We start from the raw sequence: 144179 nt of genomic DNA, 5'->3' as shown, positions 1-144179 counted from the left end.
GAGACTCAGGGCAAGATCTGAGAACCTGGGGTCAAATCCTATAATGGCAGATGGTGAAATTTGAATTCAATAAAATATCTGGAATTAAAAATCTAAAGGTGACCATGAAACCCACCATTAAAACCCATCTGGTTCACTAACGTCCTTTAGGGAAAGAAATCTACCATCTTTACATGTCCTTACATGTGACTTGAGACCCACAAAAATATGGTTGACTCTTAAATGTCCTCTGAAATGGAAAGTAGTTAGGGAATTCTGTAAATAAAAAAAAGAATGCAAGGGCACACAGTGCCCCAGCTCACCATCCATCCTCACAGCCATGGAAGAAGGAACATGGACGTCATAAGAGTTGCACCATATGATCAAGTGAGCAAAGGAGAAATGGCTGAAATGATATTGAAGTATGTAGAAGAAGGGGTTGGAGTGCATTTCCCCCCCTGACCAGCAGAATGCCAATGCCTCAGTGGGAGGCCTCAGCTATGTGGGGGTTCTGCTGTCAGAGGCAAGTTTTCATGGTCTCCTTCTTGATAACTCTAATGATATGGTCTGGACTTATCAGTCCTTGTGTTGAGCAAATTACTTTAATGCGAGGAGAAATGGAAATCTATTGGCCACATTTTCACTTGGAATGAATCTTGTCACATTCGACATAAAAACTGCTGGTTTCTGAAGCACAGCATAAGCAGATAGATCATCTCAGCGCAAATGTTTAATTTCCTCCAAATTTTCCTTAATAAGGTTCCATATAGAATCCCTACAGTGCAGAAGGAGGCTATTTGGCCCGTCGAGTCTGTACCAATCACAATCCCACCCAGGCCCTATCGCCATAACCCCATGCATTTACCCTAGTTAGTCCCCCTGACACTAAGTGGCAATTTAGCATGGCCAATCCACCTAACCCACACATCTTTGGACTGTGGGAGGAAATTGGGGCACCCGGAGGAAGCATACGCAGACACGGGGTGATTGTGTAAATTCCACACAGACAGTGACCCAAGATGGGAATTGAACCCAGGTCCCTGGCGCTGTGAGGCAGCAGTGCTAACCACTGTGCCACCATGCCACCCAAATACTGAAAGTCCTTTTTGATTCCTGGTTGGAAGATACATGAAAGAGACGTTTACAATACTGTTCATTTATATTGTACCATTAAAGTTTTTTAAAAGTCTGTCGATGCTTTATAGAATATTTCCTCTTGCACCCATGTTCACATGTCGAAGGAAGTATTCCACTTAAAGAGTCTTCATAAATCTAGCTATTGAAATACACGCACAGAATTTGTCGCACCAACTACTACTTACCGAATTGAAACAGACAAAAGTAAAATCTTCTTTGAGAAAAATAATGTAGTAAACAGGGTTTAAGCAAACTCATGAAACCCAGATGTCCAAAGGCCAGATGAATCACCGAGGAGGGGCGTTAGCAGAAAGACTTGAAAAAGAATCATGATTATATGTTTTTTTTTAAAAAACCTTGACTCACAAATTACATTATATTTGGGTTTTATGGGAAGGATTTGGATTAGTGAGTCAGTGCAATTATGAGACTCACAGCAAAAAGTTTGAGACTCAGGGCACACAGTTAGAAAAGTATAAACGGAGTTGGGTTACACAAGGAACAGGCAAGCTTGTGGGTCAATGTTAAAGCAAGCGGTTGGCACATACAAAATTAATTTACTGGTTTAAAATCCATTACATGTGTTAAGCAGATATATTGATTACTGCAGTGGTGCCCAACAGTTGTGAGATGAGGTGATAGAATCATAGAATCCCTACAGTGCAGAAGGAGACCATTTGGCTTATTGAGGCTGCACTGACCACAATCCCACCCAGGCCCTATCCCCTTAACCCCACCTATTTACCCTGCTCGTTCCCCTCTCAATAAGAGGCAATTTAGCATGGCCAATCAACCTAACCTGCACATCTTTGGATGAATGTTTTGGAACTACTAGCCACATAACATCATTGTTTATCATGTATATTTATGCCATTCCAGGTACCATTTTTCCAAATGGCATGAAGGCTGCATGAAGTCCGTCATCTTGAGAGCAGGTTGGTGTTCTGCAGAGCTACTGTCATTCCCCCAGAGTAGTACCTCAGTGGTCCGGGCAATATGTTGGAGGGCATATGGGTGGATTGCTGCGTGATTCTCCTAGATATTTTGAATTCTGATATCTGCAGCCATGGGCGGCACGTTGGCACAGTGATTAGCAGTGTTGCCTCACAGCGCCAGGGACCTGGGTTCGATTCCTGGTTTGGGTCATTGTCTGCGTGGAGTTTGCACATTTGCCCCATTCCTCTGGGTGCTCCAGTTTCCTCCCACAGTCTGAAAGACGTGCTGGTTAGGTGCATTGACCTGAACAGGCGCTGGAGCGTGGCCACTTGGGGAATTTCACAGTAACTTTATTGCAGTGTTAATGTAAGCCTTACTTGTGACTAATAAATTAACTAACTAACTAATGTTTGCAACAGTCTCAGCTTGCTTGACTTCTATCTGAGCTTTTACTTTAGCTCTCAGATGCTGGATTTCCTGGGATGTGAGCATCGCTGGCTGAGGCAGTATTTATTGCCCATCCCTAATTGCCCTGGAGAAGGTGGTGAAGAGCTGCCTTCTTGAATCGCTGCAGTCCCTGTGGTGTAGGTATACCCAGAGTGCTATTGGGAAGGGAGTTCTAGGATTTTGACCCATGACAGATGGTGAAATTTGAATTCAATAAAATATCCGGAATTAAAAATCTAAAGATGACCATGGAACCACCATTAAAAACCCACCTGGTTCACTAATGTCCTTTAGAGAAAGATTGGTTAAAACAGCACCTCAAAAATATTATCATGAGCCAAGATGGAGGGGTGACTGAAAGCTTGGTTAAAGAGCGGAGCTTTTAATGAGGAGACAGAATGGGGATCTTCAGAGAGAGAAGTCTAGAGATCAGGGTGTAGGGAGCTGAAAGCCCAGCCACCAGTGGTGGGGCAAAAGGAGTGGCAGATGCACAAGAGGCCAGAGTTGCAGGATCGTAAAGTTCTCGGGCACTTGTGGGGCCTGATTTAGGCAGGAGTGAGGTCCTGAAAGATTTGAATGGGACTAAAAGTATAACTAGATGGCACCAGCTCGAAAGCATACTTAGATTTTAAATTGAACCTCAGGTATTTATAAATATATAATAATGGTAACCTTTCATCAGCAGATTTAGAAGCCATTAATGACTTTTGTACATTAGTTTAAGCTTAATATGTTTAACATGCCTGGAAAACATTTGTTAATTTGTATATTCTTAAGAAATGTAAGATCTATTATACTGGTTTCATTAAATTTTGAAAGAAAATTTAAATATACAGGAAGCAGCCAGATAAAGTGTGTGCTGATTTTGAATGCCATTATTGGGATTGTATGAATTTCAGAAGAGTACACCAGCCTTCCAGGTGGTTGGTTATATAATTCACAGCTTGTGTGATTCCCAAGATGGATTGCCAACAAATCCAAAGGGCACATTCTATTTATTATTTATTGAATAAGTTAGCGTTAGGTGACATGCCAAAATGCTGCTTCATATTTTTCTTCTGTCGCCATCATTTGGGGCGGCACAGTGGCACAATTGTTAGCACTGCTGCCTCACAGCGCCAGGGTTCAATTCCAGCCTCGGGTCACTGTCTGTGAGGAGTCTGCACATTCTCCCCGTGTCTGCGTGGGTTTTCTCCGGGCGCTCCGGTTTCCTCCCACAGTCCAAAGATGTGCGGGTTAGGTTGATTGGCCAGGCTAAATTGAACCTTGTGTCAGGGGGATTAGCAGGGGAAATGTTTGGGGTAACAGGAATAGGGCCTGAGTGGGATTGTAGTCGGTGCAGACTTGATGGGCTGAATGGCCTCCTTCTGCACTGTAGGGATTCTATGATCATGTGAGGTAATTTTCCTTTACTTTGTGCCGCATTGTTCTATTCTGTTCCTGCAACACCATCTGCCTTTTGCTGCTAACATTTTTACAGGAGGATAAAAAAAAAGAATGCATCTTTTCAATTCCAATGTCAGCAACATATCCTAGAAACAATTTTCAATGACATCACTTTCTCAGTGGTTTTGAAACTGGAAACACAGCTCTGTCATTACAAGATGAAACAAGCATTGTAGCAGAAACAATCAAACTTTTCAACAGTCACACAGTTTAAGGTTTTGACACCAAGGCCTATATTTTCTGACTGGACCCCAAGCCTAACTGGAAGTGAGAACTGGTGAAAAGTTGACACCCATGCTGGATACCAAACGTTGATGATTTTACTTTCTTCATTAATGACATTTCTCATGCCAAGGAACTAATATAACTGAAAAAGGGATAAACATTAAGGAAAATAAAAGTCTGATCATCTAGTTTCTTGGAATTTCTTCTGCACGACAGCATAACTCTTCTATCTCTCCATTAGTGTGCAGCCCATGGGATATGCATAGAAATACTTGCAGGGTTCCTAGAAGTTTTAACTTTACTTATTAGTGTCACAAGTAGGCTTACATTAACACCTGCAATGAAGTTACTGTGAACATCCCCTAGTAGCCACACTCCGGCGCCTGTCCGGCTACACTGAGGGAGAATTTAGCATGGCCAATGCACCTTATCAGCACATCTTTTGGACTGTGGGAGGAAACCGGAGCACCCAGAGGAAACCCATGCAGATATGGGAAAAATGTGCAAACTCCACACAAACGGAGACCCAAGCCAGGAATTGAACTGGGTCCCTGGCGCTGTGAGGCAGCAGTGCTAACCACTGTGCCACCGTGCCATCCTAAGATCAACATGGTCTTATGAAGACAATTCATATTTGAAAAATTCATTAAAGTTCTTTGAGGATGTAATGAGTAGGGTGGATAAAGGGGAACCAGTAGATTAAGGGCATTTAAATGGTCATTGGAAAAACATATGGATGATATTGGAATAGTGTAGGTTAGATGGGCTTTAGATTGGTTTCACTGGTCGGCGCAACATCGAGGGCTGAAGGGCCTGTACTGCGCTGTTATGTTCTATGTTCTATGTTCTACTCTATGTGGTTTTCCGAAAGGCATTTGATAAGTTGCTGCATAAAGGCTACTGTACAAGATTAGAGCTCATTGTTTTAGAGATAATCAATATATTAGCATGGACAACATAGTTAACTAACAGAAACAGGAACTTGGAGGAAATAAATTATTTTCAAGTTGGCAAACTGTAATTAGTGGGGTGTTCCCAGAATTATTATTGGGCCTCAATTATTTACAATTTATATTAATAACTTGGATGAAATGACCAAGTGTATTGCCAAATGTGCTGATGATACAAAGATCGATCAGAAAGCATGTTCTGAGAGGGACACAAAGGGTCTGTAAAAAATATGGATAGGTTAAGTGAGCGGGCAAAAATTCCCAGATGGAGTTTAATAGGGGGAATTATGAGTAACTCCACTTTGGTAGGAAGAATAAAGAGGCAAAATACTACTTAAATGGAAAGAGACTACAAAATGTTGCAGTACAGAGGGATTTGGGTGTCCTCATAAATGAAACACTAAAGCTATAATGCAGATACAGCAAATAATTAGAAATGTAAATTGAATGTTGGCCTTTATTGCAAGGAGAGATTGATTATAAAATTAGGAAAATCTTGCTACAGGATTGTGAGGCTACGCCTAGAGTGCTGTGTACAGTTTTGTTCTCCACATTTAAGGAGAGATATACTTGCATTGGAAGCAGTTCAGAGAAGGTTGATTCTTAGGATGAAGGGTTGTCTTATGAGGAAAGGTTGCCAGGTTGGGCCTAGACCTATTGGAGTTCAAACGAATAAGTGATAATCGTATTGAAATATATAAGATTCTGAGGGAGTTGAACAGAGTACATGCTGAGAGGATGGGCTGGGCTTTCAATAATGTGAGTGCGAGGTCAGATGCAAAGGTGCATTGAAAATTGCGATCTCAGGTGGGCATCGCTGCTTGCTGATACCTTCTGAATGCGATGTGAATTCAACGTGAGGGCAGCAGGGGGAGCCAGCAATCCCCACTCCTTTAATGGACAGCTAGTTGGGTTTGTTGTAGAGCTCATTAGCAGCAGCAGATTGAGATTTTCAATATGGAGGCATGGCAGAAAGGAGGGTCAGGGACACGTCAGGGTGCAGCTGTCAAGAACATAGTGGTGAGCCAGAATGCATTCTTCAACAGTTGTGAGAAAAGGGAGATTTAAATTCAGCTGCTCAACCAGTGGCACAGAGTGGTTATCATTGCTGCTGAGAGGCTGGCATTCATGAACAGTGAGTGGGTTGGAATCTTCAGAGGGATGCGAAGCTGCTGGCATCACGTAGGGCCCAGAGGAAGCCCTGGTGAGTGACCAAACAGCAGGTGAGTGGGTTGCAATGCCACTGGACAGAGCAGTAAGGAGAAACTTCAGCAGATGTATCCACCTGGTCAGGAGGAGGCTCGAGGAGCAGTGTGAAGGCTACAAGACACTACCCAAGACACCAGGTGTACTGTCTGAGAGTAATGCCTACTCCTTGAGATGGATGAAAAACTGGTTAGCAGATAGGAAGCAAAGAGTTGGCATAAATGGGTCTTTTACTGATTGGCAGTCAGTGACTAGCGAAGTTCCGCAGGGATCTATGCTAGTACCCCAACTGTTCACATTATGTATTAATGATTTGGAAAAGGGAATTCAATGTATTATCTCCAAATTTGCAGATGATACAAAGTTGGATGGGAGGGTGAGTTGTGAGGAGGATGCAGAGATGCTTCAGCGTGATTTGGACAGGTTGAGTATGTGGGCATGTGCATGGCAGATGCAGTATAATGTGGATAAATGTGAGGTTATCCACTTTGGTAGCAATAATAGGAAGACAGATTATTACTTGAACGGGTGTAAATTGAGAGAGGTGGTTACTCAACGAGATCTTGGAGTCATCGTGCATCAGTCGCTGAAAGTAAGCATGCAGATACAGCAGGCAGTAAAGAAGGCAAATGGTATGTTGGCCTTCATTGGGAGAAGATTTGAGTATAGGGATAAGGATATTTTGCTGCAATTGTATAGGACGTTGGTGAGGCCACATCTGGAGTATTGTGTGCAGTTTTGGTGTCCTTATCTGAGGAAGAATATCCTTGCTATAGAGGGAGTACAGCAAAGGTTTACTAGGCTGATTCCTGGGATGGCAGGTCTGTCATATGAAGGGGGACTAAGTTGGTTAGGATTATATTCACTGGAGTTTAAAAGAATGAGAGTGGGTCTCATAGAAACTTATAAAATTCTAACAGGGTTAGACAGGGTAGATTCAGAAAGAATGTTCCCAATGGTGGGGGAGTCCAGAACTAGGGGTCATAGTTTGAGTATAAAAAGTAAACCTTTTAGAACTGAGGTGAGGAGAAATTTCTTCACTCAGAGGGTGGTGAATGTGTGGCATTCACTACCACAGAATGTAGTTGAGGCCAAAACGTTGTCTGATTTCAAGAAGAAATTAAACATAGCTCTTGGGGTTAAAGGGATTAACGGATATGAGGGGAAGGGGGATCAGGATATTGAATTTGTTGATCAGCCATGATTAAAATGAATGGCGGAGCAGGCTCGAAGCACCGAATGGCCTGCTCTGGCTTCTAGTTTCTATGCTTCCTCCTTTCACCACCCTTTTACTGTTTATATGCTGAAAGAAGACATCTGAATTTGCTTTTATGTTGGCGACCAGTTTCTCCCGATACTCTCACTTCAAAATGCGAGAAAAGTTGATTAGCTATATTTTATCCAAACTCTCTTTCTTGTTCGAGGTAAATGGATGGTTTACAGCACAACTGTTTACAACCTGATATCTATAACTTTGGGAGATTCGGGGTCTAATCATTGTCGACTCAGAGTCTGCTGCCATTGTCTCTAAGCACAAATATATTGCACCTCCTTCTCAGTGAAACAATCCAATCTCTATCAATCAAACCATCCACGCTTACTGTCAGGCATAAAATGTCACATGACCCCCTTCATTTACCCTAAATTTAAAGATTCAATCGCAAAATGTAATAATCTCGTGAACCTCACAATTGTAGCACTTGCACCAGGAAAATGGTTGTGTTTATCAGAGGTCAATTACCTCAGCCACAGGACATTGCTGCAGGTGTTCCTCAGGCCTGTGTCTTGGGCCCAACCATCTTCAGTTGTGTTGTGTGTGCAGGTAATTACTGTGGGTGACGTGGCCCCTTTAAATGGTTATGTGGTCACTCCATGACATCGCCAGGGCCTACACAGCCCACTGGTGGTAGGAGATTGGAGCCTGTACACTGAACACCTAAAATAAACCTTACCTGCTGTTTTTATTAAAACTTGGGTGGACCTCCTGAATGGAAATGATCTCTGAATGTGTCCCCCCCCCCCGCCGACAACACAAGTTGCTCCATCGTTGACCTTCCCTCCAGCCTAAGTGGGATGTTCATTGATGATTGAACATTGTTCAGTCCCATTCACAATTCTTCAGATAATGAAGCAGACCTGTAACAAGACCTGGACAACATTCAGACTTGAGATAGAGGTAAGATGAAGCAGAGAAAGGGGGAAATATGAGAAATGTCAGGTGGATAATTCAAAAGTGAACCAGACTGAATATAGGACGAGAAATACAAAAAGTAAGGGCAGCAAAGAAATGGTATAGGAAGAGACTGGTGGCCAACTTAAAAGTCTTCGATAAGCATGTAAAAAGTAAAGTGGTGGTAAAAGAAGGAGCCAATGAGGGACCAAGAAAGGAATTTATGAATGGAGGCAAAGGAGCTAGTTGAGGCATTAAATTAACACTTTACATCTGTCTTTACCAAAAAGACGCTGCCCAAGTCATAGTGAAAGAAATGTTTTGAGATGCTGGCTGGGCTAAAAAATGATAAAGCTGAGGTATTTGAAAACTTAGAGTTGACAAATCACCAGAACCAGATCAGATGCATCCAAAGGATATTGAGGCAAGTAAGAGTGGACAGTAATGAAAGTGACCATAATCTTCCAATCTTCCTTAGACACAAGGGTGGTGCCAGAGGACTGGAGAATTGCAAATGATTTACTCTTGTCCAAAAAAGACAATATGGATAACCCAGCAACTATAGGCCAGCTATATTAACTTTGATGGTAGGAAAACCTTTTAGAAATCATAATCCTGGATAAAACTAACAGTCACTTGGACAAATGTAGATAAATTAAGGACAGCTAGCTCGGATTTGTTAATAACAACTTGTGATTAACTAACTTGTTTCAGTTTTCTAACGAGGTAACATAGAGGATTGATACTGGGTGATGCTGCTAATATTGTATATGGCCTTCCTAAAGGTGTTTCATAAAGTGCCACATAACATAATTGTCAGCAAAGTTGAGCACTGCTGCCTCACAGGGCGAGGGACCCGGGTTGGATTCCCACTTTGGGTCACTCTGTGTGGAGCCTGCACATTCTCCCCGTGTCTGCGTGGGTTTCCTCCAGGTGCTCCGGTTACCTCCCATAGTCCAAAAGACGTGCTGGTTAGGTACATTGGCCATGCTAAATTCTCCCTCAATGTACTCGAACAGGAGCCGGAGTGTGGTGACTAGGGGATTTGCACAGTAACTTCACTGTAGTATTAATGTAAAGCCTACTCATGACACTAATATATAAATAAATAAAGGACAGTGGCAGCATGGATACAAAGTTCACTGAATGACAGGATACAGAGAGTAGTGATGAACGATTGTTTATCGGCCTGAAGGATGGTGCATAGGGGAGTCCCCCAGGTGTGGGACCCATGCTTTTCTTGATCCATATTAATGACTTAGATTTAGGTGTGCGGGGCACAATTTCACAATTTGGAGATGACACTAAACTTCTCAGTATAATGAAATGTGAGGAGGATGGCGATAGTCTTCACAAGGTCATGGCTGGATGGTGGAATGGATGAACATGTGTCTGATGAAAGTGTGAAGTTATACATTTTAGTCAGAAGAATGAGGAAAGGCAATATAAAATAAAGAAAACAATTCCACAAGAGATCCAGCAGAGGGACTTGAGGGTATATGGGCACAAATAGTTGAAAATGGCAGAGTGGGTTGAGAAAGCTGTAATAGAGCATCCAGAATCCTGGTCCTTATAAACAGAGGCATAGAGTACACAAGCAAAACAAATCATGATACACCTTCATAAAATACTGAGTCAGTCTCAGCTGGACTACTGTGTCCAATTCTGGGCACCGCATTTTAGGAAGGATGTGAAGGCTTGAGAGAGGGTGCAGAAAAGAATTATGAGACTGTTTCGGGGGAAGAGATCCATTGGTAAAGCTGAAACAGTTGTCCTTAGAGAAGAAAAGAGTGAGAGGAGATTTGACAGAGGTGTTCAAAATCATGAGGGGCTGCCACCAAGTAGACAGGGAGAAATATTTACCATTGGCAGAAGGGTTGAGAACCAGAGGGCACTGATTTAAGGCGATTGACAAGAGAACCAGAGTCATCCAAAGGAGAAACCTTTCCATGCAGAGAGTAGTCTGGTATGTACTGCCTGAAAGTGCAGTGGAGGCAGATTCAATTGTCTCTTTCAAAAGGACATAGGATAATTATCTGAAGAGAAAAGATTTGCAAGGCTACGGGAACAATTCATTTGGGACAGCACGGTGGCACAGTGGTTAGCACTGCTACCTCACAATGCCAGGGACCCGGGTTCAATTCCGGCCTTGGGTCACTGTCTGTGTGGAGTTTGCACATTCTCCCCATGCCTGCGTGGGTTTCCTTCGGGTGCTCCGGCTTCCTCCCAGACTCCAAAGATGTGTGGGTTAGTTGGATTGGCTATGCTAAATTGCCCCTTAGTGTCAGGTGGGTTACAGGGATAGGCCTGGGTGGGATTGTTGTCAATGCAGGCTCGATAGCCCCCTTCTGTACTGTAGGGATTCTATGATTCTGTAGAACTAGGCGCACTGCCCTCACAGAGAGCCAACACAAACATGACGGGCCAAATGACCTCCTTTTGTGCTGTAACCATTATTTGATTCTCCTGTATGATTTCTGGCTGCAAGTCGTTGTGATGACATCTGTTATGACAGCTGTCTGGGAACCAGGCACAAGCTTGCATATTGCTTCTGTTATGATTATATGCAAGATGCATTTTCATGCAGTGAACCCATTTCCTGTTTATGAAAACTCCTGACAAATCCTATATTGCCCTGATGGCAAAGTGAGTTCAGTCAATAGCACCATGTACTCCAGGGAAGCCAGCCAATGTTGCAAACCCCAAGGCTCCCTCAGTTTGACGGCTCTGATCTGTATTAAAAGCAATATACTGATTCTGCCTGGCAAATTGTACACTGTGTACTCTCTTGTGGACTGCAGCCTGGCAGATTCGGGCGATGTTATCTGTAGCAGCGTGGAAGGAGGCAAACAAGTGAGGAAGTGATTACTCTGTAGGTGCTGACAAGGCATGGGCTCCTGGCTCAGTCAGCAACACGTCACCTTGCAGGAAGATGTAAAAGGTCAGCAGCAGCTTCCTCCCCGACTGCTTCGCAGTGAGGCCCAGAAAGGTTATTCTTGGTCTTTTTGACCCTGTTGACTGGATGCTTTCTACAAGTTGCTTAGCCTCAGTTACTCTCTTCCTATAGACTCACCAGTTTCTGCTCCGTGATCATAGAATAGAATCATAGAACCCCTATAGTGCAGAAGGAGGCCATTCGGCCCATTGAGCCCACCCCACCCTATCCCCGTAACCCCACGTATTGACCCTGCCAATCCCCCTAACCTACACATCTTGGGACACTAAGGGAAATTTAGCATGGCCAATCAACTTAACCGGCACATCTTTGGAGTGTGGGAGGAAACCGGAGCACCCGGAGGAAACCGACGCAGACACGGCGAGAACGTGCAAACTCCACACAGACAGCGATCCAAGCCGGGAATTGAACCCGGGTCCCTGGCGCTGTGAGGCAGCTGTGCTGACCACTGTGCCAACTTTCCGCCCTGAAACGATGCTGATACTTCTGCTGTTGTTGCTTTTCCCTCCTCCTCCTCTTCCAGCCAGAAGAATGCAACAAGCAGCTTTGACTGCTGTAGCAGAGCCGCAGAGTAAAGAAGCTATCAGAGGTAAGCAATGTCCAGTGTCAGCAGTCACTACAACTCCAAAAATGTCATTAGCATACAGATGGCAATGATTTGAGGTCTTGTAGTTAAATATTTTAAATCTTGCATCTTCAAGCCTATGGAAGCAACCCTGCCAGGTTTTACCAGGCAGACTGGGGGAGAGCGTGCCTTACAATTTTTGATTCCTTGTTCCATCCCTAAGCTGTATTTATTTCAGGATGCTACCATTTGCCCCTTCAGGGGCAATGAGGGGTGAGAGATATAGGACAGATGTTAGAGGTAGGTTCTTTACTCAGAGAGTAGTAAGGGCGTGGAATGCCCTGCCTGCAGCAGTGGTGGACTCGTCAATGTTGAGAGCGTACAAGTGGTTATTGGATAAACATATGGATGATATTGGAATAGTGTAGATTAGAGGGGTTTTAGATTGGTACCACTGGTCGGCGCAACATCGAGGGTCGAAGGGCCTGTACTGCGCTGTAATGTTCTATGTTCTATGTTCTAAGACGTGCGGGTTAAGTTGATTGGCCATGCTAAATTGATCATTTTTATTCTTTCATGGGATGTGTGCATCCCTAGCAAGAACAACATTTGTTCTCCATCTTTAATTGCCCTTGAGAAGTTGAGAATCCCTTCTTGAACTGCTGCAGGTTATGTGGTACAGGTGGACCCTCAATACGGTTAAGAAGAGAATTCCAGGATTTTGAGGCAGCAACAGTGCAGAAACGGCAATATAATTCCAGGTCAGGGTGGGACAGAGCTTGGGGGGGAATCTCCAGGTGATGCTGTAACCCTGCATCTGCTGCCCTCATCCCTCTAAATGATAGAGGTTCACAGCATCACAGAATTGTTACAGCACAGAAGGAGGTCATTTGGACCATCTTTTCTGCACCAGCTCTCCAAATGAGTAGTTTTCTTAGTGCCATTCTCCCTTCTTCCCACCATAACCTTGCCCACTCTTCCTCTTCAATTAACAGTCCAGTTCCCTTTAGAGTGTCTGAATTGAAACCACTTCACCAGACTCCCAGGTGGTGAATTCCAGACCTTAACCACTCACTGCGTTAACAGGTTGTGGATTTGGAAGGTGATGTCGAAGGAACATTGGCAACTTGCTGTAGATGGTAAACAGAGTGCAGCTTGGACAGAGTTAGGAGATGGGAGTTTGCTGGGTGAGGGAGTTTGGCGAAATAGGGAAGAAGGTACTTCTTTCTTTTTCTACTTTTTTCAGCCTGCAGTTTTTGGATCTCACTCTGGCACAGGGGAATAGGCTGATTGGTGAATAACTAGTAAATTATTCCAATTATGCCAAATAGTTTGTAAAGTGCTGAGGCAGCTTGGCTGAGAAGAATGTCCATCTTGTGGCATGTGGGAAGTCATGGACAGATCACCTGTCCTGGACAAACCTATCTGTGGGAAGTGTCACCGGCTGCAGAAGCTTGAGTTCTGTTGTTTGGAACTCAAGCCATGGCTGGAGTCAGTGTGGTGCATCCACAAGGAAGAGAAATATGTGGATAGCACGTTTAGGAAGGTGGCCACGCTGAAGGTTAGGAGTGTACAGGCAGAGAGGAAATGGGTGACTGTCAGGCAATCTAAGAGAACTAGGCAGGTCCCCTGAGTTGATCTCACTTACAAACCAGCCTTTCATTTGGATATGGGTTCCTCAGAGGAGTGCAGCAAGATCCAAATCCATGGTACCATGGGTGACTCAGCTGCACAGAGTGGGAGAAAGAAGAGTGGAAAAGCAATATTGACGGGGAATCATTAGTGGGGAGAACAAACAGACATTTCTGTGGCTGTAGACATAACTCCAGGATGGTACAAAGAACAAAGAACAGTACAGCACAGGAAACAGGCCCTTCGGCCCTCCAAGCCTGTGCCGCTCCTTGGTCCAACTAGACCAATCGTTTGTATCCCTCCATTCCCAGGCTGCTCATGTGACTATCCAGGTAAGTCTTAAACGATGTCAGCGTGCCTGCCTCCACCACCCTACTTGGCAGCGCATTCCAGGCCTCCACCACCCTCTGTGTAAAAAACATCCCTCTAATATCTGAGTTATACTTCGCCCCTCTCACCTTGAGCCCGTGACCCCTCGTGAACGTCACTTCTGATCTGGGAAAAAGCTTCCCACCGTTCACCCTATCTATCCCCTTCATAATCTTGTACACCTCTATTAGATCTCCCCTCATTCTCCGTCTTTCCAGGGAGAACAACCCCAGTTTACCCAATCTCTCCTCATAGCTAAGACCCTCCATACCAGGCAACATCCTGGTAAACCTTCTCTGCACTCTCTCTAACGCCTCCACGTACACGTACATTGCCTCCTTGGTGCCAAGGTGAAGGATATCACAGAGCGGCTGCAGGACATTCTTCTGGGGCAGGCTGGACAGCAAGCAACAGCAACGCATGACCAATCCCCGGGCGAGGTCCTCAAATTTGTTACCTACCGTCCCCTTTGTAGGAACTATCTTGGCACGAGCCCCAATTTGTTATGACTCCAGGTGGGATGCCCCCAAACTATTATGCCCCTGAGTGAGGAGGGGTGAACTGACTCCCTTTCTTTATTCATTCCCCCTGGATGGTCACAACAAGATTAATTTTAAAAGGATCCCTTCGCTTGGGGATAACTTTTCCCAATCCCCATGTGTTAATGTTTTAAGAAGAGCCAATTAACCAGGCTTTCTTGAGTTAAAGCACGAGTAAGTTTATTAGTTACCAAAATGCGAGAAGAAAATGACAAAATGCAACACGTGTACACAGATTAGAAATAAAAAGTGAGTCCCAATATAGAAAGTTTAAAAAATTATATTGAAATTCATATTTTCCTTGTTCATGAGGAGTAGATGGTGAAATATTGCAGCCGTTAAGATTAGTGATTGAGGTAGCACTGACGTCAGCAGTGGATCTGGAGATTTCTAGTTCTGCAGTTTAGCTGAGAGGAGTTGTCCAGCTACCTTTTCAACTGTGGCTTTGCAGACTTGATTTGCTCCAGCAATCAGGGAGGGAACAACTTACCTTCAAGGGCAGGGGTACCCAGCTGATGTTCTTCAGCTGTGATCTTCATGGCACACACTGGCACAGTGGAACCCGAACACCAGATGAGCACACAGAGACCAGAGTTGCAGTTAGTTTTGAGATACTGCATTCTACAGGGTAGCTGGAATGCGGTCCAATTTCCTTTAGCTTGTGGCTCTTGTTGAACTTTCTTCCATAGACAGAGAGAGATCCTTCCAGCATCCAGTGAGAGAGCAGGACTTTTACCTGCAAGCCGTCAGGGGTGACTGACTGCTGTTGTTTCTTGTTTCTGTCTCACACACTCTGACGTCCCAGCACCAGTACACTCATCAAATCTGTAGCTGGCTTTTTAATCCCAATTCCCTGTGTGATACTGGAAGAAGGAAACCACAAACAGGTCTTGGATATAATTTACAGGATGGGAGTAGTTTTGACTGAGATGGTAATCAGCTTCATTATCTCCACAGGAGATGACAGTTCAGTTTCTGCATTGCCCCGTGTTCTGAAATGCCTCTGTTTAAAAAAGGGTGTGACATTCTGTTGTCTTTCTCAGGACTAAGTATAATCCACACAGGAACTTTTCAGACAGTCACTGAATTACATTCCCAGAATTTGTATTCTCAGTTATCTTGGCTTGTATTGCCCTTTGTAAAACATGTGACTTATTTAAAAGTTCAATATGTCAGTGTATAGTTCAAGGTTATGATCCATCATCATGACAATAGAAGAAGTCCAAAAAGTAGATTTTGGATCGTTAGGAAAGAAGTTAAAAAGTAGGACCTCAAAAGCAGTAATCTCAAGGTTCTTCCCAGTGCTATGTGCGAGTGAGCATAGGAATAGGAAGATTGAGCGATTGAACACGTGGCTGGAGGATTTAAAGATTTGGGAGTTCTGTGTTGGAGGGTTTAAACTAGATTGGTAGTGGGGTGGGAACATAAGAGGGTACTTAAATTGGAGGGAAGTAAAACTGGTAACAGGAAGTGGAAAAGTAGTAAGCAAAATTAGAAGACAGACAAAGCAAAGGGAAGCACCAAAAAAGATCAGAATGCAGAATAATGTTAAGAAGGCAAAGTTAAGGGCACTCTATCTGAATACATGCAGCATTTGCAACAAGTTGAATGATTTGAAGGCACAAGTAGAGGTAAAATGATATGATCCAATTGCTATTACAGAGAAGAAGTCAGAGTAACTGAGTGTGGAACTGAATATTCAAGGATAATCGTCATTCAGGAAAGATAGACAAAAAAAAAGGAGATGGGGTAGCACTGTTAGTAAGAGGTGAGATTGGTGCATCAGTCAGAGAGCATCTTAGATCAAAGGATCAAGATGTGGAATTATTTGTGGGAACTAAGAAACAACAAGAGGCTGCAAACATTATAGGCCATCAAACTGTATTGGTAACATTGGGCATAGTATAAATCAGAACATAAATCAGTAACGTAAGTAACACAGTAATAACATCAAATTACTTATAGTCTGGGTAAACCTAATCCACACTGATGCTGTGGAGGTTTGTTGGTGGGGTACTAATCAAGTGGACTACTTTGTCCTGACTTGTGCCTTGTAGATGATGGACAAGCTTTGGGGAGCTAGGTGAGTTACTCGCTGCAGAACTCCTAGCCCTTGCCCTGTTCTTGTAGCCACAATATTTATATGTTTGCTCCAGCTCAGTTTCTGGTCAATGGTAACCCCCAAGATGTTGATAGTGGGAGTTTCAGCATTGGTAACACCAATGAATGCCAAGGAATAATGGTTAGATTCTCTTTTGTTGGAGATGGTTATTGCCTGGCACTTGTGTGGCGTGAATTTCATTTGCCACTTGTCAGCCCAAGCTGGATATTGTCCAGGTCTTGCTGCATTTGGACATGGACTACTTCAGTATCTGAGGAGCTGTGAATGGTGCTGAGCATTGTGTAATCATCAGCGAACATTCTCATTTCTGACCTTATAATAAAAGGAAGGACATTGATGAGGGAGCTGAAGATGATCGGGCTTAGAACACTACCTGAGAAATTCCTGCAGTGATGTCCTGGAACTAGGTTGATTAACGTCCAACACCCGCAATCATCTTCCTTTGTGTCTGGTATGATTCTTTTGCACTGAGGATAGGCCATTTGTGTTCATAAGTTCACAAGATATAGGAGCAGAATTAGGCCATTCGGCCCATCGAGTCTGCTCCACCATTTGATCATGGCTGATATGCTCCTCATCCCCATTTTCCTGTCTTCTCCCCATAACCTTTCAACCCATTACCAAGTAAAAATCTGTCTAACTCCTCCTTAAATTTACTCACTGTTCCAGCATTCACCACACTTTGGGGCAGCGAATTCCACAGCTCGTTCGTGGAGCTTCCTCCGCCAGTCAGGTAACCTGTGATTTCTGCACAAAGTATTAACACAGATCTGAATATGCATCTGGAAAGTTCTTAAACTGCAAATGATTATGCGTGCCCTCCCTTGAATGGATATACCAGGATGAAAACCATTTATGGAATTCACACCTTCTATTGCTTGTGGTCTTACCCAAAACTCAAAATCAATGGATTTTGAGACCCACTGTCTCCAAGCTTGCTAATTAAAAAAACTGCAGAAACTAGTTCATCATAAGTAGTTTTTAAATAACCCATCCATTTCATCATTGTTCAGCAATGACTTTAGACATCCAAAACATTATCGGTGGACAATGGAAGTATTGATCCTGTGACTGGAACTGACTTTAGATAACAAATCTTTTACTTCAAATACCAGGGAGAAAGTCTGGAAATCAGAAGGACAAGAGGGACCCTTCCTCCAACCAGGAGAACAGAATCCTGCCTAACAATCAGTCAACCCAGGCAGTGCGATGGGTATTAATTAGTTTTGGCCTACAAAGATTTACCTCTACAGAAACTTGGCCTCAAGCTAATCTCGAAATCCAGAGATTTCGAACTTCCAATCACTTCCAAATAACCATGAGAAAGAACCTATCCAAGACTGCACTGTGTACATCTTAAAGAATTCAATCTGAATGTGATTTGCTTCTTGTAATCTGTTAATATTCTAGCTGCATACTTCATAGTCTAGAATTCATATTTTCTTGTCTGTGTTTGTCTGTGTGCATCAGCAAGTGAGTGTTTTTCATTGAGGTTTCATTGTTGAGTGAATGAATGTAATCTTTTTTTCTGATTTAATCTTACTGAAAACCTGCTTCTTGCCTATTAATAAAGGTCAGAACTCTAAAAAGATAAAACAGTTCCTCTGGACACACATCTTGTTGTGGCCAACTGAGAGGAGAAAGTAGAAAAGTTATTTCACCAGCTCCCCGCCCCATCTGTAACAGCATTCTACCATTGTCTTGCTAACTTTCCCCAAATGCATTACTTCACACTTCTCCAGATCGAACTCCATTTGTCAGTGTTCCACCTAATAATCCATTGACATCTTTCTATAGTCTGCAACATTCTTCTTCATTATTAACCACATTGTCAATTTTTGCAATCATACTCCGACATTCAAGATAAAAGCAAAATACTGCGGATGCTAAAAAGAGAAAATGCTGGAAAATCTCTGCAGGTCTGACAGCATCTCTGGGGAGAGAATAGAGCCAGGCTAGACAACCCTGGTTGACATCTTCTTGAAGATGGCAATGCCATTTGTCAATGCTGGAAAGACCATTTTCAACAGCTTCTCAACCATGAACCCATAGTGACATATGATACTATCCAGGTCATCTCCCAATATTCTGTGCTAGAATCTGTGGGTGAACCAGTATTGGTGGGAAAGCTGCAACAAGCAATCAAACGGATGAAAAAAACAACAAAACCTGTTTGAGTTGAGATCTTCAAAGCTGGTAGACTTTTGCTCACATCAAGACTCCATGCACTCGTCCTATGGATTTGTGAGGAAATCAAACAATTCCTCCCCCCATTCCCCCAAACTCAATGCCTCCTCACTCCCACCTCACTGACTTCAGGAAAGCGACAGCTGTAAGTATCTTCAAGAAGGGAGATAAATCACGCTGTGGAAACTATCGAGGTATTTCCCACTTGACCATAGCAGGGAAAATCCTGACATGAGTTCTCCTGAATCGCTTATTCCCTGTGACTGGTGAAATCCTGTCAGAGACACAGTGTGACTTTGGACATTCCAGAGGAACTTCAGATATCAGTACGATTCTCTGATCTCAACATGACTCTCCTGTCCGGCTGCCAGCAAGAATGGAGAATTTGGCGCTTAACCAAAACACCGTTCGCTGCAGCGGCACTGGAGGATCCCAGCAATGGACGAGGGCAGAGATTTTCGATGATTGTTTTTAAATTTGTCTGGCAACAAAAAACATGTTGAGGACACCAGGAATTTTTCATTGCTTTCATTGAGCTGACCAAAGCAATTGTCTTAGTAAGTCATGAAGCTGTGTGGATTGTTCTCCAGAGATTTGGAAGTAACATCATCACAATCCTGCAATTGCTTCACGTTGATAGGACTGCAACTGCCTTGAGTGGGAGATCTGAAATGACACCTTCAAAATTTGGACTGTGGTCAGGCAAGTCTGTGTGGCAGTCCCCATACTATTTACAATTTACCTGACCATGGCTAGTCACCTCTAGTGACAGTGTTAAATACCATCAAAACTCCAAATCGCCTCCATGCCAAAACTAAACTGATCACAGTAGATATAGATGTTCTACAGTTTGTGTTCATCTCTTTGATGTTCATCTCTTCAATTCTGCAGAACTCGGCCTGTTGTGTTGCAAAATATACCTGCCTACAGCTGGTCAGCCAAATATTCCACCTCTCATATTTGTTGAAGGAAAGACGCGGGGATGTGTTGAGCACTTCTTATACCTTGGCAGCCACCTCCCTTAAAAGTTTAAAGTTTATTTATTAGTGTCACAAATAGGATTACATTAACACTGCAATGAAGTTACTTTGAAAATCCCCTAGTCGCCTCGCTGTTCGGGTATATTGAGGGAGAATTTAACGTGGCCAATGCATCTAACCAGCATGTCTTTTGGACTGTGGGAGGAAACCGGAGCACCTGGAGGAAACCCACACAGACACGGGGAGAATGTGCAAACTCCACACAGACAGTGACTCAAGCTGGGAATCGAACCTGGGTCCCTGGCGCTGTGAGGCGGCAGTGCCAACCACGGTGCCAATGTGCTGCCCTGAAAGGCCACTATTGATGAGGAGAACAATCAGCAGATCAGTTTTGCCATCTACAAACTACGGCAGTGTGTTTGACACCAAAGATCTCCACAAGTCAACAAAAGCCCTAGCGTCCAGAGCAGTTGTCATCACCACACTCCTGTACTGCACTGAGATCTGGACTACGTATCAACGACACATGAGAGCAGTAGAGAAATTTCATCAGTAATGTCTCCTCCGCATCCTCTGGATTCAATGGGAGGACTAGCGAACCAATGTGAAGCCGTTTCCAAAGCTTAGGTCATTGATGGGTGGATCATAGTTTTATTTGATGAGAAAGTTCATACGAGCAACGGGTAACTGTTTCTCATTCCACCCAAGGAGAGGGTATTTTAAATTTCCTCAAAACTTTCACCGGCCGATGAGATTACAGTTGACGCAGCTTGGGAAACTGGCTGAGGTTGGCACTGAACTCAACAGCAAATGAAGGGAATTTGTGGCAGGAGCTGAAAAATGATGGTTTCAGTCTTTCAAGCTTTCATCCAACAAAGCTTTGATTTTTGATCGACAGCCTAACACTGTGGAAGAAATTGGAAGCTGTCATACTTCAAATGAAAATAAAGATTGGATAAGTAGTCTTTTCACCAGCAATGGTGGATATGTTTCAGGTTTTGTCCTTTCAGGTTAACTCCTTTCAGAAAAGCCGGAGATACACCAAGCTCACAAGATTCTGCAGAACCTTGACTCAGGAGAAGAATAAGTTGGGTCGACACCGTAATAGGAAAAATGAAAATGGTTTATAGGAGGATTAAGCATGATGGACTGAATCTCTTTCTCCAATCCTTCTTAACTCGGATGCAGAATGGTTTTAGTTTTATTTATGAATAATGCTTGTACTTAGGCTTGCCTCTCAGCTATTCTGGTATATTTCTTAAAGGATTATTAAAATCATACTAAAATGTTTTTTTGTCAGAAGTTCTATATTTTCACTTTAAAGTGTTTGTGTGTAATCCTGTCTGGGGAATATGTCCACTGGAAATGTGATGCATTTCCTGCATTCCATTGCACCCCTGCACCTCCAAATTTCATCAGTGAAATCTGGCATTTTCACACCATCATGTAACTCCTCTTCTTTCATATGATTGGGAATAGAGCAACAACTTATAAAATTTTACATCAAGCTGGGCAAGCGGGGCCATTATATCAGGAGTGGGGGTGTGTATCACTGTCATACCTCCTTTTGTATTTATGAGTTGGGCATTGAGTGTGTTCCATGTGTTCTATAGTCTGTTCTGGGTGACCACAGTCACACACAGGAGAGTGTTTAGTGCTCCATTTGTGCATCAGCTATTCGCAGATCTGCATTTGCCATGGTTTGCACAGATGCCCTTGAGCTTTGTGGGAGATTGAAAGCATGGTCCTTCTGTGTTGGGTCTTTCACGAGGTTTTTGTAACTTCTGGTGAGGACCATTCATTTTTTCAAGATTCTTCGTGTAATTATGTATGTTTACAGCTTTTTGTTTTAAGGATAATGGGGAACTAAGAAGTAGGGGTAATTAAATCACTACCATGCCAGCTCCTGTGAAAAGCTTCCCCCATCTTGACACTTTAACTTAGAAATAGCATGTCTATATATCACTTCGAAAAACTGGTGACAAGATTAGCTCTTTCAGCAATTATTGTGTGTTAAAGCGAGGGAATTGTAAAGGTACATTATAGATTTTCCAACTTTAGTTTCTATCTATCCATATGAGGCTTGCAGACAAGTCTGTTGTGCATTAATGAACCTCCCTGAATGAAGTATTCAGCAATTTCATGCTATCTCAGCTATAACTGTTCCAGACAGCTATACTTGAACAATAACATGCACTTTATCAGCACAAACACATATGCACAAGGAAAAATATGCAGCATGTAGTCATTCCATTTGCACTATAATTTTATTTCTTTCAGAGAGGATAAAAATCCATTGACATAGTGCTGTGTCCTAACATGTGAACCAGAATTCTGTACATTATATTGAGGCAGGATTTCCAGAAAATGTAATAACAATGGCTCAGTATTTAAATGTATTTCTTGCCACTGTATTAGGCCAAACAGATAGGAAGGCCCCAATAGGATTCTTCAAGATTCCCACTCCCCTGTGTTCTATCGTCACACTTACTGGAAAGAGTCTTCATGTGGAAATTGATAAAGGTGGGAATAGATTTGAATACAATTTCCCTTTGGTTAAACACTCTGAACACATGCTCTTAAGGCTTGTATATTAAAAATTATAACCTGGGCAAGATACCAGAGGGCTACGATATCTGCAGTTTTAAAAGTTTATTTATTAATCACAAGTAAGGCTTACATTAACACTGCAATGAAGTTATTGTGAAATTTCCCTAGTTGCCACAGTCCGGTGCCTGTTTGGGTCAATGTACTTAACCAGCACGTCTTTCAGAATGTGAGAGGAAACCAGAGCACCCGGAGGAAACCCACGCAGACATGGGGAGAACGTGCAGACTCCACACAGACAGTGACCCAAGCCGGGAATCGAACCCGAGTCCCTGGTGCTGTGAGGCAGCAGAGAGCTCTATCCCGGCCTAAGGCATTGCTTTCATGAGAAAACATCAGGACAAACAAGCAGGATATTTTAAAACTTGGAATGTGACAAACTGAAGGTATTTGGGAACGAATGCACTGTGTTTGAACCTTTGAAGGATATATAGAGAATTCAGCGCTGTTTGAAAGGCAAGTGCCAGAACCTTACTGCCCCACCCGCCAGGGGAATCTGAGCGAGCGAGGGGCGGACAATGGAAAGGTCCATTGACCTCGGGCAGGATTTTCAGGATGAGCAAGGCCATAAAATGTCGCCCAAGGGGTCTGTGGTAAAGGTAGTTCCGTCAAAGGATATACATATACAGTATAACATATGTATATATATGTATACATAACATGTTATATGTATACATATATAGATATATATGTGCTAAATATAAATATTCAAGGAATGTGAAAATACTGCAGCTACTGGCATCAAACAGTTCTTTAGATGAAAAATTTGAAAATGGATAACCTGAGAAAATGGAAAAAACAGAGGGGATAGGATGAGGCTTTTAGTGTTTGGGTCACAAAAAATGCATTTTAATGGCCCTGATTTTCCAAAGGAATATTGGTGAGGCTATTAGCCCTCATTTTATTAAGGAGTCAATCAGTCAGCAACAGCTCATGTGGAAATCAGGAAGTTGTTATCTGATTTGCCCTGCTGCTCCACAAGTTTTGCTACGCCAATACCTTGCCAAGAAACTCAACATTAAAACACGTGAAGGACGTCACATGTGGTTTTTATCCATTAGATACCCACTAAACATGTCAGAAAACATTAAGACTTGTCCATTCAAGCTTGAGTGAAATTTTAACAGCATGACAAGTCTTAATTGATACCACATATGTGGAATCCTATCCCTTCACTTTGAATTATTGTTGCAGTTTTTTAACTCTTTCTGTCTGTCATTTATCTCTCTTTTACTCCCATTTTTCTTTCCCAATCTTTATTTTACTTTCTGTACATGATTATTCATTGAATTGCATATTTTGACTTCCAGATTTAGACTTGGTGGCTGTGGTGGACCTCAGTTGTGCCTTTGTCCTGCCTGGACCACCGTTGTGTGTTTGTTATGCCTGGACACATCCCCTGCCGGCTCGGCTCCTCCCCTCGTCACCTAGTATAAAGGTGGCTGTCTCCTCCCCCTTGCTCAGGCCGGGTCGGTTACCTGTTGGGATGTGCTCCTGATTCTGTTATGAATAAAAGCCTACAGTTGTATTGGCACACAAGTAGTCTTTTGCCTAATTGATAGCACATCAATTTTATTCATAACATTTGACCGACATGGAGCAGCTTTTAAAACCCGACAAGTTAACATTAGACCCTCAAGAGGTCGGAGTCTCTGATAAATTTGACCATTAGCTGGACTGCTTTGAAGCATTCATCTTCGCCGCTGCGGCCGTCGACTCCGATGGAGCTAAGCTCCACGTGCTCCACGTCCGGGTAAGCGATGCAGTCTACGGTGTCTTCCAGGATGCCTACGTTGCGGGTGTTGAGTCGACTTACATTCGGCAGCGCCTGCTTGAACAGGATGGCCTGGATCTCTGGAAAACGGCCACGATGGCTGAATCGCTAGAAGCGGCCTCTCGCAATCTCGGAGCCTACCCCGCATCCCATTCCATCGACGGTTCCACCGCGATGGCTGTTCCAGTGGGGCCCAAATGCTACTTTTGTGGCCTATCCAAACCTCCTCGGCATCGCTGCCCGGCGAAGGATGCGATCTGCTCCGGATACGGTAAGCTAGGCCACTTCGTTAAAGCCTGCCGGGCGAAGCCAATCCCGAAGTCTCGTGGCGCCACATGTGTTCCGCGGGCGCAGCCATCTTTAATGCAGTCGGCGGCTGCACGCGAATCGCCATCTTTAATGCGGTCACCGGAAGTGCGGGAGTCGCCATCTTTGATGCGGTCACCGGATGTGCGGGAGTCGCCATCTTTGATGCGGTTGCCGGATGTGCGGGAGTCGCCATCTTTGATGCGGTCAACGGATGTGTGGGAGTCACTATCTTTGATGCGGTCATCAAGACGCGCCGAGCAGGAAGCTTTATCCGTGACGTCATCAGACGCGGACGAAGATGGATTCTTCCTGGATTCGACGCTGGCATCGATTTGCCTGGACCAGTCGCAGCCTCACCAACTCTCCAGGTCAATAATGGAGATCAAGGTAAATGACCATGCAGAAAACTGCCTGTTCGACTGCGGGAGCACAGAGAGTTTTATACACCCTCGCACAGTGTGTCGATATGCCCTTCCCGTGCGGCCCTGGAGCCAGACTATCTCCATGGCTTCAAATTCCCACTCAGTGGAGGTCCTCGGGTGCTGCTTGGTGACGCTGACGGTACAGGCCACAGTCTACGAGCGTTTTCGGCTCCTCGTGCTGCCGCGACTCTGCGCTGCTGTACTGCTGGGGTTAGATTTCCTCACCCATCATAGGAGCGTCACCCTGCAGTATGATGGCCCTTATCCCCCTCTCTCTGTCTGCAAGGCGCCGTCACTGCAGCGCCCCCCGCGCACCACTTGCAGTCTCTTGACCCTCAAGATTACCCCCCCCCCCTTTATTCGATAATCTCACTCCGGATTGCAGGCCTATAGCCACCAAAAGTAGGCGCTATAGTGCGGAAGACCGGGCCTTCATTCGGTCCGAAGTACAACGTTTGCTCAAGGAAGGGATTATCCAGGCCAGCACCAGCCCCTGGAGGGCGCAGGTGGTCGTAGTTAAATCAGGGGAGAAACACCGCATGGTGATTGACTACAGCCAGACCATAAACAGGGATACGCAAGTAGATGCGTACCCTCTTCCCCGCATCGCGGACATAGTCAACCGCATCGCGCACTATAGGGTTTTCTCTATGAGTGATTTAAAATCGGCTTACCACCAGCTCCCTCTCTGCTCGGAGGATCGCCCATATACTGCCTTTGAGGCGGACGGTCGCCTCTACCAGTTCCTCCGAGTCCTCTTTGGTGTCACCAATGGGGTCTCAGTTTTCTAGCGGGCCATGGATCAAATGGTGGACCAGCACGGGCTACGGGCCACTTTCCCGTATCTGGATAACGTCACCATCTGTGGCCATGACCTGCAGGACCATGATGCCAACCTACAAAAATTCCTCCGTACGGCCACTCTCCTGAATCTGACATATAATGAGGCGAAGTGTGTCTTTCGGACACGCCGCCTTGCCATCCTTGGGTACGTGATAGAAAATGGTGTCCTTGGTCCCGACCCAGCCCGTATGCGTCCCCTTATGCAGCTTCCCCTCCCTACTACTCTCAAAGCACTGAGGAGGTGCCTGGGCTTCTTCTCCTACTATGCCCAGTGGGTTCCCCGTTACGCGGATAAAGCCCGTCCGCTCCTAAAATCGACCTCTTTTCCCCTGGCGGAGGAGGCCCGTTGGGCCTTCGACGACATCAAAGTGGACATCGCGAAGGCCGCGATGCACGCTGTGGACGAATCCATCCCATTCCAAGTGGAAAGTGATGCGTCTGACTTTGCCCTAGCCGCCACCCTTAACCAAAGGGGCCGTCCGGTGGCCTTTTTTTCCCGGACCCTACAAGGCCCTGAGATTCGACACTCCTCGGTCGAGAAGGAGGCCCAGGCCATCGTGGAAGCCGTCCGGCACTGGTGCCATTATCTTGCGGGCCAACGGTTCACTTTAATTACAGACCAGCGGTCCGTTGCCTTCCTGTTTAACACCAGGCAGAAGGGCAAGATTAAGAATGACAAGATCTTGCGGTGGAGGATTGAGCTCTCCACCTACAGATATGACATCATGTACCGGCCTGGGAAGCTCAATGAGCCCCCAGACGCCCTGTCCCGTGGATCATGTGCCAGTGCCCAACTGGACCAGCTACAGTCCATCCATAATGATCTCTGTCACCCGGGTGTCACCAGATTTTTCCACTTTGTCAAAGCCCGTAACCTGCCCTACTCCCTCGAGGAAGTCCGGACGATTACCAGGCAATGCAGGGTCTGCGCTGAGTGCAAACCGCAGTTCTGCCGGCCAGGGAGGGCGCACCTTATAAAGGCCACTTGCGCGTTTGAGCGCCTTAGCATTGATTTTAAAGGCCCCCTCCCCTCCTCTAACCGCAATGTTTATTTCCTGAATGTCATTGATGAATACTCGCGTTTCCCTTTTGCCTTCCCCTGCCTGGACATGACCACGGCTACAGTGATTCGGACCCTGAACACGCTCTTCACCCTGTTCGGCTTTCCATCCTATATTCATAGTGACCGTGAGTGAGTGACGGGCTGCGGCAGTACCTGCTCGCCAAAGGCATTGCCTCCAGCCGCACCACTAGCTATAACCCCAGGGGTAATGGTCAAGTAGAACGGGAGAATGCAACCGTCTGGAAGGCTGTTCTATTAGCGCTACAGTCTAGGGGCCTTCCAGTCAGCCGTTGGCAAGACGTCCACCCGGACGCATTACATTCAATTAGGTCACTCTTGTGCACAGCGACCAATACGACCCCTCACGAGCGGATGTTTTCGTTTCCCAGGAAGTCCTCCTCGGGTACTTCGCTCCCGGATTGGCTGAGGTCCCCGGGGCCCGTCCTGCTTCGGAAGCATGTCCGGACCCATAAGGCAGACCCTTTGGTCGAGGGGGTCCAATTGCTCCACGCTAATCCTCAATATGCTTATGTAGCGTACCCTGATGGGCAGGAGGACACGGTCTCTGTCCGCGACCTGGCACCCGCAGATGCCCCTGAGGCCACCACGTCCCTCCGCCCCTCAGTCCCTTGTGTCAAGCGCCCAGAGCCCGCTACGGCCCTCCACCCCCCAGCGCCAGTTCCAACTGTTCTCCATACGCCACCAGGGCCACAGCTCACTCCCCTTACCCCTATGTACAGCTCGCTTGAGTCGCCGGTGCCGCCGCCACGCAGTACCCGACTACTGGACGGGACGACGGATGGGTCCGCCTCACACCACCTGACGCCTCCTCTCGACGCTCACTGTATGGAGCCTGGACTGACTCCGCTCCCTGCTCGGACGACCCTGCGACCTGCACTACGACGATCACAACGGCGGATCAAGTCACCGGTTCGTCTGGACTTGTGATATTGTTTCCGCTTCACCCCGTGTTGTTTTTTTAAAGGAGGGGTGAATGTGGTGGACCTCAGTTGTGCCTTTGTCCTACATGGACCACCGTTGTGTGTTTGTTATGCCTGGGCACATCCCCTGCCGGCTCGGCTCCTCCCCTCATCACCTAGTATAAAGGTGGCTGTCTCCTCCCCCTTGCTCAGGCCGGGTCGGTTACCTGTTGGGATGTGCTCCTGATTCTGTTATGAATAAAAGCCTACGGTTGTATTGGCACACAAGTAGTCTTTTTGCCTAATTGATAGTGCATCAGTGGCACTGATCTATCTCAAAAGTCAAGAGGACGTAAGTGGGCAATTTTACAGTCAGGAAACACAGAAGAATGGGTTTCTCTCAGGTTCTGCCAGATTTAACAGCAGGAACTGATTACCACTCTCACTTCTCTTTCATGACCATCGCCAAACCGATTGTATGGCTGGCTGTTGGGTGAGTAGGCCTTTGGCAGTAGGCTGCAACCAGGCAGCAATGATGAGTTAGTGGAAGATTGGAATCCCAAGCAGTGAGGCAATTAGAGGCCAGAGGGAAGAGTGGGGTGGCTGGAGATGGGGTTGGGAGTTGTGGGGAGGGGGTCCAAGGCCAGAGGGAAGATTGGAGGCTGGAGGAGGGGAGAGTTCAAATGGCAGAGCGGGGGGAGGGGGGGGGGAGATTTGAGCAAAGAGGGAAGATTGGAGGCTGAGATTGTGGGCAGGTGAAGCAGGTCGCTGGATTAAGAATATAAATAGAGGGGCCTGAGAAACCCACCCCACCAGAATTACAATAAAAACAGTGATTAAATATCATTTGTTATTTATTTAAACGACTAGCCACCTCCTGGGACAGGTTACCCACCCCATCTCCCACCCTCGTTAAAACTAAAAGTGAGTGGGTTGGGGTCTGCATTCAGGTTTTTAACATACTTACATCCAACCCGTCACAAACCCTCCTGCTTTGGGCGTTAAAAATTCCTTCTGCGAGTCTCAGTTATGATCTTGATTGGGTGAAGATGCATGTCATTGCTTAAGCCACTTACACAGGTTCCAGAAAACCAATAAAGATCACAACACTAAAGTAGATTTCTAATTACTCTTGCGATGATACTGTGCTATGAATATATTTAAGTTTCTGCAGACTGCTTTAAGAGGCAGTGTCTTGTTACAAGAGTCAATTTGTCTGCGAAACATGCAGCAAGTGCTGAGAATGCATGATAATAATTGATTTTAGCGAGCTGTTACTTGAAAGAGTTAATGGATCTTTTGTTTATTTAGATTCTCCTGGGATTTTAGACGAGATATGCAGAGTCATGTGAGTTTTTGATTAGGTTAATTGACAAGATCAGAGTCATGTGATTAATGGGAGGAAAGACCAGTTTCATTTTAAAATACAAGCAGTTGCTGCCTGGACCTGCTAGACATGTCCCTTTGTCTCTCCCTCCAGAGGCTTTCTGAAAGCTCTGGGACTGTTAACCAAAGTCACAAGCAAGTATGCCTGTGTTTTGCTAACTAATTATAAAGAGGGGTTTAAGTCTGTAAGGGTAATTGTGCTTGATTGGAATTTATAGTGATAGGTTAGCAATTAAGAATTGGATCTTGTCATGTTTAAGTATTGTTAAAAGTTAAGCTAATTCATCTGTTATAGTTACACTGTGTTGTTAAATAAAATTTGTTTTGATAAAAGCTCCCTGGTTTGACAGTAGAATTGCGCCTGGAGTGAACTATCCTGTCTTCACATTAATGCCAAATTAGAAATATTGTTGGGGGTCTACCTGGCTTCATAATATGATCTGGTTCCTAATGCTCTAAGTTGTTGGGCAAAAATTCACAAAAGTCAGTGGGCAGCTGTAAGCATAAATGGCTAACTCTATTTTATCACCACTGATCACACACTTCAGACCATTGTCACAGTTATAGCTGTTGTTAGCTTTTTGCTAATGATCTGAACTAGTCATCAATATTTGTTGGAATCAGGTTTGATCCGAAGCCTCCAAGTCAGTAATGTCTACGTTTTGGAACCAAATCATTCCAATGCAATTAGAAGGCAGTCACTCAGCTGAGTTTTATGTTTCTGTTATGCCTCTTAGTTCGGATTGTCATATTAAGGATCTATCAAATGTGTGGAAAGTGATTATACAGTTTTTAAAAATATGTTCAATTTAATGTCAAGTACTCATTTCTATTAAAATTATTCCTGATTCCCATTCAAAATTCTCCAGTTAAATACAAACGTCATGCTTCCTTCTTCTGTTCTCTGTACAAAGGTAGGTCCAATTTTCAGTGCCTTGGTCTCCACCTTGGGTTGGGCAATGCGGCAGGTACTGAATCCACCCCAGCCAGAATGGGGATTAGCACCAATCTGATCTGCAATGACTGTCCAGTCAACTGATCCCCCAAGGAATCTGAGTTGCTATTGCAACTTTACACATATGTTGTAGCCTGGAGCTATGGTGGGGGCTCTGATTTATTTCTATCATATTTCTGACTAGGAATCTCTCCAGCTCTTAGCGCCTGTCAACGGCGTATGTTGGAAGGATTTACAAGTTAATACTCACCCAGTTTGGCCACATTATGAATCTATCTTCCTTGACCAGCAAGTCCTGGAGTGGAACTTGAACCTACAGTTTCTTGCTCAGAGGTGGGGGTGCTACCACTCCACCACAAGACATCAAATCTCATATATAGGGACAGCACGATGGCACAGTGGTTACCACTGCTGCCTCACAGCGTAAGGGATCCAGGTTCAATTCCCGGCTTGGGTCATTATCTGTGCAGAGTCTGCACGTTCTCTCTGTGTATGCATGGGTTTCCTCCGATGCTCTGGTTTCCTCCCACAGTCTGATAAATGTGCTGGTTAGGTGCAATGGCCATACTAAATTCTCCCTCGGTGTACCCGAACAGTTGCCGGAGTGTGACGACTAGGGGATTTTCACAGTAACTTCAGTGCAGTGTTAATGTAAGCCTACTAATAAGTAAACTAAAACTTAAAAGATTAAAAATTAACAGTATAATATTTGGAGTACACACCAAGGCAGGACTGAAATCAAAAATTGTCCAACTTTTGGAGCAATTACAGGAACAATATCAAGTGAGTAACGAAAATGTCTCTCAGTAGAAACTGAATAGAAACATGGCAATTTGTTTTACCAAAGAAGTTTAAAAAAAGGTTTATTTATTAGTCACAAGTAAGGCTTACATTAACACTGCAATGAAGTTACTGTGAAATTCCCCTAGTCGCCACACTCCGGTGCCTGTTTGGGTCAATGTACCTATCTAGCACATCTTTCAGACTGTGGAAGGAAACTGGAGCACCCAGAGGAGACCCACACAGAGACATGGGGAGAACTTGCCAACTCCACACAGACAATGATCCAAGCCAGGAATCGAACCTGGGTCCCTGGTGCTGTGAGGCAGCAGTGCTAACCACTGTGCTACCGTGAATTGTGGGGTAAATGTTATTTAATGGTTTCTATGTGCTCTAGGACACTGTTTTTACAACATTTGTAGAATTATTCACATTTCTATTGGTAATCACAATGGTAAATCCAAGAAGCAAAATTGAAAACTGGAGAGCTGGCTCCCAAAAACGCTTTGCCCACATCTGACAGAATTATAAAGAGGTTTGAAGGAAGTAGGTTCGGACTAGAATGAGAGAGGAATAGAGTGGTGGAGGTGCATGTCAAGGTTCAAAATTCAGAGACAAGTGTACTTAATATGCACTGCAAACATATTGCCTTTCATTTACCACTCAGGCAATGTTGGAGGAAAAGGAGACTGGTGATATCCAAGTATGCCAAAATGTTTAAAAATATAGGTGCTATCCTCCCCTGCATTGCATCTTCCAATGGTTCGCTCCATCAGAGGAGAGAAACGCAGCCATTGCAAAATGAATAACATGAACCTACAGGAAAGAGCATACAAAAGGTGAATAGAGGAGGTGTAGATCGAGGACACCGGGAGAGATATGAGCCCCGGTCAGTTTCCAGATCGTTGGAGACTAGATGTGTGACCTAAGACACAAATCAGGACTCCTCGGAAGTCCCAATGCACTGACCTCTGAGGAAATTGCCTATGAAGTTTGAACTTGCAAACGGCAATTCCCCTGCTCTCTGGGACCTTCTGCAAATGCCTCTGACTGAGCTTGTGTTGGAGACTCCATGGGACTTAACCTGAATAATTACCAAGGAAATGTTAGATAGGAAAATCTTAGTCGAACTTCTGGGTAACTAATCATTCACATTGACCATCCTGCCGATTCCCCCTTAACCCCCAATTACCCGCCGAACCAAACCTGGACTGATTACATCCTCCACCCAACTGAAAGCTGCCTACCAGACCTGACTATGTCCCATTACCTGACTAACCCCTCTTGACCCAACCAGACTACCCCTTGACCTGACCCGACTACCCCCACCCCCTGCCACCCTGCCCACTTAGCACCCTACCCACTCACCACCCTGCCCACTTACCACCTCATCCATTTACCCACCCTACCCATTTACTCATTCATCCACTCACCCATTCACTAACAATCATGTTGGACTTTTAACCTTAACGTACAGCAGCTAGCGTTGGAAAAAGGGGGCGTGACCTGTCTTTCCACCCACTCTACTGCGATGGAATTCCCTGACGGACACTGCATTCAGCATTTCTGGAGAAGCTGGTCTCGGAAAACTTGACAGGAAATCTGGAGTGACCTGTAGATAGGGAAAAGTTCTGATGATCATTGCTGCTCCACAGAAGGTTCAGGCCATAAAGAAAAGCAAAAGATAGAAAGAGTTGCAAAAGGGGAATGCAAGGAGGAATGTGTGAAGAATGTCAAAAGCAATACAGAAGGTTTATACATTTATATTAGCAGAACAAGGATAGTCAAGGATTGTGTGGGGCCTTTAAAAATAGATGAGGTGAATGTTGCCAATGTAAATAAGGAAATGGCAGAGACATTGAATAATTACTTTGCGTCAGTCTTGGGAAACTAATAATGAGTCAGGTGTTAGAATTCACTAATGCCAACTGAAGCAGAAAACAATATTGGAAACAAACGATGGGATTAAAGATTGACACATCCCCAGGAGCTTGGTGGCTTCCAACCAAGGGTTATAAAGGAAGCCAGTGAGGATATTACAGAAGCTTTAGCCAAAATGCACGGTTAACCACATCCTCTTTCTCCAGCGTGTCTCCACCATTGTCCATCTTCATTCATTCGATTCTATTCTTATCTATCTAATCATAGCCAAAGAATCATCTGCATTTGCTTCTCTTCCAAATCCCAGACAGTAACTTTTGGTGTCCCCCAAGTATCTATCCTTGACTCCATCCCATTTCTCATCTACATCGGGTGGAATTTTACAAGATTGAATCTAAGTGTCCAGCTAGCATGAAAACAGGAGAGTTCCTGATCTGTTTTTCGGGCGAGTTTTAAATTCCTCTGCCATCTCCTTATTTACATTGGCAACATTCACCTCATCTATTTTTAAAGGCCCCACACAATCCTTGACTATCCTTGTTCTGCTAATATAAATGTTTAAACCTTCTGTATTGCTTTTGACATTCTTCACACATTCCTCCTTGCATTCCCTTTTGCAACTCTTTCTATCTTATGCACTTTATCTCTGAAATTTTGGGTTAGACTGTTTCTGGCCACAAGAGACAGTGGGCGGGGTTGAATTCGCCAGATAGCCTGCAGGTCAGATCGGAGCCACAAACTACACGTGCAGAAAAAGCGAAAAAATAAAGCAGCTCTCCTGGCAGAACCCTCCTGGACCAGATACAGTCTCTCCTTTCCACCCACTCCCACCCCCCCACCCCACTCTCACAACATTACTGAGCCCTTTAAACTCCACCCCCACCCCCGCACCCACTAGCCACGATGGCCTGTCTGACATAACCCTCTTTTTCCCCTGCACCCGATCATCACAGAGGCACAAACTGTCTCCCCCTCTCCCCGCCCTATCAGCACACCTGCCAACTTGGCTTCCGCTCCATGGTAACAAGGCAAACTGCATTAAACTCGCTGCAATGCTCTTACAGTTGCTCGAAAGACACTCGCGTGCGGAACTGCCAGGGGCTCCGCTCCCTCCTTCTCCTAGTGGAAAGGCCTGGGCCTCCTGTGCCCACAATTCATCCTCCTGCTCCTCCTCAGCTCCAGCAGCAACCAAAAGAACAGCAAGATCGATTGGTCGCACTGCAAAAGCCATCTCGTCAATCTGAAGAGGTGGGGGGGGGGGGGGGGGGGGGCAGGGGATTCGGGGAAGGGGAGAGACAGGTGGAGAGGTTAAAGATCTCAGCTCGCTCCCAGCCCAGCAACACAACCTCCCCATTCCCCACAATAGCCCTCTCATGCCCCCCCCCCCACAGTCCCCCAGCAACACAGCCCCTCCCCATTATTTCAAGGGGGTTGGATATAAGAGTAGGGAAGTCATAAGGTACTGGTGAGACCACATCTGGAGTACTGTGAGCAGTTTTGGTCCCCTTACTTAAAGAAAGATATTGTGTGGGATCTTGAGCCCACTCTCTTCATGGGAATGGCAGTGTGAGCTCAAAATGCAGAGAGTTTGAAAATCATGATTCTTGCTGGTGAGATTGTGTTTCCCGATTTTGAATAACCCTGCCAGCAGAGTGATGTGGAATGCACCGGGGAAGGGCAGGAACCTAACTTCAATGTATCAGCATCTCATTAGCAAGCACTCACACCAGATATTGATGTCACATTGGCGCCATCTACACCAGGTCTACATAAGTGTGACCTGGGGGTGCCTTCACCTTCGAGGGGGATATCGGAGCTGATCACATGGGTGTCAATTACTTCTCAGGCAGTCCAACACTCAAAAGGCACCTGGGAGAATGCTGGGGATGCACAGGCGTGCAGCTCAGGGCTGGGGGCGAGAGTCACTGTCATCTTCGGTGGGGGGAGGTGTGTGGGTCACTCAGAGGCCTTAACTTCCTTTCATATCAGGCTGTCCCTTACCCCGAGGAGATGTGCTGCCTGCCACACAGGCATTGCTACCGGGTTCCTCCATGCTGGATGACTGTTCAGACAGTAGCTCAGTGGGTGCCCTTCCTTTTTGGAGCTACAAACTGGGTGGGAGGAGGCCTCAACAGAAGGCAGAACTGGGAGTGACTCTGAGGTCTTGCTTTGTGAGAGGCCAGGCTGCAAGGACAGTGTGGGGGTATCAGTGATGGGGAGCTACCCTGCCTCATGAGGCGTAAAGACCCTCTCACTTGGGGGAGGGCGAATGCAGTGAAACCTACAACTCTCACTCTGTCAATGGTGTGAAGCCAGAGGTCACCAGAAAGGAAGTTTAAATCCACTTCTCTGCAAACTCTGACTGTCAGGTACAACAGTGAGAGGGAATTTATTCTTCTCATGCAAGGCTGTTTATCTAAACAGCATTTAAGAGCCCGAAGAATGAGATTGACGTCTAGGGAATTGCTGCAAAAGCTATTGGAACTGGAGGATACCCAATGCTTGTGGTCCTTAAACTTACAACCACTCTGGACTTTTATGCTAATGGTTCGTTCCATTGCAGCTCTGGGGACATCTGCAGTATCTCCCAGTGAGCCACTCACAAATGTATTACGAAGGTGACAGATGCCCTTTATGCCAGGGCTGATATGTTTATCAATTTTGAATGGGATCAGGCGAGCTAGGACGCCTGAGCCATGGGCTTCACCTGCCTAGCAGGGATGCCCTGGGTGCAAGGTTTGAAAGACTGCACCCACATGGCTCTTAAGTCACCATGGTGGAGTGCGGCACCATTCAGGAACCACAAGGCATTCCACTCCCTCAAAGTCCAACATGTCAGCGACCACATGAAGTGCTTCATGCAGGTGTGTGCCTGTTTCCCGGGGAGCATCCATGACAGTTACATCTTGGGTTGCTTGCAAACCCAGCTGTTTTTGAGGGAGAGTGGCGGTTGGAGAGATGGCTCCTCAAGGACAAGAGGTACCCACTCAGGAAGTGGCTGATGAAGCCAGTGATGAGGCCACAAACACCAGTGGAGACTCAATACAATGAAGCTCACACTGCAACGCGCGTGTTGGTGGAGCAGGCGATTGGACTGCTGAAGATGTGGTTTCAGTGCCTAGACCGGTCAGGGGGTGCCCTACAATACAGCCCCCAGAGGGTCTCCCGTATTACTATGATTCGCTGTGCTCTCCACAACCTAGCGCTGCAGAGGGGGGACAACATAGACCTGAAGAAGCTGGGCAAGTGCCAGATCTTCTCAGATGAAGAGGATGATGAGGAGGACAGTGCGTCTGACAATGCTGAGGAGGTGGAGGAAGAATGCTGGGCAGTGGACAGAGCCAGAATTAACTAAGCGAGGGATGCCCTGATCACTCCTCATTTCGGGGATGAGTGGGAGTAGCAGGTGGTGAGGTTTCCTGCGGTGGGTGTAAGGTTAAACAAATGTTGTGCCAGCGTGATCTAACCTTTTGAGTGCACTTTTTCAATGGCAGGGTTCTGCAGCCATTGGTCTGATTCTGCAGGAGAATGATGGTGACTTGCAGTGAAGACAAAGCGATGCTTCTCTCATCCTCAGCGATATATCTGACTCCCGCCTAACAGAGAGCTGCATGTGCCCTGCCAATGAACGGGTGCATCATGGGGTCCACCAAAGTTGGAATGATAGTCTCAGGCACTGCAGGCTCCTCTAAGTATGTGGCCAGGTTTTAACTTATACCCAAGATGGGCAGCCAATAGCACCTCGACAGCCCCTTGGCCTCTGCCACTCGGTTGAAGAGATGCCAAATTGAATTGCTCTAGTCCGGGTGGATGGGTGAGAGGGGAGGGAGCAGGTTTTGTTCCTTCCATGAACAGGATCTCGGGAAGGGGGAGGGGTGGCAGGGTTGCCTGCAGCAGGGCTTCTTTACTCTGTCCTCAGTGTGGGAGAGACATAGAACAGCCATTCTCACAATCCATAGGAACAAAGTGCTGGGTGTGCACAGACATGGGTACCCAGACAGTACTGTTCATAGCTGATGTCTGGGTAAACAGCAACCATCTCAAAAATCCAGACCAGGAATATACATTGTCCAAACCAAGGTGTGCAGGTTTGGTTGATTGGCCAGGCTAAATTGCCCTTTGGTGTCAAGGGATTAGCACGGTAAATCCAGGGTTAGGGCCTGGATGGGATTGTTGTCAGTGCAGGCTCGATGGGCCAAATGGCCTCCTTCTGCACTGTAGGAATTCTATAATTATATCATAGAAATCATAGAAACCCTACAGTACAGAAAGAGGCCATTCGGCCCATCGAGTCTGCACCGACCACAATCCCACCCAGGCCCTACCCCCATATCCCTAAACATTTTACCCACCAATCCCTCTAACCTACGCATCCCACGACACTAAGGGGCAATTTTAGCATGGCCAATCAACCTAACCCGCACATCTTTGGACTGTGGGGGGAAACCGGAGCACCCGGAGGAAACCCACGCAGACACGAGGAGAATGTGCAAACTCCACACAGACAGTGACCCAAGCCGGGAATCGAACCCAGGTCCCTGGAGCTGTGAAGCAGCAGCGCTAACCATTGTGCTACCGTGCCGCCCTCCCGCCAATTCTAAGGGGAAGAAGTAGAAGTAATGTCACATCCACCCCACCTCCCCAAGCTGTTAGAACCCGTAACATCGCCTTGTGGAGCCAAAGGAGGCATTTTGCCATCCTCCATCAATAAAACTCAGCAGCAGATCTAGAGCTCTGGCCAGGTTTAAATTGCCTGGCCCTCACCCATTGTTCCTCGGAACTTCTGAACCAGTGCCAATTACAAGACTAATTCATCTCTACCCTGCTTCTCCCATTGTGGAAGTCAGCGCTTTTGGAAAAGTGGATAACCTGCATTAGCTTCAGCCCACTAATCTCTCTGAAGGAATACACCATTGAACTTTTGATTCTGGACTCATATGAAACCATAATTCTTACTTTATCTGCAGTCTTTGTCCTGGACCTCTTTCTTTCCCCTATGCCTCGTCTGTTGTATGAATGCAAGAGGGAGGAGGGCCTTGCAAACCCACTTCCAGCATTTTGAGTGTGTGCAAAATAAACTAATCCTCTGATTTTACCCTATCTCGATTTGCTGTCGGGTTATTAATAGAGGATTGGATCACTTCAAAACTGATGGGTTGGGGAAAATACGCTACTATGTATAAAGGCACAAATCAAAAATCCAAAACACTTTTCTGGGAATGAGCGGGTGGCGAGGAGAGAAACCAAATTGTTTTAAATTAAATCCCCTCCAGTTTGAACAAACAGCGAATGCTGATGTTGCGGCACGGTGGCAAAGTGGTTAGCACTGCTGCCTCACAGTGCCAGGGTTCAATTCCCGGCTTGGGTCACTGTCTGTGTGGGGTTTGCACGTTCTCCCCGTGTCTGCGTGGGTTTCCTCCGGGTGCTCCGGTTTCCTCCCACAGTCCAAAGACGTGCTGGTTAGGTGCATTGGCTGTGCTACATTCTCCCTCAGTGTACCCAAACAGGCGCCGGAGTGTGGCGACTAGGGGATTTTCACAGTAACTTCATTTCATTGTGAATGTAAGCCTACTTATGACTAATAAATAAACTTTACTCATTCCACTTTATTGTTCAGGAATCATTTTATCTGGTACAATTACACCCCTTGTATGAAATAACTACACTGAATACATTTAACCAGGCTGAAGAAAGTCCTCTTCCACGTCTACAGCATGGAAAAGATGTTGTACAATTTATCTGGGTTGCAAATCATGAATATTTTTCCAAATATGAATTCATTGCATCGTGTGCAAATGATGACAATGTGCTGAACATGTTAATGAGGGCTGAGGCAGTCACTGAAATCAATGTTATCGTCTGCACAATGTTATAAATAATGAATGGGATATTTTCCTGTCAAAGTAACAACATTGCACAATGCACGTATTAAATTAAAATTTTTACTTTCTGGTTTGTTTAATAGTTGCGGTGGAATTACTTACAGGGCTTACACAAACTAACACTGCATCATATTGTTGCTGCTTTTAATGACCCTCATATATATTGGACAATATTTGTAACCAGATGCCAACCATGGGCACTATCATTTTACACAGATCTTTGTGAGTTTTGCTGAATTGATTGATGAAGCTTGAAAGGGGAAAAGTATATTGCATGATTGAGTGGGAGGGCTAACGTAGTGGGTGCGAGGGTTGGTGGTCAGCTGGTGAGATAAGGGTCTCAGGTGTCAGGGAGGAGCACCATAGTTGTCAGGGATTTCTCTCCCTGACCCTGTTTGTTACAGCTTTACAAAGTCCTGGTTAGGCCACATCAATGGTATGGTATACAACTAGATCCAATACATTTTCAAGTTCTGTACTTAGAAGTTTGAGTATGTCCATTTTTGTTTTTCTCTTTGTTTTGTTGTATTTAGAAGTAGTTTTCTCTGCTGTATTTCTATTTTAATCTTTTTTTTCATATTTCTCCCGCGACATAATAAGTTTTGGGCACTGAGAACCAGGAAAGATATATGGTCCTTCGAAGTAATATCGTATAATAATTAGGGTGGCACAGTAGTTAGCACTGCTGCCTCACAGCTCCAGGGATCTGGGTTTGATTCCCGGCTTGGGTCACTGTCTGTGTGGAGTTTGCACATTCTCCCTGTGTCTGCGTGGGTTTCCTCCGGGTTTGCTCTGGTTTCCTCCCACAGTCTGAAAGATGTGCGGCTTAGGTTGATTGGCCATTCTAAATTGCCCCTGAGTGTCCCGGGATGCGTAGGTTAGAGGGATTAGCAGGGTAAATGTGTGGGGTTACAGGGATAGGGCCTGGGTGGGATTATTGTCGGTGCAGGCTCAATGGACTGAATGGCCTCCTTCTGCACTGTAGGGATTCTATGATTCTATGAATACAGTTTCACCAGATTATCAGTGATTAGAAGGTTAAATAATGAAGATGGGAAGCACAAACCTGGCTTCTATTCCCTTAAGCTAATAAGATTGAGTGGTGTTCTAATTAAGGTCTTTAAAATGATAGTGATTCAATGGAATAGATACAGACAATATCCTCTGGTAGAGGACTCCAGAACTGGTATACTTATAAAGACAGACTTAGTATGTCGCTGGAGAAGTATAAACAAAGACTAAAACAGAAAGACAGAAAAGTACTTCTAAATACAACAAAACAAAACGAAGCGAAGCAGACACAGAGAGCGATGGGGGTGCCGTAGAAGATGGTGGGGACGGAATAGTGGATGATCAAATGGGGCGGGGGGGGGGGGGGGGGAGGGTGGGATGCTGGGGATGATTGGATGGGTTGGGGGGGTGGGGGGAGGGTGGGATGCCAGGGATGATCGGAGGAGGATCAGGGGAGATGGCGATGGTGGGGTAATGGAGGGGGGTGGGAGGCCACAGAAAGCTCTGTGGTGGGGAGGGGAGGGGGTGGGAGTCATATTTGTTTATGCTGTCAGGACACCCTTTAAAGATGGTGCCCAAATTCTTGTAAGATTCCCCCCAATATGTCCACTTCATTGTTTTGGGTGAATTTGAACCCAGGGCCTTGGTACAAGTCCCGATATTTAATCACCATCATTGAAAAGCTGCCACGGTAACGTTTAGAGGACTCAATTTTAGCATGGATATTATTGGTAGCATTCGTGGAGAGAGTTCAGAGCTGATATTACAAATGGTGATTACATTGAACTATTCATTAGCTTTCCATGCAAGATTAAGTCCGTTTGAAGAAAATCTACTTTTGTGGTTTACATTTTATAATCAGGAACACTTAACATTCAGTAACACTGATAGTCCAGCAGGAGGAGTGGTATTTATGATTAGGAAATAAACTTGCTGGATCTGGTTCTGGGGAACGAAGTGAGCCAAGTGGACTGGGTATGTGCGGGAGAATATTTCAATTATCAGTGACCATCGTATCATAATGTTTTAATAAATAATGGAGAAGAGAAAGGAATAATTTAAAGTTAATTTTCTAAATTGGAAGTGAGCTAACTTCAGTGGGATCCAAACGAATGTAACCAGAGTAAAACTGAACCAAACTTTGATGGGAAAATCTGTACCAGAAGGCCCTATTTTACCATTTTGATTCTAAGTGCTGGGCGGACTTGAAAGCGGGAGTGTTTCAGATCCGACCTTTAGACCCGTTCTCAGGCGACCCCATACGCACTCTGCCTGAAAAAATATCAGCGATTCCGAATCGTGCTGCGCAAGCCTGTGAGTGGGACTTAACACGCCCGAAACCCTGCAGCCCCGATCGGCGCCTCCAACTATGCATGCGCAGCAGAAAAAAATAGAAATATGCTCCCTTGCCACATTGCTCCCTGGCCAGATAATGTCTCCCCCTGGCCCCCACAGACATTACCCCACCCCTACAACATTAATGACCCCCTTATCTCCCCAACCCCCGCTACACAGACCGATCACGGACCCATGGCCCCCCTTCTCCCCCCCCCCCCCCCCCCAACCGATCTGAGTGGAGCCATCTGACCCACCTCCACCCCCCCCCCCCTCCACCGATATGAGTCAGAGAGCCATCTGACCGCCCCCCCCCCCCACCAATCTGAGTCAGAGAGCTGCCGGAAGCTCGGAACTTACCTCCTCAGAAACTGGAGCACCCGAATTGGATTTTTGCGGACCATGTCTGTTTCATGCCGAATCTGGACGGGCGAACACGATGGTAAAGGGGGGAGTGCTGGTGTTTGGGGTGTGCAGCCCATTAATTCAATTTAAATGCATGCAAATGCATTTAAATTGACGTTGTGCCCGTTTTGGGCGCGGTCCCAACGGCAGCCATTTTTGGCCCATGGTAAAGGGGGAACTGGCGCGGACGCAGGTACGAATAGCGCTACTCGCCTCACGCCCGACTTTACCAAGTTTCCACGCCGGAAAACAGGCGCAACCTGATGGTAAAATCGGGCCCAGAATGATGAATGATCTTTAAGGAGATGTTTCAAGTACAGACTGTTGTATTCCAAAAGAGGGGACGACGGGGGAACCAAATCCATAACTCCTTGAATTTGAGGGCAGTAGAGGATACAATGAAACAAGAGTTGGATGATGTAGATCAGGATGAACTCTTCTACAAATACCAGGTCAAACTACAATAAATTGAGATGGAAGGTGAAGAATAAAATAAGCCAGGCAGCAAGATAATATGAGAATAGTAAGGCAGTTATAAAAGGAGACCCAAAAATCCTCTACTGGCATATAAAAAGTAAATGAGTAGTAACAGGCAGTATAGGGATTATTAGGACAAAGAGAGTCATCCATGCTTCGAGAAAGTGGAGATGCCGGTGTTGGACTGGGGTGGGCACCATAACAAGTGTCACCTGATGGAGGAGCAGCACTCCGAAAGCTCGTGATTCCAAATAAACCTGTTGGCCTTTAACCTGATGTTGTGAGACATCTTACTGTGCTTAGAGGCACAGGACAAGGCTAGAATACTTAATAAATACTTTGTATTGGTGTTTACCAAGGAAGAGGATGCTGCCAAAATATCATTTGGCAGGAAATGGCAGAGGTAATGGTTATTCTGGAAATGTTGGCTAGATAGATCACCTGGTCGAGTCCAGCAGATGGAATGAGATCTGGGGGGTGGGGGGCGGCGTCACTGGGTCGGGTTTGATCTGGCTGGGACGGGCCCTAGGGATTTTCAAGTTGGGTTGGGTCTTGTGGGGGGTGGGTGAGGTCAGGCCCTGTTGGGGTCTGAGGTGGTGGCGAGTTGGGCCTTGGGAAGGGGCACTGAGGTGGGTGCTGGATCAGACCTTGGGGGGGTGTGCCAGGTCAGGCCTTGGGGCGGTGGGAGGGGGAGTTTGAGAGTCAGGCATGGCAGGGATGGGTGGGGAGGTGTGAGGGGTAGCATTGGCACTTAGGGGGTGTCTATTCGGGCTTTAGAGGTGGGTGGGGTGAGTCGAGCCTGGCAATGGCGGTCTGTAATTGGGCCTGGCAGGTGGGTGTCTCCATGGGGAGTGGGGGGGTGTTGGGGAAGAGACCCCATGGGGGTAGTAAGGGAGGGAGGGGGTCCCATGATGGGGGTAGTTGAGGGGTGGCCCTACGTCCCATTGTGGGGGGTCCTGGTGCAGGGTGGTTAGAAAGAATAAAGAACAAAGAAAATTACAGCACAAGAACAGGCCCTTCGGCTCTCCAAGCCTGCACCAACCATGCTGCCCGACTGAACTAAAACCCCCTACCCTTCCGGGGACCGTATCCCTCTATTCCCATCCTATTCATGTATTTGTCCAGACGGCCCTTAAAAGTCATTATTGTATCTGCTTCCACTACCTCCCCCGGCAGCAAGTTCCAGGCACCCACCACCTCTGTGTAAAAAAACTTGCGTCGTACATCTCCTTTAAACCTTGCCCCTCGCACCTTAAACCTCTGCCCCCTAGTAATTGACTCTTCCACCCTGGGAAAAAGCTTCTGACTATCCACTCTGTCCATGCCCCTCAGAATCTTGTAGACTTCTAACAGGTCGCCCCCTCAACCTCCGTCGTTTCAGTGAGAACAAACCAAGTTTCTTCAACCTCTCCTCATAGCGAATGCCCTCCATACCAGGCAACATCCTGGTAAATCTTTTCTGTACCCTCTCCAAAGCCTCCACACCCTTCTGGTAGTGTGGAGACCAGAATTGAACTCTATATTCCAAGTGCGGCCTAACTAAGGTTCTATAAAGCTGCAACATGACTTGCCAATTTTTGAACTCAATGCCCCGGCCGATGAAGGCGAGCATGCCGTATGCCTTCTTGACTACCTCCTCCACCTACGTTGCCACTTTCAGTGACCTGTGTATCTGTACACCCAGATCCCTCTGCCTAAGAATACTCTTAAGGATTCTGCCATTTACTGTATATTTCCTATCTTTATTAGACCTTCCAAAATGCATTACCTCACATTTGTCTGGATTAAACTCCATCTGTGTCCATCTGATCTTCGAGTAAGCGTTCTCCAAGGCGGCCTTCACGACACACGACAGTGCAGAGTCGCTGAGCAGAAACTGATAGCCACGTTCCGCACACATGAGGACGGCCTAAACCGGGATGTTGGGTTTATGTCACACTATCAGTAACCCCCACAGCTTGCCTCCTGGACTTGCAGAATCTCACTGGCTGTCCTGTCTGGAGACAATACACGTCTCTTTAACCTGTGCTTAATGCTCCCTCCACTCACATTGTCTGTATCTTTAAGACCTGGTTGGCTGTAGAGATTCTCATTCTAATCAGTATTCTGTAACTTGATTTTGTGTCTCTGTATGCCCTGTTTGAGAGCAGATTTCCACTCCATCTGACGAAGGAGCAGCGCTCCGAAAGCTAATGGCATTTGCTACCAAATAAACCTGTTGGACTTTAATCTGGTGTTGTTAAAACTCTTAATGTGTTAAACTCCATCTGCCATCTCTCTGCTCAAGTCTCCAACCGATCTATATCCTGCTGTATCCTCTGATGGTCCTCATCGCTATCCACAAATCCATCAACCTTTGTGTCATCTGCAAACTTACTAAACAAACCAGTTATATTTTCTTCCAAATCATTTATATGAATTACGAACAGCAAAGGTCCCAGCACTGATCCCTGGGGAACGCCACTTGTCACAGCCCTCCATTCAGAAACACACCCTTCCACTGCTACCCTCTGTCTTCTATGACCGAGCCAGTTCTGTATCCACCTTGCCAGCTCACCTCTGATCCCATGCGACTTCACCTTCTGCACCAGTCTGCCATGAGGGACCTTGTCAAAGGCCTTACTGAAGTCCATGCAGACAACATCCACTGCCCTACCCTCACCAATCATCTTCGTCACTTGCTCAAAAAACTCGATCAAGTTAGTGAGACATGAGAAAGTGGGACTATCTCCTGGGAGTTCAGGAGTATAAAAGGAGTCCCATGAGGGATCCATGTGGATCTGTCCAAAAGTTACCCAGAAGTAGTTTTAATCTTTTTAGCTTTTCCTGATGTAATCCAGTCACAGTCATCCAAAGTTTGCAATTTAAATCATTTTCCGGATGGTTCCCCAGTGCAGGGAAATTATCCACCAGAAGTTTACACTTCTGAGGCAATTACTCTGCAAAGCTTATCTGGGAAGCACCCAGGGTCCGCAGAGTATCGTTGGGGTACCCCCAGCCACCCCAAAAATACGATGCCCTGGAGCTGGAAAGCTACAGCATGGGGAGCATCTCAAAACTCAGGCTAAGATTCATTAACTTCACATGAGGAAGAACTTTTTTTAATGTAGAGAGTGGTGTTTAGAATTTGCTGTCCAAGTTGGTGGTGGAGGCAGAGACCCTAAACTCTTTTAAAAAATACCTGGGCAGGATTTTCCAGCCGCGCTCGCCCCAAAACTGGAAAATCCCACCCGAGGTCAACAGACCTTTGCATGATCGGGCCCTGGCCCGCTACCATTCCCAAGGCGGGTGACACGGGAACATTCCAGTCCTGCACCTTAAGTGCTGTAAACTACAGGGCTATGGGCCGGGTGCAAGAAGGCGGGATTAGAAAAGGCACCTGGGTGTCCTCGGGCTGGCGTGGAAAAGATGGGCCGAATGGCCTCCTTCTGTGACGCAACCTTTCAGTGGTTCTAAATGCACAACATGGCTTTCTCATTTCGGGAATCGAGCAGTTAGTTACCCAGTGGTTTCAGATAGTGAACGGAGAGCTTCGGCATGACCCCACTAGGTGGAGTTTCCCTTCAGCGTTGATCTCAGTGCTGCCAGTGACTCCGCGGGGACGCCCTCATCCTGTGGGGCCGCTAGAGACTATTCAACAGTTAGAGAGTGTTACATTCCGGCTACTCGGCGCCGAGCCTTCCCTCCCCGCACTTGACAGAACTTCTTCCCTCGATACTGGAGAGAAGTGGCTTCAAACGATGGAGTCGGAAAACATTGAGATGAACGGCGATCCGATGAACGGCGGGAGAGATGCGGGTGTGGGTGAGGTAAGGGGCAGAGTGACTGGAGTGCCTATGAATGACACACACAGGCTGTGATCCCCACACACACACACAGGCTGTGATCCCCACAAACACACACACACACAGGCTGTGATCCCCACACACTCACACACACATACACACACAGGCTGTGATCCCCACAAACACACACACACAGGCTCTGATACACACACACACACAAGCTGTGGTCCACACACACACAGGCAGCTCCCACTACATTGCGGGCGAAGCGAGAGCTCAAAGCGGACCCAGAGCCAACCAGCGCTGTCACCGGCCTCACCACTAACTGCTGCTGTTGGCCAAAGGTGGACATGTTTGGCTTTTGCTCTACCAGTTAGGCCCTATTTCCATCCAACCGGCAAACACTTCATTGTGGAATGAAGATTCCAAAAACAGCGCCAGAGAATGTGATAAATATACCAAAATCTATCTTTAAGTAGACGCGTCTACTAAATATTTTATCAGAAACCTCAGAACAGACCAGTGATGTTTTCAAGCCAATTGATTGACATGAGGAAGTTCTTTATCCCCGTTATCTTGGGGGGGGGGGGGGGGGTGGACTCTGCTCATCCTGCTGGTGTATGAAATAGGCTGACTTGAACAGCTTTGCTGGATACAGTTGCATTCCTGGCTAATTTCATCTGAAGTTTTAGAATGAAAATTAACTGCAAACAATTTTTTCAAATCTGTGAGCGGAGATTTACATCACTAATTTATTATCGCATTATTTTGTAAATAAGGTATGAGTGCTTCTCTGTAATAACTTGTACACGATAGAACAATGTGGAAAAGGTCAGATAATATGAAAGATTAAGAATGCCATACCTGGAGACCTTTCAATCCTGAAGCTTTTTTTCTGCAGTTGTTCTGTGGTCATAGGCAGTCAGATATCCATTTCTTGACAGGTGTCCCAGTGTACATGTGTGACGGATAGAGTTTATTTTCATGCACTCAGGATGTGGCAAATCTGGCATTTACTGCCCATCCCTACAACTGAGTGGCTTACTGGTCACATACTGGAAGCTATGGCCTAGTGGTATTATCACGCGACTATTAATCCTGACACTTAGCTAATGTTCTGTGGACCTGGGTTCAAATCCCGCCATGGCAGCTGGTGGAATTTGAATTCAATAAAAAATATCTGGAATTAAGAATCTACTGATGACCATGAAACCATTGTCGATTGTCGGAAAAACCCATCTGGTTCACTAATGTCCTTTAGGGAAGGAAATCTGCCGTCCTTACCCGGCCTGGCCTACATGTGACTACGGAGCAACAGCAATATGGTTGATCCTCAACCACCCTCCAAGGGCAACTAGGGACGGGCAATAAATGCTGGCCAGCCAGAGGCGCCCTTGTCCCAGGAATGAATGAAAAAAGACACATAGATAAGGGCAGCAGGTTTCATTTACTGAAAAATATTAGTGAATTAGTTCTTTTAAAAAAAGTTTACTGGATGTAAGACTGGCTTCTTGCCAAACAATAATTGTCCATGAGAAAGTGGCGTTGAAGCACCTTCTTAAAGATTGGGAGGCCATTTCAGAGGACAGTTAAGATTCAGTCACCCTGCTGAGAGTCTGGAGTTGCATGTAGCCCAGACAGGGTCAGGATGGCCATTTTTGGCATTAATGAACCAGATGAGTTTTTATAACAATTACTGATAACTGCTTTTCATTCCAGATTTATTAATGAACTGAATTTAAATGTTATGGTTCTGGTGGTGCTATTTATATTAATGATCATTAATTCAAACCTCTGGATTACTAGTCCAGTCATATAGATACACTTCTTCTGGTTACAGTTTCAGTTAAACAGCACTAACTTCCCCTCTAACCACCCACTAGTAAACAGAAAGGTTCTGATTTGCTTCCCCCTTTATAAGCGGTGGTGTATGTCCCAATCCCTCAGTTTTGGTGTGACCCAATTTTCTATTAATAATAGAAAAATAGTGTTGGAAAAACTCAGCAGGTCTGGCAGCAGTATTGGAGAAAGAAACAGAGTTACTGTTTTTCCCCCACAGCAAACGCGATGAACTCAAAGGGTTAGTTTATTTGCACACACATCAAAATGCAAAAAGGGGATTCGTAATGTGCCCCCCCCCCCCCCCCCCGCCACTCCCACCCTTTGAATTTGTATAGCAAAGGAGAGATAGAGAAAAGAAGGTTTTACGGTGCAGGGACCACAGACAAAGTAAACATTGGTTGATGTGGATTACAAAGTCCACAATCCAAGTCCATTCCAGTGTCCATAATCCAAGTCCAATGCGGATTTTTTCCATGGAGGTCGGTGAACTGAAAACTGATGCTGGATTATTTACTTCTCCAGTGGTGATGACTTCACATTATGAGATAGGTATGCAGAGATGAATCAGCCTCAGAGCTCCTGGCCAGTGAGGCTGCTAGTTAGATGATAAAACAGCAGACCAAGACCTTTCAGCTCGGCAAGGCAATATTACTGGTTCCACCAGTTAGCGGCTCATGTCATGCGACTCCCAGCTCTCCACATTGACTTTGACCCTTACCTGGGTCCCCAAGGTTGTTAAATGTCTCAACCAGTAAGAATTGAGAGGAAGTTTGTAGGGCACTTTGTCTTCGCAGGCAAGCAGAATCCTGTTGGCCAGCCTGGGTTATGCAATGTAGATGGCCTTTGTATAGCTCTGGCCTGTGCAGCTCATGGGGATCGTTAGTGGCTCTTCAGGGATAAGAATGTGTGAGTTTCCCTGATACTGTCAGGTAGCTTATTTTGTTCAATTTCACAGACAGACATGGGGGTAGGGCCTGGGTGGGATTGTGGTCGGTGCAGACTCGATGGGCCGAATGGCCTCTTTCTGTACTGTATGGTTTCTACGATTTCTACATAGATTCAGCCAGAATAATAATAAAAGAAGCAAAATACTGCAGATGCTGGAAATCTGAAATAAAAACAAAAATGCTGAAAAAACTCAGCAGGTCTGGCAGCATCAGTGGAGAGAGAAACAGAGTTAAACATATGACTTCTTCATATATCAGTCATTTAACGTCTTTATCCAACTTGAAATTTTTCGAGATAGCAATGAGCACATCTTTATATATTTTATATAAACAAATATAGGGTAAGATCTTAGTCGCTCACAGTTAACATTCCCAGTAATCTAATAGTTTTACAACAATCTGACAGCTTCGTGGTCAGATTTGCTGATACCTGTCTGTTTTGTATTTACAGATATTTTATGTTGAATTCAAATACCACATACTTGGGATTAGTGGTCCCAGTGTCCTGGATTACCAACCCAAAGATATTATCTGAACAAAAGCACAATGTGACCATACCATGACCACAGTGTGTTTAACCAAAAGATTTTGATTGTGATTTAATTATTCCAACTGCACCTAATAATCCACAAGGGTGCCCAGTCAAAACAGAAAGTAGGCATTGTATAGAAAGGTAAGCACTGGTAAATAGGATGAGGTGAGAGGTCAGGTGTTTCTCGCGTGTCAGTGCAGTCTTGATGGGCCAAAGGGCCTCTTCTGCATTGTATGATTCTAAGGGACAACATGGAGTAATTCATAACCCATTAATTGATCAGTGACTTCTCAAGAAGTTATACTGGACTCGAAACACTAACTCTGTGTCTTTCTTTGCTGATATGCCAGACCTGATGAGCTTTTCAAGTACTTTTTATTTCAGATCTCCAGAATCTACAGTATTTTGCTTTTATTTGAGTGATTGACTACTGTTCTAGATCACTTGATCATATCTTATGTTCAAACAGTATTGGGAACCCACAGATGAGATTACAACCTCACACTTATCTTGTGTGAATAATTCATACATATAAATGGTTTGAATTTTGTGTCCATGTCTGTGGGGACGGAGGTTAACTCTTTTGGTATTTTGATGATGGCAACAGTCCAAATCACCATCAAAAATCAAAGCATTGTATCACAGGAAAGCAGGTAAGTGATTGGAGGTGAATATCTCTCCTTTCTCTTTAAATGAGGGCACTAGGAGCTGGGAAACTTAAAACATTTGACTGGAATAAGTATAACGATAAGTGAATGACTGCTAATCGCAGAACAGGTCTAGAGGCATTCATTAAAATTAATTATTTGGACAAGGTACTAACTAGATTCCAAAAGAGGGAATAGAGTTTTTGTTAGATCACGCATGGACATGGCTGCATGGGCAGCTGAGTCCTGTTGCCTTGCAATTCTTATGCCATTTGGGAACTTCACAGCACTTCATGTGTCTTGGGGACCACAGGTGTGGGGACTGTTGCCAACTGCTGGAGTACGAACGAGCTCAGGGTTTCCAAGCTTGAAGAACAGCTGGGACACTGCGGAGCATTAGGGAGGCTGAGTTTTCTGGATCATACCATTCCAGGAGGTGGCTACCCCATAGACAGAGTGTGTTCAGGATAGTAGGCTGGGTGGTCATTCAAAAGAGTGGCAGGACTTTTAGGGGTCTTCGGAGTGGATTTCATGCTTAAATTGGCAGTCAGCATTGGAGAGTGCTGGGAGTGACAGCTCCTGGAAGGAGTGCAATTCAGACCATGGCACTAATTGGCCAAGGACTTAACAGGAGGGAACAGCAAAGAGTAGACAAGCAGACATTCGAGGAGATTCCATAGTTATAGGGACAGACAGCCATTTCTGTAATCTTCATCCTAAGCCCCCTATGGTCTGTTGCTAGGGCAAAGGACATCACAGACTATTCTGTAGGAGGGAGTGAGCTGGAAGTTGTGCTACACATCAGTAGCAATGACAAGCAGGTGTTGAGATCCTACACAAACTTTTCAGGAGCTAGGGAGGAAGTTAAAAAGCAGGCTGTCTGGATTATTCCCAGTACCACATGACAGATGATAGACATAGGAAGATAGGGAGGATCAATGTGTGTCTTTAGGCATGATGCAAGTGGGTGGGCTTCAGATTATGGGACATTGGGAACCAGTTCTAGGCACAAGGCACCCATTTGAAAGGGAAGAGTTGCATCTCAACAGAGTGGGGTCAATGTCCTCCTGGAGAAATTCACTAATGTGGTTGGTGAAGGGTGGACACCAGCGTCTAGAAGTTGAAAAGCGGAAGAAGGTGCATTAAGAAATGAGAGTCTTAGACAGTACTGTAGAATGAGGCAGTACGATATTAGCTAGGACCAGAAGGACTATGAGCAATCCAAAGACAGATTTAGAATGTATGTATGTAAACAAACTGTGGTGAGTAAGGTTGGTGAGCTACACACACAAATATGTGCATGGGAATATGATGTAGTAATAGTAAAGAAAACGTAGCTTAAGATTGTGAAGACTGATGTTAATATTCATGGGTACAAGGGGTGGATTTTTCAGTCCCGAGACTGGAAATTTCTGTCCAAGATCAACGGACTTTTAAGTGGTCTGCCAAATTTTCCATCTGGCTGCGACAATTCCTGCAGGACTAGAAAAATTACTCCCAAAAAAAAGTGTTCAGAAAAGGTAGGGAAGGAAAAAAATAAGTAGTGACGTGGCAGTACTTATGAGGAAAGATATTGCAGTGTTGGAAAGAAACAATGTCCTCAAGGCGACATGGACGGAATCTATTTTCTTGGAGTTGAGAAGAAAGGTATGATCAACTAAGGATATTCTGAGGATATTCCATTGGCTCCCAGATATTGAGCTAAAGAAGCAAACCTGCAGGGAAATCAGAGAAGAGCAAGAACTAAGGGTGGTGATATTGGGTGACCTTAATTGCCCAAATATTGATTGGGATAATGTTAGTGTGAAGGATAAGGAGGAGTAGGAATTTCTGAAATTCATTTAGAAGAAATTCCTTGACCAATAAGTTCTTGGTCCAGCTAAGAAGAAGACATTGCTGGATCTGGTGCTGTGAAATGAGGTGGCCCACATAGACCAAGTATTTATTGGGGAACCCTCGGATAAGAATTATCATTGTATTAGAAGTTTTAGATAAGCAATGAAGCAGACAAATGAACAATTTAAAGTGGGACATCAAAAAGAGAAACTTGAATGGATTGAGAGGAGATCTAAACTGGAACCAAAGACTGACAGGAAAAAAACAGCGCAACAATGGATGATCATTAAGGAGGAGATACAGCAGGTACATTTCAACAAGTGGGAAAGCTAGAGCAATCAAAGCCAGGGCTCCAAGGATGATATGGGAGATGGAGAATATGATGAAACAAAAAACAGCACACGATGCATTTGAGGTGAATTCCTCAAGCAAGAACCCAGCCAAATACAATATACATCTGAAAGCATGATGAACGATGAGCGTTAAGGTCCATTTAATTCATCACTACTGTAATCCAACCGACAGCTCAAAACATTCTCTCCAGACAGAATCCAGACTTGGATGAGAAAAAACTATATCAGTGCTGCTGGGTGTTATTAACAGATTGAATGAGCATAGTCTAAACATTTGGTATGCCCACACTGTGATTTACTAAACTCCCAGTGACATAATTGGATAGGATCCTAATTGCCAGCAACAATGTGACCTCCATCGCCAGAGTCAGGGCTAGAGTTGAGCGTGTATTCCAAGGTGAAAGGCAGTGTTATTTAACCACTGTAGCTTTTAATTCCCCAACAAACTTCAGCTGAGTAATGAGAGCGAAGCCTGAGTCAATTGGCAAAACCTAAACTTTTCAATGTATAAACTTTACAACAATGTAAAGAGGTTCATTATTAAAAATGATACAATAAACAATGACCTCAATTTTTTTACTCTACCTTTACCGTACATAGTATCTTATACTACAAGAAATTTGAAAATGTGCAGCAATAGAAAACTTTAACGAAAGGAGAAATATTTCAAATTAAATCAACTCAAAAAAGTTTGGATAGCAGAGGGACTGAGCAGTGATTTTTGGACACCTACAGAGTGTAGCCCTTGCCGTGCCAGTGATAATTTTCCACACCAGTTCTTCTGCGGCCTGAGTGAAAATCAAGCTATTTTGCTGGTGCCACAGACCTGCCGCCAGTAGAAATTGTACAAACACTGCTCAAGTTTATATCAAGTTCAGTTAGTCAGTAGATGATAGCATAAACTTTCATCTCACCAATGTAGATGGGATGTGATCCAAAGTGCTATGCTGAAACAGAAGTGTTCAACCAACTGCAGTAATAGGTGCAGTCAATTAAATAGCATTTGTCCAGTCAAAAAAATGAAGACATGTGCACGGCACTGTGAATGCTGCTGATTTAAAAACTTTGGTTGAGATGTTTTGGAGTTGGCAGGAGTTCAGCTGCCAGAGTTGAAAGGGGGTGGGGGGGTTCAGTGGGTTGAAACTTTCCATCAGTGGGTAGAAGGGCCTGGGGCTACATTGTACAAGCAACAGCCAATCAAGTGTTTGCCATCTTCAAGACTGCCCAGTCTGAGGGCCAGCAACCTAAGCAGTGCCACAGCTAGGGATGACCACTGAACTGAGGACTCATTACTGGACATTTGCCCTCACAGACAGGTAAGTGGGTTCTGGGGGCACCAGGGCCAGTCAGACAGGCCTTGGCCAGTCGTTGCTGAGACCAGGTGGTGCTGAGGGGGCCAGTTGCTGTCAGGGGGGATCCTTTGTTGGCCAAAGAGTGCCCGAAAAGGAGCGGCCCCAGTAACCCGACAGGATTTACCTTGCAGTCTTCCCACATGGTAAAGGCCCCATTGGCTCAGTTGATCACCACATGGGTGGGTTATCTGCTATCTTTCTTGCCACTGAAAATGGCAGAAGTTGTTGTCAGGGATGCCACCTGATACCTTCCCATGCCATTTTGCCAGCCTTCCTGCCTCTGGCCTGTCCCCAAAGGCTCTGTAAAATTCCAGCCTATGATCCAGAATATCGATGAACATAGAAGCAAGCAGTATTATTGTTAAATGTGACCTTTTTGTACATTTATGATAAAATAACCAAAGGAATCCATTAGAACATTAATGTTTATATTATTTTAGACTCTGAAACAATGCAGAGTAGAAATTTCAACCTAATCAAACTTCGCGAAAATCTGCAGGACAGAAACATCAAATCCAATAACATACCAGCTGGAAAGTTGACATGATAATGTGAACAATTGCACATTTCAACATGAAATAATTTTCAAACAGCTTTTTATTCTCTGACAAGTCTGGATATTGAACAAAAGTTTTCTTTGAGAAAAATATATCCTTGCATCATTAAACACCGGAGAATTTGCTGCCAAGATAGTTGAACAGTGACGTACCAGCATGCAATTATATAATATAAAAATGTACAGGAGAAAGTCTTAATCTAGTTATAAGCTTAAATAGGAATTCTGGATAGGATTTGAGTTTCTAGATGGGGGCGAGGATGGAGGAGGGGAAGAGCATGGAGATTCATATGTCTAGCCAAGTTTATCAGCATCATCCTATCTTGGACAATTTTCCTGAGTGGGGATCAGCAATTAAGGCTGGTTACTGGCCTAATATGGCCTATTGACCCTGTTACCCACAAGGCAGCGGGTGTTTTACAGATGAATGTCCATTTACCAAATTAGGTAGCAGAAGACATTCTGATGATTGACAAATGTTTTACTGTGATACTATAGTTGAATTCACACACTGGTCTCTACTCAACCCTTTTGGATCCTCGCCCTGCCCAAACACAACCCCAACTGGGGGAAAACCCAGCTCTTAAGTACAAGCTTCAATGAGAATCAGCTGCTCTCCATTCACCCTGAAGCTCGAACTGGTTACTCTTAAAGGGACCTGTATTTCGAACATTGTCAGAGGGATGAGGCCAACATTCTGGAGGTGGCTCCTGGCAGTAGGTGGGGGACCCCCACCTGCCTGGCTTCAGCTGCAGCAGAAACCGCATTGTGGAAGGGTCCTAATGGTGACCTGAATGAAGGAAGTATCCTCTCCCTCTTGCCTGAAAAGGCAGGCGCCTGTTTCTTCTAAGCTGCTGGGTCTCTTATTGACCCTAATAGGTCAATGTGAGAAAAAATCACTGCGTGGTGACTCCTTCCCCGACAGTGCGAGGATATGACCCCAATTCAACCAATTCAATCAAAGGGGAAATAATTTTAGCCAGGGCGGCACGGTGGCACAGTGGTTTGTACGACTGCCTCACAGCGTCAGGAGCGCCGGTTCAATTCTGGCCTCGGGTGACTGTCTGTTTGGATTTGCACACTCTCTCCCCGTGTCTGCGTGGGTTTCCTCCGGGTGCTCCGGTTTCCTCCCACACTCCAAAGATGTGTTGGTTAGGTTGATTGGCCATGCTGAATAGCCACTTAGTGTCAGGGGGATTAGCAGGGTAAATACGTGGGGTTACGGTGATCGGGCCTGGGTGGGATTGTTGTCGGTGCAGGCTCGATGGGCCAAATGGCCTCCTTCTGCACCTTAGGGATTCTTCCATGATGATTAAATCACGTTAGCATTTTAAAATTTAGTTTTTGGAAGCAAATTGTTACTTTGGTTCAAAAAGTCAATTTCACGCAACATTTATAAACATTCTATAAATCCTTTCATAATTACTTTGTAATGTTGGGCTCATCCTGCTGGCTTGAGGTTAGAGAAATATTTTGCAATTCAACATTTTAAGTTAAAATGGAAAAAATAACAGTAGCGGATGTTTGTAGTTTGGTTTGCATGTTTAGTGACATAATGTTGTCTTAATGTAGCAAATGCAATGGGATAAAGTCATAGTCATTACTAGCCTGTTTCCTCCATTGTTCCCTCTGGAATTGACCTCCACTTGGCTGCCTCCAATTTCTCAGCTACCTGCTGCCCTCGGTGACATCCTCGGAGGATGTACAGTCGGGTTCTCCATGCATGCTGATGATACCCAGTTTTGCCTCAACATCATAATTCTCAACCCTTCCACTGCCTCTGTGTTGTCAGTCTGTTTGTCCAATCTCGGATGAACCAGAATTTTCCCCAGGTAAACATTAGGAAGACCAAAGACATTTTCTTCAGCCCCTGCCATAAGCTCCACACCCTAGCCACCAATTCAACGCCCTTCTCTGGCCATTGTCTCGGGTCAAACCAAACTGCTCCACGGCTTCCCTGTCCGATTTGACTCAGAGTTAAACTTCTGACCACATATTCTGTCCATCACAAAGACTGCCACCTTCCACCTCCATGATTTTGTTGGCATCCTCCTCTATCTCAGCTTGTAAAACTCAACTCATCTTTTCAGATTCAATTATTCCAATGTTATCCTGACCACCCTTAAATTCCCTACCCTCCAAATGTTTTGAGCACGTCCATAAGTCTGCTGCCCATATCCGAATTGGCTCTAAGTTCACCCCAGGTCCAGCAATGCCTCATATGTATTTATTTTTTAAAATCCCTCCACGGCCTCAGCCGTTCCGGTCTCTGTCAGCATCTCCAGCTGTACAATTCCCCAAGACCCCAGTGTTTCTCCAATTCTGGCCTCTGGAACAATTTTGATTTCTTTTCCCTTGCTGCGGTGATTGAGCCAGACCATCAGCTCAAATTCCTTTCCTAAACCACCGTGCCGCTCAATCCCTATCCTCCTCGATAAGACATTCCATCAAACACACCTCTTTGACCAAGCTTTAGGTCACCTGTCCTTTCATTTTTAATTCATTCATGGGATGTGGGCATTGCTGGCTAGAACAGCATTTATTGCTCATCGTTAATTACCCTTGAGAAGGTAATGGTGAGCTGCCTTCTTGTCCAGATACCTCCTCATGTGGACCTGTGTCAAATTTTGTCAGATGATGGTTATGTGAAGTGCCATGGGGTATTTCATTCTGTTAAAGCACTCTGTAAATACAAGTTGTTATTGGTTTGGAAATTCTCGTTTCTTTCCATTGTCTTCAAATCCCTCCAAAACCTCAGTCACAAATTGCTGTGGATACAGGAAATCTGAAATAATAAACAGAAGACGCTAGAATTACTCAGCAGGCCAGGCAGCATTTGTGGAGGGGAAAACAGGATTAACTTTTCAGGTCACAATCTTCAATGAGAAGTTGTCGACCTGAAACTATGGGCAGGATTCCCCCAGGTGGCGTGCTTTGAGGATGTCGCCCGCTTTTGGCCAGCAACTAATCAGCCTCTGTTAACGGGGTTTCCCGCTGTTTGGACTGGAAAATCTCGCCTGTAGATTCTGTTTCTCTTCTTACATCTGCTGGCTGGCTAACTGAGTAGTTTCAGCATTTTCTCTCTTTGACCAAACATTTGGTCATCTAACCTATCGTCTCCTTCTTTGGCTCCATATTGATTTTTGTTTGTTTACGCTGCTGTGAAGTGCCTTGGATGTTTAGCTATGTTAAAGATGCTACATAAATGCAAATTGTTGTTGGTACGCAAACGCATTTATCATTGCCCATTAATTCACTGAGCTAATTCACAGCACCTGAATTTAATTTGTGGCTCATCGTTTCAGCAGAGATATATGATTGATAACATTTTGGATTACCATAGTTTAATTAAGGCTTGAATTCAAACTCCAGAAAATTTCATTTGCTCAAGAATGTGGATCATAATTAATCTTCTGAAGAAAATGTTATTTCGTGACTTGCCTAATATAAATTGAGCAGAGCTCTAGGAATCTGCCAGTAATTAAATTAACCATTTGGCTCATCATTTATGACGATGTTTAATTTCGGTCAATTCTCATTTGCTTTGCCACTTGTGTCTGTGCAGCTTTATCCTAACTTACAACCTGAATATCCTTATTCTCTGAGCCTTCTGCAATATATCAATGCTCTCTTGAAGGGTGGGTGCCAGATACCACACAGTATTCCCAATGAAGATCCCCCAGTGATCTATCCAAGGTTTAATTGTAAAATAGAATTGGAGCGGCACAGTGGTTAGCACTGCTACCTCCCAGCGCCAGAGACCCGTGTTCAATTCTGGCCTCGGGTCACTGTCTGTGTGGAGTTTGCACGTTCTCCCCGTGTCTGCATGGGTTTCCTCTGGGTGCTCCGGTTTCCTCCCACAGTCCAAAGATGTGTAGGTTAGGTTGATCGGCCATGCTAAATTGACCCTAATGTCAGGGGATCAGCAGGGTAAATACGTGGGGTTACGGGAATAGGGCCTGGGTGGGATTGTGGTCAGTGCAGACTCGATGGGCCGAATGGCCTCCTGCTGCACTGTAGGGATTCTATGATTCCATGAGAACAGGTAGGCCTGAATTTTCATCCACGTGTTGGTTGTGCAGAGTGGGAGAATTCCCGGCTTCACAAACGCGACTTTTGAAAATGGTTATCTGGGTGTCAGATTTTCAGTTCGGGGGTGGGGTCGGGGATGTTTAAAGTCAGGGTGAGTGAAGTAACGTGGAAGATGCCAGGTGTAGGGGTGAGCTGGGTGGAAGGCCTTCCTTAGGGCTCTGGCACTGCATCCAAAGATTTTTAAAAGAATAAGATGTAAACATCCCACCAGCCCTCAACCTTAACCCCCTCACTCCCGCCAAACACTCCCCATGCCCCGTCCATGCCAACTCGTGCCCTGTGTCCATCCCCTAGACCCCTCCTACCCTCCATGCCAATCTATGCCCCTGTACCCACTCGTATGGCCCCTTAATACCTCTATTCTTACCTATGCGTCTGCACCCACCCCACAAGACCCATTATAGCCCCTATGCCAATGTGGTGCCAAATCATGTCAACCAATTTTCCCCACCTACCACCAACCATGGTGACTCACTCGGTATCCACCACGGGAAGATTTTAGGTACCACTCAGAGATGAGATAAAATAAAGTTTTATAAAATTAAATTCAAGGTGTTGATTGCAGATTTCACTCTGTCGAAAAAAACTGTCAGTCGTAAAATCCCATTTACTATATTTACATTCCTACGACTACGTGAAGTCTTATAACAACAAATATTTCATTCAAGTGCACAATCCCTGATGACAGCAAGCATTCAAATTCATAGCCCCACTCTAAAGAGTCTATAACTACTAGGAGCTGTCAATCAACCTGTGATATGGCAGACACCCAACTGTGATAATGGATGGTTGTCAAATCAATCATGCAGCAGTAATATAGTCATGGAAGCCCACAGGCCAATGTCAGCAGACAAGGTGAAATAGCAAGCAATGATTTATTTTTAACACTCCATAAACATTTTTCCCCCCAAAACATTGAAAGGACAGGACTTTTAAATGCCTTGACAGATTGCCAGCTCCCTTTGACAGTTGCATTTGAGAGTACCTCTTGACACATCTGACAGGTCCTCTTGACAGTTCCTCATGACACTTTTGATAGGTCATTTTTGCAGATCCTCTTGACAGTTTTAACAGTTGATCTTGACCAGCCTGTTGACCGTTCCAATAAGCTTGACAGTTAATGAGTTGATGTGCTTTTTATGCACATTCAACCCCCCTTTTAGAAATTCCAAAGAGCACTTTACCTTTCCCAAAGGGCACCTAACCTCTAGCAAAGGTGTCCTGGACCAGATCCAAAGAGGTATCTTACCTCTTTAAAAGTGTACCTTGGCTATCCAGAGAAATGCACAAAGTTCAAACCTGCTCTTACCAGATCTACTCTGCATGTACTCCTGGGCTACCAGAATCTGACTTGAATGGATTCAGCTGACAATTCAAATGACCAGTCTCTATGAACTGTGCGGGTACGGATCAAAAGCCACCCCACTAAAACAGGGAATGCTGCGTTCAGGGGTAGGACTGGCAATTTCAGGCTCACCTATTATTTTCACCATGACGGAGAGGCTGTCTGTTGTGGAAAAGAATCAATTCCGTAATCTAACACACTGGCAATACATTCTATTATTCCCTTGGCCTTATTGATCACTTCACATTGATTACATACACTCAGCTATGCCCCGATGCCATAGTGGAAATGCAAGCTTCAATTCAAAGATACTGCTGCTTGTCTGTCGCTATAGACACTATATAGGGTGGGGATTTCTCCAAATAGACTGAGGGACATTACTATGAATTGGTTAGTATGTGCTGCAAATGAATGGAGGTGAATGTGAGGTCATCCATTTTGGTAGGAATAACAACAAAATGGACTATTATTTAAATAGTAAAAAAAATTGCAGTATGCTGCTGTGCAGAGGGACCTGGGTGTCCTTGTGCAGGAATCTCAAGGAGTTGGTTTGCAGATGCAGCAGGTAATTAAGAAGGCAAATGGAATTTTGTCCTTCATTGCTAGAGGGATGGAGTTTAAAAACAGCGAGGTTAAGGTGCTGGTGAGGCCACACCTGGAGTACTGTGTACAGTTTTGGTCTCCTTGAGAAAGGATATACTGGTACTGGAGGGGATGCAGAGGAGATTTACTAGGTTGATTCCGGAGTTGAGAGGGTTGGCTTATGAGGAGAGACTGAGTAGACTGAGGCTATACTCATTGGAATTCAGAAGAGTGAGGGGAGATCTTATAGAAACATATAAGATTATGAAGGGAATAGATAAGGTAGAAGCAGGGAAGTTGTTTTCACTGGTGGGTGAAACTAGAACGAGGGGGCATAGCCTCGAAATAAGGGGAAGCAGATTTAGGACTGAGTTGAGGAGGAACTTCTTCACACAAAGGGTTGTGAATCTGGAATTCCCTGCCCAGTGAAGCAGTTGAAGCTACCTCATTGAATGTTTTTAAGGTAAGGGATAAATGTTTGAACAGTAATGGAATTAAGAGTTATGGTGAGCGGGTGGATAAATGGAGCTGAGTCCACAAAAAGATCAGCCATGATCTTATTGAATGACGGAGCAGGCTTGAGGGGCCAGATGGCCGACTCCTGCTCCTAGTTCTTATGTACTTATGAAGAAACTGATATGAACGTAAGCAATTGAGGCTTCGTCCCTGCATAGTAAGAAAGCACGATTTTGGAAACGTTTGACTTTGTAATCTAACAGATTCTGATCCTACTAAAACAAAACATTCAAAGATAAAGCAAATACAGAGCTGCTAAGAGAAGAACACCAGCAAGAGTGACTTTGGGTTCTGTTGCACCTGAACATCTGGACATAAGGGTTCCTTCTATTCAGAATGCGCACCCATGCTGGCAAATTTGTAATCTGTCATATACATGGATTTTAGTAAGGCGTTTGATAAGGTCCCCCATGGTCGGCTTATGATGAAAGTGAGGAGGTGTGGGATAGAGGGAAAGTTGGCCGATTGGATAGGTAACTGGCTATCTGATCGAAGACAGAGGGTGGTGGTGGATGGAAAATTTTCGGACTGGAGGCAGGTTGCTAGCGGAGTGCCGCAGGGATCGGTGCTTGGTCCTCTGCTCTTTGTGATTTTTATTAATGACTTAGAGGAGGGGGCTGAAGGGTGGATCAGTAAATTTGCTGATGACACCAAGATTGGTGGAGTAGTGGATGAGGTGGAGGGGTGTTGTAGGCTGCAAAGAGACATAGATAGGATGCAAAGCTGGGCTGAAAAATGGCAAATGGAGTTTAACCCTGATAAATGTGAGGTGATTCATTTTGGTAGGACTAATTTAAATGTGGATTACAGGGTCAAAGGTAGGGTTCTGAAGACTGTGGAGGAACAGAGAGATCTTGGGGTCCATATCCACAGATCTCTAAAGGTTGCCACTCAAGTGGATAGAGCTGTGAAGAAGGCATATAGTGTGTTAGCTTTTATTAACAGGGGGTTGGAGTTTAAGAGCCGTGGGGTTATGCTGCAACTGTACAGGACCTTGGTGAGACCGCATTTGGAATATTGCGTGCAGTTCTGGTCACCTCACTATAAGAAGGATGTGGAAGCGCTGGAAAGAGTGCAGAGGAGATTTACCAGGATGCTGCCTGGTTTGGAGTGTCGGTCTTATGAGGAAAGGTTGAGGGAGCTGGGGCTGTTCTCTCTGGAGCGGAGGAGATTGAGGGGAGACTTAATAGAGGTTTATAAAATGATGAAGGGGATAGATCGAGTGAACGTTCAAAGACTATTTCCTCGGGTGGATGGAGCTATTACGAGGGGGCATAACTATAGGGTTCATGGTGGGAGATATAGGAAGGATATCAGAGGTAGGTTCTTCACGCAGAGAGTGGTTGGGGTGTGGAATGGACTGCCTGCAGTGATAGTGGAGTCAGACACTTTAGGAACATTTAAGCGGTTATTGGATAGGCACATGGAGCACACCAGGATGGTAGGGAGTGGGATAGCTTGATCTTGGTTTCAGATGAAGGTCGGCACAACATCGTGGGCCGAAGGGCCTGTTCTGTGCTGTACTGTTCTATGTTCTATGTTCTATGACCTTGTGCATGCTGAAGCTGGTGATTTTTCAGTAGACTTAACTCACGAATGGTACAAATGATCAAGAAAATTAGTGAGTAGTGAGGTTCTGATGCAATTCTGGCTTAAGTCAACTGCAGCGTGGCACATCTTTTACACTAATCTTGACTAAAACTCATAAGAAAATCTGAACCAAGTTGGCAAATTTTACAGAATTGCATTCCCAGCAGAGAGTTTACCTTTCTGGACAATGTAATAGAAAGTTGCCAGGGAGATCCTGACAGTGAGAAACACGGAGAGCAACCCTTTCATTTTCCTGACTTGCTGTCAAAGAACAAAGAAAATTACAGCACAGGAACAGGCCCTTCGGCCCTCCAAGCCTGCGCCGACCATGCTGCCTGACTGAACTAAAACCCCCTACCCTTCCGGGGACCATATTTACATTCTTGTTAATATATTTCAATATAACTGAAGACACCCCACCAGATATTGACTCCCTGCTGTATATTCAAATCGCTCCAACATGTCATCACATCAGCGCAGTTTACAACAGGTTCACCCAGACGTGAACCCGTCATGGGGATACCCCCAGGGGGCATAAAGGTAAATATAGCCCCCGGGGGTGAGGGACATGGGTAGGCAGTGGCCTGGCAGTGTCCCTTGGCACAGGTTGACAGTGTCAGGTTGGCTCCATGCCTATGCCAACCTTGCAGTGCTGACCTGTGCCAGGGTGAAATGCCAGGGTGGAGCCCAGGCGGAGCCTCATTGGGGGGGGTGGATTCATTTAGCTGTGGTGGTGGGTGTGGGGGGGGGGGGGAGAGATATGAGAGCCAAGGATGCCGGCGATGGCCATTTGGGGGGGGAAGGGGTGTGGAGGTGCCAGCATTGACCGTGTGGGTGGGAGGGTCAGGGAAGGAGGTCCAATGTTAGGGGGGAAGAGGGGAGGGAGTGCTGGCACTGACTGTGTGGGTACGGGGTGAGAGGGAAGGGGAGTTGCTGCCACTGACTGTGTGAGGGGGGGTGGGGGGAGGTTGGAGGAAGGGGCCTGATGTTCGGGGGGAAGCTGCTGGCTCAGATCCAGTGGGGTGGGGAGGGGAAGGTGGTTGGTGTGTGAATGCTGGTTCTGATCGGGGGCAGGGGAGGGTGGGGAGCCACTAAGACCTCCATGGTTGGCTGGTGGGTCATTGTTAGCTGTGATCGGGGCGCCATGTTTAAATGCTATGCAGTTGGGTTTTGTCGGTGTGGTGAGGCTCCGCCCCCAATTTAACAGCGTGAAACATGCAAACTTTTTTTTTGGTGAGTGTGGTAAGACCTGGAGAGAAACGCACCATTTTTCTCACTGGAGCCAACACTGTGCCATTTTTTGGTAAGATTTCACCCTCTAAATTAGATTAAAGAATACTTTGTGAACTGAATTTAAAGCATCTTGAAGAGAAAGGTGGGAATTATCTGGGTATAGTATATCTCTGCAATACTTACAGGGCATCAGCCCCCTTTGGAAGTTTTTAGTAGGTAATTTGTTGGAGAGTTCAAGGAACGGACAGCTTTATCAGTGCAATGTGAGTTTTGTTAAGATGTCAGCATATCATAGCAATTCAATTACTGACAGGCGTATTTACTTTGGTTCCAATGTAGGAAATTAATGGATTTTTCCCACAGTGATGTATCAGTGGATAAGGAGCAGCTGTTCCCCTAAGGGTCAGTCACGAGGGGACATAGGCTCAAGATGAGGAACAGGAGGTTTAGGGAGGATGTGAGGAAAAACATTTTTACCTACAGGGTGGTGATCATCATAGAATCATAGAAACCCTACAGTACAGAAAGAGGCCATTCGGCCCATCGAGTCTAGAATGAACTGCCTGGGAGGGTGGTGGAGGCGGGTTGCCTCACATCTTTTTAAAAAGTATCTGGATGAGCACTTGGCACATCGTAGCATTCAGGGCTATGGGCCAAGTGCTGGCAGATGGGATTAGGTGGGAGTTCAGGTGTTTCTAATGTGTCGATGCAGACTCAGGGCAAACTCTATGATTCTATGATTCTATAATGTAGAAATCATCATGAGTGCAGAAAAAATTTGGAAAGCACTGTCCTATAAAAGAAAAATGTTACTCCCGCTGTAACTGACTTTCATGCCAAATGTCCATAGTTTTCGGGAAAAGAATAAATTGTTTGCTTCAATTCTGTTGGCAAAGCCAGGAATTTCTGTGGTTCTGACAGATTTACCTCCACCTTGACATGGAAGACAGCACTTTTAAGAAAGTAGGATTAACTCGTAATTATGTTGTCCTTTTCACAAATTTACAACTTGTTGAAGCACTCCGCAGTGATGAGGCCAATGAGGGTGATGTGGAAAGGAAAGTCGTTGTGAATTTAATCTACTTGCTGAATACTCCATATGAAACAAATGTAATTCTGTGTAGCAAAGACGACAAGCCTGTGTTGACTGATTAGGTAGCCTGTTGGTGTAAGCAAGTTTGTGAAGTATTACAATGGAGGTCAGCATTTTGGATTTTTATTAAAGGGAGAGCCTTGTGGATCAATAGCACGGATATAAATTCAATGGAACGTTTGGTAGCAAATTTACAAAATTTTATTGTACAGGTTGACGACAGCTGCAAAAATAGTTCTGTTAAAAAAATATTATTCCACCACCCTGACATCATTCTTTATTGTATAAAAGGCTTTCCTGGGGGTGGGGGGGATGTGGTTGAAAGATGGGCTGGTGGAAGGCAAGCCAATGTGTTTTCTGCAAACTCAATGCAGAGCACTATTGAAAATGAATTGCATTTATAAAGCACCTTTCATGATCTCAGGACTTCCCAGAGTGTTTTATAGAAAATGGAGTACTGTTTGAAATGTAGTCACTTCTAATATTGGCCAGAATTTCAGGCTCACCCTCTAGTGAGAGTATGGAAAGAGATAGCGATCTGGTGAACTGGTGCGATGACAATAATCTCTCACTCAATGTCAACAAAACAAAGGAGATAGTCATCGACTTCAGGAAGCATAGTGGAGAACATGGCCCGGTATACATCAATGGGGACAAAGTAGAAATGGTCGAGAGCTTCAAGTTTTTAGGTGTCCAGATCACCAACAACCTGTCTTGGTCCCTCCATGCCAAAGCTATAGTTAAGAAAGCCCACCAACGCCTCTACTTTCTCAGAAGACTAAGGAAATTTGTCATGTCTGCTACGACTCTCACCAACTTTTACAGATGTATCATAGAAAGCATTCTTTCTGGTTGTATCACAGCTTGGTATGGCTCCTGCTCTGTCCAAGACCGCAAGAAACTACCAAGGGTCATGAACGAAGCCCAGTCCATCACTCAAACCAGCATCCCATCCATTGACTCTGTCTACACTTCCCGCTGCCTCGGAAAAGCAGCCAGCATAATCAAGGACCTCATGCACCCCAGACATACTCTCTTCCAGCTCCTTCCATCAGGAAAAAGATACAAAAGTCCAAGGACACGTACCAACCAACTTAAGAACAGCTTCTTCCCTGCTGCCATCAAACTTTTGAATGGACCTACCTCGCACTAAGTTGATCATTCTCTACACCCTAGCTATGACTGTAACACTACATTCTGCAGTCTCTGCTTTCCTCCTTTTTGTGTGGTATGCTTTGTCTGTATAGCGCACAAGAAACAATGGTTTTCACTGTACACTAATACATGTGACAATAATAAATCAAATTTATTCAAATCAGTGGAATTTTAAGAGAGAGGGGAGAGTGTGAAATTGAAGGGATGGGATTCCCTCTGGGTGCCCACTTTCCCCGACTACACAACAACTTTACACTGGGGTGGAAAAGGTCTCAGACAGGAACCCACCTTTGCCCCTACTGGTGCCCTTAAATTAATGACCATCTATGGGCCCTTTCCCACCCAGCTCAATCGTTGGGCTGGCGGGCAGATTGAACCTCTGTGGGGGGAAGACCGTAAAAAGAAAAGTTACACCTCAGGTGGAAAGAGAGATGGGGGAGGGGACACCTCCATCAGGAATCCCTTTCTGAAGATGGGCGTCCCCCCCATTTAAGGGCTAGTGGCTTCCAGACCTCCCGACCTACCTCACCTCACCCCACTACCCGACCACCCCTTCATAACCCCCTAGGTCATCCCGGCCATTCCTGCCCTGGGATCCTATGAATTTACCTGGGCCTCTGGACCCTGAACTCAGGCTCAAGCCTCCTCCTGCATTCCTTCTTCTACCCGTTGCAGCGTTCTCCCTGCAGGGACTGGAGAGCTTCTGGCCGTGTAGATTCCGTTATCTTTCTAAAGCAGGACTTCCTCCTAAGTGAGGGGCGGATGCAGCCGCTTAATGCTCATTCGAGCGTAAATGGGCTGCCTGCCGACTTTCCGGATGGCGGGAAGCGAGACCCCGCAATCGATAAAAATTCAGGCCTTAGGAAGCATGGTAGCCAATTTGGACACAGCAAGCTCCCACTAACAGTAACGTGGTTGGTAGAAGCTGGGAGCAGTTTGCGGCTCTGCTTTCTTAACTGAAGGCAAACTTTTAATAGCTGTTGACATTGGAGCATGAAAGGAAATCCTAAAACGAGCTACATTTGAAGCACAGAGTTTTGCAATAGTTACAAAGTAAAAGATTCAGTCTAACAAGGGAGGCTCATCTCTTGCAGAATATATTGAAATTAAGTGAACAGTTTTATTGGACAGTGAATTTAATATGTCCCAGAGGATGAGGTGACATTGGATAGTTTTGTATGTAAATCATACCGGAAACTACATCCAGTTCAAGGAGCTAGATCACAAAATATAATAGCACCTCCACAATGGTACAACCTTAAAAATGGCACATATGTTGCGATAACAATGTTTATTGAGATATCAAGAAAAGTATCAGCGAAATTAACCATCTTGCCCCATTGGCAGCATATAACCTTTGAAATGGTGAATGATTTCCTGGTCTGGCTTGCACTGTAGAGACGAGGGCTAATGTTTCTCGGTAGTAACTTAACCCGCTGGTGATGCCAGTTGTTCATTCCAACTCATTGTGTAGATAGCAATTTTCAAAGCTTTTGTTCTCTTCTTTATGATATTGTGATATTACAGAATATCAGAGACTTCTGTTACGATCTCTGAGGAGATCGATAACGTCTGTAAAAAAAAACCTCAAACATTCAGCTGAAAAGGATGACACAAGATTTCACGTTTTAAAACTTTGACCGTAACAAATAACTGCGCTACTGACTACACTTTTCTTTTTGTAGGCGACTTGTACTTTAAAATACAAAAATAAATTTTCCCCTTTTATCCTTAACATCAGCCACACTCTCCACAGAATTACACTCCTCTTAGAAAACAGTCTACAGTTGCTGCTAGCGTCCAGTGAGCCTCTGTAACCCCGTTCCACCGTGTCGTACCTTTGAGTGGCCGTCGACACAGTTTTCTTCATTTTTTAGAGAGTTCTTTATCTCCGCCACCAGCAATTAAACCTGTACTGATGATTTTCCAACCCCCTCGCTATGTCAGGATTAATCTGCTGGAGAGGAGGCTGCAGAATGCGTTTCAACAGCTAGAGAATGTCTCTCTCCTGCATCTGGCTGTGGTAGTTCACACAGCCACAAACAGCCTCTTCTCTCTGAAATCCACACAGATTTGCTATCTGTCTGTGGTATCCTTTGATTTGTAGGGAAGCCTGTAACCTGATCTCAAAAATGGCTTTCTCTGCTCTTTTCCCCATGGCAATGTGAATTACATTAACATTGCACCCAGATGGAAACGCTGATTAGCTATTCTTGACCCCAACTCTTCTTAGAAGTAAATGGACAATTTACAGCACACTGTTTACAACCCGATATCTATCTGGGGCTTTGGGAGATTGAATGCCTATCCATTGTAAGCTCAGACTGCTGCCATTGTCTCCTTGCATAAATACCTTGCATCTTCTCAGTAAAATAATCTGAGCCTCCCTTTGATCAAAGCACCTCAAATTACTGTCAGGCAGACTTCAGAACAGCTCACAAGAACTCCTTCATTTACCTTTAATTTAAAGAATCAGTTCCAAAAGATAATAATCGTATAAACCATAAAATTGTAACACCTTAATTAATAAGAGGGAGCCACTTTCACCTTGGGTAGGGTGCTGCTCCTGTGGGATATCCTGGAGATACTGCAACCCTGATGCTGGCTCCAGTTCCAGTCTTGTAGTCAATTACAGATGACAGACGGACCAAGTGAAGAGGCTTGCCAGGCCTCAGGTGAGTCGACACACAGGCAGCCAATGAGTTGTCCACAGTATAGTTTCTCTTCATTTTGGGATCTGTACTTTTACAGGCTTTATGCCCTGAGGACTCAGCCACCAACTCAACACCAAACACACAACCAACAGCCCCTGTGCCCAGTGTTTTAATGAATATAGCAGAAACTATGGCCGGAATTCTCTGGCCGTTCACGCCGCGTGATTCTTTGGTCCTGCCAGCAGCACACCCCAGCCCACGGGTTTCCCGCTGGCGTGGGGTGACGTCAATGGGAATTCCCATTGACAGCAGCGGAACCAGAGAATCTCGCCACTAACAAACAACACACCACCTCCCGCAGGCAGGAAACACATGGCTGGGAAGGCAGAGAATTTCACCCTACATTTTCCACATTTCTCCCAACAGTTGGGTGGGGGGAAGGGAGACTGAAAGTCTAAGCCAACCAGTTAAACAGAATGCTGTATTCCACAATTCTTTGGAAAGAGCTCTCTGATTGCCCTACTTGTAAATGTCAGTGTTTAATGATTTAAGCAACAGAATTCTGTAACACTGTTTCATGGTTTGCAGAAAACCTCTTTGTCTCTGAATTCAGTCCAAAATCATACAGACCGATGTACTTAGCAGTTTACTTACTGCCAAAATTACCCTTACATCATTGCAGAAATTTGGCAAGACTGTCTTAGTAGAGGTGACCAATAGAAAGATAGGAGTGGCTAGAGATTCAGACAAATTATATGGATCCCAGAAATACAGCTTCTGTGGCTTCCTCTCAATAATCTCATTCATAGCAACATTACTTGCACTGTTTCTTTATTCTAGAATGCACATATAGGGCACGATATTCCTGACCCACTGTGCTACTCAAGTAGTCATGATGTGGAGATGCCGGCGTTGGACTGGGGTAAACACAGTAAGAAGTCTCACAACACCAGGTTAAAGTCCAACAGGTTTATTTGGTAGCAAAAGCCACTAGCTTTTGGAGCGCTGCTCCTTCATCAGGTAAGTGGGAGTTCTGTTCACAAACAGGGCATATAAAGACACAAACTCAATTCACAAAATAATGGTTGGAATGTGAGTCTTTACAGGTAATCAAGTCTCAAAGGTACAGACAATGTGAGTGGAGAGAGTGTTAAGCACAGGTTAAAGAGATGTGTATTGTCTCCAGACAGGACAGTTAGTGAGATTTTGCAAGCCTAGGCAAGTCGTGGGGGTTACAGATAGTGTGACATGAACCCAAGATCCCGGTTGAGGCCGTCCTCATGTGTGCGGAACTTGGCTATCAGTCTCTGCTCAGCGACTCTGCGCTGTCGTGTGTCATGAAGGCCACCTTGGAGAACGCTTACCTGAAGATCAGAGGCCGAATGCCCGTGACCGCTGAAGTGTTCCCCAACAGGAAGAGAACACTCTTGCCTGGTGATTGTCGAGCGGTGTTCATTCATCTGTTGTCGTAGCGTCTGCATGGTCTCCCCAATGTACCATGCCTTGGGACATCCTTTCCTGCAGCGTATCAGGTAGACAACGTTGGCCGAGTTGCAAGAGTATGTACCGTGTACCTGGTGGGTGGTGTTCTCACGTGAGATATTCTCGCATTCCAACCATTATTTTGTAAATTGAATTTGTGTCTTTATATGCCCTGTTTGTGAACAGAACTCCCACTCACCTGACGAAGGAGCAGCGAGCTACCAAATAAACCTGTTGGACTTTAACCTGGTGTTGTGAGACTTCTTACTGTGTCTACTCAAGTAGCGCAGCAGGCTAAGAAATGTCAGCAGGGGTGGGGGAGATGGGCTGGTGCGGGGTGGGGGGGGGGGACAGGGTCTCCCCGGTCCATTTTTAATTGCGTAATCAACCTCGTGCTGGGGAACGGTGCAAGGCTGAATCCCATATGCAACAACTGCTCCACATCTCTTTAGTGAGCCCGGGACTCAATTGTCTGGGCTGGCTAAAGTTTCTGGCCCCACTGGTGAAGGTCCACACCAGCAACGATCGCATATGGGGGGGTCAGGGTCGGAGACGGAGGGGGGTTCGGGGCCGGCCATCGGGAAGCCAGCCATCGATGGGAAAGTGCTTGTCAACCGATCTCCCAGTATCCTGGGAGACCGGCGCATGCACACTGGCCCCCTCTGCAGTCCGATGCTGGCCTCTCGGGCGTGATTAAACCCCCCATCACCAGTGTAAATCCCCTGATTGATTCTGTGATGCACAGAGTGCCGTTAATACATTCCACTAAGCTCGCCCAAAAAACAGGCAGGAAAATCTCTCGTATTCCTGCCTGTTGGGCTTAGTTTTTGGGGGGAAAATTGTGCCCATTGTGTTAACCAATGTCTGGGAACCAAGGATTGTGGGAGGAGATGTGGTGCTGAGTGAGATATCTGTTGGTACTCCAGGACAATTCCTCCCAAGTTATATTACTTTTCCAATTAGTGACAATATAAAGTTTGTGGGATGTCGGTATTTATCTCAGTTTGCCATTGAATGAGGTTATGCTGTCTAAAAAATAAACGATTCTTTGCATTATATTTTACCAAGTGTAATGGATCTCCCATTGCATTGCCCATGGAAAGAAATTGTGCAACATTCAGTTGGGGAAACTCTGCTTATCTTCCATTCTTTAATCTTTGGATGGAATCTTACTATATTTTTTTCAAAGTGTCAGGCTCAGACTGAAAACCAGTGTGTTGCTCTCCAGCTGCACAGCCCAGTTTTCACTCCAGACCTTGAGCCTCTCTGAATAACAAACATGAGTGGGTGGGGTTTACACTGTCATTCTAATGGGGCCCTCACTGCCCGCTCCCCCCATGTGTGCATGGTCGCCCTCATTGCCCGCTCTTCCTGTGCCTGCACACATTAACTGGAACCACCCTCCCACACCATGGAGCTCCCGTGAGGACTCAGCCCTGGACTGCCCACTGACATTACCTCCTGGCACTGCCCCTTGGCACAGCTCGGGCTTATCCCTCCCCCTTCCCCCTCCCCTCCCCGGGGCTATACTTATCTTTGCGCCCCCGGAGGTACATTCAGTAAGGAGGGACCCTGTGGCGGGGGTAGGGCTGGGTTAATACATTGGACTGTATTCAAGAACATTAAAATGAGGATCTCGCCCATTGTGGGCGTGAAGCTGGTGACATCACTGGGCGTGGAAAATCGGGAAACGCATTTCCTGATTCCCTCTGGATTTTCCGCCCTCGTCGCCATTCTCTCTGACAGTGAACGTGGGCTGAAAATTGCCCCCACAGTCTTCTGCCCTTTCTAACTACCTCGTGGGTGGCACGGTGGCACAGTGGTTAGCACTGCTGCCTCACAGCATTAGAGACCCGGGTTCGGTTCCCGACTTGGGTCACTGTCTCTGTGGAGTTTGCACGTTCTCTCCGTTTCTGCGTGGGTTTCTTCCGGGTCTTCCGGTTTCCTCCCACGTTCCGAAAGACGTGCTGGTTAGGGTGCATTGACCTGAACAGGCACCGAGTTGTGGCGACTCGGGGAATTTCACAGTAACGTCATTGCAGTGTCAATGTAAGCCTTACTTGTGACTAATAAATAAACTTTACTTTACTCTCTCTCTTTTAAAGCATCACCATTATTTGCCTTTGATTATTTTTCACATTCAGGCAAATGGTGCTTAACTACAATTTCTCTTTCTCTCTCTGCATATGTCTCATTATTTTTTGACCTCTGGGAGGTATTTCATTCTCTCAATAAAGAAAGCATCCCACACTGACAGCTTGTATTAACTTTCTTCAGCATTGCATTAAGTAGCTACTGAATAAGCGTGGTATTTATCTACCCTTCAAGGGGACCTGTGTAATTTGCTTATAAACAAATTGATCGCAGTAAAGTCTGACCTTGTTTCCATCTGTGTCAATTAAACCAAGAGAATCTCCCGTTTAATATTAGATCATTGTTTAGAGGTCCGTTATTTAAGTTCCAAGTCTACAAATACATCAGAAACACAATGAGAAGCAACGCATACTTAAAACTAATCAATCATTCATCATAGCATTAGAATTTAAAGAGACCTCATTTCTTTTGGGCCTGTTGCTAATGGAAACCACAAGGCAGTAATACTAAAGGAAGTTAGGGTATTCAGAGTTCTTAAGAATATGAATGCGTAAAACAGAAAAGACAAATTCCAAAGCTAAGTCTTGAAACCAGTTTCCATATCTATTCTAAAGTGATAAAAATAATTGGACATACAAAAGTAAACACATTCTAGAATTATCATTAATTATATTACTGTAGGTGGTGAGGGAAGTTAAGGTCAGAGAATAGAATTTTTTTTTACTTCATATATCCAGTGAAAATATCAAACTGACCACATAGGTGTGTGCCCACTGAGGCTGTTCAGACTCATATAGTTCCTTTCAGTCAGAATCATAGAATCCCTACAGTGCAGAAAGAGGCCATTCAGCCCATCAAGTATGCACTGACTCTCCAACAACAGCATCTTACCTAGACCCCCCCACTGTCCTGTCCCCGTAGCCCCACACATGTCCCTAATCTACACATAGAATCATAGAGGTTTACAGCATGGAAACAGGCCCTTTGGCCCAACTTGTCCATGCCGCCCTTTTTTTTAAACCCCAAAGCTAACCCAAATTGCCCACATTTGGCCCATATCCCACTATACCCATCTTATCCATGTAACTATCTAAATGCTTTTTAAAAGACAAAATTGTACCTGCCTCTACTACTGCCTCTAGGAGCTTGTTCCAGACACTCAGCACCCTCTGTGTGAAAAAATTGCCCCTCTGGACACTTTTGTATCTCTCGCCTCTTACCTTAAACCTATGCCCTTTAGTTTTAGACTCCCCTACTTTTGGGAAAAGATATTGACTATCTAGCTGATCTGTGCCCCTCATTATTTTATAGATCTCTATAAGGTCACCCCTCAGCCTCCTACGTTCCAGAGAAAAAAGTCCCAGTCTATCCAGCCTCTCCTTATAACTCAAACCATCAAGTTCCGGTAGCATCCAAGTAAATCTTTTCTGCACTCTTTCTAGTTTAATAATATTCTTTCTATAATAGGGTGACCAGAACTGCACATAGTATTCCAAGTATGGCCTTACCAATGTCTTGTACAACTTCAACAAGGCGTCCCAACTCCTGTATTCAATGTCCTGACCTATGAAACCAAGCATGCCGAATGCCTTCTTCACCACTCTGTCCACCTGTGACTCCACTTTCAAGGAGTTATGAACATGTACCCCGAGATCTCTTTGTTCTGTAACTCTCCCCTTCATCTTGGACACTAAGGGGCAATTTAGTATGGCCAATCCATCTAACTGGCACATCTTTGGACTGTGGGAGGAAACCGGAGCACCGGAGTCTGAAAGACGTGCTGGTTGGGTGCATTGGCCATGCTAAATTCTCCCTCCGTGTACCCGAACAGGCGCCGGAGTGTGGCGTCTAGGGTATTTCCACAGTAACTATATTGCATTGTTAATGTCACTTGTGACACCAACAAAATAAAGTTTTTTAAAAAAGGAAACCAGACCACTGGGAGGAAACCCACACAGACACAGGGAGAATGTGCAAACTCCACACAGACAGTCACCAAAGGCTGGAATCAAATCTGGGTCCCTGGCGCTGTGAGGCTGCAATGCTAACCACTGTGCCGCCCTGGAAAGGGAGTGGACAGAAACTTTTACCTGGAACATAAAGGCAACTTACTGAGGAAGGAGAGTGAAAATGTCTGTCCCCTCTCAGTTTTTTTAGACACAAATTATATTTTCATTTCCCCATCCCTCCTTACCCCACTGACTGCTGAATCACCCCAAAATATTCAACCCCAGATTGGACAGCTAATGTAGCAGATTTGCACGCTACAGTCTAAAATCTGGGAATGTGACTTTGAATCTATTCGGAATAAATAAAATGAAGGCCTTCTCTCTCTACTTGCTTTAATTGCTGGCTATCTGAACTGGTTTCCTAGTGATATGGACACTAACTGTTCTAATTTAACACAAATTGGCGAGCCCATTTGATAAGTGCTTTGGGAAATTAAACTGCGAGGAAGTGCAGGAAGGTCAGGGTTGATTTATTGTTGGGCATTGCATCTAATTGCTTTTGCGCTTTATTCAACACCTTTTTGGCTCCTGTTAATTGATAAAGATATATTAATACATATATTTAGCTTATTTATACAAAATCAAAAATCTAAAAAAGAAAAGTGGAAGCTCAGTCTGAATTATCCAGAGGCTGCGTGCTGTACAGAGCATTTTAACAGCAATATTATGCTGATGGAAACTCTGGTCCCCAGAATTCGCTTTGGAATTTAAATCTTTTTTGCTTTGCATATTCATGTTCATTAGAACTCTAATGTCCTTACCCCTTTTACCAATAGTGGCTTTGTATAGCACAGAAAGTTATGGGGATTCAAGTATTTTATTTGTTCATGGGATGTGAGCTTTGCCGGCAAGCCCATCATTTATTGCCCACCTCTAATTGTCCTTGAGAAGGTGGTGGTGAGCCACCTTCATTAACCGCTGCAGTCCATGAGGTGTAGATACAACCACAGTGCTTGGTAGGAATGGAGTTCCAGGATTTTGGCCCAGTGACAATGAAGGCAATATAGTTCCAAGTCAGGATGATGTGCGACTGGATACAGTGGACGTGGGGAATACGACTCTTTAGAACTGAGATGAGAAGGAATTTCTTCAGCCCGAGGGTAGTGAATCTGTGGAATTCATTATCTCAGAAGGCTATAGGGGCCAGGTCATTGAATATATTTAAGACACAAATGGGTAGGTTCTTGATTGGTAAGGGGATCAAAGGTTACGGGGAATAGGCGGGTGAATGGGATTGAGAAATTTATCAGCCATGATTGAATGGTGGAGCAGACTCAATTGGCCAAATAGCTTAATTCTGCTCCTATACCTTATGGTCTCATGATCTTTTGGACTGAAGGAGAACTTGTGGGTGGTGGTGTTTCCACAGAGTGCTCAGTTATACCAAAAATTAGGATATAGAGAAGTCATAGCAAGCCCATTAACCCAAGGCACGTATCAATTTTTTTTTCAAACAATCCATTAATCTTGTGCGAATGTCTTGTGAACTAGAAGAGGAAGCATCAATGGAGCTGAACACCTTTTTATTCTGTGAACAGAAACACTTAATTTGAATTTAGTGCTGTTGGTTTCAGAGCTGTGGGATATTTATTTATTTGTGTTGTAAGTAGGTTTACATTAACACTGCAATGAAGTTGCTGTGAAAATCCCCTAGTTGCCACACTCAGGCACCTGTTCGGGTACACTGAGGGAGGATTTAGCATGTCCAATGCACCTAATCAGCACATCTTTTGTACTGTGGGAGGAAACCAGAGCACCCAGAGAAAACCCACGCAGACGCAGGGAGAATGTGCAAACTCCACGCAGACAATGACCCCGAGCCTGGAATCGAACCCAGGTCCCTGGCGTTGTGAGGCAGCAGTGCTAACCACTGTGCCGCCCATATTTTGGACTATCTGTAAACTCTTGAGTGAGGATAAAATAATTTTTAAAAAACAATCCTGACAAGACTGCCCGCAATAATATATCTACACGGGCTCACTGTTGCCATGACTGAAAAAGCTGCTGTTTCATCATGCAATACGTTGGTTATCATTTTCCTGCAATAACAGTTTCTATTTGTGGCCATATTCCTGAAGTTAAATTTCAATAAACAACTTGGGTAAACTTGTGTATTTGTCCTGTGGCCGGATAAGATAACCTCGGTCACCAATAAGGGCTTCCCACTTGTGTCAGTCTTTCCATGGCTCGGTTTCAACCCAAATACAGACAAGTTTTGCTATTTCCATGACAGAAGCAGTCACCCAGAATAGCTTTCACTTTCTTCAGAATTTTGTGGGACAATCTATATTGTGTATAGTTTGAATATTAGATGAGGAATGGGATTGTTGCACGCCCATATTGTATTTCCTCACTCCTATTTGTCCTCTTCCCTGAGCATTTGTGATGCTATTGTACCTATACTTTGTATTCTTTCTTTCTTCCTTTTGACATCTATCTGATTCACTTTAGGAAAGTGGGACTGTCAAGACCGGATTAACTGTTCACTGTATGGCAAGGACCCTACTTTCTCAGGCCAAGACATGAAAACTCCTGCCCAATAATTGATGGGGTGGGAGTCAGTTCAAACTGGAATTTGAACTCCTTCCAACAACTTGGCATTTTATTGTGAAACCAATAATACCTTGTTAGAAATTGTTTGTATAGAAAATGGTTTGCATAGAAAATTCCAAGTGGTCTGGATGCTTGGCAGTTGCTGCAGTATATTTATTTGGATGGTGGGGTTTTCTTTGTTTGGACTTCAGATGAAATACATGGATTCTGAATGGGAAATTTGAAGAGGCACAAGTCTTGGTGAAAGACATCTAGGTTAAGTAGAGGGTATTATTGAATATTATTGACAAAGTAAAAGGGGCAGCAAGTTTTTTTTCCAAATTGTGCGCATCCTCCACCCAGATGAATATGTCTTCACACAAGCATCCTTGAGTTTGCTGACCCACAGGGTTTAGAGCAAGGAACTGCAGCACAAATACAGTAACCTTTGACAGTCACCATATACTGTGGCACAGTGGTTAGCACTGCTGCCTCACAGTGCCAGAGACCCAGGTTTGATTCCCAGCTTGGGTTACTGTCTGTGTGGAGTCTGCATGTTCTCCCAGTGTCCGTGTGGGTTTCCTCCAGGTGCTCCGGTTTCCTCCCACAGTCCGAAAGGCGTGCCGGTTAGGTGCATTGGCCATGCTAAATTCTCCCTCAGTGTACCCGAACAGATGCTGGAGTGTGGCGACTAGGGGATTTTCACAGTAACTTCAGTGCAGTGTTAATGTAAACCTACTTGTGACACTAATAAATAAACTTTACTGTTGAGAGAAAAGCTCAGTCGGGGGAGTGAACATTTCTATTGTCACCGTTCACATTTAGCAGCCTAGTGAAGATACAAAACAGGGACATTTCTACGTAAAGTGACGGGAGATGAAGTGCAAGATGTGAACTCTTATCAAATTTCAAAATGGAGACCAGAGAGTGTGCCATATATAGAATATTCCAAATTAGTTAGAAATTGGAGCTTTGCTTGAAGTGATTCTTGTTGTGGACAGAAGGCTTACACTATAAGACAAGGTTTGCATATTATTATTTAAATAAAGTGTATGTATAAGAAATGTTCACATTATCCATTTAAGTAGTGAAAAATATCTGGTAAATCATTATCTTGGATCGTGCCTGGTGAGAATGCATTCAATACCTGAGTAAAGTGTTGGTATTAACAGTGTCCGTCACTGGTGGCAGTTGTGGTAGGAAGCAATTGAGGTGATGAACTACAATTACAAACGAGATGTATTTGTGCCATAATAAATCATCTCAAATGTGATTTTCCTTGCATTATACAAGCCAATTGATTTATTGATTTATTACTGTCACATGTATTGGGATATAGTGAAAAGTATTCTTTCTTGCGAGTGATTCAGACAGTACATACCTTTCATAGAGTACACAGGGGAGAAGGAAAGGATAGAGTGCAGAATATTTTGTTGCAGTTACCGACAGGGTGAAGAGAAAGATCAACTTAATATGTGATGGGACCATTCAAAAGTCTGATGGCATCAGGGAAGAAGCTGTTCTTGAGCGGGTTGGTATGTGTTTTCAGACATTTGCATCTTTTTCCCGATGGGAAAAGGTGGAAGAGAGTATCTCTGAGGTGCGTGTGGTCTTTAATTTTGCTGGCTGCTTTCCTGAGGCAGCGGGAAGTGTAGACAGAGTCAATGGATGTGTGGTTGGTTTGTGTGATGTGCTGGTCAATCCATGCACCACTGGTTTGCACCTTTTACATGCTAGTTGCTTTGATTCATTTTGTAAAAGTACAAACGTGGCCCAGTTTTATTGGTTCTTATCATTAATTAGTGGACATGGTGGGATTGCTCCTGTTTTTCAGCCTGCAGAGTGAAAAAGTAATATTACAAAAAATGGCAGCAAATCACGCTGCTGTCATTTACAAAGTGTTACCCCAAGGTTCCAAACTCTATAAGGATAAACTGGAATGACAAGGGGATATGATATAGGGCGGCCGGGTGGCACAGTGCTTAGCACTGCTGCATCACAGCGCCAGGGACCCGGGTTCAATTCCAGCCTCGGGTCACTGTATGTGTGGAGTCTACACATTCTCCCCATGTCTGCGTGGGTTTCCTCCGGGTGCTCCGGTTTCCTCCCACACTCCAAAGATGTGTGGGTTAGGTTGATTGGCCATGCTAAATTGCCCCTAGTGTCAGGGGGATTAGCAGGGTAAATATGATAAGTTACGGGAATAGGGCCTGGGTGGGATTGTCGGTGCAGTCTCGATGGGCCAAATGGCCTCCTTCTGCACTGTAGGGATTCTATCAGAATGGTCTATTTGGGATTGGAAGCAACTCTAATGAAAACTAAGTCACAGTCTTCATTATAGAGTCACACTATCAAAGTCAAATTTGTTTTCTTCCCTTTAGTTTTCTTTGTGCTTATTCTTTTATGGGAGGTAAGTGTTGCTGGGAAGGTCAGCATTTGTTTCTCATTGCTGATTGAGAATCCCTGGAGAAGGTGGTGTTCAGCTGCCTTTTTGAACTGCTCCATGTGATGTAGGTGCACCCACTGTGCTGTCAGTTCCAGGATTTTGACCCAGTGGCAGTAAGGCCGGGAATTCACCGGGCTGGCTAGCCCCTGGTGGGAGTCCTGGTGGGCCGTTGAGTTGGGCATTCCCGCCGGGGGCAAAACCCATCACAATGCTCCCAGCCTGACCCACTGGCCCCACAGTTGCTTCAGGGCACAAATCTCCCATTTGCACTCTTAAGTGCTCCCACCAGCAATCGGAGTGTTTATCGCTGGTGTTACCAGCGCCTGTAAGGTGGGGTTCACCCACCTGAACCATTTAAATTTATGCTTCCCAGGAATAACACTGGGCAGCTCGGCTTTGCAGAGATCGGGGCACCCTTTCCGCGCTGACAGTCAGGCCCCACCTCTCCCAGAGGTGATCCCTGCTGGCAAGGGGAGCACCCCCAACCTCTTAGCACAGAGGGGCATCCTCCCCCCACCACTGAATGAATGGGGCACACCACTCGCCCCCCCTCCCCACCCTGACCAAGCAGGCATGGATGTCAAAGTGACCAGGGCACTTCAAAGGTTTCAGAGAACAGAGGCAGTAATGAATATTTTACTCCAGAAAGGTGTCTGAATCCATCATTCTGAAACTGAACAACATGTTTCCCAGGACAACTCGGTAAAGTGCAGCCACTAAACCCCATCCCGAGGGTGAGTCCTGAGGTCAAGGCCTTTCCCCCAACCCAAGCCCACCCAACACCCTCTGCATGGCAGTGGCAAAGGGGCGCATGGGCACAACACTTCCCCCTTGCCCTCTCATTGGAATGCAAGGCACCAGCTCCACATTAATCAGGACCTGCACCAAAGCCTGCCCATTGCGTTTCCTCCTGATGGGGCAGGTACACCGCGGGAGGCCACTGATGCGGCATGTTTACCTCTTTATTAGGATTTTAAACTATTCAGCGGGCGGGAATCTTATCGGGGCTGGTGGGACAGGCTGGGAGTATCGTGACGGGGGGGGGGTTTGTCCTCCTCTGTGGGAATGCCCGATTCATCAGTGTCCTGTTTGAAATGTTTAGAGCTAGCAATGAATGTGTCTCTGCATATTTTACTTTTGAAAGTATACAGCATGTCCCTCACAAAATAAATATTCACATAAATTATATTTCCGCTGCAGTGTTTTAAAAAAACAAATCTCTAATCCTAACATAATATGCACTAAACAATTCTCAATATTTCTTGACCTTCGACCTGAACCACCCAGCATTGTTGTTCATGTCGACAGGATACAAAGTATTTCCTAAACAATTTGACCTTCTCCCATAAACCTCTCCAACATCTCCTGACTGTAAATATGTAAGGAGACTGTTAGGCACAGGGCCGCACAGGGGTTAGCATTGCTGCCTCACAGTGCCAGGGACTCGGGGTCAATTCCGGCCTTGGGTGACTGCGTATTTTATAGGATCATAGAAACCCTACAGTGCAGAAGGAGGCCATTCAGCCCATCGAGTCTGCACCGACAACAATCCCACCCCAGGCCCTATCCCCATAACCCCACACATTTTACCCCGCTAATCCCTATAACCTACCCATCCCGTGACACTAAGGGGCAATTTAGCATGGCCAATGCATCTAACCTGCACATCTTTGGACTGAGGGAGGAAACCAGAGCACCCGGAGGAAACCCATGCAGACACGGGGAGAATGTGCAAACTCCACACAGACAGTGACCAAGCCGGAATCCAACCCAGGTCCCTGGAGCTGTGAAGCAGCAGTGCTAACCACTATGCCATCATGCCGCCCTATGTCTGTGCAGAGTCTGCACGTTCTTCCTGTGACTGCGTGGGTTTCCTCCGGGTGCTCTGGTTTCCTCCCACAGTCCAAAAGCCGTGCTGGTTCGGTGCATTGGCCATGCTAAATTCTCCCTCAGTGTGCCCGAGCAGGCGCTGGAACGTGGCGACTAGGGGATTTTCACAATACCTTCATTGCAGTGTTAATGTAAACCTACTTGTGACACTAATAAATACATTTTAAAAAGATAGTGATTCAAATTTGTGTTTTGGCATAAAAATGTTGGTTGTGTATGATGTGACATTTTGGTGAAAGAAATGTTTCCATATTTGGTACGAAGTACTGAACAAAATGTTATTAAATAGAAGGGAAGTCAGCCAGCCACATACAACAGTTCCTCATGAACATAGAAAAGCCCTTGATTAAAACAGAAAACGCTTGAAAAACTTGACAGGTCAGGTAGCATCCCTGGAGAGAGAGACAGAGTGAACTTTTGAAGTTGATGACCTTTCTGTAAGACCATGAGACAGAGGAGCAGAATTAGGCCACTCGGCCCATCGAGTCTGTTCTGCCATTCAATCATTTTTCCCATGCCCATTCTCCTATAAGACATAGGAGACATAGGAGACATATCTTAAGAATAGTATTTTTTTAAGTTGTCCCAGATATATGAAACAGAAGAGTTTGGGCAGACATTTTTAAAATACACATTTCATGTACTATGAGAACAAAACAATTTTAGTAATTGTAACATTCATTTAAATAATCCTTTCCCAATTACTGAAAAATAATGAAACATTGGGGTAAATTTTCCCGTCCCACCCGCCGCAGTAATTGTCGTGGGAGGGGATTTCCAGACCCATTGACCTCAAATGGGAATTTCCAGACTTGGGACGGGTGCAGCCAGAGAAACTCGTCCATTGTGGTTACGTGTGGTATATGTACTAAAAAGTAAAAACAAAAGCTCGTTAATAGAAAGTTCCCATTTCACATAGATACAAAGAATTTAATTTATCAACGTCAGAATAATTTGAAAACACTTCAGTTCAAAAGCTTTATATCCTAGATTTAAACAAATTGGTTAATAATAATTGGGGAATGCAAGTGTAATTCCATCTCCATTTTAAAGTCATACAGTGTATGTTTATTTTTGTATTTATTTTGGGTTTAGACTATGGTATTTGTAGGGACTTTGGGAAGCAGAGTAGTGCAATCTTCTCCCCAGTATAGATGGAGGAGAGATGCAAAACTGAGGTACCACTGAACAACCACTGATGGGAGGGTATAATTACATTGTGACAAGTTTGCACAGGCAGTTTCCTTTATAAATATGGAACTATAATGGAAAAGATTGACGTGAAATTATGACAATAGGAATTAAGGTTGTTTCCAAAGACAAAATGTACACAGATGTAAGATTTTCTAAAATATGTGTGGATGGAAACAGGTGTCAAATTCTGTTTGATCCTGTGAAGCACTTTTGGACATATTATTAAGAAGGTGCTGTATAAATGCAAGCGTCACGGTGGCACAGTGGTTAGCACTGCTGCCTCACAGCGCCTGGGACCCAGGTTTGATTCCCGGCTTGGCTCACTGTCAGTGTGGACTCTGCACGTTCTCCCCACGTCTGCGTGGGTTTCCTCTGGGTGCTTCAGTTTCCTCCCACAGTCCAAAGACGTGCTGGATAGGTGGATCGGCTATGCTAAGCTCTCCCTCAGTGTCCCTGAACAGGCGCCGGAGTGTGGCGACTTGAGGATTTTCACAGTAACTTCATTGCAGTGTTAATGTAAGCCAACATCTGACTAATAAATAAACTTTAAAGTTGTTTTTATTATTTTCGTACTGGTAAGTGCAGTTAGTCAATTCAGACTGATAAGAATTGCTTAAGAAAATGATTTATCGCTTAAAATATAATGTACCCTCAGTGTCCATTGCATATAACCTAATCACTGTGTTTTGGATATTGTACCACAGAGAAAAGCTTTACCAGGCTACCTTTGTGGTAAAGAATAGGTTTAGACTTTAGGGGAATACAGTCAGACAGTGTAAAATGTAACATTTTATCTGTTCCACTAATTTTGTTCTCAAACTTGTTTTTCACACGACAGAATCCGACCAGGAGACGGAGACGATCCATCAACTTCAATCACTATGCCAACAAGAAGAGTGCAGCAGAAAGCATGCTGGATGTTGCCTTGCTAATGGCCAATGCGTCCCAGCTCAAAGCAGTGGTCGATCAAGGGTCGAGCTTCAGCTACTATGTGCCACTCATTATTCTCATTAGCATATCACTCATATTTCAGATAATTGTGGGCATCTTACTGATATTTATTGGTGAGTTCAATGCTGAGTCACATTAAGATAATTACATTTTGAATGAAAAGTCTCAATTGTCTGTTATCCGTACTCCATATGTATTCCTAGTGTATCAATTTACAGTGCAGAATAATGTTGCAAGAGAATTTGCAGAAGTTTGTGAATTAAATGCTTTTAAAATCTTTGAAAGATAAGGGACACAGCATTTTTACAAAGAACAAACATCTATTTGGTTCTAACTGTGTGAAAATTCACATGTTTTTGAAGGAAAAACTCTTTCATTGCGATGCTGTGGAATTCGACCTCACTCCATGAGCCAATGAAACCCAAATTTTCAACCCCTCTCAGTATTTTGTCTTTCCCTCACTGGGGTTCAGTCCTACATGTAGTGGTCTCCTTCTGCTGCATCCTCTGAGCTTTATCTTAGTATTAATATTCCTGGTTTGGAATCAGAAGGTACAGGCTTCAAAGCCCCACTCCTGATGGTGCTGGAGGGTGCAGCTCTGACTCCCAGTGACACATTGACATTGGGAGGAATGCTCATGTCTGCTGGTGCAGTGTCCCTCCCCCCGCCTAACCCCCAGTTGTACATAGGAACATAGGAATTAGGATCAGAAGTAGGCAAATTCAGCCCTTCAAGCCTGATCTGCTATTCAATCAGGTCATGGCTGATCTGTACGGGCTGTGGTAACCCAAAAAACATTTCTGCTGTTCAGGAGTAACCACTTTATATAGAAACTCTACAGCGCAAAGGAGGCCATTTGGCCCATCACTGATACCTATCCCACCCGGGCCCTATCCCTGTGTAATAACTTCAATCAGGCCATTGAGGTTGGCCTATCAGAGTATGAACTCCCTGATTAAGGAGCAATTGGTGAGCCAATCAGGATGTTCATACTCTAATAGGCCAACCTCAATGGCCTGATTGAAGTCATCACACCCCGCTAATCCCCCTGACACTAAGGGGCAATTTAGCATGGCCAATCAACCTAACCCGCACATCTTTGGAGAGTGGGAGGAAAGCGGAGCACCCGGAGGAGACACAGGGAGAACGTGCAAACTCCACACAGTCAGTGACCCGAGCCGGTAATTGAACCCCGCTCCCTGGCGCTGTGAGGCAGCAGTGCTAACCACTGTGCCACCGTGATGGTTATGGTCAAAGTCACAGTTTGTCAATCTGGGAAGACTTCCACTTGTAGAAATCTTCAGGCGGAGAGCTCAAAGATGTACAAAATGATCCGGGTGACTGCTAGGTGAGCACTGGCAAGTAATTTGAACATCATCAGAGCCTTGCCTGATCACTCAGCATTCTCCTCCCCCAACAGCTTTGTTGGTTATTCAGAGCGGGAATCCTGCCTGAATGGTTTACTTTTCCAGTGCATGTGTGCTGAGGCCAGTCGCTGGCCCTCGGGTGATAATGAGCTCGGAATTAAACTTGGCATCTGGAGGGCTGCAGAGCTTGTAGCATATTACTCATTCAACCATCAGGAGAGACCTCCATTCTAATGGAGTGGGAGCTGAATAATTGCAGCTTGATTGATGGTGGTTGCATTATGAAAGTCACAAAAAAAGCAACGCAATTGATTGCTGGTTGGGAATATTAAGCACTGTATTGTGAATTTAATCAGCATCCAAGACAGACTTACTCCATTCTGAATCATCTGGAAGCAAAGCCATACCAATATGGACGAATTATAGAAACATGAACACCACTCACAGCTCAATTATGTTCAAGTACTTGCTGTATTACAAGAAATACACAGGAAAATATAATGTTCGCATACACCCACATAGCTTCCTTTACCATAATACCTGCATTGTTTCGATCCGGTTAGGGAACCACTCCACAGTGCCGATGCAATGGGTGTAATCTTACCAAAATATAGCAGTGTTGATTCTGGTGAGAAAACCGGCGTATTCCACTCCAGAGAAGCCAGTTGGTTTTCTCTCCAGATCTTATGACAATCTGCCAAAAATATCAAGGGGAGTGTTTCACACCTCAACACACCGGCAAAATCCCGCTGCTGAGAACCTGAGTAAGCTCCCCACCCACCCCCACCCCCACTCCCTGCCCACCACGGAGGTCACCCCCGATTGGAGTTGGCACTTCTCTACTGCACCCCCCCCCCCCCCCCCCACATCATCAACCCTTTCTCACCCTCCTCCAGCAACACCCCCCTAATCATTGGCCCCCTTCTCTCCCCCACCCATCATCGGCTCCTCAGCCCCCTGCCCCCCCCCCCCCCCCCCCCCCCCCCACCCCCCGATCGCTGAGTCCCTCCCACCCTCGCGAAAGACCATCGCCGGCATCACCAGCTCCTCCATCCGCTCCCGTACATCACCACATCTAAATTAATCCCCCGCCATGAGGCTCCCACCGGATCTGCCCTTGGCACAGTTGGCACTGTCCGGTTGGCATGGGGCCAACCTGTGCCAGGCAACATTTCCAGGTCACTGCCGAGCCATGCCCCTTTCCCCTGGGACTTACCTTTACGACCCTGGGGAAACCTCTACGACAGGTTCCTGTCTGGGTGAACCTGTTGTCAATGGCTGAATATCTGGTGAGGGGTGGGGAGAGTCCTGAAGAGAATGCTGGCTAATGACATGCTAATGTGTTAAAATGAGCTTTCTGCAGTCCCGCAGCGTGTTCCCGCCACTCCACTGGGGAGGGGCCGGTAAGATTGGAAACTCGCCGGCGTGAATCGCGCTCTTTGGATTTCGAGCTCCTGCTGCCATTCCCATTGACAGAGAGTGGGCTCAAAATCCTCCCCAACATCAATAAGGCCACTAGTGTTGTGCTCAGCCTGCTATGAGGTCACAGTAAATTTATTGCTAATGAAGTAAACAAAATGCCACAGTTTCCAGAGATTAGTCCACAAGGCACGGCTTTATTCCTGATCTCAGCTGTGGTCACTGAGTGGGTGTTATTTTCAGGCGCAGTGGCACTGCAGTGTAAGATGCAACCCTGCTCAAACCTTTAGGGAGAAGCTCGCCTGATTCAGCTGGAACTGTAACAGTGAGCCATTGGTTGAGTGCAGCTTCAATGACCGTATTGAGATGTAAAGCCCACTTCACCTTATTAAAGTTAGCCCACCCGCCTCTGGACCTAAAAGCAGTATTTAACTGTGAAGGGGACAAACTATATTACAAGGAGGTTCAGCCTCCAAACAAAAACATCACGGCTGCTAAAACTATTTGGAAGTTACGACAGTTAAACCTTTAAATTTCTCCCTTGCTAATTTATTAATTATGTATGTAATCTCTCCATCAGTTAATTTCTGACACAGAACAGGACAGCATTTGAGTAAAGTCAGTACGGCAGCTTGATGTTAGTATTTTTGTGCCACAGGTATTTGATCCAGTGTGGGGTGTTTTCAGCGATAGTGTGTGTTTTGTTGTTATTGGCTGTGGTGAATTTACAAGTTTGATTAGGGTGCAGGGCATAGGGAAAACCTGCGGGACTGCTCATTTTAACACATTAGCATGGTGGGGATTTCCCCAGGGTCATAAAGGTAAGTCCCAGGGGAGAGGGACATGGCTCGGCAGTGACCTGGCAACATCCTCTGGCACAGGTTGGCCCCATGCCAACCGGACAGTGCCAACCTGTGCCAAGGGGCAGACCCATTGGCAGCCTCATGGCAGGGGATTAATTTAGACGTGGTGATGTCCGGGAGCGGATGGAGGAGCTGGTGATGCCAGCAATGGCCTTTGGCGGGGTTGGAGGGACTTGGCAATCGGGTGGGGGGGGGGGGTGTGGGTTGAGGGGCCGATGATGGGTGGGGGAGAGGAGAGGGTCAATGATCAAGGGGGTGTTGCGGGGGGAGGGTGAGAAGGGGTTGATGATGGGGGGGGGGTTGAGAAGTGCCACACTCATGCGTGAATGAGCATAACTCCTCTGAGGTTTGATCATCATGCCGTCATTTGATAATTAATGTAATGTGATTCTTTTTCATACCGAGGGACATCACACAATGTAGACACACAGTGATGTGACTATAGACTTCCATTCCTGACCATTGAGCCTATTTATCCAAAATACCAGGTTTGAGCAGGGCAACTTACACTGCATTGCCATTGCCCCTGAAAATAGCCCCCACTCAGTGATTCCCCAGACCACAGCTGAGATCAGGAATAAAGCAATACCTTGTGTTTGACTCCTAGTTCTAATCTCTGGAACTGTGGCATTTTGTTTACTTGATTAGCGATAGATTTACTGTGGCCTCATAGCAGACTGAACACAACACCGGTGAGCCTTACTGATATGGCATCCGCACTGTGGAGTAGTCCCCTGTCCAGATAGAAACAATGCCAACATTATGGTAAAGGAAACTACGTGGGTGCATGTGAACATTACAGCTGGGTTTCTCCCGAATAAAAACTAAGTGCTGCCGCCAGCGGGAAAACCAGTGTTTCCCGCCGACACTGGCAGCACCCGTCAAGTGGAATTCAGCCACTTTTAGTATTAAAAAATATGCAGAACATAGAACACACTAACCATCCCGGCTTCACAAAGATTGGGGCCCCTTTTTTAAAGGATGCCCAATCACAGAGTGCAGTGCTATCCAAACGCTCCCAACCTCACCACTCCGAAATATCAGCCCCCCGCCCCTTCCCCGCAGACAAAGTGAGCAGTTGGAGACCTGACCCCCCACCCCAACAAGAGAGATGCACCAAAATGGGGGCAGCAAAGCGACCTCCAGTGCAGGAATGCTATTCCAGCATGATTGGTTTACAAAGACTCACCATGAAAAAAAAAGTCAGCCAAGGCCTTCAGATCAAAGAACAAGCTTGTTTGTAAACATTGCAGGTGAGGAGAAGCCTGTTTATAAATAGTGCAGTTCGAAACAAGGAAGTGAAAGCTCCTGCCTGTTGTTTAATAGCCTGGACCTGTCAATCAGAACAAGCCTGTTTATAAACATTTCAGTTAGAAATGAGGAAAACTTGACACTTACTGGTTTGTATCAACAATGAACTGTTTGATCTGCTCTGGAGTTGTCAATCAGAGCAGTTTAAAGTGGCCAGGCTGGATCTGAGGATCATCCAGGCTGCAAAAGGGAATCCCCCTGGTGAAACTGACATGCTCAGTGAGTTAGAGGATTTCAAAGGGGTTTGCTCACACCTGAGGCAATGCTGTCTGTAGAATGGAGTGCTTGATGGCTTCCAAGTGTGCATGGGGCATGCAAAGTAAAGTGACGAGGCCACTTCAAAGGTTTCACAATACACAGACAGGAATGAAGATTTTTAACAGAAAGCTGCTCAAGATCACTATGCTCAGAGTGCTCTCCACTTTTCCCAGAAGGGGCAGTCCAACCACAAGACCGCCATCACCGGGGGGATCCTGAGTTCAACCCCTCCTCCTGAGCCTGAGCCCAACCAACCTCCAGGTCCCTTGGGGGACCCTACCTCTGCAGCCTGGCAGTGGCAGTGGGGCACATGGGCACAGAACTTACCTTCTTACCCTCCCCCCTGCCCCACCCCCAGGAATCTAAGGTGCCAGGTCCTGTAAAGTTTGGCACCCACCTGACTCCCTGGGGTGGCAACATACTGGGAGGCCTTGATTTTAAATAAGGTTCCTGCCCCTCATCAGGGCCGCCGGGCAGGCCAGGAGAATCGTGTCCAGCGCGATTCCCGTTTTAGCCCGAGCGCCCGATTCAACAGGCCTTAGCCATCCATGCCTGCAGCTAGCGGGAGCAGAAAATCGACCCCTACATTGTCCCATCCTTTTCCTGTGGTTTATCTGAAAGGTAGTGATATAAACCAGGGCAGGGAGCTCTGATTAGAAGCTCTTTCTGCATTGGTAATAAGCCAGATATGCATTTTGAAGGCCGTAGTTTTATTTTGGCACCGAATATGTTAATCGCAGCAAGACTTCCTGGGCGGCACGGTAGCACAGTGGTTAGCACTGCTGCTTCACAGCTCCAGGGACCTGGGTTCGATTCCCGGCTTGGGTTACTGTCTGTGTGGAGTTTGCACATTCTCCTCGTGTCTGGGTGGGTTTCCTCCGGGTGCTCCGGTTTCCTCCCACAGTCCAAAGATGTGCGGGTTAGGTTGATTGGCCATGCTAAAATTGCCCCTTAGTGTCCTGAGATGTGTAGGTTAGAGGGATTAGTGGGTAAAATATGTAGGGATATGGGGGTAGGGCCTGGGTGAGATTGTGGTCGGTGCAGACTCGATGGGCCGAATGGCCTCTTTCTGTACTGTAGGGTTTCTATAATTCTATGACAGGAAATGCTTATATTACAAAGCTGTCTCTTTAGGTGAATGTGCAATGGAAAACACCTAGTAGCTTTGTGTCTGTGAACAGTCTTTGTCAACACTGTAATCCATTCAGTCTTGAGATATGATAAACATTACAGCTTGGTTGTTAGTGCCCAAAGTTAATGCCATAATTTGAGTCTTAATTTGAAAATTGCATGGGTGACCATAAAGTGTGGCAATGATATTTGTAAGGTTTGACGTTTATGATGTGCCGGTATTATTTCATGATGAATGTTGAGCTTTACAATTGCAATTGCTCAATGACAGTTCTTACTCTGCTTTTCAGTCAAGTATGATCTGAATGACCCCAGGAAGCAAAGCAAGCTGGATATTCTCAACAACATCACCACGGGCCTAATCTTCATAATCGTCATTGTGAATATTTTCATCACAGCATTTGGAGTACAACGGCCTCATGCCTACCAAGCAACCCCACTGCACCATTAGCAACTTGTAAAATAAGGTAGATCCACCAGCCACCTGACTTTCAGGTTGAATACAAAGCTTACTGAAATGCTCGTATCGGCCCGCATGTATCAAGTTAAAGCAATTACCAGATTGTCTCTAGATTATTATCCGAACCATGTGAAAATTGGGACAGGAATAAGCAGATAAGGGAGCTGGACACGTGGCTGAAGGAGTGGTGTGGGAGAGAGGGGTTCCATTTCATGGGACACTGGCAATAGCATTGGGACATGGAAGGAACTGTTCCGATGGGGTGGCTGAACAGGGTTGGGACCAGGGTCCGAGTGAAAGGCATGGTCACACGGGTTTTAGACCAGTAAGTGGGGGGGGGGGGGGGTGCTGCTCAGGTAGAAAAAGTAATACGGATAATTGTTTGAAAATAATGAAAAAGAGAAGTTGTGCTCTAGGTAAATGCTGAAGATGAAAGGGAAACTAAAGTAATTAAACCAAGCCAGGCAAGAGAAATAGAAAATATGTGACTAAATCACATCAGGGCAGGAGGACAGGTCAGGGTGTGTGGCCCAAAGAAACATTCTGAAGAAAGAAGCAACTGAATGAATTGTAGGCATAGATTCAACTTGGAGGGCATGGCAAGATATGCGGGTTAGGTGGATTGGCCATGCTAAAATGCCCCTTTAGTGTCAGGGGGACTAGCTAGGGTAAATGCATGGGGTTATGGGGATAGGGCCTAGGTGGGATTGTGGTCAGTGCAGACTCGATGGACCGAATGGCCTCCTTCTGCACTGTAAGGATTCTATGGCATATTGGCCATCACTGGGACATGGTTGCCAGGTGACCAAGACTGGGAACTAAATATGGCAGTTTTTAAGTTTCACAGGGACGATAAGGAAAATAGTAAAGATGGGAGAAGTAGCCTTAATGATTAAGACTGAAATAATTTCCTTAATAAGAGAGGATATAATAATACGTAAGCAAGCAGTGAAGAATTAAGAAATGGAAATACGATTTTAAGACTGTAGCAAGAGTTATGTATAGGCTCCCTGCTAGTAGTTGTGAAGTGATAACTTGTATAAATGCAGAGATTAGATAAGCATGTGGCAAAAGCAAAGTGAATTTAATCTTTATACAGATTGGGATAAGCAGTTTAGCACATTAAGAAGTTAGTGAATTGTTTTGAGTGTGGGGATAATTTCCTGACACACTGGCCTGAATTTTTATCCTCAAGACGGGTACTGTGAATCAGTTCCTGGCTCAGGCTGCCTGCCTGCCTCAGGATGTGCTCACAGGGACAGGATCTTTATTACCGGGAATGGGTGCAAGCTGTTGTCATGCCAGCCAGCCTGGGAAAGAGGTTGGAAGCAGCCACAGGGTCTATCGGGTGTGGAGTCGAACAGTTTAACAGGCTCACCTCAGTGCTGTAGGGCTTAGAAGGACCCATCAGCCCTTACTCCCCACACACTCCCCATGTCCCATCCATGCCATTTTACCCTTCCTCCAGGCACTGCAGACATTTGAAACAATACATAATGAGACTTGACAGAGAGCCCAGATATTCATTAACCTGCTGAAATACTTGAGCCCCAGGGAAAACATTGCTTGATTGACAGCTCTGGTTCTCTGTTGTCAATTTCACAATGTTTATTTACGCAAGGTTAAGAGGTTTCAAGTGCCTGCAATCTCTATTATTGATACTTTCAAGGGTCTGGATAATTGACACTTTTGGGGTGTAGTGAAAGGGCTTTTTTAATATAGTCAAAAGAAATGAATGGACGATCTTTTTATACATATCATATTGTCACTGTAGGTTCATTAGTTCTATGCAGTGCATGGTGTGTAATTAGCATGGACATGCTGTAGCTTGGCAAAGAAGGCATGAGGAGCCATGAGGATGGGTGCAAGGCATAGCTTGGTACAGGGGGCATAGAGATGTGGGGAATAGCTTGGCATGGAGAAATGAGGGGCCATGGGGATGGTAAAGGGCATAGCTTGGCATGGGGGCACGAGGTGGACCTTTTGAACTCACCTTTTCAAAGGTCTCCTTATGTAGTTTATTATAGCTCAGGACTCCTCTGAGGGGCCATGAACCACACAACTCTTTAAAACCCTGGCCCAACTTCATCAAAACCGCAGAGGGAAAGGATGTGCTTATCTCCGCAATGGAGTCGGCCAGGTTGGGAATGCCAGGTGTGGGCTTGTGACCCAACCAGCCCACTGCCTTAAAAGGCACAACTGGAATGGGGTCGGAAATCAGGGCCCACCCACCATTTCTAAAGACCTCTTGAGTCATCCCAAATTGGTGAAAACCTAGGCCACAATGTCACGGAATCACAAAGGGAGCAGGCCATGTCAGATTTCGCAATATCACTAACATTGTAGTAACATTAGATTTAGTTAACAGCCGATCGGTGCGTGAACATTCATCTAATTGGGATCACCATTTGATCGAGTTCAACGTAGTGTTTGAGCAGGAGAAAGGTGGAAGAGCTGCAAAGATTTTAGATTTAGTTAAGATCGACTTCAATGGGATGAGACAGAGAATATTTGCTGAACTGGGCAAATCTGTTTCAAAACTGTGGAAGCAGAAGTTACCATGAAGTCACATGTCGAAAGATGCGTGAGATTGTCGACAATATTTCTATATTAAGGATCAACCAGATCCTTCCTTTATATGAAATCAGTGACTTTCCAGCAAATCTCGTGACCATCTATTTTCAGCATCAATTCCATGAAGAGTCTCTCAGTGTGAAGAGGTCACTGTAATACTGTGTTATCCTGATGCTGACGTTTTGCAAAAAGATGCCCGGAGAGGCAGGGTAAAGGCCTGGCTTTATATCTCTCTGCATTTAAAAAAAAGCATGTTAATCCCCAGCCAAGTCGAATAAAAACACCCCAAACCATTCTGATCTTAGAGTAAAGATTCAAAAAGCAGCCCACAACAACAAAGAATAATGTACATGGCACGAAAGTAATCCATGTTGTTGGAGTGTTTGAAAAGGCAAAGTCTTTAACTATATTGGCACCTGGCCGATTATTTAAAAAGAATAGTTTTGCCAATAATATATTAAAACAATCAAATAAACATCTGTGTGCCATTAATTCCAAATTCATTCTTCAAAATTGCTAAATCTACTAAAATAATAAGCAAATGTTCCCAATAGAAATCTCATCGATTAAGATTTGCGAGTTGGTTACAAATTCACCGTTTTTGATACTGAGATTTAATCATATTCGGGCACAATATGAATTAGCAGCACATTGATTGAGTTCCAGCTTTTTAAGTGAAGTACTTCATGATTTCACTTCAAGAAAAGAGGTGGACACCAAACGGGAAGGAAAGGAATTTGGGTGCGGCAGAGGCAGGGATGGGGTGGGGGGTGAGGAGTGCGAGGGGGGGCTAGAATTAAAGGCTTAGGTCAAAGTTAAATTTAAATGGAGGATTTTGAAGGCATAAAGAGGAAAAAAAAAGTACAAAGATTATGGCGCCCTATCAGTGCCAGGCACCCACAAGCTGGAGTCTTAGGTTAAGGCAATGGCTGGCATGGCCAGCATATATTGCTCAAAAGCACTATGCTCTGAGATGCTGCTTGAATTACTGCGGCCCATGTAGTAAAGACGCTCTCACAATGCTGTTAAGTAGAAATTAACAGCATTTTGTGGGCTTTGTGTGCTTGCATTACGGGAATCAGCCTTAGAATAGAATAGAATCCCGATAGTGCAGAAGGAGGCCATTTGGCCTATCAAGTCTGCACTGGCTCTGCACCAACTCTCCAAGCATCTTCCCCCCCCCCCCCACCCAATCCCCGTAACCCCACGCATTTATCCCACTAACCCCTCGAACTTACACATCATGGGACGCTAAGGGGCAATCGAGTGTGGCCAATCCACCTAACCTGCACATCCTTGGAGTGTGGTAGGAAACTAGAGCACCCAAAGGAAACCCACGCACACACAGTGAGAACGTGGAAACTCCACACAGACAGTCACCTTTGTATCATGCAAGGTCCATAGTAAAAAGTCACCAAAGGCAGGACCTCGAACCCTTAGCTCTGGTCACTCCCCATTAATGCAATCTCCTTCTCCAGTGAATAATATCAGTTTCTGCTTTCTTGTTCTTGCTTACTCAAGATGGTGTTCTTGCCATACTGGGCTTGACCAGACAGACCACAGCTGCTAAAACACTTTCCAAACCCGTTTAAGGCAGATTTTAAAAATGGCACCTTAGGGATTCCTGATCTGCTACTTCTGTTTGTGAAAGGAATTCCTTGTGATTAACATTGGTGGTCTGTTCATAATGTAAAAGAGAAGAATTCTGCAACGCAATGTCTATTTTGAACATTGTTGGAATTAACCATTCTAATTGGGGACTCCCATTTGCTTTATTCCAGCTTATAATGGACCACCATCCGGTACCACAAAGGAAACTCGCAATCACAAGTATCACCATGGTTACAGTATTAACAAGAGAGCAGTTAGAAGGCAGGCCTCCTTGTAAATGGCTCTCTAAACATGTGACTCTCTGCTTGGAACAAAGCTGTCTTATTATTTAAATATTTTCTACTGATTATACTGTCCTGTATCAGCGTTTGCAGTGTATTTAAGGTGATACAGTTTTGTAAAATACAGTCTTCCACTACTTCCATCAATGCAACTGATGAACAATACTGTGCATATCTGGAATAAGTGACACACTTAAATTCAGCAACAAAAATGTCACTGTTTTTACAGCAAATGTAATAAATTATAAATAGAAACAGATAAACTGTATTGAAATTAGAGCTCAAAAAATACAAAATTAGATATGAAACAGACCAGAAATGATCAAATATACCAAAATATGGTCCATTTTAACAGTAGCAGCTAAACCTAGCACCAGATAGTTGCCGCAATATTATAAGTAAAGAATAATTATTTCTGTATGAATCACAGAGCACACCTGGGGTGTGCCGGCTTAAAGTGCAATCGTACAACCTTTTCTTCTAAAACTTTTCTGTAACGTGAAACATTTGAAATGTTGCATTTTAGAAATGTAAGCCCTTTTTTGAAATGGGACAAATGGTGTATTTTTTTTTCAGAGCAATGTTGCTACATTTGATTTTTATTTTTGATTTTGAATGCTAAAATGGTTCGTTAATATAGCCAGACGCTTTGATTATGCTCATTCAGTGTAACCATACACCCTTTACATATCTCTGACTCGCAGCCATAAATCTCTGGATTCCCGGATCTCTTATTCTGCTCTTCTCATCATGTTTCAAGAGTTCTGTTTGGATTTCGTGCTCAGTTTGTCCCTCCCTCTGCACAGTACCTTTCATGTTTCACTTTTGCTCTCTTTCCCCATTTCGGATTCTCACCTATTTATGTTTTTTGTTCAGGTTCAAATTTACCTTCCTCCATCTATATCTTCCGTCTTCTCTATGATGAGAAACTTTGTATGCTTGCTTTGGGTCTGTCTGCTGCTCGTCACTGTCCAGTGTTCTCTGCTGAAAGTGTGTGTGCGTGGATATTGGGTGAACATAGGATCAGGCTTGACTTATAGCTTACTGTTGAATAGCAAGTTGACACAGTGGGGGTGATTTTGAATCCGCGTTAGCTGTCAGTGTAAACGGCAACACGGGTCCAAAATCCCACCAGCGAGATCTTGCTTTCTGATTTTTTATGCCCTGGCCAGTGAGGAACCTAGTTTCGATAAATTATAACAAGTTTAAATATAATTGAAGGACTTCCCCGCAATATGTTCGCCCCCTCACTGAATGTTCATATCTCGCCGACAAGGTTTACAACAGGTGACTAAAAACATGAAACAGTCGAGAGAAACCTGCCGGGGATGCTAAGGTAAGGATAGCCCCCCGCCAGAGAGAGAGGGATATGCTTGCCCTGGCAGTACCAACTTGGCAGTGCCAGTCAGGCCCTCCGGGGAACCCCATTGTGTGGGGGGAGGAAGCTGGAGGTTACCCTGGTATTTGTGAAGGGAGGGGCTACCCCGAGGACTGTGTTAATGGGGGTGATGCGGGGAGTTCATCCAGACGCAGATCAGGAAGCCCTTTAAAGATGATGCCCCGATCTCTGTGGAGTCGGCGTTGTGGGCTCTATCTTGGCAGAGTGGCAGTGACAACTTCTGCCAGTGCCAAGCTATGCGCGGCCTGGCCATGTCCCTTTCCCCTGGGGCTATACTGATCTTTACACCCCCGGGGGGCATCCCCATGACAGGTTCACCTGTCGACAAGGTTAAAAAAATATGGCAAAGGGTCGATATATGGCAGGGAACCTCTTTAATAGAATCTGTACAGTGCAGAAAGAGACCGTTCAGCCCATCGAGTCTGTACTGACCACAATGTAATTATATTTAAATGTATTAATGGATGTCAACTTGATTGCGTGGCAGCAAAGGGCGGTGGAAATTGGAAATCACAACCTTGCTGATGAGATTCACCATTTCTGGGTTTTGCCTGACCTTGAGCCCCCCCCGCCATTCCCATGCGCGGAGAGCTTGGGCTCCAGATCGTCCCCATTGATGAAAGATCATTGACCTGGAATGTTCAATTTGATTCTGTCTCCGCACTTCCTGCTGGGAATTTCCAGCAGTTTCTGTTATAATTGAGTCAGTTGTAATACATTTTACCAACACTTGAAATAATTTTTAAAATTGCATTTGAAAAATGCACAAACTTCAATATACTTTTTATTTAATTAACATACAACTTTACATTAAGTAGGAACAGTCTTTCAAACCCAAAATTCTGCGATACTGGAGAGATCTGAAATAAAAGCAGAAAATTTGTTGGAAACACACAGCAGGTCAGGCAGCATCTGTGGAGAGAGAAACAGAAATAACTGTTCAGGTCAATGAGATTTCATTGGATGAAAATTTAATTAGGACATTAGTCATTTGTCTGCTTTTACATTTCTCTCCCTTTCCTGCTGCGGCCATGGCAAGCATATAAGGATAGATAAGAGGAACCAGTAGACGTAATATACTTGGATCTCCAAAATGAATTTGATAAGGTGCCACACAAAAGGGAAGTATTTGAGAGTAATATATTAGTACAGTTGGCGGATTGGTCAATGGATGGTTAACATCTGCCCAGTGGTGTTGGTCTTGGGGACAGGGAACTTTGGGAAAACAACATGCGGTGGTCACTAGTTCCACAGAGGCAGCTTCCCTGCAGCTGGCAGGAAGACCATCAGAACTGCAAGCCAAGCACTGCAGCTGAAGGGGTTTTCACTCCACTCCGATTCCATTACCTTTCTGTTTGTTGGCCAGTTGACATTGATGTGTAGGACAGCGTTGGTTCCTCCACGTGGAGGTACCCTGACTTGCGCTAGCAGCAGCCAACCCTCCAGGTGGAGCCTCTAGAGCTGTCTGTATACTGATTGGACTTGCAACATCAGGAGTCTTTTCATCATTGGCGAGCTGGGAGGCCGCCAACTCGGAGTTGCTCCTTGAAGATTCCGTCACAGCCTCACTGCCATCAAGAATGAGCCTGAGATCCTTATTAATTTCAGGGTCCTGAAGCCCGCAACCAATCACTGCCCTCAATGTGTTTTCAACCCAAGATTAAATACACCCAATTAATGAAACCACCTGGGTTTTAAAAGACTGCAAACACATATGCAACCTGCATTATCTCTTCCTCAATAAGTAGGTAACCACAATTGCTTTCAGCATGTGCAGATGGTCTGAGTCAGCTTATTTCAAGTAAAAGGTATAAAGAAAATCTCTTTATCAGTTACAACCAGGAACAGGAACTAAACCAGTTATATGGTCATCAGTGAAAAGATGTTCTCTGTCTCGGAGGCTGGCCACCTGAAAAAGCTGTAAGAAGTCTCACAACGCCAGGTTAAAGTCCAACAGGCTTATTTGGAAGCAAAATCCACTAGCTTTCGGAGCGCTGCCTCTTCTCACCTGACGAAGGGGCAGCGCTCCGAAAGCTAGTGGATTTTGCTACCAAATAAACCTGTTGGACTTAAACCTGGTGTTGTGAGACTTCTTACAGTGTTTACCCCCAGTCGAACGCCGGCATCTCCACATCATGACCTGAAAAAGAACAGACAAAATAATGTAGTTAGAATGAATTGTCAGCTACAACTTGTACCTCAAGCCATGACCACAGCACTGTGAAGCATGACTTAAATAGTAAGCTACTATTACTTCCTTCATTTTCATTATGCCTTGCCTATATCACATTACAGCAGAGACCGTTTTCAATGGATAAAATGGACAAAGGGAGGGGGAATAAACTACTGCCGTATATTTGAATTTTACTGTTTAATGAACAATATTTGAAACAAAAACAGTCAAATCAGATTGTAAATCAAATGATTAACTGCATTTTGACTTTGCCTTTTCTACGATTATGTACAATTTATATTCTGCCGAAGCACAGTGTGTTCTTAGCTAGGAAAATCTTAATATTCATCGTCATCTGTTTATGAATTGAATGTTTAGATATTTTGGGGACAGCTGTCAGTGTATTTGACCTAGGTTTGTTTTCAGTATATATTAGCTTATTAGTTCAACATTTTCCATTATGCAGACCTTTATAAAGAAAATAAAAGTAAATTGATATTTAATATAGTGAATGGGAGAAATTCCCAAAACATATGTATGTATTAAGGAAAAAATGGTGACTACATCCCTCTTGGAATATCACTTTGAGACCTTAGATCATAGAACAGCTTACCTAAAAGAAAAAACAGCACACCTTGAAGAGGGTGTTTTATGGCAATGTTATGACTCATTTACCCACCTCTTTAAAAGGTCAGAGTTAAAATGGGGTTGGGAATGGGTGCAGATTTCCCACCCGGTTCCTACCCTCACCCAGAAAGAGGGAAAGCACTGGGGGACTACTGAATTTCACTGCTCGATGAGTGTTGTGATCATGTAACTCAAATTGGACATTATCAGGAGAGGATCATGGTGACCAGATCAGGGGCCAAACATTTCACGATTCTAATCAATTAGTATTGTGGAGGCGCTTGAATGAGAGACTACTCTCCTATTTTTTAAAAATTCACAGAAAATAGAAGTATAAATTTATTATAGAGGTGATAGCAAATTGGAAGCTTGCTTCACACTGAACTTCTTAGCAAGCAATAGTGAATCAGGGCTGCCTGGTTTATATTGCACCTCAGTTGCTTTTTATTTGAAATCAATTGAGAACAAAAATTGGGCAAAATTGGCAGCCGAGTTACAATCACCCATTTTGCCCCTTCTACCAATATGGAGCAGCACCCAGCTTTGACCGACACTCCAGGTTGAGTCAGATCCATTCAAATTCAACAGATGTTACCTCTTTGATGCTGCCGTATTGAAGCATCAGGTTTTAAGAATTGCTCAACCAACGACGCTGGAGTTCAAAGATCAAAAATGGTTTTTGAATGAAGCTTGTATTCTCAATCCAGTGCCAGTACATACAGCAGCTGTAAACATTTTAGACATTTTGAGTTCTATTTCACATGATTGTTTAAATGTATTTGTTTTAAAATATCACACTTTACAAATAAAATACTCACTTTAATAAAACTGTGTCCATTTTTTGTATCTGCAGCCTCTGGCTCTCCATTTTGTTTTCAATGTGGACTTTAACTAACAGCAATTTTTAACATATTTCTCCGGCATTATGTTGAGCCCCACAAAAACATCAGGGACACAGATTCCCTCTTCATCTACTCCACACATTTTTATTTCCCATGGAAAGATTCTGGAATTGTTTTATCTGCTTCTCCCAAAGCCAAATCACAGAACTGCAAAATATCTCTGATGTTTTACTCTGGATTATTCATCCCTGATGTGGAGATGCCGGCGTTGGACTGGGGTAAACACAGTAAGAAGTCTCACAACACCAGGTTAAAGTCCAACAAGTTTATTTGGTAGCACAAGCCACTTATTCATCCCTGCTCAGATGCCTTCCACTTTGATAGTTCAGGCATCAAGCAAAGTTTGATCAAGGATGATCAGAACAGTGGAGGAGTCAAAAGCAGTTTGTTGAGAAGCGACAATTCATATGCAATAAATGATCAAAATAGACGTAGTCGATATACAACATGTAACAGGTGAGGACAGTTTTACCAGTCATGGATCAGATGGATGAGATGGAGTTGTTTGATCTTTTTGGCTCCTTTTTTTCCAGCTGCCTCTCAGACAGACTGTTAATGCTGAAATCTAGCCTGGATCCACCTCCGGGATCCTCCCCCCTGTTCACTGTGATCTTCCCTCCTCAGCTGCCTGTTTATACACTTTAATTTTAGGAGCTGGTGGATACCTCATGCCAATCATTTGTTTAATTATTTTAACCCATTCGATTGTCCTGTTACCAGGGAAAAGAAACCAAAGGTCCTCATCTCCAGTCCCATGAGATCAATACGCAGGGGAGAGATACAAAAGGGCCCAGAGGGGCAATTGTTTTCACACAGAGGGTGGAGAGTGGTCTGAAACAAGCTGCCAGAGGCAGTAGTAGAGGCAGGTACAATTTTGTCTTTTAAAAAGCGTTTAGATAGTTACCTGGGTATGATGGGTATAGAGGGATATGGGCCAAATGCGGGCAATTGGGATTAGCTTAGGGATTTAAAAAAAAGGGCAGCATGGACAAGTTGGGCCAAAGGGCCTGTTTCCATGCTATAAACCTCTATGACTCTATGACCCCAGTCATTCTCTCTTCCACCTTCTTCCGTCAGGAAAAAGATACAAAAGTCTGAGGTCACGTACCAACCGACTCAGTAACAACTTCTTCCCTGCTGATGTCAGACTTTTGAATGGACTTGCCTTGCATTAAGTTGATCTTTCTCTACACCCTAGCTGTGACTGTAATACTACATTCTGCACCCTCTCGTTTCCTTCTCTATGAACAGTATGCTTTGTCTGTATAGCGCGCAAGAAACAATATTTTTCACTATGCTAATACACGTGACAATAATAAATCAAATCAAATCAAACTTTGCTTAACTCTTGTACGATCATCTCGTTACCTTCACCCAGGCCAGCGCCGGGGAGGGCAAACACGAACCCTGGTCCTGCTCCTCTTCCTGGGGCCCAATTTCCACCTTCCCCCTGTCCCCTTCAACCCTCCCTCTCAAAACCTTCGGGTGCCTTGAATTCGGAACCATAGTTATAGTAGGGACAAACTGTTTTATCTAAACTTCTCGACTCAAACACTTCCTTTGTACTCTATGCCTCCATTTATAAAGCCCATTGAAAGCCCAGGTTTCAGTATCATGCACTTTAAAATCATAGCTTAATCAGACAATTGTTTTTTTGAATGTTTTGATTTATTATTGTCACATGTACTGGGATACAGTGAAAAGTATTGTTTCTTGCACAATATACAAGCAAAACAAATCGCTCATAGAGTAAATAGGGGAGAAGGAAAGGATAGAGTACAGAATATAGTGCTGTAGTTACAGGTAGGGTGAAAAGAAAGATCAGCTTAATATATGATAGAACCATTTAGAAGTCTGATGATAGCAGGGAAGAAGCTGTTCTTAAGTTGGTTGGTACATGTTTTCAGACTTTTGCATCTTTTTCCCACTCGGAGGTGGAAGAGAGTGGGCAGAATTTTACGGTGCTTTAGGCCCGTTTTGCAGTGGGAAAATGTCGTAAAGTTGGGAGTAAAGCGGCTGGGGCGATTGGAGCCGGTTTTTGTGACCGGTGCGATTTTACGATACCTGGAATTCCAGCGCAGTTAGCCTCTCGCCAGAAATGGGCGAGAAGCTGATAAATTTATTTAAATTTATTAAAATCGTGTTTTGCATGTGTTTAGTGAGCCCGGCGCTCAGTCACCCGGGCTCCTTGCCTTTATGGCCTCACCAGGAGAGGTTCTCTCCTGCGAGGAAAACGCCTGCTCCCCATGAACAGGGAACCTCCACTGGCGAGGTGCTGGCCTCGCCAGTAGAACTGGAGGCCATTGAGGCCCCCCTGGGAAGGCCGAGTGCAAGGCAGGGGTGCCCCATGGGCAGTGCCAGAGGGGCAGTGCAACCCGGGCACCTGGGAAATGCCCACTGGGCACCTGGGCACTACACACTGAGCAATGCCAGGGGGGTAGAGCTAAATGGGGTGGGGCCTGTGGGAGCAGTGCCAGATGGTGGGGCCTGTGGGGGCAGTGCCAGTGGGCGAGGCCTAAAGGAGCAGGGCCAATGGGGGGGCAGGGCCTGTGGGGGAAGGGGGGTCCACTGCCACTCTGCATACGTTTGGTGGGGAGGGTGGGGGTCCACGATCAGTGGGGGAGGGAGGGTTCCACGATTGGTGGGGGAGGGAGGGGTCCGCGATCGGTCTGGGGGGGCCGGTGGGGCCTGCATCTCGGACCACGGGCCCCTGGGATTGCGGGGATGGGTGTTGCTCTTTGAGGCTGCCTGCACTAGCAGGGGCCTGACAGCTCTCACCTTGTCTGTCAGACCCCTGCTGCTGTTAATGTGCATGTGCAGCATCAGAAGTCTGCACATGCGCAATAACCCCCTCTACAAGCTATCTGGTGAGTTAAGCCCCGCCCATAGCCTCTCTGGCTAGAAACTGACTGGCTCATATTTTCAGAGAGAGTGCATAAGATTGGGTGTGAAAATTCACCCAAAAAACGGATCTGGAACTCTCCCATTTTCAGACTAGCTGGACACTTAGAAAAAAAATCTCATAAAATTCCACCCAATATGTCCGGAGTGCATGGGGTCCTTGATTATGCTGGCTGCTTTCTAAATCTTGACTGTTCATATTATGCAACCAGCTCTGCTTCTTAGAACCAGATCCTTTGTGATATTCGGGCAACAACAGTCAAAAGACTTGAACCTCAAGCACTATAAACAAATCCTGTGTACAAATGAGAATATCTCGAACGAACAGTGACATATCCATTGGTGCTTAATGCCTACTTTCACTTCCAAGATTAAAATGGCAAAATTTTCTCGTAAATTAGCACAAGGCAGTGTTATCAGAAATACTATTTTTTTGCATTGGCTGATAAATATTTTCTTATTATTGAAACTAACCACACCTCTCAGCACAGATAACATTTCCAACACTTCCCATTTCTAATGGAACAAAAATAACCTCCTTTGCCACCCATCCGAAAAACAATCAGACTCTTGTGAGCCTCTTATTTCCCTTCAGCAAGAAACCCAACAGCAGTGGCCTGAGATCTGGTTTGGTACAAGACTAAAAACAATTATTAAAAAAAGGTAAGGTATGAGGAAAACATACAGATCTTTCTGGGCCAAAATGATGTCAAAGCAATAAATCCATCATTTAAAAAGTTAATCATTAAAAATGATTGTTAAAAAATGCCAAACAGCAGAGCTAACAAATAAAACTATTTTTGCTTTTTCATTTAAAAAGCAGAACTAGAGAGAGGAGGCAACATTCTCCCCCTTATGAGGATGTGCTGTTCTGTTCCTGGTATCCTTCCCACGAAAGTTTATGCAGAATAACGACGTCTGGTGTCTATTAGATAACCTTGATACTCCTCTCTCTCTCTGGGGCTTCCTTTATTCATCAAGGAGGTTGGGGGGCGGGGGGGTGGGTGGGGGGCGGAAGTTGATATAGGCTCTCATTCATTCTAGTTAATCCTGCAGGATTTCCTTTGTCTTGTTGGGAGAAGGGTCGTCTCTCCCCCCGAGATACTCTGTTGATGGGTATCTTGACAATTCTTCTCCTTGTTAGTGGGGTTTCCTTGGTGGAAAATGATCTAAGGCGAGGTGCACGGATCCTTGGCTTACTGGTTCCTGTGCGTGAGAGCGTAGACTGACATGCCACATCCTGGTAGCGGTATTCTGATGTTCCCTTTTTCTGGGTTATCCTTTCATTGCTTAGAGTTCTGGGATGTTGAGTTAAGCCCCAGTTGGTTGTACATTATCTCACAAGGAATCCTCTATATTGTATAGTTCTGTCTCTGTTATCCTGTGGAGAAGGGCATACATACCAGGGAGTCATGGGCTTATGATTGTATCATTTCATCATATTATCCTGAGATTCCCCCACTCTTCATTGTATCCTTTCTCTCTGTAAGAGAGGAGGCGCCAACTTCAACGATTGCAATGATTGATAATTGGAATCACTTGTATGAATATTCACTGGTCTTTTCTGTATGTTTATATGGAATAATGGCCACTCTGAACTGTACTAGATTTTGGGGATTTGTTGCAATTTTGTAGCAATTGTAAAATGGGAAACTTCTAATAAAACATGAGGCGGGGGCACAGGAAATCCCACCTAAGGACTGAATCATGGTTGCTCAAGATTTTTGGCTGAGAGAGGGAGTGAATTGAACAGGATGTGAGGCTCATGTTCATTTGTAAGGATATAGCATGAGAATAAATTCATAAGAATATAGGAACAGGAGTAGGCCATTTGATCCTTCACATCTGCTTCATCATTCAATAAGATCATGGCTGATCTGTTTGTGGTCTCAGCTCCACTTTCCTGTCTGTCTTGGCTTGGTCTATCCTTGGCTCCCTTGCCGAATAAAAATTTGTCTAACTCTACATTAGATAAATTCAATGACCCAGCCTTCACTACTTTCTGCAGAAGAAAGTTCCACGCACCAAAACCCTTTGGGAAAAAAAAGGTTTCTCCTCATCTTTGTCTTAAAAGGGATCTTACTCTTACTATAGAACTATGTCCCCTAATTTTAGACTCTCTGACAAGAGAAAACACCCTCCAGGCAAGCACCCATCAAATCCCCTCAGGATCTTGTGTGTTTCAATAAACTCACCTGTCATTCATCTGAACTCATAGAAACATAGGAAATAGGTCCTTTAAACCTGCTTAGCCATTCATTATGATCATGGCTGATCATCCAATTCTTTAGCCTGATCCCGTCTTCCTCCACATCATTTGATCTCCTTCACTCCAAGAGTGTTGTCTGTGAAATATTCCATACAGGCACTTCGACCAGTTTATCACTCAAAACACATTGATCCATTTTTGCATCTGACATACTTTAATCTTTGCCGATTTGTACAGCGTTCCTTTCAATTCAATACGATCCTTAATTTCCTCATAATGCCATGGATGATGCATTCTTCTCAGAGAGCCTTCCTTTCTCACTGGAATAAATCTTTTCTGAGTGTTTTTAAATATCCCTTTAAAAATCTGCCACTGCAACTCTCCTGTGCTATCTTTTAACCTAGTTTTCCAATTCACTATGGCCAGATCTGCCTTTATACTCTCATAATTACCTTTATTTAGGTGTAAAACGCTAGCCATGGACCCATTCTTCTCCATTTCAAACAGAACATGAATTCTATCATGTTGTGATTGCTATCAGCTTGAGGCTCCTTTACCATGGGATTATCGATTAATCCTGTCCCTTTGCCTCTTACCAGCTCTAGGATATCTTGCTCCCTGGTTGGTTCTAGAACTGCTCTAAATTACCTCCAGAATTCCTCCAAAAAAATTACTTCCAGAATACCTCCAGAATTACCTCCAGAATCGGTTGCATTCTTGGACACACGCATCTCCATCAAGGACGGTCACCTCAGCACCTCACTGTACCGCAAGCCTACGGATAACCTCACGATGCACCACTTCTCCAGCTTCCACTCTAAACGTGTTAAAGAAGCCATCCCCTATGGACAAGCCCTCCGTATACACAGGATCTGCTCAGATGAGGAAGATCGCAACAGACACCTATAGATGCTGAAAGACGCCCTCGTAAGAACAGGATATGGCGCTCAACTCATCGATCGACAGTTCCGGCGCGCCACAGTGAAAAACCGCACCAACCTCCCCAGAAGACAAATACCGAACACAGCGGACAGAGTACTCTTCGTCGTCCAGTATTTCCCCGGAGCGGAGAAGCTACATCTTCTCCGGAGCCTTCAACATGTCATTGATGAAGACGAACATCTCGCCAAGGCTATCACCACACCCTCACTACTTGCCTTCAAACAACCGCACAACCTCAAATGGACCATTGTACGCAGCAAACTAGCCAGCCTTCAGGGGAACAGTGACCACGACACCACATAACCCTGCCACACAACCTCTGCAAGACGTGCCGGATCAGCGACACGGATGCCATCATCTCATGTGAGAACACCATCCACCAGGTACACGGTACATACTCTTGTGACTCGGCCAACATTGCCTACCTGATACGCTGCAGGAAAGGATGTCCCGGGGCATGGTACACTGGCGAGACCATGCAGACTCTATGATAATGGATGAATGGACGCCGTTCGACAATCACCAGGCAGGAGTGTCCCCTTCCTGTCGGGGACCTCTTCAGCAGTCAAGGGCACCCAGCCTCTGATCTCTGGGTAAGCGTTCTCCAAGGCGGCCTTCACGACACACGACAATGCAGAATTGCTGAGCAGAGACTGATAGCCAAATTTCGCACACATGAGGACGGCCTCAACCGGGATCTGGGTTCATGTCACACTATCTGTAACCCCCATAACGACTTGCCTGGCCTTGCAAAATCTCACTAACTGTCCTGGTTGGAGACAATTCACACCTCTTTAACCTGTGCTTAACCCTCTCTCCCACTCACATTGTCGGTACCTGTAAAGATTTGATTACCTGTTAAGACTTGCATTCCAACCATTATCTTGTAATTGAGTTTGTGTCTATATATGCCCTGTTTGTGAAACAAATGCTGCACTCACCTGATGAAGGAGCGGTGCTTCGAAAGCTCGTGCTACCAAATAAACCTGTTGGACTTTAACTTGGTGTTGTGAGACTACTTACTGTGCCTAAATTATCCCAAAAACACTCTACAAACTTATTTTCCAGGTCATCTTTGCCAATCTGATAGTCCCAATCTAGAGATAGATCAAAGTCACCCATGATTATCATGGTACCTTTCTTGCACATCTCATTTATTTCTTTCTGGATGCTCCACCCTACAGTGTAACTACTGTTAGAAGACCTACAAACCACTTTCACAAGTGACCTCTTACCTGTCCTTGAGCATCTGTGTGAGGTTACTAATCTTCTTCCTGCACGCTATCCAAGTCCTGGGTGCTAAACCGCTTGCACTGGCAATAATAGCGACGTGCTCCCACTGCCTTTCAAAAGCTTGTCAGGGGTGTTCTGGCTCCCTTTCAATAGGCAACGTCTCTTTGCTAGCTCACCGCTGCACATAAAAACTCCAAGTAATGTGTCAGAGGAGCATGCTGCCTACCCTGCTGCTTCATATTCACTCTTCTTGCAGGTTGGACTCTCTTCCACATTCGCCTCCAGAACCTGCTACAGCCAGAATGTGCCTTTCCTTTCTGAGGTGAAGATTGGCTTTAAATAGTGCAAGCTAGCTTCAAAGTAGTGCCATTGCTGCCCAACCTGGGCCCATGGTGAGGTGTGCAGCCACCCTACAGTGCATTGGGCACGGGGCTGCCTGCTACTATAATTTACACTAGCAGGAAGCAGAAAGTTTGCAAGAAGTAGTAGGTGTGGATTAATCCCTCATAATCCCTATGATTGTTTTCAGTGGCTATCAGTGGAACTCTATGCACAAGGGTACCAAAGACACGCATAAGATGCTTAACTGTCAACTGGAACAGAACAAGAACAGAAGATGCTAGAAATGCACAGTATGTTTGGAAGTATTTGTCGAGGAAAATGAAAGGCATTTTGGGCAGAATCTCAATTAAGCACCAAGAAAACTAAAGATAAACATGTATATTAATGGAATCTGAAAGCGAAGGAAAACAGGATACTTGGATTCATGACTTGCAAGCTGCTTAAAAAAGATAGTTTAATTTTAAAAAGTGTTTGGCAATGACATTAATAAAACAAAAATTGGGAGGAGAGAAGCAAAAAAAAAAATGAAATAGCTGAAGCAAAACTAAAAACAGAAATGAAATTAAAATACGGAAACATAGTTTATCACTTCTGCAAGGAGGTAAAAGACAGCAATGCTAAAGATGTGGACATCAGAGGTGTCATTCTTTCCCATTTCATTAGAACTGTGTTTTGACGAATGGACTGCAATCAGACTGATAGAGCATGAACTACCCGCTCAAACACCGTCCCCCTCCACCTTCCCCCCGCCCCCCACCCCCCCTCCCCACACATCACTGGAATATCTTGCAATGTCACAAATAATTGCCACGAGTATGCTCATGTTACTAAAATCAATGTCCCAAAAAAGGCTGTACCTCGAGAGAAAAACTTGCATTATAGCTCCTAAAAAATGTGTCTGAAATAAGTGTTGATAGATCAACGTAGAGATGGAAGCGGGAATTAAGGTGCTGAGCTACAGAAGAACCCAGGGTCATGAGCAACGAGGAAAGACCGGAATCCTCCGATCTCGCCCGTGGCTGGGATTCTCCAGTCCCGCTGTAGTGAATGAAGACTTGGCTGAGCGCCAAATGCTCCGTTCCTGCTAGCAGCAGTGGCGGGGCGTACAGGACCAGAGAATTCCAGCCCCTTTGTTCTATTTACGATAGACTCAATTCCATTAGATGTTATGCAGTCTAATTAGTGGTCCACCCCGAGCCCCACAGAGTTGTACGGGCACATTGCCGGTATAGGGTTCTCAACTGGCACCAGCTCCCTGCTGCCTCGGTGCCGGTGAGCAAACAGCAGCAGAATTCAAAACGAGGCTTGAATCTGGAAATGGTTCCAGTTTCCTGGCAATATAAAAATGCTTTGGGACAAGCATTGTGGACACATCACCAACTTCACGTTGATTTAGGGCCGTGTTGACAATGGCCATCAGTATCTCATCTTTCTCCTGGTGCCTGTCGGGCTTCAACCCTCGCTACCTCTCCCACTTAGACTGTAAGGGATGTTGGAGCATGGGGAGATGAATTGATGTTCGAGGTTAAACCTTTGGTGGAACATGTTTCTGGGGTGGGGGTAGGGAAGTGGTAAGGGTGGTGGGGGGGGGAGTGGAGAGTCTATACCTTTAAAATTTGTCCTTTTTGTCGAATTATTGCATCAATTGTGGGTTTTAGTTCATTTTTCTTCTTCTTTTAACTTCCTTATTTTCTTTCCTTTGGGTTTGATTTGCATATACTTAGATCTCTTTAATATTCTGCACTATGAGATAATCCTGTGGAACAATCTTTCATTTTCCAAGCAGAATAGAAGTTATTCAGCCCATTAATTTTGAGTGAATTTCTTCCTTTTATTTTCCTGATGTTATCTTTTATTCCTCAATATCGAAGGCTTCTGTTCAAAAAATGTTTAACTTTCTTCTCCTTACATATGGTAACTAACTTGATTTGTATTTCTCACATTTTCCTTTGTTGTGTTAAACATCTGACAATTCCAATATTTTGTTCTTTTATTGTATTTTTCGATATAGATGTTCCAACTAATAAAAGAGAAAGATACGCTTACCCATCTTATGTACACATATTAACCATTCATCAGCCAGATTAAGTTCATGCCTATTCAAAAAAGTCATCGGATGTCAGTTACAAAAATTTAATGGCAGCAATTGTCTGATCCCCTTGGTCATGGACGCAAATCCCATTTTGGCCAATACCTCTCGCGAGGGGCTTGCGGCGGCAAAATCTCAGTCTGAGATCTTCCCCGACTCCCCTCTGGCAACAGAATCAGGCTCACACCCCACTATTACCATGGATTTAAATAAATTTAAATATCCGTAAATGGCTTAACGCCGTAGCTTCCGGGGTTCCCCTCCTCACCGATGGGAATCACTTCTGGTTTCCAAAAACAGAAACCAGTCGTGATGACCAGAGGTCAGGACTCAGAGGTCAGTATAGCCCCCGGGCGGTGAAGGAAATGGCTGGGCAGTGCCAACCTTTTTTTGACAACTTGTCAGAAGATCTGGAGAGACGACCTTGCTGTGTTTCTGGGAGAAACACGCCGGTTTTCAGTCAGAACCTGACACTTTGCCATTTTTTTGGAAAATTTGCCCAACATGTAATTGGCAGGAAATGAAAAGCAGTCAATATAATGTGGCTTGGGATATCGAAGCTTTAAGTTGCATCTATTTTTATGTCCAGGACATGTCAACACAATATTTAATAATACCAAAATATTTTAATGTATGTCCTAGTTTCAACATTCAGTCTGTGTTAACTAAAGTTCCAATGTCAACAGTGACGTGTACCACAATTCACCAATCAATATATAGCGTCATTCACTTGATTGATAATATGACAATGGGAAATTTGAATTGTCTTTCCTGAGGGGACGCACTGGTGCTACAATAAACTGCATCATGAACTGGTTTGCACTTACAACATTTAACACATGTGAATCAATGACCTTGACTATGCCATCTTACTGAAGAACTAAATTAAAAAAATAATCAATTGAATCTTTCCGAATTGTTCTCCAACACCTCACAACCATCTCAAAAATACTGCTGCTTGGGAACTGGCAGCAAGGTTCTTTCCCAACAAGTGATACATAGCTGCATGGAAAGGAGAGGAAAAAGTATAAAAATAACATTTTAGAAAGGAAATTAGAATTACATTCATTCCCCCAAACAGAAGGTCAGCAGTGGGAGGCTCAGTGATAAAAATGAACCATTCACAGTTCCTCAGATACTGAAGCAGCCCATGCCTATATGCAGCAAGACCTGGACAACATTCAGGCTTAAGAAAATAATTGGCAATTAATATTCACACTATACAGTGCCAGACAGTGGCCATCTCCAACAATAGAGAATTTAATCGCAATCCCTTCATATTCAATGGCATTACCATTGCTGAATCCCCCCAATATCACCATCCTGGTGGTTGCTATTGACCAGAAACTCAACTGGATCAGCCATATAAATAAGGTGAGTCAGAGGCTGGGAATTCTGCACAGTAACTCATCACCTGACTCCCCAAAGCCTGTCCACCATTTACAGGACACAGGTCAGGAGTGTGATGGAATACTATCCGCTTGCCTGGCTGAGTGCAGCTCCAACAACGCTCAAGAAGCTTGACAACATCCAGGACAAAGCAGCCTGCTTGAGTGGCATCCCACTTAAGCATTAATTCCCTCCACCATTGAAGCACAGTGGCAGCAGTGTGTCTCATCTGCCAGATGCATTGCAGCAAGTCACCATGACTCCTTTTACAGCATCTTCCAAACCCGTGACCTCTACCACCTCAATGGACAAGGGCAGCTGAGGCATGGGAACAACACCAGCTACAAATTCCCCTCCAAGCCACACATTATCCTGACTTGGAACCATATCACCAATCCTTCACTGTCACTGGATCAAAATCTCTGTGCAATGGCTCAAGAAAACAGCTCACTTCTATTTTCTCGAGGGCTATTAGGGATGGGTAACAAATGCTGGCCTTGCCAGCGATGCTCTCAACCTATGAACTAATAAAAAGGTAAAAATCTGATAAGCAAACATTAAGCGTGTTATGAAAATAATGAAGTGTTTCAATCTAATCATGATACCGTTATGGTTTCTTTACTGCTGGCATTCAGAGTCAATTCTAACACCTTAAACTTCATGTGACCAGAAAAACAAAATTCCTGACTCCATCCAATGGATCCAATTCCAGTTTACATGTCAATGCCAACGCCTGTTACATCTGGTTAGAATGTGTGCAGTATTAACTGTTCTTAGGAAGCCTCCTGTCTGGTGTGGATCTTAATGTAGCTCTGTTCAAAAATTGGCACGACAGCCGTAACTATTTGGTCAGACTGGAATTGACTGAAGGAGTAGCTCAAACAGAACTCTCCTGTGTTTCTACAACACACCCTGCGGATTACTAGAAGTGGATCTTCTCAAAATATTTCATACACAATTTAGAAAGAAGACTTGATTTTGCCACCCGCTTATATTAATGTGAACATAAAAGTAATAGCAGCATTCCCATGGTTACTCTGCTCTAGTGCAAGTTATTTTCTCTGTTGGTTTGAATATATATTGATGATTTATTGCTGGAACCAATAAATAAATAGCAAGTGCTTAGGAGTCTGATGTAATGGAATTATAAAAGCGAGTTACATGAGTCGTCTGTGTCACATTAAGATACACAACAGGTCTCAGAGAAAACTCCTGTAAACCATTGATAAAGCACCAAAAGGCGCAACCATCCACAGGCAATTAACATTTTTAAAAGCAATTGTTTGGAACTTGTCATCTCCCCAAAGCTGCAGCTCGGAGGAAGACTTGGGAGGGAAGGGAGCCCATTGTTTTAATGTGTCAACAGATCTAAATCCTTCTGGTTGGAGAAATGGTTTAAAATCAATTCCAAAGAAATCAATAGTAAACTAATGTCCGAAAAATGTCAACTGAAAACAACTCAAGGCAACTTTGGTACATTTAGAACAGAATAGAATCGTAGAATCCATACAGTGAAGAAGGAGGCCATTCAGCCCATTGAGCCTGCGCCGACAACAATCCCACCCAGGCCCTATCGCCATGTGTATTTACCTGCTAGTTCCCCTGACACTAAGGGGCAATTTAGCCGGGCCAATCAACTAATGGCCCACACATCTTTGGAGTGCGGAGGAAACCGGAACTCCCAGAGGAAACCCACACACACACACGGGGAGAACGTTCAAACTCCACATAGACAGAGACCTGAAGTTGGAATTGGACCCGGGTTCCTGGCGTTGTGAGGCAGCAGTGCTAACAACTGTGCCACCAGAGATTTGAGTGATTCCTTTCAGTAGAGGAGAAGTCTATACAGCTTCACGTATGAGACGTCAAGGACTGTGACCTGGGCTTTCAGTACAAAGATGTTAACAGCTGCTGGCTAAGATATCCCATTGATAAAGCAGGCAGAACCAGAGTACTCCAGAGCACTACAATGAGTGTTTGGCATAAAATGGGACCTGCTTTAGATGCCAACTTGGCATTGGATGATTACTTGAATAGAAACAATGTGTAAGGGTACAGGGAAGAGGAAAGGGAATGGCTTGTTTGGAGAGCTGGTACAGACACAATGGGCCAAATTGTCTCCTTTGGTACTGTAACATTTCTGTGATTTGTCACTTGGGTAATGATTCTTCCCATGTAGCTCCAAGTAGCCTGATAAGCAAACAGATAGGGTGATATCTTCAATGTCCAAGATCTGGTCATACCCCAGCTAGAGTTTTGTGTGCAGTTCTGGGGCCACAACATGAAGGTCTTTGAGAGGGTTATAGAGTCATAGAGGTTTACAGCATGGAAACAGGCCCAACTTGTCCATGCCACCCAGTTTTCACCATTAAGCTAGTCTCAATTTCCCACATTTAGTCCATGTCTGTCTATACCCATCTTACCTATGTAACTGTCTAAATGCTTTCTAAAAGACAAAATTGGACCTGCCTTAGCTACTACCTCTGGCAGCTTGTTCCATACACTCACCACCCTTTGTTTTTTTAAAATTTGTTCATGGGATGTGGACATCACTGGTTGGGCCACCATTTATTGCCTGCAGTGCATCTTGTAGATGAAGGAGGGAGTGAACGTTGTGGCTGTGAGGTGCCAATTACACTCTTGACTTGTGCCTTGCAGACGATGGATATGCTTTGGGGAGTCAGGCGTTGAGTTACTCACTGCAGAATTCCCAGCCTCTGACTTGCACTTGTAGTCACAGCACTCATATGGGTCGCCCAGTTTGGTTTCTGGTCAATGGTAGCCCCCAAATGCGGACAGTGTGAGATTCAGTTATGGTAACGTCATTGAATGTCAAAGGGAGATAGTTGGATTCTCTCATGTTGGAGATGGTCATTGCCTGGCACTTGAATGTTACTTGTCACTTATCAGCCCAAGCCTGAATGTTGTCCAGCTCTTGCTGCATATGGACTTGGACACCTTCAGTGTCTGAGGAGTCGATAATGGTGCTGAAATATAGAAACTAGGAGCAGGAGTAGGCCATTCGGCCCTTCAAGCCTGCTCTGCCATTCTCTTTGATCATGGTTGATCTTCTATCTCATTGCTATATTCCCACTTTCTCCCCATACCCTTTGATGCCATTAAAATTAAAAAAGTTATCTACCTTTTTCTTGAATACGTTCAGTGACATAGCCTCCACAGCCTTCTGCGGTAGAGAATTCCACAGGTTCACTACCCTTTGAGTGAAGAAAATTTTCCTTACCTGAGTCCTAAATGATCTACCTTGTACCCTGAGACTGTGTCCCTGGTTCTAGATTCCTCAACCAGGGAAAACATCCTCCCTGCAACTAATCTGTCCAGCCCTGATAGAATTCTATACATTTCAATCAGATCTCCTTTCATACTTCTAATCTCTGATGAATACAAGCCCAGTCGAACTAATATCCCCTCATAGGACAGTCCTCCCAACCCTGGTATCAGCCTAGTGAACTTACCCATTGTGCAATCTTTAGCAAGCATCCCCAATGCTGACCCAATGATGGAGGGAAGGTCATTGATGATGCAGCTGAAGATGGTTGGGCCTGGAGCACTACCCTGAGGAGCTCCTACAGTGATGTCCAGAAACTGAGACAATTGATCTCCAACAACCACAACCATCTTCCTTTGTGTTAGGTATGGCTCCAACCAACAGAGACTTTTCCTCCTGATTCTCATTGACTCCAGTTTTACTAGGAGCACACTGTGTAAAATACCGCCTTGATGTCAAGGGCAGTCCCTCTCACCTCACCTGAGTTCAGAACTTTTGTCCATGTTTGGACCAAGGTTGTAATGATGTCAAAACAGCCGAGTGGCGCGGGTGTAACCCAGATTGAGTATCAGTGAGCATGTTACTGCAGTGTAAGTGCCACTTGATTGAACTGTCAATGACACGATCCACCATTTTGCTGATGATTAAGAGTAGACTGCAGTGGGTGGTAATTGGCTGGGTTGGATTTACTCTGCTTTTTGTGTAAAGGACAGCGCTGGACAATTTTCTACATTGCTGGGTAGATGCCAGTGTTGTAGTTGTGCTGGAACAGCTTGGGTAGGGGTGGAGCTAGTTCTGGAGCACAAGTCTTCAGTCCCATTGCCAGAACATTGTCAGGATCCAGAGCCTTTACAGTATTCAGTACCTTCCATCATTTCGTGATGTCATTTGGGGTGAATTGAATTGGCTGAAGACGGGTGCTTGTGATGCTGGGAGCCTCCAGAGGAGGTTGAGATGGATAATTATGACAGGCTTAGATAAGTTAGAGAGCGGACGGTCCCCCATTCAGCTGATGGTACAAGGCAATGGGATGCACATTTAAGATTTTGGGCAAGAAATGCAGGGGGAATGTGAGGAAGAAATATTTTATGCAGTGAGTGGCGATGATCTGGAACTGATTGCCCACGAGGGTGGAGGAAGCAGAAACAATCAATGATTCCAATGGATACGTGAAGGAAATAAACTTGCAGAACAAGAGGATCTAATAGTGGGAGTGACTGGATTGCTCTGCAAAGGCTGGCATGGACTCAATAGGCCGAATGGCCTCATTATGTGCCGTAAATGAACTCCAAGACAAAGTATATTAATGGTTTGTGCTGGTAAGCTGCGTACATTTAGCATCCCAACTCAAGACTGGTTGACAGGGTTTTTTTAAGGGGAGTGCCCTGAAGGCTTAGCTTTTACAACCTGCATCTAAGCTTTCTGAGGTGTTACCTGTCCATATTCAGGAAAGAATGTCACTGATAAGGGGAAAACAGACACTCTAGAAGGTCAATTTTCACCCCCATTGCTTGGACAGTAATCTAGCAGAAAGAAAGTTTGACCAGATTTCATAATGGACAAAAATCCACTCTGACAGTTTGACTGCAATGAAGGTGAAATTCATCCTCTGACTGCATCAATTCTCAGCGCAGGTTGGAAATTCCTGCTTTCAAATGTTGTTTCATGACCAACAGCCAAAACCTCAGTGGAAATGAAAACTGGGCAGTCGACCAATTATTTTGCAATCCTGCTGAAGTTGAACTTTATTTCCAGTGTGTCTGTCTGTCAGCGAGGCAGATTACATCCTGCTTATCTCCACAAAAACCCAACTGACTTGTCGCATGGCCAGTGAATCAGCCAAAAAAAACTGAAACCAGTCTAGTGGCAGGTTTGGGCATCTGATGGTTGTGAAAGTGGTCGCTGATGACCCTTTACCTTAGACAAACTCTTTCAAATCTCAGATGTGATTAAACTCAGTGAACTGGATTTAAAATATTTTCCCACCCTCAGGGGATATTTTGCAAAGTGAACACAAATCCTATTCATTGAATAAAATTGCCAGGATTAGAAAGAATGCTTTTGGCTGTGCTATTTAAAGCACTTTGTCCAGACATAAGAACCGAGCCCGTCAAGGGCTCGCATTTTAATTAAATTCATTAGCAGATAAAACTAGATGATATTCAGTGCAACCTAACCTGCAGGGTCTCTTTGGTGAAGTGTACAAACTGCAGTAGATTCAGAAGAAGCAAGTTACGTACATATGAGGTCATGGTGCGCTGTATTTAAGTTCAATAAGCTTACTGTAAATCTATAAATAGAACATGCTGTTGTGAATTCATTTGTCATGTTTCCTTTAAGAATGCCATTTTGAGGTCGTGACTCCCCATTCTGAAGGGACTTCACCTATTCTGCTTCTTGCAATTTTACATGGCATCCCTGGGCAAAGGAACATGCTTTCATGCATCTTGTGATGCTGCTTTGAGCTCCAGAGCTCAGGTCCAACCAGAGCTCTGCTCTGATTATTTACAAGCAACAGGTATTAGTCAATGTAATCCCTGGCCTGTCTTTATTTCGATTATCGTACATTTAACAGTCACGGTTGAAAATGTACTTGCTCCCTTTTTAAATCCTTCGTACTGCAACATTAGCAGTGTAATCAATTATTGTAATACCATAAGGTAGATGTGAAAATATCCACTTACAATGACCACCATGTGTTACAAACATAACAGGTGACTGGACCGAGGCAGCATCACTGGATGATTCATCTCCTCCTCTCACAGGATGAATTGCACCATCTAGTGCCAGGAGAAAGCAGCAACAAGATATTCTCATTGATACTTAATCCTCGACGTCACAGCACCCAAACACAAAAGGAGATACAAGGGTCTAAAATGGCAGCCAAAATTTATGGAATTCCTAAAGTTTGAGTTCTTTGAGCTTTGAAAAATAAACTACAGTTTTTTAGTGTTTGGCATGTTTTGAGCTTGATCACAGAAAACCACAATGCAAACTCAAAAAGAGTAAATGCAACACAACAGAATGATTGAAAAGAGAAACTGTGGTATGGGCTGAGCAACTTGTTAAAGAATTAAATGTAAACTTCATCACAATAAAACATAAAATACAAAGACCACCAATGACTCTCTCCCCATTGATCAAAACCTTAACATCATTACAACTTAAAAGTAAAAGTAAAGTTTATTTATTAGTCACAAGTAAGGCTTACATTAATACTGCAATGCAGTTACTGTGAAATTCCCCTAGTCGCCACATTCCGGCGCCTGTTCGGGTCAATGCACCTAACCAGCATGTCTTTCAGACTGTGGGAGGAATCTGGAGCACCCAGAGGAAACCCATGCAGACACGGGGAGAACATGCAAACTCCACACAGAGATACCCAAACTAGGAATCAAACCCGGGTCTCTGGCGCTGTGAAGCAGCAATGCTAACACTGTGCTACCGTGCCACCCACTTCTGCGTTCTGACATGCTACCAATTACTATCACCCATTTTGCACTATTTCCGGAGTAGAATTTGACCCCCAATGTGTTAAAAGTCCCACCAGTCCAACCTACATTGGCCTCAGCACCTTATGCAGCTGCCTGAAACAGATGTACCATAGTGTGGCAGCAACTGATTATGGCCAAGGTGGGGCCTGCTGTCATTTCAAAGTCGAATTTCCCTCTGATAAAAAGTCAAGGAGCATTGGGAAAATTCAAAATCAGATGTGTCCAATTTTTCTTTTGATCAAGCCTTGCATGACACAGCTTCCAACTTACACTGCAGCAAGATGCCACAGCGATCTTTCCCCTTGGTGCACAGTCCAATATGGCTGAAATAGCACATGTACCCACCATAAACATGCTAATGACTCTGATGCCAGGATTTTGGATGGGGTTAAAGACTCAGGTAAAGTCTCAGGTTTTCTGATTCCACAAAGATTTTGGCATTGAGAAAGCAGAATGTCAAGTTGCCTCAACTAATTTCCCTTTAGAAATTCTAACAAAGCATTCAAGAAGCAAATCCACCTATTGGTAACTTTTCCAACCTCTGCTCAGGAATTTCAGATATTGAATTATTTGTACGAAATTGCATTATTAATGTGATGGAGGGGGCAATTCAGTATCAACGCCACGTTATTAGATCTGTTTTGCAAAGCAACAGTAATGAAGATGATCATATCACTGAGTTTAGATAGGACTTTCTGCACAAAGCCTTAGCAACAGAACCTTTAGTGACATTTCCTGAGCTTAAGTATTTGATAGGCCAGCAATTTATTCATAAATTTCAATGCAATCACAACTGTCCATGGCAAGGCTTTTTATATGCAGAATGTTACACATCCGTCTGATAAATACGGTTCGAATAACAGATGTGTGAAAACAGGGCATCTGCTGGGACAGATAACATGTCATTTGCGAAAGATCTGGGAATCTTTTACACTCAGAACAACATAAATCAACTGTTCCTATTAGTGATTTAGAAATGAGAATTTAACAGAGTCATTTTAATTGTCACGAGGCAGAAAGAAATTGCCACTTAAAGGAAAATTTAAATTACATAAAATTATTTAATATGTTATACACAGATATTCAGTGGTAATATACAATGAGCAGTAATGGTAACATAATTCTGTGGTCAACACAATTATAACTCTTAATACAAAACAGAGTCCTCTTGGAGAAATTAGACTTCTAGTTCTGGAGCTGTAATAGAAAAATGACAATACCCAGTTAAGAGAACAGACATAGACACTTGGGTAAACTCACCTACAAATCACTACACAATATACAGGCTATAGAGATCTGCCACTATTACAGCAAGGAAGTGATTACCTTACATTAGAATGCATCAATTAAAAACACTACAATTTTCAGCTACTTATTATTTCTCTTGAACTAACAATCAGTTACTAAGGGACTGTCTTTGAAATACAGGTCTCCCAAATAATTTCTAATACAATTTTTCACGTTTTCCCTCAAATGGACAAGCAACCCACTTGCCTGAAACAGGCTGCCTGAATATACAAAGCAGGGCTCCACATCAATGTACGACCACAAGTGCAATTTTCAGGTACAAATGGACAGGCCATACACATTCCAGCCATCTGGACTGGATGTTGACCAGCTTAACTCACGGTTCTTAAAGGGAGGCCACTCAGGAAACAATCCAGGAAGCTATGGGGCTTTCTTCTTTTGATTGGCCAGAGCAAGTTGAAGAGAAACCAGCCACCCTCTCAGAAGTGGCGAGCTTTTACTCAGTGCCCATTTGTCTCTGGCAGCTCAATGGTGCCAATTAGCTGCCACGGCCTCAAAGTGGCTTGGACAGTGGGAACAAGTGGGCAGGACTGCTCCATCAACCTCATTCCAATTACGTGTGAGTGTCAATGACCATCCCAACTGTACAGGACCTTGGTGAGACCACATTTGGAATATTGTGTGCAGTTCTGGTCACCTCACTACAAGAAGGATGTGGAGACACTGGAAAGAGTGCAAAGGAGATTTACCAGGATGCTGCCTGGTTTGGAGGGTAGGTCTTATGAGGAAAGGTTGAGGGAACTTGGGCTTTTCTCTTTGGAGCGGAGGAGGTTGAGAGGAGACTTGATAGAGGTTTATAAGATGATGAGGGGGATAGATAGAGTGAACATTCCAAGACTATTTCCTCGGGTGAATGGAGCGGTAACTAGGGGGCATAACTATAGGGTTCATGGTGGGAGATATAGGAAGGATGTCCGAGGTAGGTTCTTTATGCAGAGAGTGTTTGGGATGTGGAATGGACTGCCTGCAGGGATAGTGGAGTCAGAAACTTTAGGAACATTTAAGAAGCTATTGGATAGGCACATGGAGTACTTCGGGATGATAGGGAGGAAATAGCTTGATCTGGGTTTCAGACAAAGCTCAGCACAACATCGTGGGCCGAAGGGCCTGTTCTGTGCTGTACTGTTCTATGTTCTATGTATCCCCTAAATATCTAATTAATTTGCTACATTCTCAAACTGAGTCTAAGCTTTGGGAGAGAAGTATTCATTTTCTCGGCAAAAATATTAGGTTCCTCGCCAACATAATGCATCTTTATCTTACTTGGATTTTTAGTAACTTCTGTAAAATTAGACAGTTGGGAGGTTTTCACATTTTAGTTGGTAACGGGACGACCTCTTTTCTAGTGCTTGGTAATTCCATGTATCCCAGCAGATCAAGTTTCTTGTAGGCGGCATAGAAGAAGCCACAAGCTTCTTCTCCCTTATTCACTAATCCATTGAGCAGGTCCGTAACCCGAAGGTGCAAGTCATGAGCGTCATTTAAAAACTGTGGAACAAAAAAACTTGATACAACACCTGCACAGTCATTAGGAGAAATACTGCAAGAGGAAATGCACAATAAATGTTCAAGATGAAGCATTGCTTTTACTGTGCAAAATATATTCTTCGCTTTCTACTATAACACAACCCTAAAATTTCAAAGTGCCTGGTTTCTGTCTGGGGCCTCCCTAAGATGAAAAGGAAAACGTCATGAGGGAGGAAATGTGAGTGAAAATTCATCTTATATTGCTGGACATATAGCATTTAGCAATCCTTCACCCAGTCCCGATTCCACTCTTTACTGAGTCAGGTTAAACAAGAATCATCTTACTCTCCACAAGTACAGGCTGCATTTAACAAAAATATTCTGTAAATTGCTCTTTATTCACACGCACCACAGAAATATCATTTTCATTAACCTAACACAATGTTACACATCCCATTTATCTCTTTGGGTATGTGATTTATTTACCTACCTGTCTGTATGTGATGGCAAAAAGTGTGGCCATATTGGTGGACCACCCACTAAACATACATTGCTTTAACCAAACTCTGCAGCAACTGCAATAGCAGAAATATGGGATCCAAATTGTAGAAAACATTGGTTTGCAGCATAGTTTATGTTGGACAATCTCATCTACACTGAAGGGAGATTTGAAAGCAGAAAAACACCATTTGGCTTGGGTTAGATACACATGAAAGCCAACATTTTTCATGGTCAGAAAGGAATTCCAAGGCAAATGCCTGGAAATGTGGAAGAACAGGTGGAAAGGAAACAGTCCAGGGATTTATAAACAGGAAAACCTTATTTATCATTCTTACGCTACGTTAAGGATGGAAATATTAACACTCATAATATTTGGATATTTGTTAATAGGTTTTCCCAGTGGATCAGCTGGTTTAGCCTCTGCAAACTGAGTCATACAACCCGGAAGGTTCCAAATTGATGTTCAGTTTGTACCAAGTTAATGGATCTTAACTTTGCACTGTAAATTGGCCCATGTATGCTCAGTGAGATTGGAGGTAGGAGCCCATGGGGTCTGAGAGTGGGGGAGGTGTATTAGGGGAAAGCTGAAGAATTTATTAATGGAGAATGAGAGGATTGGATTGTGTAACCATTAATGGCGGGGTCTAGAACTGGTGAAAGGTATGAAATGTGGTGGTGCTGGGGAGTCTGAGCTCTGGCAACGTTTCTGATGGATGGGTTGCAAGAGAACGAAAGTCATAAGCCTTCATTCATTTCTGACCCATCATCCAATCTCCAAACTTTTCCAACAGTAATTTCCCAAATTTAGCTGGGAACACGGTCACAGATTTTATGATCATAGGTTCATGGGTCACGTCAACATTGAAACGAAAATAATCATGGCAGGTTTCCCAGAGTCTTAATGCTGAATGGAAATCCAGAAATCTAGATACAATTGGAAACATTTCTTTCCCACCATGCTCCCCATCTTTCCCCACCCACCTCCCACCCCACCACCATTTTGTTTTCTTTTTCTGGAATGCGTACATGGCAATGTTGGGACAAGCACTGCCCTGGCCCTCAGTAAAATCGGAAGGTGTATTTCTCCTTTCCCACATGGAATTAGGGAGAAATTCCCACATGCCCTAAATCCAGTGAGAATATAACTGGAGCTAGCCGGAAAATGTAGCCATCAGTCATTTACTCATCGCGTACTTTGTGTAAAATAACAAATGCCTAGCTCCTGGGTTAATGCTGAGAAAGCTGTTAATGTCCATTCATTTTGCTCCTATAAAGGCATAGGCCAGGACTGGTGCAGGCAACTTTGCTTTACTTTCTTTCAGTTCCTGACTCACAACCAGTACAAGGCAATTTGTGAGCATAGGACCAGAGGTGGGTACCTGGATTGCTGAGCAAGGAGGAGAGAAGTGGTACACACTTAAGTATAACGTTCCTCTCTTTATGAGCATTGTATCTCCTAACTTTCTGTGATCAGTAGCACAAGAAATCAGACAAGACGATTAGTTAAGAAACGTTTTGTACCTTATCAGCCTCGACTCTATTAAGTACCGGTGGATTGTGGCTTCGAAGTTCATTTATCACTTGAAGCAAGTTTTCCTCATTGAGGCACCCATCATTTGTAAAATGTAAATGATCATCTTTTAACTTTTTAACGTAGATGTCTAAATAAAACAAACAGCAGAGAGTAATGTATGACCATCGAGTTCCATTCTTCAAAAGACACCGATTTTACATTTCAAGTTGAGGAGACCCAATGGGAAACAGTGTTATATTCGCTATTTTTGTTAAATGTATTTTAAAAATATCTGAACAGATACTTTCAGATATTTGAAATATCTCTCTCAATAACCCAAGTGGCATCAGAGCCATGAAATCTCAGAATGAATTTATGATTTCTTATATTTTCCGTTTTCCCGTTTGATGATGCTTCGTTAGCAAGACAACACTTCTGTTTATCAAAGCTAGGGATTCTTGTTCTGAAGAGTAACATACATGTCAACTTTAACATCGGGGCTGGGATTTTCCGGCCGCACTCGCCCTAAGTTTGGAAAATCCCGCCCAATGTCAACGGACCTTTGCCTGGTCCGTGTCCCTCCGGCTACAATCCCCGTGGCGGGCAGGACGGGAAAACTCCCCCCCCCCTAGTATCAGAATCAGGCACTGCCAGACTGGAAAGATCAGAACCAGATCCAATGTACTTTAAAATGCACATTGGAAGAGTCCTATGTCTGGATGACATTTCAGTTGCCTGCACCAATCCTCTTTGTGTCAATCAGTGTTGAATTATAACCAGCATTCTAAGATAGGCAATCAGCTGTAAAGAACTAGATTGATATTGGCCAGAAGTTATTTTACTTTGGGCCTTTCCAGCCTTGGAACAACGAGAAAGATAATGGAACATCTACAAGTAACAATTCAGGAGTGTAATAGAATACTCTCCGCTTGCCTCGATGAGTGTAGCTCCAACAACATTCAAGAAGTTTAGCACCATCCAGGACAAAGCATCCCACTTGTTTGGCATCCCTTCCGCAAACATTCAATCCCTTCACCACCGACGAATTGTGACAGCAATGTGTACCATCTACAAGATGCACTGCAGGAACTCACCTAGGATCCTTAGGCAGCATGATCCAAACACACGACCACTACCATATAGAAGAACAAGGGCAGCAGATAGCTGGGAACACCAGCACCTGGAGGTTCCCCTCCAATTCACTCACCATCCTGACTTGGAACCATACCTCCGTTCCTTCACTGTCACTGGGTCAAAATCCCTCCCTAACAGCATTGTGGGTGTACTTAAAATCTCAGGACTGCAGCGATTCAAGAAGGCAGCGCACCACTACTTTCGCAAAGGCAACTAAGGGTGGACGATAAATACCGGCCTCGCCAGCAATGCCCAAATCCTGGAAATGAATGTTTAAAAATCCAATGGCAAGACAATTGAATTCACCACAGTGAACTGATCATTTTAAAATCTATATAAATAATGGATTTTGAAAAATAATTGGATTTCATTTGCCCATTCTGTTAAAAATGGTGAGTGGCCCAAAGCTGCTGTGCCTGTAGGTGGTGCTGCGAATATAATATTATGTATCTAGTTTAGAATAATGTGACGTGGAGTTGCTGGCGTTGGACTGGGGTAGGCACAGTACGTAGTCTCACAACACCAGGTTAATGTCCAACAGATTTATTTGATAGCACGAGCTTTCGGAGCGCCGCTCCTTCATCAGTTGAGATGACTCACCTGATGAAGGGGCAGCGCTCCGAAAGCTCGTGCTACCAAATAAACCTGTTGGACTTTAACCTGGTGTTGTGAGACTATGTACTTAGAATAATGTGACAGCAACTAACAGAGTATATCAGCCCCAGAAAGTGGCTTTCGTAGTCCCAGGATTTGACTAGTGGCTGAGAGAATGGCCTGGAAAGTCCTGAAAAAGCAAAAGCTGCAAGTGCAGCCAAACCTTACACCAGTCTCTGTGCCAAACTTGTTGGCTGGTGTACCTCAGCCAAAATTTTCTACCAATCTAATTAATATATGCCAGAACATTAAAAACTGTGGAAATAATTGTGGTCTGAGGGAGAGCACAGAACGTTCGTCTTCTTTAAATCCATCGTTTTTGATGGAAATTAAAGTTTGAAGCCTTCGGTCAGTGCAGACTCGATGGGCCGAATGGCCTCTTTCTGTACTGTAGGGTTTCTATGTCTATGTTTTTCTAAACACTTTGTGCACAGCATATTTGAGAAACTTAAATTGTGGAAGCTTTCAATTTTAACATCATATTATTGGGGAGAAGACAGGAGAATGAGGATGAGAACCATATCAGCCATGATTGAAAGGTGGAAGACTCGATGGGCTGAATGGCCTAATTCTGCTCCCATGCCTTCTGGTCTTATGATCATTCTTTCATAAAAATATGAATACAGAGCAGATCTCAGTGACAGGAAATAGTGAAGCACCAGAAATATGACTGGGTGTCATATAATGGATTTTGAAAAATAATTGGATCTCATTTGCCCATTCTGTTAAAAATGGTGAGTGGCCCAAAGATGCTGTGCCTGTAGCTGGTGCTGCAAATGTAATTTTATATATCTCATTTAGAATAATGTGACAGCAACTAACAGAATATGTCAGCCCCAGAAAGTGGTGTACCTCAGCCAAAATGTTCTACCAATCTAATTAATATATGCCAGAACATTAAAAAAACAATGGAAACAATTGTGGTCTGAGGGAAGGCACAGAATGTATGCCTGCTTTAAATCCATCGTGTTTTATGGAAATTTTGAAGCCTTCAAGCACTTCATGCACGGCATATTTGAGAAATTCCAATCGTGGAAGCTTTCAATTTTAACATAATTCTTTCATAAAATGCAAAAATACAAACAATACAGATCTCAGTGACATGAAATAATCAGCATGAAGCACCGGAAATGCAACTGGGTCCCACACTACCCACCATATTCAGCATAAATATACAGCCCTTTTAGAACTGGCATAAATGCAGGAAATTCTCATTCTCTTATCTTCTGGCCTCCTCTGCCTTAACAGATCTGTGATTCAGAATGGGGAAGGGACTATGCTAATGAGTGGTTTTAAAGATTTGGGGCAGTGGAATCAGTGCAGCAAAGCTCAAGGAGGACATGGACAGTACGGTGGCACAGTGGTTAGCACTGCTACCTCGAATCTGGCCTCAGCTGGCTGTGGGGAGTTTGCATGTTCTCCCGTGTCTGCTTGGGTTTTCCCCCGGGTGCTCCGGGTTTCCTCCCGCAGTCCAAAGATATGCAGATTAGGTGGTTTGGACAAGTTAAATTGACCCTCAGTGTCCAAAGATGTGTATGATAGGGGGAATTAGACATGGTAAATGTGTGGGATTATGCAGATAGGGTGGCCAGGGAAAGGGATTGGGCAAGATGCTCTATCAGAGAGTTGGTGCAGACCCGATGGGCTGAATGGCCTCCATCTGCACGGTAGGGATTCTATAATGGCACATGTCTGAATTTCCCGTACTCCTGTATTGTAAACCAGCATTAATGCAAATTTCATGGAGATACCAGGCCAATAAATCCAAACACTTTTGCATTGCAACCAACGTGATCACTACAGATCCTAAAGGTTGTGAATTTGTATTACAATCTGCTGTATTTCACATACTGAAAGGCCAAGCACGCAGGCTACCACATCCCCTTTCACCAAACAGACATCCAAAGGATGTGTGATTGATAGAAAAAAATCTGTAAAATGTGCAAATCTACAATGAAGGATCAAACTTACAAAGACTGCGCAAAAGTCAGGTACCTTTTCTCTAAAAGGTACCTTTTAGCCTGTCTTGATGCTCTCTCCACTCACGTTGTTTGTATCTTAAAGACTTGATTAGCTGTAAGTATTCGCATTCCAACCATTATTCATGTAAATTGAGTTTGTGTCTTTATATGCTCTGTTTGTGAACAGAATTCCCACTCACCTGAAGAAGGGGCTTGGAGCTCCGAAAGCTTGTGTGGCTTTTGCTACCAAATAAACCTGTTGGACTTTAACCTGGTGTTGTTAAACTTCTTACCTTTTCTCTGCACAGGGTGAGGAAACTTTTCCATTTCTGCTGCATTTCTTTTTCGGACACAATTAAGATCAACACCTGCAATGACATTGGAAGACGAAAAAATAGATTTCTTTAATCCTCACAATTTTCAAATACAACTGATAACCTTTCCACAATAAATCATGCCCCCAAGCAGTGTGTTAAAAACAAATACAGGTGATCTTACTGGCTCGTCCCGCTGGTGTGGTAAGCTGGTAAGATCGGGCGAGAGGCGGAAATTTGGGTTCGCGCCCCGTTTCTCACCTCTCATGAAATTACCGGCACTGATTTTCCTGCGAAATCGGCTTTGCACCCTTTCAATAGTCATTACCTCATTTAAATATAATTAGCAAGCCACGGACAGTATTGGTATTTCTATACAGTAATAACTTGACCGTACCTGCTCGCTGGTCGAGGTCCTCACTGGTGAGGAAATCAAGAATGGTCCCCACCGATTAGGACCAGATGTGATGGCCTCGCCAGTGGGACTGGAGGCCATTGCAGCCCCTCCCCGAATGGTCAGAGTCATGAAGGGACAGGGCCTGAGGGGTGGGTCTGTAGGAGATGGGACCATGGCAGGGGAGGTAGGGGGAGGGAAAGGGTAACTCTACAATCCGACAGGGGACGGGGAAATTGGCCAGGGCGGCGATCAGGTGGGGGGTGGGCGATGTCCAGGGTGGCGATCGGTGGGGAGGATGGGGGGGGGGGGGGGGGGTGGTGCGATGCCTGTGGGGGCGGGGATGGGGAGAGACCGGCACAGCAAGCAATGGAGCTCGATGTCTGTGGGGGTGGGGGGGGGGGGGGGGCGAGATTGGGGTATATGCACAATGGCGCCCCTAGAGCTCAGCAGCCGGCTTCACTGGTGAAAATAGGCTCCGCCCCTCCCCCCTCTGGCGAGAATCACTTCCTTGCTCTTCTTTTTAAACTAAGTGCCGTCTAATTGCAACTGGGAGCTTGCCCAAAAAAAAAATCGGCACAATTCTCTCCCGTTTTCACACTTGATCAACATTTAGAATTCCTTTGGTAAGATTGTCCAGATAGTTGTTTTGTTGAACATTAAGCATATTTTACCTGTCCTTCTTTGGCTTGGAAGCTGTTGGTACAGATATGAATCATACATTTTTAAGGCTGTATAGAAATAACCACAGCTTTCTTCACCTTTCCGTGCCAAAAAATCCAGAAGTGTGGCTGAGCGATTGTAAATTCCCATTTTAGCATTTTGTAACTGTAAAAATACAATGAGAAATGTTACAAGTTACTTTTAAGTTACTTAAATACCATTCCATTCTCAGTCAACAGAAGGTAAAATTTAATTCACTGGAACTGGTTATTCTTAACCAGTTTCTCTGTTAAATAATGAACAGAGAGCATGCACAATTCTCCTTGATTTATAAGTCCTAGAGAGAAATTTTACATCGTCTCCTTGCTTATATATCAATCCACAAAGGATATCTGGACATTGCACTGCTGTTAAATAATCAGTGCAGTGTAGTTTTGCTTTTTAAATATTAGTTGGATTAACCCAAGTGCTAGCTAAAAGGTGTGAATATGTTGAGTTGGATTTCACAAAAAGAAATGACATGTTTTGTGCTTGAACATTCAGCTAATTTTCCGATGATTTTAGTGCACTGGGTCACATAGTCACACCTCTGGGCAAGATCAGGTGAGAGGTGAAAATTCGGGTTTGCGCCCAGTTTCTTGCCTCTGGGTGTGACAATGAGCATATAAATAAAATCAACTCCGGTGGCACAGTGGTTAGCACTGCTGCCTCACAGCTCCAGGGACCTGGGTTCGATTCCCGGCTTGGGTGACTGTGTGGAGTTTGCACGTTCTCCCCATGTCTGCATGGGTTTCCTCCGGGTGCTCCAGTTTCCTACCACAGTCCGAAGATGTGCGGGTTAGGTTGACTGATTATGTTAATTGTCCCTTAGTGTCCCGGTTAGTGCGATTAGTGGGGTAAATATGTGAGGTTACGGGGATAGGGCCTGGGTGGGAATGTTGTCAGTGCAGACCTGATGGGCCGAAGGGCCTTTTCTGCACCATATGATTCTATAACAGTCTATTCTATGGTCCCTGAGCAATGTACAGCACAAGAAATAACATCATGTAAAATAGTGCTAAATCAAAACTCTCTAAAACAATGAGCTTCAGTTTCTTACTGAGCTCAGTACGTTGTTTCACCCAAGGATGGGTGAATTCTCTGTCAGTGAACCGAGATTTGGCTGAGCGCCAAATTCTCCATTCTCGCTGGCAGCGGTAGCGGGTGCGCGAGAATGGAGAGTTGCGGCCAATATATCTGAGAAATACGCTGAGGTGGTCAAAGAGAATATAAAACGAATGTATCTTACCACGCCATATTCTCTATGGTTCAGAACAGGAGATTCTGTTTTAAACAAGTAAATAATAATCTGATTTAACAAGGTTTCAGAGAGACCTCCCTCATTTGTAAAAAATAATCTGTCATTTTTCAGTGCATCTTTGCAGCTCTTTCCTGCAACATAAACAAAATAAATTGTGATTGTATAATAAATAATATCACATTCCTAGTCATCAGCAGATGGTTATGAAGTGTCAAGTGATTATCATTAGCCATTGTAAAATATCTCATTTTCACAACTTGTTAAACACCATTTAGTCCAGACATTTTCCATTAATTGGTGTTGGACTGTATGTCAAACATATTCCACAAATATCACAGTAACTTTCACAGTAACTCCATTGCAATGTTAATGTAAGCCTTACTTGTGACTAATAAATAAACTTTATTTTAAAAACTTTATCACTCGACAGCTGTTTACTAAAACACATTTTAAAATTATATTGCAAGAAACATTTCCTCTCACTGTCACACGATTCGAATGTAACAAACATGTAAAATTGCACTTTCCATCTTCTGCACAATATAAAAATTCTTCCAGGGAGTTCTGACATAAAGGAGGTGATTTTTCAACGCTTGCCTCCCATTTCAAACCGAACAAGTGTACAACCAGTAACTGAAAACCCGGATAGCGCATTGGGCACTCTGCTGATGCCCAAAGCCCAGCTGATGTGGGTCTGTAAAGAAACAAGCATGATGTGGAGATGCCGGCGTTGGACTGGGGTGAACACAGTAAGAGTTTTGTGTTGTTAAAACTCTTACTGAACAAACAAGCCGCCAGCCTGCCTTCCTGAAACAGGCAGTGGTGATTTAAATATGCAGATCAGGGACCTCAATCAGCAGTCGAAGTTTGATTGCAATTTTCATGCACAAATGGGCAGTGTGTAACCAGTGGTGTTTGGAGACTGCTGTGTTATAAATGCAACCAATGATAACATTGGAGTCTGATATAATGCAACCGATGGTAACATGCTGATGATCAGCTGACCCAGTAGACAATGTAACCAATGGCAAAATGATGTGGTGTCAGCTGACCTGGTATAAACAGACAGCAGATGGGGATTGTGGGGACCGTGTGTGGCAAGTGTTTGGTATGACAAAGTTTCTTTAGTAAACCTTTTCTTTGATTTACTTTGTGAAGTTAGTTCTTTTGTTGCTTGCAACTGTAGTATCCTTGCTGCCGGATGGAGGGGCTGGACACAAAACAGACCAAACAACTGAATGCTTCCTCTGGCCCACGAAAATCACCTCTGGTCTGCGGTGCCCCGTTACGAGGCAGTCCCTCACTCGACTGGACTTGTCGGGTCACGGCAGCATAGAAGTCGGCGGTCTCTCGCCATCCTGCAACCCGCTAGACGAGCAGTGAAAAGAGTCAACAAAAATTATTCTGCTGTTGTAGGCAAATCATAGAATCATAGAAACCCTACAGTACAGAAAGCAGCCATTCGGCCCATCGAGTCTGCACCGACCACAATCCCACCCAGGCCCCACCCCCATATCCCCACACGTTTACCCACTAATCCCTCTAATCTACGCATGTCAGGACACTAAGGGCAATTTTAGCATGGCCCAATCAACCTAACCCACACATCTTTGGACTGTGGGAGGAAACCGGAGCATCCGGAGGAAACCCACGCAGACACGAGGGGAACGTGCAAACTCCACACAGACAGTGACCCGAGCCGGGAATCGAACCCGGGACCCTGGAGTTGTGAAGCAGCAGTGCTAACCACTGTGCTACCGTGCCGCCTGGCAAATGTGTGGAAGCTCAGCCCAAATTTCACAAAACCTTCCGGAGGTTCTCAGTTTCAGTCGTCCTTCTTTATTCAGACTCCATGTTAAATTTACAAGGTTGACGAGTGTGGTGGTCTTTGACTTCACTGACCTGTGTGTGAATCCGAGTATTTTTAAATATTCTAAGTCAAATATATGCCAGCTGTAGCTAACCTCCTGTGGCAGAGTACCAATCCTGCTTCTACTTTGCTACCAGTCTGAGATTAGTAGGCATAATGTGCAATTCTCAAGACAGCACGGCCCCTGATTGTAATGCCCCTCTGCAAACAGGAATATAAGAAAATGAGTGTGTCATTCTGCTCATCAACCCAACTCCCTCACTGAATGAGATCTCAGCTGACCTTTACCTTCACTGTACAGGTGGCACAGCAGTTAGCACTGCTGCCTCATAGCACAGTAAGAAATCTCACAACACCAGGTTAAAGTCCAACAGGCTTATTTGGTAGCACAAGCCACAAGCTTTCGGAGCGCTGCCCCTTCATCAGGTGAGTGGGAGTTCTGTTCACAAACAGGGCATATAAAGACACAAACTCAATTTACAAAATAATGGTTGGAATGCGAGTCTTTACAGGTAATCAAGTCTTAAAGGGACGGACAATGTGAGTGGAGAGAGGGTTAAGCACAGGTTAAAGAGATGTGTATTGAGTCCAGCCAGGACAGCCAGGCCTCATAGCGCCAGGGACCCGGGTTCAATTCCAGCCTCGGGTCACTGTCTGTGTGGAGTTTGCACATTCTGCCCGTGTCTACGTGGGTTTCCTCCGGGTGCTCTGGTTTCCTCCTGCACTCCAAATATGTACAGGTTAGGTTGATTGGCCATGGCAAATTGTCCCCAGGGAGATTAGCAGGGTAAATATGTGGGGTTACTGAGATAGTGCCTGGCTGGGATTGTTGTCGGTGCAGGCTTGATGGGCCAAATGGCCTCCTCCCGCACTGTAGGGATTCTATGATTCACTCCATTGACAAGCCTCAACTCTGTAACCCTTGGTGAGCAAAAATCTATCAGTCACTGATTTAAAATTATTAATTGAACTAGCATCTCCTACTTTGACCACTCTTTCTGTGAACTTCTCTCCTGAATGACCTGTCTCTGATTTTAAGGTGCAAAATTAATATGCTGCAGATGCTGTAAATCTGCAATTAAAACAGAAAGTGCTGCAAATACTCTGCCGATCAGGTAGCAGCTGTGGAGAGAGGAACAGAATTAACGTGTGCAATCTTACCAGCTTGCTGCGCCAGTTGATCAGCGTGGTGAGCCAGGAAGATAGTGCGAGAGGGCAAAAATCCGGCCAGAAAGGCTTTATGCCCAGAATGGGCGCAAAGCTAATTTACATAGGATTGCCTGCATTTAAATGTACTTACTGAGTTCGACACGGCTGCTTCCCGCGCCCCCCCCCCCCCCCCCCCGACAAGATGCTTCCCATCTTGCCGGCAAGATGTCGCGCTGGTGAGAATCACTACTGCTCTGCAGTAGCGGGGAACAGGCGCCACGGCGAAGCCAGGAGAATCAGAGGCCATTGAAGCTTTTGGTTGGTCAGAGGCATAGCTAGGCAGTGCCCATGAGCTCACCTGGCAGTGCCCACCTGGCACCCTGGCAGTGCCTGGTTGGGCACCATGTGTGCCAGGGGCAGTGCCAAGGGGGTGGTATCTAAGTGGGGTTGGGCCCTGAATGGGAGTGCGGTTATGACAGGGAAGGCTATGCACAATGATGGGATGCTTATGCAGGGTTGTGGGGGGGGGGGGGGGGGGGGGGGCTTACGCAAGGGGAGTGGTCGTGCAATGGAGGTTATGCAAAGGGGGTGTTTGTATGGGGAGCTCTATGTAAGGCGGGTAGTCATGCAGGGGTGAGCATGTCGGGGGTCCGCCAGGGGACTCATTGAAAGTTCATTGATGCTGGCGATCCTTAATGGTGTTTGGGGGGGGGGGGGGGGGTGGGGGGTGGACAATGCCGCTGATGATAGGGGAGGGCAGGGTTGGAGTGGGAGGAGGTTTCCCAGTTCACAATCAGATTGGGCACCCCGTACAATGGCGCTCTGAAGCCAGCTTCTCCGGAATGCGTAGCTCCCCCCACCCACAATTCAAAGCTCCCTGCTGTCAAAGAAACGGATAGAGTGCCGGAACATTGCAATGCTGAGTTCTCCGAATAGATCAGCAAGGAGGACTCCCGTATTCGTGCTGTTATGACACTTAAAAACATTTTGGGAAAATCCTGCCCAACATTTTCTGTTTTTAATTCTGATTTTAAGGTTACTTTCCCATAAACTAGATTCCCTCACTCAGTGAAAAAAAATCTATGTCCCCTTTTCCCGTTCCTTTAAAAATCTTAAAGAAATTGAAAGAAATCACCTCTTGACCTTCTCTATTCCAGGGAATGCAAGATTAGTTTATTCAATCTTTTCATAATTTAACCCTCAAAATCCTCATAACATTTTAGTGAATCTGCATTGTATTCCTTCCAGGTCCAATCCAATAATTCCTCTCAACATTGTAGTTGTGTTATGACCAGGTGACGAGAGATAGAATGACTTCCCTCTTCTCCCACTCTTTGCTTGACCGCAACAGTTTTTTTGAAAGGATGGCTTGGCAATTCAGTGAATGTTTAACTGTTTGCATGCTTTGATTGTAAAAGGCACAAACAGAAATGCTGTCTTGAGTTTATTAGCATTATTTGAGGATGTAACAAGTACGGTTTGTCCAAAAACCCTTGACTGCTCTGTCCTTGCAAACTAATGCTCAAATGCACAATCCTCTCAAATTTACGGCTATCTTGTGAGTAGCACGGTAGCACAGTGGTTAGCACTGCTGCCTCACAGCACCAGGGACCTGAGTTCGATTCCTGTTTTGTGTCACTGTGCGGAGTTTGCACATTCTCCCCGTGTCTGTGTGGGTTTCCTCCCATAGTCCGAAAAACGTGCTGGTTAGGTGCATTGGTCATGCTAAATTCTCCCTCAGTGTTACCCGAACAGGCGCCGGAGTGTGGTGACTTGGGGATTTTCACAGTAACTTCACTGCAATGTTAATGTAAGCTTTAAACTTTGCCCTGATCTCCATGTTTGAATCCTGCAATCAGGTTTCCAACCCCCTATGGAAACTGCTTATCAAGATCACAAATGACATTCTATGTGGCTGATTGAAGGATCAAGGTGTAGAATCAGTTTGGATGAAACTAAGAAACAGCAAAGGGCAGCAAACATTGTTGGGAGTTTCTAGTTTCTATGTTTATAGCCCCTCAGTCTGCATTGAGATTGTTGGACACAGTATATACCCATGGTTAGCATTGCTGCCTCAAAGCGCCAGGGACCCAGATTCGATTCTGGCCTTGGGTGACCGTTGTGTGGAGTTTGAAAGTTCTCCCCGTGTCTGCATGGGTTTCCTCTGGTTTTCACCCATAACCCAAAGATGTGTAGGTTAGGTGGATTAGCCATGGTAAATACGAGGGTTCGGGATAAGCTGGGGGGTGGGCCTGGGTAAGATGCTCTTTCAGAGGTTTGGTGCAGACTCAATGGGCTGAATGGCCTCCTTCTGCACTGTAGGAATTCTATGGTTCTATTCTATGGTTCTAGTATAAATGAGGATGGATAAAGGAAACCAGTAGATGAATTTGAATTTCCTAAAGGAATTTGATAAGATGCCACGTAAAAGTTCCTGCACAAGAACTCATGGTGTTTTGGGTGATTTGATTTATTATTGTCACATGTATTTGTATTGTTTCTTGAGCGTTGTACAGACAAAATTAGCGTGGATAGGAGATTGGCACAGGATTGTCTGGATAAATTAGTCATTTTCAGATTGGCAAACTGTAACTAGTGGAGTACCACAGATATCAGTGCTGGTGCCTCAACTATTTACAATCTATGTTAATGATTTGGATGAAGGGACCGATTGCATTGTAGCTAAATTTGCTGACGATACAAAGATAAGTACGAAAGCTACTCATGAGGAGGATACAATAGTCTGCAAAGGGAAACAGATAGGCAATGTGAGTGGGCAAAAAATTCACAAATGTGGGAAAATATGAGATTGCCCGCAATTGCAGGAAGAACAGAAAGGCAGAAGATTGTTTAAAGGCTGTGTATGCTGTCCATGCGGTACTTGTACAGTTGTACCATTTTACTCCACAATGTTATTGCAAGTGACAAAAAGAAATTAAAGCGACTTCCTAAAATAAAGACGTGTGTGCAGTTTCCAAATAAAAGTGAAACAAAAATTTAAATGTGAACCAGAAACTAGGTACATGTACCGCCTTCCCTTCAATTTCCAACTCAATTCAATGCAACAGGCGAGTCGTGGCAGTTATATACACAGTGCGTGTCATTCGGGTTTTGTTGACTCTTAGCTTTTGTAATCGGGAAGGGAAAACAAAATTTCTCTCATTGTTTTAGTAGTCCCCCCTCATCCACCCATCAAGTTTCTTTTCAAGATGAATTTTGTTGGCATTCTGTCTCCGGCCAATGGCATCACTGGTTTTCAGTGGCCATCTTGCGCTGATAGGATCGAGAGCCAGCACTGTTTAAATTGAGAGCAGATGCAGTACAGAGGGATTTGGATGTCCTTTATAAAACATCAGCATGCAGGTAACAGCAAGTAGTTAGGAAGGCAAATGGAAAGTCAGCCTTTATTGGCAAGGGAAAGGACTCAAAGTAGGGAATTCCAATTGCTACATCTGTACAGGGCATTGTTGAGGCTGTACCTGGAGCATTTGTATAGTTTTTAATCTCTTTACTGAAGGACAGATATATACAGAGGCGGTTTTACAGTTTGTGGGGCCCAGCGCTCACCCTCATTTCTGTCATAGACAAACGGAATGACATCTTTGTCAATTACACTCCGCCCCACCCCACCCCACTCCTCACCCTTAACAGTATAAATCTTGGCCGATTTTCTTTGCCTTCAGCTCTGACGAAGTGTCATCCAGACTCGAAATGTTAGCTCTATTCTCTCTCCGTAGATGCTGTCAGACCTGCTGAGATTTTCCAGCATTTTCTGTTTTTGTTTCAGATTCCAGCACCCACAATATTTTGCTTTTATCTATACTCATTGGCGTTGAGAAGAATGAGAAGTGTTTCTACTGAAGGATATAAGATTCTGCGGGGTCTTGACAGGGGAGACACTGGGAGGATGTTTCCTCTCATGGAGGTATCTAGAACCAGGAGGCACAGTTTAAAAATAAAGGGTCTCCCATTTAAGACAGAGAGGGGGAGAAATTTCTTCTCTAGGGGCCATCTGTGTTTGGAAGTCTCTTTCACAGCGGAAGTGGAGGCTGGGTCACTGAATATATTCAAGGCTGAGTTTTGATCGACAAGGGCAATACGGTGGCACAGTGGTTAGCACTGTTGCCTTACAGTGCCAGGGATCCGCTTGATTCCCGGCTTAGGTCACTGTCTGTGCGGAGTCTGCACGTTCTCCCTGTGTCTGCGTGGGTTTCCTCCGGGTGATCCGGTTTTCTCCCACAATCCGAAAGAAGAACTGGTTGGGTGCATTGGCCATGCTAAATTCTCCCTCAGTGTATCTGAACAGGCTCCAGAGTGTAGCAACTAGGGGATTTTCACAGTACCTTTATTTCAGTGTTAATGTAAGCCTACTTGTGACACTAATAAATAAACTTTAAACTTTAAGGGTTATTGGGGGGGGGGGGTGGTAGTCAGGGTGAGGCCACAGCCGTAGAATCATGGAATCCCTACGTACAGAAGAGGCCACTTGGCCCATTGAGTCTACACAATTCTCTGAGAAAGTATCTTTCCTCGGCCATATAACCTGCACAAAACCGTCCAAAGCACGTGCTGGTTAGGTGAATTGGCCGTGCTAAATTATATTGAGACAGCAGAAACACGACAAATGTTTTCAGCACCGTGAGGGAGCATGTTCATACATTAGCAAGACTGAGAGAGCAAGAAATAAGAGCAGGAGTAGGCCATTCAGCCCATCCTGTCTGTTCTGGTGTTTGATAAGATCAGTGTACCCAAACAGGCACCGGAGTGTGGCAACTAGGGGATTTTCACAGTAACTTCATTGCAGTGTTAATGTAAGCCTACTTGTGACTAATAAATAAACTTTAACACATTTTGGGACACTAAGGGGAAATTTACTAAGGCCAATCCACCTATCCTGCATATGTTTGGACATCAAGTCAAGAGAGTCTTGATCTTGTCAAATAGCAAAGCAGACAGGATGGGCTGAATGGCCTACTCCTGCTCTTATTTCTTGCTCTCTCAGTCTTGCGCATGTATGAACATGCTCCCTCACGGTGCTGAAAACATTTGTCGTGTTTCTGCTGTCTCAAGGCGCGGAGCTATCGGCTTCCTACCTGAGATCCTGCGAGGGTTGTACAGCTCAGAGAAAGAGGGGGCTCTTCACAAGGAGAGGCTGAATAGGAGTTGACGACGATCAGCCGAACGTTTCAAAAACAGTTTGGCAGCAAAGACATCAGAAGCTGGCAGCAGCAATGTGAAGTCTGCCCCTTCCAGCCTGCATCCCATTTTTTAAAATGTCAACGCTTGCCTCAAAACCAGACCGGTTGTTATCCGGTGAAAGTTGCATTTCTCCGGTGTACAGATCAATGGCTGTTTCCGAATTCTTACCCTCCATTTACTCTCCAGCCTCTGGGCAAACTTCCTCTCAGTTCCTGCTCCACACTTCACCGCCCACACTCCGCCCAGAGCAACCCGCACGCAGACTCAGTGAGGGCAAAACACTGTATCACAGACTGGGAGAATCTGGGCAATTCCCAGAGGAGAATTCTCCCTCAGATTGGCAGCAGTTTGGACAATTTTCCCGGGTGGAGAATTCTTCCTCAGATTTGGGTGGTACAGTGGCACTGCTGCCTCACAGCTCCAGGGACTCGGGTTCGATTCCTGGCTTGGGTCATTATCTGTGCGGAGTCTGCACATTCTCCCTGTGTCTGCGTGGGTTTCCTCCGGGTGCTTTGGTTTCCTCCCACAGTCCAAAGATGTGAAGGTTAGGTTGATTGGCCATGCTAAATTGCCCCTTAGTGTCCCGGGATCTGTAGGTTAGAGGGATTAGTGGAGTAAATATGTGGGGTTACAGGGATGGGGCTTGGGTGGGATTGTTGTCGGGGCAGACTCCATGGGCTGACTGGCCTCCTTCTGCACTGTAGGGTTTCTATGATTTCTATGATTGGGAGGAATCGGGACAATATTCCCAGAGCAGAATTCTTCCTCAGACTGGGAGGAATTTGGACAATATTCCCAGAGGAGAATTCTTCCTTGTGCCATCAGTGCAGGAAGTGCAAGCGGTTGGTTTTTTTTACAAATTTGTTTTTGCGATTTTTTTTGTTAAAAGTTACAAACAGAAGAATCCATGCCACATCTTGCTTTAAAATCACCTCTCTTCATTTAAATCAGCCCCGGGAAGGAGACAGAAACTTTTTGATCAAGGCAAAAATACTGCGCTTGCTGGAATCTGAAACAAAAAACAGAAAATGCTGGAAAATCTCAGCAGGTCTGACAGCATCTGTGGAGAGAGAATAGAGCCAATGTTTTGAGTCAGGATGTAGCATGTGTAATGGGCCGAATAGCCAGCCCTCTGTGCTGTGTCTTCCTATCACCCTATATGTCAAATTCATTGAGATTACTTTCTGTACCTGCAAGACCCTCCCTCACTCTCCAGGACCAGGTCAGATCCCACAATGATAGTAAACTGCAGTATAGCATGAAATCCTTCATTATTTCAATTGACTAAACAAAAATCAGAAATAACTTGCATTCAGCACCATTCACATCCCCAGATTGCAAAGTGTTCCACTCCGCCAATGAATTAAAGTTTAAATGTAATTGCTGATGGGCTGGGCAACCTCTTGTTGGTTGGAATATCATTAATGTTGTTAATACTTAATTGAAAAAAAATCTTCATGGGATGTGGACTTCACTGGCTAAGCCAGCAACTATTGTCCATTCCTAATTGCCCATGGAAAGATGGTGGTGAGCCATCTTCTTGAGCTGCTGCAGTCCATGTGATGTAGGGAAACCCACAGTGCTGTTAGGGAGGGATTTTGACCCAGCAACAGTGAAGGAACGGCGACATAGTTCCAAGTCAAAACGGTGTGTGGTCTGGAGGGGAACTTGCAGATGCTGGTGTTCCCATGTGTCTGCTGCCCTTCAACATGGTATTGGTCATCAGTTTGGAAGGTGTTGTTGAAAGTTTGTTGGTGAGTTCCTGCAATGCATCTTGTAGATGGTACACACTGGTGGAGGGAGTGAATGTTGAAAGTGGTGGATAGGTTCCAAGCAAATAGGCTGCTTTGTAGTGAATAGTACCAAACGTCTGCACTGTCAGGGTTCATAGAATCTCTACAGTGCAGAAGGTGGCCATTTGACCCATCGCGACTGCACCGATTGGAACTGCACGCCAGGCAAATGGAGAGTATTCCATCACACTCCTGACTTGTACGGACAGATTCAGGGGAGTCATGGGGTGAATTACTCGCTGCAGAATTCCCAGCCTCTTGTAGCTACAGTATTTATACGGCTGGTCCAGTTCAGTTTCTGGCCAATGATAACCCCCAGGATGCTTGTAGTGGGAGGATTCAACAACTGTCATGTCATTGACTATCAAGAGGAGATGGTTGGATTCTCTCTTGCTGGAAATGGTCATTGTCTGGCACCTGTGTGATGCAAATGTTACTTGCCACTTAAGCAGCCCAAGCCTGAATGTTGGCCAGGCCTTGCTGCATATGGGCACAGACTGCCTCATTATCTAAGGATTCCCGAATGGTGGTGAACATTTTGCAATCATCAGTGAAAATTCCCACTTCTGACCTTATGTTGGAGGAAACTGTTTGATGAATCAGCTGAAAGTGGTTGGGCCGAGGACACTAACGTGAGGAAAGCCTTCAGTGATGTCCCAGCACTTCCCTTTGTGCTAGGTATGACTCTAAACAGTTGAGAGTGCCCACTGGACACCCCAGTAGTAGCCACCTGGCACACTGACAGGTAGTGGGTAATGCGAAGTGGTAGGGTGGCAGGTCCAGGATCACGGTCAGTTTTTGGATTACTTCATGGAAGAGTTACAGAAATGGGTAAGACAGGTGGCACAGATAATGGGAGGGGTCAGGGTGGGCATGGAGATGGTCATGGGTGTAGGCCACCTGGCATACTGACAGTGGCCACCGGACACCCTAGTGGTGCCAGATGGGCACCACCAATGCCCCAGGGCAGTGCCAAGTGAGTGGGGGCCATAACTGGGGGAGGGGAGGCCGATGGGGGGGTAATGCAGGGGTGGATCATGAAGCGGGTCATGATGGCAGGGGGGAGCGCATGTTGGGAATCATGAATGGGAACCCATTTGGAAGACCCCAACGAGCCAGTGTCGGTGATTTGTGTCAGGGAGGCGGTGGGGAAACATGCTGCTGATGAGGGGTGGGGTCCTGATATCCATGGGGGGAAAGAGAGGGTCGCTCGGTGCACTGAGAAATCGGGGTGCTCTTGTGAAACGGTGCTAGAGCGCTCTGAAGTCAAGCTCACAGATGTGTTTAGGCTCACTCCCACATGCATGCACCTCATGCACTCCAAAAAAGTGACTGAGTGTGAGATGATTGCAGTGCAGAGCATGCATGAGAGATCAGCGCAAATCGCTGCATTATTCTTGTTGTTATGACACTTAGATTTATTTGGGAAAATTTCACCACATGTACTGCCATAAAACCCAACTGGTTCACTAATATCCTTCAGGGAAAGGAAACTGTTGCATTTTGGATTATATGCGACTCTAATCCATATAAAATCATAGAATCCTACAGTGCAAAAGGAGGCCATTCAGCCCATCGAGTCCACACCGGCCACAATCCCACCCAGGCCCTACCCCCACAATCCCATACATTTACCCTAGCACTGTGCCACCTGTTTAAGAATTCCCACTCACCTGAAGAAGGGGCTTAAGGCTCCGAAAGTTTGTGGCTTTTGCTACCAAATAAACCTGTTGGACTTTAACCTGGTGGTGTTAAACTTCTTACTGTGTCCACCTGTTTAAGGCCAGCACGGTAGCACAGTAAGGGCGGCATAGTGGCTAGCATTGCCGCCTCACAGCGCCGGGGACCTGAGTTCGATTCCCGGCTTGGGTCACTATCTGTGTGGAGTTTGCACATTCTCCCAGTGTCTGTGTGGGTTTCCTCCGGGTGATCCGGTTTCCTCCCACAGTCCAAAGATATGTGGGTTTGGCGGATTGGCTATGCTAAGTTTCCCCTTAGTGTCAGGGGGACTAGCTAGGGAAAATGCATGGGGATGTGAGGATAGGGCCTGGGTGGGATTGTGGTCGGTGCAGACTCGATGGGCCGAATGACCTCCTTCTGCACTGTAGGATTCTATCACATTCACATTGTTGACGATGAAGTAACCTAGTAAAGTATTGAGTTGTATTACACCAATACACAATCCAAAGTTCACCCAAGTTTTTGTGTAAATCTGTCAAAACATTCCTTGTCTGCCATAGGGTTTATGGATATCTCCCCATTTCATTTTCTTCTATGCCAAACAAAAATTGGGCCTAAATTCACTTCAAATTATGTCAGCTACACACAATAGCTGGAACTGGCATATATCCATAGAATACTCTCAATCTTGTGTCTGGTATGTTAACGTCACACTGGTGCTGGTAGAGTGAGATGACAAAGTAGTTCTGTGCATTGTCAGGGATAGCAAAGAACATAAAACACACAGTGGTTCCATTAATTACATAATTGCAGTCATAAATTAGAATAAAATTCAAAGCGCATCAAGCTGCATGTGGCCGACAGAACAAAGCAACACTGTTTTAATAGTCATCTGTTGGAGTCGATGTTGTGATCCTGTTCTTGCAATGAAACAAACACATAGATGTCTTTGAGTCCATGATTCATACAAAGACTCAAGTCAGAAATGGAACACTCTCGTGCCAATGCTGTCAAACCTGAAATAATTAAATTGTTAAAAAAGTTAGCAGGGAAAGGTTAACAGTAATAGGCACAGGGGAGTCTTTTGTGATTCAAAGGAGTGATTTACAGTATTTAATGAAACATTATACACTGCAGTTTCACTTTCGATCAATACAGATTTTCTCCAACAAGTGCAAAATTTGCAACATGGTCAGCGTGTGAATAATATTGTAATTTTGCGTTTTGAATTAACTGCCCCTTCAGAAGAAAATTGCGTTTAATCGCATTTTAAAAATAAAATCACTGTGTACGTGCTTAGATTGGTGCATATAAATCATGAGCTAGGAACTGCCAATAAAATGTGACTACACCAGTGGTTAGTACTGCTGCCTCACAGCACCAGGGACCCCGGTTCAATACCAGCCTTGGGTGAATGTGTGGAGTTTGCACGTTCTCCCAGTGTCTGCGTGGATTTCCTCCGGGTGCTCCAGTTTCCTCCCACAGTCCAAAGACATGTTGGTTAAGTGCATTGGCTATGCTAAATTCTCCCTCAGTGTATCCAACCAGGCGCCAGAGTGTGGTGACTAGGGGATTTTCACAGTAACGTCATTGCAGTATTAATGTAAGCCTACTTGTGATACTAATAAAATAAACTTTAAATTGCCCCTTAGTGTCCCAAGATGTGTAGGTTGGATGGATTAGCCATGATGAATGTGCAGTGTTAGGGGGATATGGTGGGGGAGATGGCTGGGTAAGACTTTCTGGCTGGAATTTTACCATCCCGCCCACCACAGGAATCAGTGTGAGCAAGAGGTGGGCTATGGAAAGGTCCATTGACCTCGGGTGGGATTTTATGATTTAGGGACGAGTGAGACTGTAAAATCCCACCCTCTGTCAGAGAGTCGGTGCAGACTCGATGGGCCGAATAGCCTCCTTCTGCACTGTAGGGATTCTACGATTACTGAAATCTAAAGTTTGGAAAGCTGCAAGAAGATAAATACCTGGGCATACCAACAGTTCAAAAGTAGGGAAGTTACACAGAACCTTTATAAAGCTCTGGCGAGGTCACGAGTATAATATGAAATATGGTCATGGAAATGGATAAAACAGATGGCACAGATAAGGGGAGGGGTCAGGGTGGGCATAGTCACAGGTGTAGGCTCAGAGGGGAGGGAAGGCATATAGAGAGTGATGATTATATGCTCAAGTGTAACGGGGAGAGGTTGAAAGGTAACAAAGGTGAGAGGAATGGTTATATTGGGTGGGTCAAGGCCAATGGGGAGGGGGGGGAAAGGTGGTGGGTAAAGGAGGAGGGTAGAAGGTGGAGCCTACCTGGAAAGTTACACACACCATTCTCTCAAGGCTTTTCTTCACAACACTGTTGTTCTGTATGTGGGAATGCTGGAAGGGAGAGGGGGTCTTTTTGGGTGGGTGGAGTTAAAGCTGAGCACAATTGGCTGACCAAAGGGACACCCTAATAATCAAGAGTCAACTGGATAAGAACCACGCGCAGGTGTGTTCTCCTCTCTGTGGTGAAGCCCACACAACAGCAAGTTTACTCCCTGACTCAGGTTTTATAACATTGAGATCCCAGCAAGGTGTGGAGCTGCAGTAAAGTCAGTACTAAAGGCAAACTCGACCTGAACAAGGCAGTTGAGAGGCAGCGGGGGAGGAAGGAAGGAAGTTAGCTCCTTGAAGGAGGCTGGTGCAAGTGGGAGTTTAAAACCCTCAAGAGTTGCAGATAGATGGTCATGGCTATTAATGAGGTAGGTTGTAAATCCATGTTGGCAAAGCAAGGATCTCTCAAATGTGCTACGAGGGTGGTGGTGGGATTTGAAGGAGGATGTGTGGACATGGCTTTCATTATCCCATTCAATGCTGCAGTCTCCATGCACATGGATGTGTGAAGAAGAGAACTTATCTGTGGTCCTCCAGGATGGGCTTGATCATATTGGGGTGAGGGGGGGGGGGGGTGTCAAGGGTGGACCGATGCTAGTTAGAGTTTCCCATTGGATAAAATGCTCAGGGTCAGAAGGACAGCTTGAAAGAATACGCTGACTAGATGGACCACTGCAATTTGTTCACAGATCACCTCAGGCCTACATGACGCTGGCTTCAGGTAACCCTGCACTTCTGCGTGCTATGGTGCAACTGAGGAGGAAACAGCAATGGCATCAACCTTTTGCCCACCCTACCACAAGATTCATTGTGCTGCCCATGCGTGCATATCTAATAAGCTGACCAGCATGAGATCCTGTGTGACCGGCCGTCCTGCCCTCCCCAAGCAGCAATCGCTCTCACTTCTGCACACACCTCCCAAATTATACTCCAGACCAGAAGATTCTACCTATGATTTTATAAACAGAGACAGGATATATCCCATTAGATCATTTAGCCATTCCATATAGTGTGATACTTATACATCACGATGTTTATACTCCCAACACCATCCAAAAGTGGTGTAATCAGCTGGACAATGCAAAAACCCAGGTTAAAAAATGCAGGAGTTAAAAAGAAAATTGGAAAATTTAGTCATTGACCCATTTAGACAAGAAACAAATGCTTCCTTCAATTGAAAATTTTAAGACACAAATGATCAGTTTTAATTAAAAATGTAAGTAAATTATTTTGGTTGAGTTTTTCATGTTTTAAAGAAGAAATGTTGAATCATGTTGGCATGTTCAGAGTTGCACTACTATGTTTATCTTTCCTGCAATGGGCTTTTATTCCAACAATGTCACTTCTCCAAAACCACAACCACTACCATCCAGAGGGAGCAGATACCTGGGAACTCCACCACTGGAAGTTCCCCTCCAAACCACACATCATCCTGACTTAGAAATATATCACTCTTCCTTCACTGTTGCTGGGTCAAAATCCTGGTATTCCCTCCATAACAGCACTAAGAGTGTACCTGCGCCTCCGGGACTGCAGCGGTTCAACAGGGAAATTGACCACCACCTTTGAGGGCAGTTAGGATGGGCAATAAATGACGGCCAAGCCAGCAACACCCACATCTCACAAGTAAATTTTAAAAAAATGTTAGGAAGGACCAGAGGACTCAAATTATTCAGGGTAAAGCTAGGTTAGATGTTAGAAGGTAGTTCTTTTACGCTCACTATAACCCTTAATTCCTTTACTGTTCAAAAATCTATCTATCTTTGCCTGAAAAACATTCAACGAGGTGGTCTCAACTGCTTCTGTGGGCAGGGAATTCCACAGATTCACAACCCTTTGGGTGAAGAAGTTCCTCCTCAACTCAGGCAAGACAAATGTGAAGCAAATGTCCACTGTTTTTTCTTCAGTTTCATTGAAAATTTTACAAAGAGCAAAATAAGTGATTTGGACACAAATTAAAAGATTGAGGTAGAAGTTGAAGAGCATAAATAGGAGTTAAAGAATTGGTCACACAACCATGGAAGCCTTCACCGCT

The 144179-nt window shown here is 44.8% G+C and overlaps 2 protein-coding genes across 2 annotated transcripts; one reads left to right on the top strand and one right to left on the bottom strand.

Annotated features, from left to right (window-relative positions):
* Positions 1 to 45354: 45354 nt before the first annotated feature.
* Positions 45355 to 98906, top strand: LOC144491599 (ninjurin-1-like). The gene is made up of 4 exons (XM_078209637.1): positions 45355 to 45705; positions 82492 to 82717; positions 89244 to 89420; positions 93769 to 98906. Exons 1-3 carry the CDS (start codon positions 45637 to 45639, stop codon positions 89402 to 89404), a joined length of 456 nt encoding a protein of 151 aa, XP_078065763.1. The 5' UTR covers positions 45355 to 45636; the 3' UTR covers positions 89405 to 89420; positions 93769 to 98906.
* A 17637-nt stretch (positions 98907 to 116543) lies between these two features.
* On the bottom strand, positions 116544 to 136529 carry LOC144484930 (uncharacterized). The gene is made up of 8 exons (XM_078203293.1): positions 136461 to 136529; positions 129340 to 129442; positions 128063 to 128205; positions 126786 to 126939; positions 125697 to 125771; positions 121663 to 121802; positions 119437 to 119661; positions 116544 to 118062 (listed from the first exon to the last, which is right to left on the bottom strand). Exons 4-7 carry the CDS (start codon positions 126922 to 126924, stop codon positions 119482 to 119484), a joined length of 534 nt encoding a protein of 177 aa, XP_078059419.1. The 5' UTR covers positions 126925 to 126939; positions 128063 to 128205; positions 129340 to 129442; positions 136461 to 136529; the 3' UTR covers positions 116544 to 118062; positions 119437 to 119481.
* Between the last annotated feature and the right edge of the window lie 7650 nt (positions 136530 to 144179).

This window comes from Mustelus asterias, chromosome 3, assembly GCF_964213995.1.
Source record: "Mustelus asterias chromosome 3, sMusAst1.hap1.1, whole genome shotgun sequence".
In the NCBI taxonomy this organism is placed as follows: Eukaryota; Metazoa; Chordata; class Chondrichthyes; order Carcharhiniformes; family Triakidae; genus Mustelus; species Mustelus asterias.
The sequence above is the reverse complement of the archived record's forward strand: the minus strand, read 5'-3'. Positions and strand labels throughout refer to the sequence as shown.

Excerpts from the sequence above, each read along its gene's own strand:
- LOC144491599 (XM_078209637.1), top strand. The coding sequence starts at position 45,637 with ATGGAGTCGGAAAACATTGAGATGAACGGCGATCCGATGAACGGCGGG. Across the intron at positions 45,706-82,491 it reads GAGATGCGGGTGTGGGTGAG|AATCCGACCAGGAGACGGAG; the intron begins GTAAGGGGCAGA and ends TTCACACGACAG. Across the intron at positions 82,718-89,243 it reads CATCTTACTGATATTTATTG|TCAAGTATGATCTGAATGAC; the intron begins GTGAGTTCAATG and ends TCTGCTTTTCAG.
- LOC144484930 (XM_078203293.1), bottom strand. The coding sequence starts at position 126,924 with ATGGGAATTTACAATCGCTCAGCCACACTTCTGGATTTTTTGGCACGG. Across the intron at positions 125,772-126,785 it reads TCCAAGCCAAAGAAGGACAG|GTGTTGATCTTAATTGTGTC; the intron begins GTAAAATATGCT and ends ATGTCATTGCAG. Across the intron at positions 119,662-121,662 it reads ATAGAGTCGAGGCTGATAAG|TTTTTAAATGACGCTCATGA; the intron begins GTACAAAACGTT and ends TTTGTTCCACAG.